Source organism: Ipomoea triloba, chromosome 11 (genome assembly GCF_003576645.1).
Source record: "Ipomoea triloba cultivar NCNSP0323 chromosome 11, ASM357664v1".
Taxonomy (NCBI): Eukaryota; Viridiplantae; Streptophyta; class Magnoliopsida; order Solanales; family Convolvulaceae; genus Ipomoea; species Ipomoea triloba.
Window position 1 is genome coordinate 8938619 of NC_044926.1, and position 143145 is coordinate 9081763.

Here is a 143145-nt window from a genome sequence, read left to right on the forward strand (position 1 = left end):
AAATGTCTACAGCTATATTATTTGTATAGAATATGCTGTCTTTTTTTTAGGTAATATTTATCGAATTTATTGTCGTATCTCTGTAATTTAATTTTGAGAAATAATTTTCTTTCACCATTTGGATTACACAATATTTATAAACATTCAATAATAAATTAGAAATTATTAAAATGTAAAATTGAAAACGTACTCAATTATTCTCATTCAGTTGTTTTAGTTTATGACAATTGACATTTGTAAAAGTATTTTTAAATGTAACCAAAATTATTTATTTTGGTTCCTCTACTACTATTTATCATCAACCACTTTGGAAAAAAAAATATTATGACGATATCAAAATTCAACAAAGAAAGTAATAACTATACCAAAGTACATTGAAAAAAAAAACAGGGAACAATTTGGACGAAGAGTTTCTCTTCCTCTATAAGTATCCAACCATCATGGATCAAGAAGATGGCCTTTTCATCTAGTGACTGTTAGGATATAGTACTACGAAAAAAATATTATTCTCCAAAAATAACAAGCACAAGAATGGAAGGAAAAAATATTAGTTCAAGTCGTGCGAAACACACTTTCTTTAAAACTATATTTGCTACATCCCTTTGGTGCTATAAGCTGTAAGCATTGTAATCTAGGTTTCTCAGGATTAAACGAACTATGACTCAATGTTTGAGCACTCAAATAAATAGGCCCAATGAACTAAAACACGAGTATGAACACAAAAAACTGAGGCAGAAGATGAGCAGAGGTTTTCTTGGGAAGAAAAATACGTACGTTATTGGACTTGTTAAAATCCACTTGCTCAACCAAGCTTTATATAGGAGAAGGGATTAAATAGCATTTAACCTGACATTTAATATGGAAATTAATTCTAAATATTAAAATTGCAATTAATTCAGTAGTATAAGAATTAATAGTTTAGAACGGTACCCGTAAAGTTACTACCGAGAAGTGATACCTTCATTTTTCAATCAAATGGGTTTACTTTGAGACTCAATTTCTCATTCACCCATTACCCGTTTCGAGTGTGAAATATACCGATCTCTTCACCTTACTACGAAGAACTCGAATCTACTTTGACTCGACCTAAATTAAAAGTGAACCTCATATATATTTGTAGCACAAGATAACAACTTAAAATATTATTTTATACTATTTCTCCACGGGTAACAAAGAGATCACCTCTAGTCCAACTTCTTGTCTGGCCTCTAGGCGAAGAATACCCTCTCATCTTCTTTGTCCATAATAATTTTTTTTAAAATTAAATATCAAAAGCTATTATTGTGTACTAGTATTTTCACCTGTGCGTTGCACGGAATGGATTTGTTATAATATTTTAAGAATATTAAGATCAATATATAATTATATAAATTATAACATCGAATATTATAGGTTGACCGGAGAAGGGGTTCTCGGTCCCCAAAAGTTCCATATGAGGATGGAGATGAGGAAAGATTTCTCATACCTAGCGGAGTTCCATATGAGGATGGGGATGAGGAAAGATTTCTCATACCCAGCGGGGACAGGGACATGAACGGGGATCGGGGTGGGATTTTGGGGACGGAGACGAAGGGTATACTCCCTGGCCCATTGACATCCCTACACATCCGAAGCGCAACTACAACGGAACACTCATCTAGAAACACAGTTACAACGAAACACTCATCCGGAGCACGGCTATAACGAAGCACTCATCCAGAACACAACTACAACAAGACACTCATCTAGAGCCCAATTAATATATAGTTTGAGGAAGCATGTTTAATGGATATAAAGTGATGGGCTGTTTGTAAGGTATTTATTGGGGCTGTGATTGGATCAACAATATCGAAGATGTTGCGAGATGAAGATGTGGTGTCACCAATCAGCGATGGCGCGGCAACGGGGTTTAGTGGCGGTAGTGTTTTTGTTTTGTTTTTTATTTTTTGTTTTTTTGTTTTTTTTTGTGTTTTTTAAATAAGGGTTTGTAGCCATGGATCGTTAGATTTACTGGTACCAAATGAGAGCAATAATGTTGAGAATAATAATGTTCCTATTGATCAATCAAAGAGGAAGAATGGATTCTAGTGTGCCTAAAATACAAAGTCCTACAGAGAATACCAATTATGAATCTATGATCACCCACTTATAATTTTTTCTACAAATAATTAATAAATATGAAAATTTAAAATAAAGCACTGAGCAACTACTACCCCAGCTAAAGAAAATATTTGTAGTGTAGTTAAAGTAGTGCTTTCTTTTGGTGTAATGATTTGATCTAAGGATTGTAAGGTTAGGTAAAATTGTAGAAGCGGTAAAAGTGGGTGAATTTCAATTCACGTGAAAAGCAGCAGCTCATTTTGTCCCCGTTTGAGACTTGCAATAATAACAGCCTGACTTCTGTCTTCTGATATGAATACATAATTGAGCATTTTGACCATAAACAGCGATCCACTGCAGTCCACAAAATTAAATTAAATTAAAAACCCCATAACGATTGAAAATTCTTTAATATCGTTTTTATTTTATGCGCTAATTTTAATGCAGAAAAAAAGAAGAATGCATATTTTAAAAAGTAAGAAATAGAAAAAGAAAATGATTATATTGCATGTCATTTTATAGTTTAACTTATACAAACTATATTTTAATGGTAATGATTTTTATAATTTTTTCTTATATATTTTTGGGTAAATCACCTATTTAGTCCCTCAATTGTTTGCGAATTGTCGATGTAATCCCTTAACTCCGTATTCATCAATTTAGTCCCTGAAATTAATTATTTTTCGTCACATAACTCCCTCGGGCTGTTTTCCGGTGAGGACTCCGATTAAGTCAGGGTATTTTGGTCATTTCGCGTCTTCAGCACTCCCTCCCTCTTTCAGTGCATAGGGTTTCATGCTCCTTTGCTTCGATTATTGAAATTCATCTACGCGAAGTACTGGATGGAGAAGAGACGAGCGACAAATTCATTTCGTCCTTTCCCAACCGCTTTTTACTTAGGGTGTATTTCGACGGAGGCGGCGCCGGTACCGGGGCAGGCAGGGCCTGGCGGACGACGTAGGAGACGGCGACGGTGAGATCTTCACTAGCGGCCAGAGGTGGAGCGAGTAGAGCCGCCGGAATCCGCCGAGCGCGAGCACCACCGCCCTTGTTGCACATCACCTCCCAACTCTGATTTTTAACTGATTTCATTTTAATAATCAATTTACGGTGCTCAATTTGCTTAATTGAGGTATGGAGGCAGTTGGTTATCAAGACTGAGCCGAACCGCGTATGTGGAGACGGGCATGTGGGTAGCTCTTCATTGGAACCATGGATCTATTTCTGGAGTGTTTCTTCACTTTTGGGGCCGAACCGTGACCGATTAGCTTCATTTAAGGTCTTTCTCCTTTTGGTTGAGATTTGAGAATTTTCGACTCTAATCTATTGTGACTGCCAAAAGATTTCTTTCTACTTTTTTTAATTTCTTTCTTTATAGTATTTTGGGGGCTTTTTATCAATATTAGAGTGTTGGAAATCTGGTAATCCGATAAATGGAGGCCAGAATTGGAGGTCAAGTTCAACTCTTTTATGATTTGGGTGCAGCGAATTTGAGGGCGGTGGGGAAAAGGAGTCTGGAGTGGGATCCCAGTGATTGGAAATGGGATGGTCATCTTTTCCTTGCCAGACCTCTCAATCCCAACCCATCTTTTCCCACTTGAAACTGGAATCTCCACAGTTATGGTGTCATCCACCTCCAATAGTTCCTCCTCTTGCTCCGATGAATTAAATATTGGGTTTGAGAATTGGAAAAGCGGCAGAGGGTTACTGTGGTTGAGGAAGATCAGAGCACTCCATCCGGCCATTCATACGAAGAGGGGGGGAGGGCTGAAGACGCAAAATGACCAAAATACCCCAACTTAATCGGAGTCCTCACCGGAAAACGGCCGGACGGAGGGAATTATGTGACGAAAATAATTAATTTCGGGGACTAAATTGATGAATACGGAATTAAGGGATTACATTGACATTTCGCAAACAATTGAGGGACCAAATAGGTGATTTACCCTATATTTTTTTAGAAATACGAAGAACGAATCGTCCTAATTTTTATTATATATCATGAATAATAAATTAATAATACATGATATGATTTGAAAGGTATATGAAATTATGAATGAATACAATAATGTAGCTACAACATTTCATATTTAAAAAAAAAAAAACAAATTAATGTTGGCCCACTGTTCATGAAGCCACATGAGTTGAGCTTGCAAAGTCCACTTCTTCACAACAAGTCAACATTTTTATTTTTCGTAAAGTCCGTAACACACAGATAGTTCAAGTCCTGTCTTTAAGCATCAATCCATTTTGACACTCTTACTCTCATATCTCATACCCCTTTTGAACAGGGATGCAAAAGGCCACAACACATTGGCCTTATTTGCTTGTCCACTTCTATGAAGTTTTGGTAGAGGATGGGGACCAAAGATTTCCTTGGAAAAATCTGGATATGATAGAGAAATAGGTTGGCCTCTTTGTTTGGTAGGAGTTATTACCATTTTTACTTTTTTCATAACTCTTGTTTTATGATTTCATTTTAGTGGTCAGAAAATGGTTGAAGAATTTTCGATATGTTAAGGGAATAGCAGCCGTTATACAGTGGATCATCGTCCACAATGCATTGTAGATCATGGTCATAGTTGTACTATAGTTGTGTTGAATTGATACTGCAGTTGTGTTTAATTGATACTGCAGTTGTGTTGAAAAGGAATTGCAGTTGCGCGGAACAGAGGTCGTTTCATCCGTCTGAAACTGCAGTTGTGTTGAACTGATACTGTAGTTGTGTTGAACGGATGAACGACCTTTGTTCCGTGCAACTGCAGTTCCTTTTCAACACAATTGCAATATCAGTTCAACACAATTGCAGTATCAGCTATGACCATTGTCCACAGTATAATTTGCGAAGGGAATAGAGTAGTGACAAAAATTTGAGGAGGGTGTGCACTATTTAAACTCTCAGCTTCTGTGTAAAGTTACGCAGTCGACAAAGGTGCAAACCACGCAGTCACACAGGACGACTGAGTGGGTGTTTACAAGATCAAATTGAACTTATAACTTTTAGATATGAGAGTCATAATTTACCTACCCGATGAATCAGTATTTCAGGGCAAATTCAACTTATTTGAATATACCCAATTGATTTTCTCTCAAATAATTTGATGCCCATAATCACCTATTCACCTACCACATGGAATCTTAGAAATAGATCAAATTTTCATCTAAAGTAGGACCAAACTAAAAACATAGGATATGCAAATCACTATCCACCGCTTTAATATACGTAATTATTAAGCTATCTGTTAGCATTTGACAATGTTACCCTCCCTGCTAATACCACAGTTTGGTGACACACACAAATCGACAAACATGGAGTCACGCCTAAATTACAATGACAATATCATTTGTATGATTTGGTTGTCACTTGTCACTGTCACGGACAGACTACTTACCAATGTGCTGTATCATCCGCCAATGATACGTGACATCCCAGTTGTGATACTCAATAATGTTTGAACCCCAAAAAAAATAATTTTTATTATTTAAATTGTCTTAATATTTATTTTATGCTTAATTAGTTGTTGAAGTTTAATCTACTATAATAATAATTATTATTTTTATTTTTATATTATTTATTCATTTATTATAATCATATTGTATAGTACAATTTATTAGTGTGGGGAAACAAACTAGTCGGTTGGAGTAGTAGTTAGTTTTCTATAATTTATTTGACTTTGATTTTGGGCAAAAACTCTTGTAAGACTGTTTCACGGATCCTTATTTGTAAGATTGATCGGATTGTTCATAAATATTATTTTTAATAAATAACTCTTTAATTTTTAAATATTATATTTTTTCTTATAAGTATTACATTTTATCTCATAAGTAATAACCAATTTCCCCTTATCAGTAATATTTTTTCTCATAAATAACTCTTCAACTCTTAAACATTATATTTTGATTTAAAAAGTATTACATTTTTTTTCTCAAAAAATATAACTTTTTCATTACAAGTATTACACTAATTCCCTTTTCAATAATAATCAATTTATTCTTAATTAGTATTACATTTTCATTATAAGTACTACATTTTCATCTAAACTTGACTCATATGATAAAGATGTATGAGACGGTATTACATGAAAGTCTGCTTAATTTTGTACCTTAGAATGTGCTTATTTAATAAGAGTTAATTTGGAATCAAGATTACGAATTGTAATGTATAGATAAATAATCAAATGAGACAACATCTTTCCTTGAGATTGTGAGATGCAACATAAATACACACAGTCTATTACAAAAATGCACACAGTCTAAAGTGTGTGCAATTTGCTTAACATGAGTGTGCGCAATTTAATGTGTGTGTATTTCTATAATAGACCATGTACATTCATGTTGTATCTTATAGTTTCATGAGAAAATATTATCTTATTGAAACATTAGTCGTAGTGTATAAATATGTATCGCGGAACGAGACTAATTTAATTGAAATTCAATTAGAATTTTATTTGGAGTAACTCTCCCAGCAGTGTTACGATATACATATGGGTTTGAACCCGATCTTGCCTACATCTGTCTACATATAATTGTATTATCAATAATTAAGGAACCGCCATAATGTCTTATCATTTATCAATGGTTTCCCATGGAATACATCCAAATACCTACTAATGTTGTTCCTCATCCATTTTCGTTAATTTTTTTTTTTTTTTTTGTTTAGAATCCATTTTCGTTAATACTACCAATTCATTAGATATATTGGTCGAAATAAACGGCTCAGATTTTTCCACTTAAAACACCCATGGTCCAGATCATCATTAACATATATTTTTTCCCTTCATGAACTCGCTTCCCCATTTTAGGTAAGTGACTATGATAGAAAGCCCATGTTTTTACCTCTGCTTCTCCTTCTTCTTCTTCCTCAATTCTCTCTCTCTATCTCTCTCTCTCTCCCATGACAGGGTTGGGTTTAGTTGAACACTATATTTAGGTTTTGTGGTGTTAAATCATGGCCGTAGATTCGTTTGATGAAGAGTGTGATTATCTGTTCAAGGCGGTTCTTGTTGGGGACTCAGCCGTGGGGAAGTCTAATCTGCTGTCAAGATTTGCCAAAGATGAGTTCCACCTGGATTCAAAGCCCACCATCGGCGTTGAATTTGCTTACAGGAATATTAGGGTGGGTGGGAAGCTCATCAAGGCTCAGATATGGGACACTGCTGGTCAAGAAAGGTAGGTATTCTTCAAACTTCCTTCATTATTCATCCTTATCTTCTTCAACATATATATCATTTTTGTGTGGCTATCAGAGCATAGCATAAAATTAAGGTTGTTTGATTACAATTGTTGAGATATGGTTTAGCTAGTATGGAAGGGACAACTAATTTATTTCTGCCAAGACTTTGTAATTTAGTGGGACCCAGTTGCACTCTCATATGGAAAGAGTGGTTCGAGTCTTAGTGGATGCAATATTGACTGTTAATACTGCATAAGTTAATAACAAAGATGCAATTTTAGTAGCCAGCGCCATGTCTTCTGGGCAATTCTCTGGCCACTTAGTGTTGAACTGGGCCCGTTGTTGGGCTTAGTCCTTAGATCACCGTCCAACGATTCTCTAGCCATCTAGTACTGAACTGGGTCTTTTAGGCTCCGCTCAACAATCTCCCGACATAAAATTAAAGTTGTTAGGACCAAATACTTATTTCTGTCACGTTTTTAAAAGATTGGGTGCTGAACTTTGTCCTTACCCATCACTCAAAAGTTTAATTTTCTATCCGCTTAATGCTGGACTTGACCCTTCAGACCTCCCACGATCAACATTGAGGAATGATGAATTTGCAGGTTTAGAGCGATCACAAGCTCGTACTACAGGGGAGCGCTGGGGGCGCTACTAGTGTACGACATAACAAGAAGAGCAACCTTCGAGAGTCTGAGGAAATGGCTGGCGGAGCTGAGGGAGCAGGGGAGCTCAGACATGGTGATTGTCCTTGTGGGCAACAAATCCGATCTGGGAAACTCCAGAGAGATCAAGCAAGAAGACGGGCAGAGCCTAGCGGAGCTGGAGGGCATTTCCTTCCTGGAAACCTCTGCCAAGGAGAATCTCAACGTGGAAGAGGCGTTTCTGCAGATGATCACCAAGATTCATCGATCTGTGAGCCAGAAGGCCCTCGAAGCTAAGGCCATTAATGGAGGAAAGCTTAGCCACACATCAAGCCTGCAGGGAAGAAAGGAAATTATTCACATTGATGAAGTCACTGCAACTAAGCACACCTCTACTTGCTGCTTACATTGAAGTTTGCTGAGAATTTTGCATCGGCAATCTAAATTGCACTTCTTTTAATCCAATTGAATTGCGTTTTTAACATTGGCACGGTCTGTGGGGATCGACTGTAATCCTCAGGATCATCATCACTTACAATCCTTCTATAAGTATATATATATATATACTCCTTTAGGTTTTTTTTGGGTATAGGATTTGATATGTTTGTGTATATCATATTAATAACTATCACATGGGATCCCCCTCCTTGTTTTAATATTTGAAGATTGAAATTTTTCTTTCATTTCTCATTATCCCAATAGTGGAAAAATTATTGATTGGTTCTCTGCTTAATTGGGAGAGTAATCCCGCCTGATCCTTATTACTCCAGTTGAAATGTTTATAGTTGGAATCGATCTGACCACAATTCATCCAAACAAACCTTTCAAAGAACAATTAGAGCAATGACGGTTAAATTAGAGTAGATGGACTGCTCCAATCATAACCACTCAACTTGATCCTTATTACTCCGGCTGAAATATTTGTAGTTGGAATCAATCCAACCACAATTCATCAAAATGACCTTTCAAAGAACAATCAGAGCAATGACGATGAAATTAGAATAATTGGACTGCTCCAATCATAACCACTCTCACCTGATCCTTATTTCTCAAGTTAAATTTTTTATAGTTAGAATTGATCAAACCACAGTTCATCCAAATAACCTTTTAGAGAACAATTAGAGCAATGACGGTGAGATTAGAGTGCTCCAATCATAACTACTCCCACTTGATCTTATAGTTAAAATCAATCCAATCATAGTTCATCCAAACAACCTTTATGAGAACAATTAGAGTAATAAACCGCTTCAACTACGCAGTCTACAATTGTTTTTACTTTTTACAAATGCACCCTAAATCTAATTCATAGGACCACTATATATTAAATATTGGACACATGTCTATATTTTATTGATGTCATTTTTGAGTTTCATATATTGAATAAATTTCTATAACCTAATCTTTAAATTACTTAATGAACAAAAAAGAAGGAAGTTTCAAGGGAAATGTACAGTTTACCTAATCATGTTTGTGAGAAAACTCAAAAGCAATGGGTATGGTCTCTGTTTAACCAATTTGTGTACTATAAACTTCTGGTGCACCAAACATGTTGTACCCTCAACTTTAATGTAGTGGTGGACTTTTAATTGAAAGGAAATGAACACACTCATTGATTAACATCATCAATTCCAAAAGCAATAAATACTAATGCAATGAACATTAACACAACTGCAATGAACACTACTCACAAATTTAATGAGCATTTATTTCCTTTGAGGTATAATAGTTCTTCAACTTGTCAGCTGCTTTCTTGATGTCTTGATGAAACAATGTAATTTACAAAGACAAACACCAATTCTGAAGTCTTTACACAAAAGGTCATTTATTTGAATACAAGGTTTCTTTTAAAAAAAAAAAAAACATGAATACAAGGTTTTAGAAAAGCACATCACAAGCCTGAAAATGGAGGATTCAGAAATCAAGACTCTGAAGTCTTTACACAAAATTACAGGAAAAAAACATGACCAATTGATCCTTGGATTGAACAAAATCCAGAAACCACCAACTCAACTCATCTTCAGCTCTACCGTACCACATGCCAATATATACATATATATATATATATGGGAAAGTCAAAAAATATCAATTGGTACTTTTTCCACCAACTCTGAAGTCTTTACAAAGACAAACACCAACTCTGAAGTCTTTCTATGGGATTCAATGAAGAGTTGGGCAAATCAGAGTGATGCCCCCAAATGTAGGAATGATATTCTGAACTGGGTTATCAAATCGCTAAGTGACTTTACTGCTTTCTTGCCTTTATATTCTTAGCTAACAATGTCGTACTACCTACTGAACTATCGTCGTTCTAGTTCACCGTATACTGGAAAGTCAAATTAGTTAGTTAGGGTTGCTATCTCTATTTTTATTATCTACTGAACTAATCTGTATTTAAATACTTCCTTGTTTTTTATATTTTTGTTTAGGGTTGCTATCTCTATTTTTATTGATTTTTTTTTTGTACAGTGTTTGCAGTGATTATACACCTCTTAAGTGTATACAGTCTTCTTCTAGGTTTGGTCTTCAGTTGAATGTTCCTAGAATTGATGATGATATTGTTGTATACAACAATCCAAAGGTTTTTTTTTTTTTTTTTTTTTTTTTTTTGAATTCATTATTTCAGTTTAGGTTTGCACTTTTAATCTTTTTGTTTTTTACTAATCTTTATCTATGTTTGGTTGGTGTAGTTGGGCCAGCTTTGGGTGCAGTTGTTATGCCGTGGACCCAGGTCCAAGGTCCAATTCGACGTCGTTTCACAATTTAAAAAAAAAAAATTAATGGCGTTAACGACTCCTCATCGCAACAGAACACAAATTCTACATTCACAAACCCTATATTCCATATTCACAATTTGAAAACTTCACATTCACACATTACAGGACTATATGTTTAGTAACTATAATACCACTGTTATGCATTCACACATTCAAAACTCTATATTCACAGGTCCTATACTCCATGTTCACAACTTGGGAACTCCAAATTCACACATTATAGGGCTACAAGTTGCTAGAACTCTGTTAACTCTACTACAGATTCACACATTCATAACTCTACATGCACGAATTCTATACTCCATATTCACAATTTGAAACCTCCACATTCACACATTTCAGGGCTGCTAGAACTCTGGTAACTCTACTACAGATTCACACATTCATAACTCTACATTCACAATTTGAAACCTCTACATTCACACATTTCAGGGTTATATGTTTAGTAATTTTTTTAAAAAAAATAGTGAAACGGCGTCGTATTAGACCCAGGTCCACCTTGCAAGGTGGACCTGGGTCCACGGCATAATTTGCCCTTTGGGTTGCTACCAAGGTTCTTGGTGTTAAGAATTACTTGGATTGGTTCTACTTTTCTTGCAAGAGTAATTCTTGCAATAAAAAGGTTGAGAAGTTGGACAATGGTCTCATACATTGTACTAAATGTCTTAGGTCTTGGGGTGAGGGTATCATGAAGTATAGGGTGGTTTTGCATGTTGCCGACCACAGTCGAGATGCTCCCATGCTAATATGGGACCGAGAGTGGTCTAGATTGATCGGTATGTCTGTGGAATTGAGGTCTAAGTATTCATAGGTAATCTCTTTTATTTTGTTACTTAGTAGTTTATTACTTCCTCTGTCCCATTTTACATGTCTTACTTTTCATTTTAGTTTGTCCCAAAATGTTGTCCTCTTCCCAAAATTGAACATGACCATCATTCTACTTTTTCCAATTTACCGTTATGACTTTTGCTTTCTTTATTACTTTTATTTCCAAAAGTGAAAAAGTTAGGAGCATAATTGAAAATCACATCATATTTACTTTAATTTCTTAAAAAGCGTGCAAAAAGCAAATGAGACATCCGATTCGGGACAAAGGGAGTATTAAATTTGAAATGGTCTATTGGTTTTTTTAGGCGGGTGATTTTGTTCCAAATTCCAATTGAGCTTCAACGCTTAACTGGAAATGTTTTATTGTTTAGAGTTACTGTTAGGAAAGAGAAACTCCAGGGTATGCAATCGCCATTCATTGTACTTTTAGTGTTTCTACTAATGATGAAGTGCTCTCACAGCACTGTTCAAATTTGTTGGGTGACAATCCATTGACTATGCTTTCCCAGGGTTTAGGTTCTCAGGTGGATGAAAGTGTTGGTTATGCGGTATATCATTTAATTTTTAGTTGTTTATTGAAGTGTTTAAGGTTCTAAGTTTTTAATACTTCTACATTTTGGTGGTTATAGGACTTTTAATTTTGCTATTCAATGATGAATGTGTTGGTCTGGATGGGATTGGCAGTCAAAATGTTAATGCTTCTAATTCAGCTTCTGTCGAGAGAAGTCTCTTGGAGGATTTTGTAATGATTTTCAATCATACCCAATATAATCATAAATGGTATACATGATTGTACCTTATTCAAAAGACACTAGTTTGATCGACACCTTAGAATTTTTTCATATATATATATAGTAGGTCAATATATCAATATTAATATCGTAAAAGGTTGGTTAGGTTGAAGGTAGAACCCATGTAAACATGCCCGGTTGACAACAGTTGCAGATAGTGGAAAATGAACAAGTATGGGAAGGAATAGATGTGGTCTTTATTTGAACAAACCTTTATCTCATCAACTTAGGTCTTCTTGGGAAGATTGTTGTTGTACAAAGGAAACTCGAAAAGGACAGATGTTTTGAACCACTGGGGCAGATTCCCATATACTCCAGGAGGCAGCAGAACGAGTGGGCTGAAAATTGTTTTTCTTTTTGCACTTATATTTCAAGTTTCCACTAATTATAAGGCAAGTAAAGAATTATAAATTTATAACTATGGTCACCTTGTTGTTCTTTTATATGAGAGGTAAGCAGCAACATTCCCAAACTTCTTGTCTGCTGATTCCTGTGTGACAATAACAATAATGAGTTCACGTCTTCGCCTCTTCGGTCTTCACGAGCGTGATTGTGATATGTAACGCTTGAAATACAACAACAAAAGCCAATAGTGGTACACTGGTACCTCGAGCAATGGTAAGCCGCTAACAAAAAGCAGTAGTAGCGTAAGAAATACTGGTCCAAACACGACTAACCATTTAGCACCCTCTAGCACTGGAGTCGAAGCCACAAATATTCCCCACCAGAGAAAGATCTGACAAGAAGTAATAAAGAATATTACAAGAAAAAGTGGTTTTGTTATCTAATTTGATTAATGTTACGGAGGGAAAAAATGTATATCGAGTTACATAGTGGCACGGTTAAAACAGATTAACCACACTAAAAGACTGAATCCAACCAATTTGCTAATCTAACTCATGGCCTTATAAACCTATATGTTCTCTTATATTTTTTTTCAATGTGGGACTCCTAACAATTCTCTACCTGGTCATTAGAAGTTATAGCAGAAAGAAGAAACCAAAAGGGAAATTGTGGATTTACCCTTCATCATAGTGGCATAGAGGAATGGTTAAAACAGATTTACATTAAATAATTTAAAACACACATGACATGCAAAAGGTTGAGATACCAGCAAACATCCAGTAGAAGGCACAGGATATCAGTAGCTTCTTAAACAACGGAGGAACTGATAGAGTTTCTATGCGCTCCAAATAGTAGATAAAAGATAATGTATGGCCTAACCTCGCCGAAGTAGTTTGGATGACGAGAGTACTTCCAAAGTCCAACACTACACCATTTTCTTCTGTTTTCTTGCGAACTTTTAAATTTCAACTTTTGCTGATCAGCGGTAATCTCAACTAAAATTCCAAGGGACCACATAATCCAACCAATAATGTCTCCAGCATGAAGAGACGGTTGATTGTCGCTTGCATTAATGACGGTCACAGGTAAACTAACAGTCCACACCCAAATGGCCTGCAAGAATAAAACAATTTTTTCGAGTATCACACAGGTCATTTTGTAACCAGAACAAACATATGATAATTAGGCGTGTTAGTTTCACATTGGGAAATACGCAATAGAACCTGAAATGTCCAAAATATTGCCAATCTCCCTAACTGATCACGCTTTCCATCAAAACGTCGGTCCTCTCCCCACTGCAATATCCTTCAGAAGAAGCAAAGACCAAAAACCTATTTAGCATCAGTTGCAAGTTATGCTAAAATTTCAAAATATCACTATCTTACCTCATTAACAGAAACAGTCCCAGCCGAAGACCCCATATTACTACTAGCATAGATAAAATCACCTGAAAGAGTAATCTGGGGTAATTGAATCATAGAAAGAACCACAACTTTCTAGGGTGAGTAAATTCAAAACCAAATGTATTTCGAAACACTAACAAATGACCAAAAACCTCTCTTGCTTTGTAATTGTAAACTGAGAATTGCTAGATGCTGATTTATACTTTATACCACGTTTAAAGAAAATATTAGTTTAAGTTTCTCTGAGGTAAGCAGTGGTAACATTTGTCCAGAACTCAATATTCATAATTTAAAGTTCCAACCCCAAAAATATATATATATAACTAATTTCCAGTGGAATTTGGAGCTAGGCAACAAGATACACTTCATTCATGGATTCTGGGCCATAATGGGAAAGTCAATTGAGGGAATCGAAGATTCAAATAAAATGCTTACCTGTCGAAAATGCCAAGAACCCTTAAGAACTAAGGTTAATATTGAAAGTACGATGAAATTTGTGGTTCCTGTTAAAGTACAAGGACAAACCGCCTTTAGAGAGGCAACTTTTGATAAACAATGATAAGCACAATACAGATACGAAAGTCGTGATCTTATTATAAAGTATCACTGAATAACTTATGGCCAGAAAAGCAGAAATAAATCAAGACACCGTATTTGTTTGACATATCTGCATTGAGTCCAACATTTACACCAAAACAAAAGCAAGCTAAATGTCAACCTAGTTTTCACTAATAATTGGCAGAAATAAATCACCTGAGTAGGAATAAATCTCTTAATTCAGAACTAACTGTTTGCCTATATATATATATATATATAAACATAAATATACAATCTACCTGTCAGCTTAAACTTTTAGTTGTGACAGAAGACTTCATTCAATTTGGTATCCGAGCTAACTAACCACCAAAAAGTTGAGCTTTAAGCACAAAATTTGTCAAATATACTAATATATATGCATAAATACATATTGGAGAAGAAGAAATTTATAACCTATGCATTAGGTATCCACCAAATATAATTCAGACATAGTCTAATTCAATAGCAAGAAAGAAATCAAACAAGAAAAGGACAACTAATACTATGAGTTTACCTGCAAAGTCAGTGAGTTTATCGAACTTGAGAATCGCTGTGATTATGAAGAAAAACAATTGATAAGCGATCTGCAACAACAAGAAAACAACCCACCAACACTTATCAATTACAGTAAACAAACGCATGGCCATATATAGAGCAAAAAGAGTGGTTACAGTAACAATGGCAGTGAGTGCCAAGAAATGAGAAACGGCTCCCATCAGATAATCTTCTTCCAACTACAATTAGATTGCCTCTTGCCTTTTGCTTTTCATCACGCCTGCTCTCCTACAGGCTACAGAGGATAATTGTATTGACCGACCCAATTCGGTGTGAAATATGTCCTTTTTTCCTCTTAATTTTAGGATAAAAAAGATTATAATTTTCTTTTCTCTTAATTTTAAGATTATAATTTTCTTTTCTTTGCTTTGCTTTCAACTTCACCCTGGTAACTAATTGATGATCTGTACATGTAGACTATAATTTTCTTTTCTTCTACTTATAGTGGGATGCACCTTTATTACCATTCTAAATAGGTGATTCAAGATCGAATACTACCTTGTAAATAATCATGAATATTTCAAACAAAAAATGGCAATCTTGTTACACTTTTTCCCCTTCAATAGGTCTCACAAAAATTTTGCATTTGTAGAAGAAAAAGGATTTTTTGTATTTAAAATAAAGTAATTCTGATACAATATATATATATATATATATATATATATATATATATATATATATATATATTCATTATAAAATACTATTGAGTTTTTTTACTAATAAAACTATTATTTTCGCCCGTGCGTTGCACGGAATGGATTTGTTATAATATTTAAGAATATTGGATCGAAATACAATTATACAAATTATAACACCGAATATTATGTAGCGCAATTGATGAAATTGGTTGGATCGATTATGTTTTATGATGTTTTCCTTGCTTCAATTAGAGCAAATAATTATCCAATTACTTGTGCGATGCACGGATAAATTTTTTATTATGTATTTAGATAATAAAAGTAAAGATGAAATTATAAAAAAATTTAATATTGAACGTGTACATTTATTTGATTATAAGATTAGTGCAAAAGTATTACTCAATTAATTGAATAATATATGACTTGTTTGTCTACGATTATCTTAAAAAGATCTTTATGCAACATGACTTATGTAATCATATTATTACTAATATAAATATGGGAAAATTAAGAAATAATTTAATTATAATTATTATAAAAATAAAGTCAACGACCAATGTTTAGCTTAATTACCATAATAATTATTAGGCAATTATTATTAGTCAATTACACTAATATATGTGCAATTATACCTTAAGTACATTCACTTTTACCATATCGCATTTGGTTTTATCTTCCTCCTCCATATTTCAATGAATTAATTTTAATTATTATAAAAATCTAACAACCCATGTTTAATTAATTTTCTTTACATTTTCTTACCAAATAAGCTTTATTAATTATTTGACCAATAAAATATTTAATTAATTGACTACAAAAGTTTGGGTGGAAAATGAAATAGAAGGATTTTAATTTTAGATATAGTATAGATATTATAATATTATAGAGGTTACAAAATAATAGTATGGAGGTTACAAAATAATATAATATTATAATATAGTAATATAAAATAATATATTTTCATATATTTTATACGTATAGATTAGAATATATTTTTCTTATTTTTTAAATGATAATTAATACATATGAATGGTAGATAATGCAATATCTTAAACGTAACAAAACATGATTTGATTTGATTAAGAATAATATATATGTTTACTGCTGGGTGGTTGAAAGCGTGGGAGTAGGGGTGGCAGATAATGCAATATTAGCAATTATAATTAATACATATGAATGGTAGATTATAATATTATTCTACTTTAATTACCATATTACCATAATAACATTATAGGTAAATGAAATAGGTATGTTCTTACAAATTGACTGATTCTATGAATATATATATATATATATATATATATATATATATATATATATATATATGAATAATTAATAAAATCAATAGTTTTACTAAAATATTCCTAAGTTTGGGCGGAAAAATTTGGGAGGAGGATATTACTTTTATATATAGTATAGATATAGATTATTGTTAATAAAAATAAATCTAGGACAACCAGCTTGTTGACATGAATGACTGTGCACTCTCATCCCTCAAAAAAAAAAGTCGGGAGTTTGAACTCCCTCTTGTATGGAAAAACTAATCTAACCAGCACTTTGTCATTTAATTGGGTTGGCCCGGTGCAAACAAAAATTAGTCCGAATATGGTTAGGGCCTCCTCACGACACCTCTTGGTCTAACAAAAAAATAATAATACGGAATAATCTAGGATCAAAACATATTAATATGAATCAACACTTTTATGACACCATACATCATATTCACCCAAATACTTTTATAGTCTGAATGTCATTTTAGATAAGTGTCTATAATGCAAAGTGGACTTGGTCCATAGTATAATTTGCTCTTTGAGCCAATCTCATTGAGCCATCGGCATTAATGTTGAAGTCAATGTAAACATCAAATGAGCTTGTTATTCATTCCAAATGACTATATATACAATTTTGGGTGGTATATCAATCAAAACTTTGGGATGAAATTGAGACATAAAGAAAGTGATCTGAATGGCATTTTTACAGAAAAGTTCCATTAATAACTTAATTACAAGAGAGAATTTAATACTGAAAAATATTGGACTTAACCATTTTATGCATAAAATTAAACTTGTCAATTAGTAGTATATTTAATTTCCAAGAAAATGAAAATGAAACAAATTCTTCATCAAGCTGGAGCAATGGAAACTTTATCAACTTGAACAACATATTCAAGGGTTGCAGATGGTGGGATTTCAAGTCCTGGTCCCAAATCTGCCCCTTCTTCCCCAAACCCTAGATTTGGAGGGATGATCACTCTCCTCTTCCCTCCTGCCTTCATACTTCTTAGAACATATTCTATGCCTTCACAAATGCCCAGCCTGTAAGGTCTTGACCCCATTACTAGGGCAAGAGGTTTCTTGTCACCAACAAATGTGTCTATAAAAACTTCTCCACTGCCCTCCACACTTCCCTTGATATCAACCACCACCAAGTCCCCTGGCCTTGGTATTGCGCCACCACCCACTCTTAATTCATAGTACCTTATGGTTATTACAATACAAAAATTTTAAATAGTTAAACAAGCATATGTGCCATTAATTGCAATATAAGAAATAAAGATTAGGCAAGAAGACTAATCCCAAAATTACTACTTAGCTCTTACTAGTGTCCATTGGCATCTATTTATTAATGTTAATGATATAGATCGAGGATGGAGTACAATTATGTATATTATTTTGGAAAAAGGTTTAAATACACCCCTAAACATTACTCAAAAAGTTAATAAGGTCCTTAAACATTTAAAAGTTACAATATTAATTAAACCCATCAACTTGTTATTTTGGTGTATTGGAGCCCAAAAACCAATTAATGACTTGCAATAACTAACCCTCCAACACTATTCCGACCACATTCCAACGACAAACACTGGCGACCGTCATTGAAGGAGGCGGCCTAGATAGTCCTTCTATGATGGGTCGCCTTCTCCAACGATGACCAACTAACGTTGTCAGAATATGGTCGGAATAGTGCCGGAGGGTTGCTAGAACCCTAGTGTCGAAGGGTTGTCAATCACTAACCTGTTTTTGGGCTTCAATGCACCAAAATAACAAGTTGATTGGCTTAATTGCAACTATTAAATGTTTAAGGGCGTAATTAACTTTTTGAGTAAAGTTTATGGGCGTGTTTGACAATTTTTCCTATTATTTTTATTCTATATGATACTATCAACATATATTATTATACACCAACTACTATATATAATGTGATGATACATCTATTACAGTTCCAAATGGGTTGAAAAATCTCATACATACATGATTCAATGCAACAGAAAAATCCTATAATTATAATTGCATTGTAAAAAAAGAAGTGTACCTTATACCATTAGGCAAGACCACTTCTTCTTCCTTCTCAACATCTCTAAGACAAATAATCAAATAGTTAGAGTGCCTCAAAGCAATCAACACATAAACAAGAAACACCACAAGTACAGAAGAAGATCTATCAAACATTAAAATCTTCATTATTCTTAGATTAAAATATTTGTGTGTATACATTGGATATACATACCTTGTATTTGCTTGTTGTTGAGACACTTCAAGTCTAGTCTTGATCTGCTCAGAAACGACTCCAAAGGCCAAGAATCCGGCCCAAGCAAGGCCGGCGCCGAGCCCAAACCTCCTAGTCAAGCTAGACGCAATCCAATCGGTGGAATCCACAGTTGTTGATGAGCGTTGAGGCTTGCTGCTCGGCTTTAATTGGTCTGGCTTGGCTGCCGCCGTCAATGGTGGCTCTGCTGAAGCTGAGCTCAGCTGTTGCGGCGGCTGAGGAGGAGGAGGAGGAGGAGGAGCTTGGTTTGGTGGCTGAGACGGCGGCGGCTGTGAGGATGAGGAGAGGTGGTTGGTTCTTGTAGCGGGGCGAGGTACAAGTGTTGGGGTTCCAAAGAAGGTTGCCATTTTTTTTTTGTTGGTTTAAAGGTTTGGATATGAGATATAAGATGGCAGATATTTGTAGTTTAATATATATATAGTTGTACCCACCTTATCTTTTTGTCAATTTCTCATACTTTGCTAAACCAATATAGGGGAAATGTGAAATTTTACTACGATATTTACAAATACCATATGTTTATGGAATTAAAATTCTAAGTTTTCAATTGATATTGTACCAATTTGTACCGAATAAAATAACAAATAAATAATAAAAATCAACATGATATCAAAAGCAGTGTTGTAAAAATCAACCTAAACGACCACATGGGCACCGACTAGGCACTAGGCGTTCCTAGGCCGATGTGATTTCAGGCCTAGGAGTCTTTTAGTCAGTTGCCTAACTAACCGACTGCCTAGGCGCCAAGTTTGGTGCCTAACTCGGTCGAGTCAACGCCCATCGATGGATCGAGTGGGTTTTTTTTTTGTCTGCTTAACTCCTCTTCTATATTCTTCTAGCCATGTATCCAACTAACTAGTTTGGAGATTATAACAGAATAACAACTCACAGCTCTGAGTGAAAAAAAGTATAGAGAATATACTCAAATTACTCGACTGCCTAGGTGATAGGCACCCGACTAATGCCTAACACCTTCTTCAACATTGATCAAAAGGCAATTAGAGGAGTCATTTGTTCACTATGAAAGTTCAAACTTTTTCGACAATTAAATGGTGAAAAATTATTCTTAATGGCCTTTAAGGAAATATCTGACTATCTGGCTAATGTGAGTCCTAAGCCTACCCTAAATTGATAGTGAGTTGAAGAAAGATAAAGTACGTCAACCCAATTCTAAACTAGTTCAAAATAAATTAAACCTTAATCGAATCCATGGTCACCTCTACGAAAATTCACGCAACATAGTATTAAATATGATTGATGGGACAAGGGAACGAGTAATTATAAGCATTAGTTTCTTCAAATTTTGTAACAGCCTGGGATGAGCTAGGAATCACAGAATAGTTGAAGCTAAGAAAAGAAGAAATTGGCAGAGAATAAAGAAGAATGGAGTGTTTGAGAGAGAAAAAAGGTAATGTATTGGTAACCAAATTCATGAATCCTCCTGCACTAACATCCACCATCTATACTCTTTATTTTTCCCGCAAAAATTAAAGACAAAGAAGTAAATAATGCAACAATCAACAAACAAACAACAAGATTCTCACAACAGCTCAACAAACAAACAACAAGATTCTCACAACAGCTCAACTGAAAGGGGTAAAATGGTCTTTTCACTTCGCAACACTCCCCGCTCGTCGTAATCACCGTTTTGGACCTAGTAGACAATTTCCAGCTAATGTAGTCCCCTCCATTTCCTCATTACTCACTTCAGGTACTTGGGTTGTAACAAATTCACTTCTCAACTTGTATCTTCACAACACAAATTTCTGTGAAGCAAAGGTTGATTATACCCTCAAAACTCAAAACACAAGCAACCACTATTCATTTGTAATTACAACAGATTTCAAAATTAATGTACAAACAAATACATAATTCTGAGGATGATGGCAAATGATGTAAGCCAAGAATACAAGAAACTAAGTAAAAGACAACATGGAAAAAAAAAAAGAGCAAGAACAAAAAAAAAAAAGGGAAGGTAAAGAATCACAAATTGCTATCAAGTGTGTGTTTTTGTCAGGATCTTTTATTTATCCCCCTTCAGATTTTTGATTTCTTTCTGCTTTTCCAACAACTGAAATCTAGTTTTTGCTTCTTCAGCGGCTCCTTTGAGCCGCTGAATCTTCTCTCAAGTCTTCGACGACTGGCCCTTCTCTTGGCTTCTCGACGCCACTGCCTTCGACGCTTGGGAGCCAGTAATAGGCTTCTGCAGAGGCTTTAGCGCAGCCATGATTTCAGCAAACGAAGGGCGTAATCTTGGGTCTCTGCAGAAAAAAAAAAAAACATCAAATGAACAGCATATCAAATCAAGAATTCTTGCCAAAGACCTTGTGGTCTAGTAGCACCCGGTTTAGACTCCCACATGGATGGGAGTGGGTTCAAGTCTCAGTGGAGGCGACTATTGACTCTTTGTGCTTCAGTAGGTTGAAAACGTAGCTATGAACAGATACTACATTGTAACAGAGTCACTAGTACTCAAAGAATAGATGTGTTGGGCGGAGGCCGGTAAAGACCAAGTCTAGCACCCTGTGGCTGGGGGATTGTTGGGTGAAGGCCGGTAAAGGGCTTAAAAGGCCAAGTCCAGCAAGGCGTCACGAAAAAAGTTGCACATTCACTACTAGCTATAGCTTTTGGCGTAAGTGGTAAGCGTTTGATCCTAACAAGATGTAAGCAACTTAGACTCACGTTTGCCAGCACTTTCTAATGATGTCCGCAATGGCAGGATCCATGTCGTCTGGTATGTCTAGACGACGGTGCTGAAATCCAACAGCACCAACAACTTGCATCGGGTTCATCCCTCCCCATGGTTGCTGCAGCGTGCAAAGCTCCCATAGTATGACGCCATAGCTATATACGTCGCATCTGCAGGGCGTAAAACGAAGACAACCTATTATTAGAAACTGCCCTTACGGCACCAATGTCGTATGCCAACATTAACATGTATATAATAGATTATGTCAGATAACATACTTCTCATCCGAAGGCTCATTTCGCAGCACTTCTGGTGCCATCCACTCCGCCTAGAGAAGGGTAAGTTAAGAAGATTAGTACAAAGGCTTCGTGGTTTCTAAAATGAATAACGTTGACAGTAATCACACGTTATGGAAGCAGCACACAAAAGACATGCAGAGAACCTAGTTTGATGATTATCATAAAGGCAAAAATTAGTAGGGAACAATTTCATCCTCGGGGATGATCATGATCAACTTTGGAACTAAAATGAAAACCAAGCACCATTAGTTCACCCTTTAGGCTCGGGGCAGCATCAAAGAATATCCATATTCACTTTCGCAATTTAAGCAAATACCAAGGACTAGAGACATCTCATGAGACCATGTCATTCATCACGATGATGTGAGTACATTCCATTTTAATGCTTATACTGCAAAAAAATTTATGCGGAAGAGAATACTGCAATTGAATTTTCAATCATTTGTGAAATAACACACATGTAGATCACGCAATATATGCATCACTATAATCACATTCATGTTATGATGTATAAACTAGCTAGGTCAGACATGGAAAACAAGAACACCCAAAAAGCAGAAATTAACATCGGTTTTATCTAACATAAAATTTGTGACTATTATTGCTCTATGAGAACACAAGCGTCTCTCCTTCCTATGTAGAAAGATGGACTAACATATTGCTATTTTGATAAGTAGAAGTGAAGAACACTAGTTCCAGATTGGTACAGCTTATGATAATGGATTAGGATTGCAGTTTATGATTATTGACTACATATTAGTTGTAAATTATTCAATTTATAATCTCAATTGTCTTGTTAAACTCATTACAATAGTTTCACCAAAATGATCTGCTGCTTACCCTAACTTGTGTATATCTATTTTCACGAAAGAGGACTGATGTTTGGAAGAAATCGAAAAGGCAAATGACTAGAACATTTAAATTTCAAAACCAACCACTCTTCCTTGAAAAGCTAAACACATCGTATTTGAAGTTAGTTTTCAATAATGGATCACCACCTTTCAGAAGAAGAAACTTGACAACCAAACATCTCCAAAGGCTTGAGAGTGTATTAGGACCAACAGCATTGAGCTATCTTCTAAAGGGCTGATATATAAAATGATGTAAGGATAATTAGCCAGTATATATGCTCGACTCGAACATTACAACAATGTTCAATCAAGAAAGGCACCAGACAAGAAATATTCAACAAAAATCGCCGAAGAAGTATGAGAACCAGGTAGAGCAAAACGTGGAGGAAAGAAAAAGAGCACCCAAATGGGAAGAAAACGCAGCGTGGAAACATTTCAAACTAAGGCAAACTAAAAAGGAATAGGTAGTCCTGAAAAGACAAAGCAATGTGACGCACATGAAAATAATATGCTAAAAAGATGAAAAACACAGAAGAGAATGCCTTCAACTTGCCACACCAATTATAAAAGAGAAAACCCAAAATTAGTTTTTCCTCCTTACCGTCCCTGCTGTTGACCTTGAAGAAAGAAATGTGCTATGCTTCATTCTTGATAACCCAAAATCGCATACCTAGGAGCAGCAAATATCATTGTTATCACATCCATGTGTTTTTCGAGTAAATTACTCAATTACAAAGATTCCCTGCTTAAGTAATATAACCTTGACAACCCAGTTCTTATCAACAAGGAGATTTGGAGACTTCAAATCACGATGAACTATCATTGGAGTGCAATTGTGCAAATAGTTCATACCTCGAGCCTGTGAAAAATATATAAGATACATTATCGAATTCATGAAGTAAATAGAAATTTTAAGCGGTATATATATCAAATAATAGGGGGACTGGATCATACAGCATCAAGAGCCATCCTTAATCGTTTGCGTTCATCTAATTGATTGTTGGGACGATGTATCAGTCTGTACAAACTACCTCTGCAAACAAAAGGAATATTTCAAAACTTTAACTTACATTGGCATTAGTAGCATGCGAGTATTAATTTTTCATCATATTTCACATTTACAGAGTTTCAGCATACCGATGTAGAAATTCAGTAACAATTGAAAGATTTGGAGGCCGAGTAACAGCTCCCATGAAAAGAACAACATTAGGATGCCTAAGTCTTTTCATGATCCGTACCTTGCAACCCAAAATAAGTTCATCTTATGTCAAATTATGATCCAAAAGTTAATATATATGACATGATAATAATTGAATACATGTGCTGGAATGGGTCATAAAAAATTCAAGTAATAATGATAAAAATAACTTCTAAATTTAGAACCCAAAAAAACAAAGACATTCAGAAATACTTGTGTAATGACAGATTTGTCTCCATCATTATTGTGCTTGCAGTAAATTCTTTCATCAGTCACAATTATCAAGAAGCCTAAGGAATAATGCTTCATTATATCAGCAGCGCTATTAGGTCACTTAGTTACTCTAATAATCATAACCTTCCGTTGTTACACCAAAAAAAAAATGTGGTGTACCAAAATTGTAAGAGCAAAAATTTCATCAAAGAGTCTTAACAAAATTATGATTCTATATTAAGACCTAATCAATAATTTAGCGATTTGACTGTCAGCCAATCAACAATTATTCTCTCTCTTAGGTTATTCAGAGTAATTTGTGCAAATAGAAGTAAAGAAATTTGATCCAAGGCAATGAATGGAAAATGATAGGAGAGGCAAATAGTACCTCGCTTTTGAATTCTTCAAGGGATTCACCAATAATATCTTGGTCCAAAAACTTCTTGACAGCAACTTCCTGTAAAATAAAACCTTTAATTATTTTCAATTGATGAATAGAAAATGACAGAAGACCCAAACAGAATCTTAACAAGACTTGCAAAATAACACAACCAACAAAATATCGTGAATTTACAACTGCAACAAATGTCTATATTTGTAACTGGGTGTAAAAACCAGATATGAAATCTGTGAACCTAACCACTGAATTTGAAATATCATGTATTAATGAGGTTATGCAACTGCCACGGTTCAATTGTCTTTCAGAAACTGTTGGAAGTGCTCAACAATAAAGGTTTTCTTTTTATAACAATACATACGAAAGGAATATATCAAAAGACGTTTTAAAGAGGCAATTTATCCATTTTTATGCAAACCATGGACAAATAAATTTTAGAAAGTCGCAGGTTCTACTTGATCTATAACAGAAAATAATCAAATTCTAGCTCCTCTTGCTGATGAGCTTATACATAGAAACCTACTCAAACAACTGGAAGTCCCAAGACCCTCTGTTTCTTTGTAGAGCTTGGGTCTCCTATATGTGTGTATAAAACAAAGAAACAAACAAGAAAACAACTTGAAGCTGTCAATGGAAGTATCAATAATACATTTGTGTAACTTTCGAAAGCATTCTAAATTTCTAATCACCACAAACTCACAAACCTAATTTGTGCAGTATATTAAATTTAATAGTTTTTACAGATCAATTTCCAACAATACCCCATTTCATAATTGAAATTGAAGATAAAAGAAAAAGAATATTGCATTTATGAAGGACAACATGCCAAAGTTGGAACTATTCAATTAAAATTTGATGTCCATAGTGTGTTGAATACAGTTTCCTAAATATGTATTTTCTTCCACAAAGTTTTGAGGAACCAAGGGAGTGTAATTGTAACACTAAAAATGGAGTTGACTGAAATAGGCACAAATGAGATGAGATGAATGAAAATAGACAACTTTTAAAACTTGGACAAAAACAGGCAAAACTAGTTTGCCTAATGCATTTCAATCAAACTTTTCCCTTATGCATTTCCTAAATGTGATTCATCTTATTTATGCTGGTGATGAAAATAAAAATTAGGCCAAAATGCATTTGAGGAAAACGTTTGACTAAAACACATTAGGCAAAATAGTTATGCCCATTTTTGTCCAAGATGCCTATTTTCATCCATATCATCCAATTTTTGCCTATTTCAGTCAATTTCCAACACTAAAATGTCTACTATCAACCCAAAAATAAATAAATAAATAAATCTCTAATAGCCATAATAGTTCACAAACTACCATGTGAATATTCACTGGTGATTTCTTAAAAATATATTAAACTTGTTAGTTTTTTTCATTTTCACAAAGCATCATGGTGCACAATATAACTATTGCAAGTTAAGATAGACACCTTCCATTATGTTCTTGGATGGCTTCTAGGAAGTATATATTTATAAAATGCTCTACCAGAACAGTTGAATTATGAATTGAGTTAGAGAGTTTTCTTTATCTTTTTATTGCTTCTTGTGATTCTTCAATTCAACCTTATAGTGGTTTTTTTTTTAAGTAGAGATGACATTAAAGACACCAAGGAGGTACCGCCCATAGTACAGAGTCAATGATCAAGAAACAAGGCTCTGTACCGCAAAAAGAACACAGGCTATACAACAATGAGCCTAAGTGAAAGATCAATAAAAGATAGAGTAGCATCAGGTGATACCCCTTGTGACCAAAAGACAAGTTTGTACACAAAAAGGTTTTTTAATTTATTCAAAGGCCTTCAATGTAATCTTACTTTAGGGATCTATTCCTAAAGGTGGAACTCTTCAATTGTTCATTAACTACAGTGAACAGCCCTAGATCATCCTCCATATACATATTCAACCACTTGGTGTTCTCAATTGCTTTAACCATAACTCCATAAGCTCACCATATCCCAATTGTTTCAGTCACAAAGCAAACCCTAATCACTCCCAAGCAACTCCATAATCAATCCTTAGCATCCCTACTCTTCTGCAGCCTATATGCAGGCTGAATTGACATTAAAATTGTTCCACATTACAAGTATGCATTGTTTCTTAAATTCTGTCCAATTTTACATCCTGTACAGGACATTAAGATGAAGATATCTCTAAATACACTGACAAAGATGGATGTCATCCAAAGTTATTTCACTCCAATGGGAAAAGACAATTCTAAGCTAGCAAAAGAATTTATCACTTACAGTTCCATGCCATTCTCCACGATATACCTCCCCATAGGATCCTGCAACAGAAGGATCACAAAGAAAGTGACAATATTATGATTAAATCAACTAGATGGCAGAAGCATTTGCAATTAGTAGAATGCAGATCAATACCAAGTCCAATACGTTCTCCCATGGAAATATCCTCCCAAGGAATCTCACAATCTGCTACATCATCAAGCATCGAATCGGATTTTGCACTACCTGTTGACCTATCTGATATTCTTTCACCCTCTGAATTTGTACCCTGTGCTTCGCGCACTCGTTCACCACTTCCCTGCTGCTCACCAACAGTAGCATCTGCATCTCCATCACTTCTTACCCATTCTAAAGGATTAAAAAATGCAGGAGGACTTTCTGGCGAATTAACAGAGAAATCCAAATTATCATATTGCTTACTGACAGCTGCAGTAGTTGCCACCACAGCTGCTGCTGTAGCTGTAGCTGCAGCTGCTACAGGGAGGTCAACATTTGGATCAGCAGTAGTCTTTGCAGCAGCTACTACCATTGAAGATGCAACAACAGCAGCAGCAGCAGCTGCTGCTGCAGCAACAGGCATATTTTTATTATACTTCATGGGGGGGACTTCTTTCTTCGGAGAAACCAGCTCTTCTTCCTCTACAATGTGCCCCAACTGTCCACGTGGAGTTCCCTTGGAACATGTACCATGATATGGCAGGGGAGGCAAGAAGTGCGCTCGGTCAAGATCATCTCTGCCCTTCTTTCTCTGCAAGTTATCTCTCTCCCAATTTTCCTCATCAACTGTCGATTTAGCTTCCAATGTTGACACATCTAATTCATCTGAATAAATTTCAGCAAACAAGTTTGGAGGTGCAACAACTCCGCTTTCAAGTAAGACATCATGAAGTTTCTGGGCTAGATTTGGGTTTTCTTTGGCAGCATCCATCATGTACTGTGAAACATCTTTCACTTTCATTCTACGTACAGCTGGGGAGCTAACCCCTTCAGTCCAGGATGGAGATCTTGCATGTGAATAAGGATGAGTAATTCTGGCAGGATTGTCCCATCCCAGCTCCTTTTTTGCATTGTAAGGCTTTTCAATATCACCTGAGGACTTGTTATCTCTTCCCTCAGCCGTAATCTGGTATTCTGAGTCCCTGGGAGACAAAGACTCCTTTCCTAAAGTTATACTTTCTCTCAATCTGGATGACCCCTTATCATATCCATTGAGTTCCTCCAACGAAGTAGCAGCCCCACTGCTAGAGGATGCTGTATGTGAGGAGTCAACATCTTTAGACATTGGACTGGTGGAAAGGAAATCTTCATAGTCTCCATGCCCTCCTGCAGTGTCAGATGGAATAAGAGCGCCAGGGGCTGCCATCAAATCTACAATGTACTCTCTGAAAAGTAAAGTAAGCTTTTCATTATTTGCGCAGATCCCATGACAAGCGTACTCATAAAATAAACAATTCTATGCACATACCCCATGAAATCCCTTGGAACTACCTTGATCTTAAATATTACGGAATATTCTAAAGGGCAGACAATGATCAGTGATTTTTTGAAAACAAAAATGGAGGGCGCAAAAGATTGAGGAAAAACATTTCATACTAAGAAAAAGTCATTTGAAAGGTGACCAGTTTTGGTATAGGTATCTCAGAGTGCATCAGCTGGAATAAAAAGGATGCATCTTTTGCAGATTCTGAAATTTTTCCTTATCCATATTATATGATATGTATCCAATCATAATAACCTATGACCAACATCAGTTACATAAAGAAAAGTAGATAAAGGTAAACACTAAAGGACAGCAACCTTCCATCATCAATCTTTACAAAATTCATTGCAACATCATCGGATCCCGTATATTGCTGTCCTTTCACTAGTCGACAAGGGACACCCACACTATCAGCCAAAACCTGCACATTTTTCATCACCAAACAAAGCATTGATGCAAAAAATCAAAAGAACTGCAATATAATGTGATTATGTACAATCAAGCACATCAAGTATAAAATAATGTTGATAATAATAATACTCCGTAAGACCGTAACAAATTCCAACATCAAAACATTATTAGGCCTCAGTTCTACCCTTCCAGAAAAAGGTGGAAAACAATAGTACGGAGTACATGTTACAGAAGGAAAAGTGAAACAACATTTATGATAGCTTGGACATTAAGGTTTATAATAATACACATGCCATCACTTGATATACATTGCTTGCTATGACCATACTTTGCAGTGCCTGGTTGCAAACAGGGGGTAAACAAGCGGTGCTTCTTATCAGTCAAATTAGAAAAGAGGAGTAAAGTTCAGCACCACTTCTTGCACCTTACTGCTAAATAAATAGACAGACAGATATTCTATTCTCATGCATCAAAAGATAGTGAACGAATCGAGTTCTAGAAATGAAAAGTTATAGACTCATATATCAATATGGATTAAATACTAGGAAAGCTTAATACCTTGAACAGCAATGCACGATGACGAGCCAATCCAATGGTCAAAGAACCAAGAGGCAAAACCATGCTTCCATGAGTTTTTTTTAATTTATAACTAAGGTTTTTCCATGCTATTAACATATTGTCCGGATCCACTACAGGCCCTCCCATGTGGTCAGAAACTAAAGCAGCAAGTTTCTGCACCAAATCTCCACCTACAAAGCTTAAGGATTCAGACCTTGACCTGACTGCTATCTCCAAAGCCCTCTGTTCAAGTTTCAACAACTTGGAGTCAGCAGCTCTATTGACCAGAATGGCTTCCCAACTAATGTGATCTGATACACGTGTTCGCTGCAGATCAACAAGGGAAGGCATTTTTGATGAAGTGGACTCTGTCTGGATGCCATATAGGTCATAGAAACCATCCATGATCTTATCATCAAAGCTAAGAGCATTGTAATTCTGTGAAGCATTGAGAAATCTATAATATGAGATACGGCATGTGTTAGAGAAGAATAAGGCATTGATCAGAAAGTTTTATTCTACAATCAAGGGATACACATAATTTGCAATATATATATATATATATAGTGGCTACAAAGTCGAAAATGAGAAAAATTACTATGCTAACTATTAAAGTTCTCTTATAATAGAACAGTTTAATCATGCAATAAAATAGATAAGAATAGATAGGAGAGTAATGTTTTGGAAAAGGGAAAGAATCCATTCAAAAACCAGGTAAAGGGTAAGAAGAATAAGGCACAAAAACGTTAAAACCACACAAATTGATCCATAGGATCTATTATGTCATTTCAATAATTCAATTTGCACTCCATGTCAATCAGGCTCACTATCAGAAGTCAGAAGACCCTCAACTACTCATCCTACTTTCTATACCCAGTTAAAGCAGTGATGGTGTAAACTCTGCTAGATGTGTTCTGTTCTAATAATGCCTTTAGGACTTGCTCTAATTCATCTTTCCCACTTCCAGAGCTCTTTCTGAACTTCTCCACCTTCATTGTAACATCATTTATCAAGCCAAATTATCAAGATCATATTCTATCCAAATGCCATATCAATGTTTTTAGTACATATTCAAATAAAATGTTTGTAACCCATAGCATGAATTTAATATGACATATACCTATGCAATTCCTCCATTCCCCTAGGTTTCAAGAATCTAACCTCAATTTAGTCTACCCAAAGCATTTATCATGCAAAATCTCCTTCTCAACAGCAACAATTGATTTCTTAATCCATAAATGCAAAAACAAAGAATTTAAGCAATTAGTTCAGTATCAAAGTTGAATGGCCAAACACATGCTGAGGGCAACACAGAGAAATAAAAAAACCATCATCCTAGTACTCTTTTTGACAACTTTTTCAACTTCAAAAAAACACCAAGAACATTTTCTCATCAAGTAGGATTCTTGGTAGCAATCTGTAACTAATTCTTCTTGCCAAACTTGAAAGATCAGTTGAAACAAACCTCAAAACTAAACACCATCTGAAACCGGCTCTTGTCAGTCAATTCAACATGGCAACTATGTTGGGTGCCAACTTACTATTCACATATAATATTACCTATAGGCAATTATTACATGATCTTAAGTACTTATAGCCGAGCAAACTGAGGAAAGGAAGGAAGGAATAGAATAACCAAAAAATGGGAAAGGGAAAAGCAGCTTACCCAATACCGATATGCTACAACTTCTGCTGGTGTATTTTCGGGTGGGCAAGAGCCTAAACTGATCTGCTTCACAGCTTCAATCTGAACTGCCTCAGGATCCTCCCTTGCACTTAACTCTAAAGCCAGCTGTATTTGATACTCTTCTTCAATATCGGGATCCCTGGAATTCGTAGACTCACACTCGAGCCTCACTGCTTCCATAGCAGCCTCCAAGCCACAACTACTCACAGAATCAGAAGGTTCCATTATGTCAACTTTATTCACATTAGAAGAAGAAGGAGGACTAGGACTACTATGTCTACTTGTAACAGAGCTGAGCCATCCAGAAATTGCTGAAAAGGGCTTGTTATGCTCAGAGCCATGGTGGGATCTAGAGTTCAAATTCCTCTCAGGCGAAGAAACATCACTCAACCTATTCCCCTTTGCTGCTGATGTTGACCCTTCTGAATCCTCAGACTGATTGGACCCCAAATGGAGTTTCTTCAAAAAGTTTTTCATATTGTTGTTTCCACTAGTCAATGCTAAAGAAGATGAAACCTCTCCATTGTCTCACTCCAAGCATGAACCAATCCTCAATCCCCCCCAAAACCACTCCAACAAGGCCCCCTTTAGGTCAACATCCAATAAACCTCAAACAGAGCAATCAAACCCCATAACCAAAGCAAAGCCTGGTCCTTTATGAAATGCCCAGATGCGGAAATAGAAAGGCAAAACAAAAAAATCCAATTCAAGAATGCAAATTATGTCTGCATAGCAGCCTACCTGTGCACACACACCCAAAACAATCAAGAATCGAGAAAAAGGGTGGCTTTTTATTGTATTACCTTAACAGAAACAACAGCCAATCAACAAAGGAGTTGAATAATAAAAACACCAATATAGTGGATTGCGTGAAGAAAGAGAGGGATTGGGGCTTTATTGCATTGAGAATTTGAGATAGAGAAGAAAGACTATTATTTCATTTCATATGCAAAATAAGAAGGAAAATAAAAATGTAATAAAAGTAAAAAAGGGGGTGAGTGGTGAGCTTGGGTTTGGGGTGGGTGGGTGGGTGGAGAGAGGCAGCAAAGACTCAAAGAGCAACAAGTGGGAAGTAGGGACCTCAAATATGCAGAGATGACCCACTTGGAGAGTTGGAGTTCTTCACAACACACTATTCTATATTTCTATTACACCACTCGCTTCAAAGTCTCCCCGATTTCAATGGGGTAAACCGTAAACAATCCAACTTGCCTTTCCCTTCTCTTATTATAGTCTTATCTCTCAAAAACTCAAAACTCAAAACTCAAAACACGGAGAGGTAGATTCAATTCAACAGTAAATCATGATTGGCTGCTTTTAGCCCTACACAGTACAGGAGGAGACTCCTTCCCAGTTTGTAAACTTCAAGTCTAGTCGTTGCTATTTTTAATCCACCATTTCTTTCCCATTTGTAGCTAGGGTTGCAAACTTTGGTAAATGTTAAATTAATCGGAAAGAATTTCCACTAGTCATTTCTTAACCAAAATATTTTGATTCAATTAATGTTACAGAATTATAGAATTTCGATTACCAGTTAATTTAATTCGAAAATATCAATTAACTAAATTAACTGATCGGTTAACCGAAATTCTATATATCCACCGAGGCTCAATCTCATAACCTCCCATATAGGAGTAACTACATGTCATCTGAGTACAAGGTGTTTTGCGTTAATTTGTATCTATAATATTAAAGATTTAAAATTTTAGGTAAAAACACTTCGGTTAACCGATCAATTAACAAAAAAAATCTCCGGTACAGTTAATTCAGTAATAAAAAGTTTGGTTCGGTTAAGAGTTAAAACTTTAAAATACTTGATTAATTCGGTTCAGATAACCAAATGCACACCCCTATTTATAGTTATTCTAGTTTCCCTTTTTTGTTTTAAATGTAAATTAGCCCACCATTTATGGTATTTTGTAAATGAACTGCTAATACAATTTTAAGGTCGAACAATGTGTAATCGAATCAAATTTAGGTTAATTATATAGTGGTGAGAATACTGAATATTGTACACACACAAACAAAAAAGTTTGAATTTCATCATTCAGGTTATCATGTACTTTAACTTCACATTTTAAGAAATCTCAAATTACATAAAAAGTTTAGAAAATGAGATACAAAGAATGTGGCCCCCAAAAAGAAAATGAAACCCTTCTCATAAATCTAACTGATGGATTTAATTAACCTGGGGTATCCCGAATTATTAGATCCAAATTAAGGAACGAATAACAAAACGTAATAGCAAAATAATAATGCTACAAGTCACAGAGACAAATTATATTGATGATTCGTGTTAGGACGAATACAAGAAGTGTGTAGTGCTATTACAATAATTGTTTAGACAGGGTATGATGAAGGTGTCTTGTAATGCTAAGACAATGGCCTTTTATACAAGAAAATCCCAACTGAAATAGGCTAAATTCGTGGAGGGCGACAAGACCATGTGGTGGGCCATAAGACTAAGTCGAGGGCCATGTAATGGGCCCGCAATACTAAGTCAAGGCCCATCATGATGGGACTCGAGTTATGCACTTCCGAACCCCGGGTCTCTATTATTATCGGGTCATTTCCAATATCTCCATTACTAACATCCTTGAAAACCAAATACATGTAACATTTAATGTAAGATTATCAAGTATATAATTTGAACCAAACGTTATGATAAAATAACATTAAAAATGAAATATTTTTAATTCTTTTCGTGCAAATGAGAGAAATCAATAAATATTTAAGTCATTTCAAACTAATTAGATCAGCAAATAGGTGCAACTGTAAACCATTTGAGAGAATTGAAGAGAGGAAGATATAAGAATAGTAGTTATCCGCCATTTAATATGCTTATTCAAATATTTTAAATTTAATTCCACTCAAATATTTATTAGCCAAGGAATGTTTCTCAGTTAATTTGGCTAAAGTTTCTTTGGTATATTGCGACCACATGCCCGAGGTATATCCATCAAATTGCGATTGACTTTTATTATAACATTTAGGGGATGTATGGTTGGATGGAAAAGTTTTTCAATAGAAAATATTTTTATAAAGTAAATGAAAATGTTATTTTTTAGTATTTGGTTCATGTAATTCATTTTTCATTGGAAAATGAATTCCTCATATTTGAAGGAAAAAAATCTCTGGTACGACATGAGATTTTGTTCTCCATGTAAGTTGGAAAAAAAATGAGATGACTTAATTATTTTACCCTTATTGTTCTTTCTTAATAATTATTACTTATTTACTTTTATTATTTTGTGTAGAGGCATATAAGTCTTTAAACTCACTATTCATTACAATTTCAAATCCAATCAAACAATGGAATCAATGTCCCCAATAATTTTTTTCCACCAACCAAACAATGAATTTCATCTTCCTAGTAATTACTTTTCTATGAAATTTCAATTCAATTCCCTTTAAAATATTTTGGAAAAAGTGTCAAATAGACCACTGAACTTATCGCTTTTGTGCAATTGGGCCATTGAACTTAAAAAGTGTGCAATTCAACCATCATCAAACAATCAAAATTTGTGCAATTGGACCATTTTTACAAAAAAAAAAAAAAAAATTGGTAAAATCCAATTATATTACTAACATATATGTATTAAGAGTGGCATTTACTTTAACCATACTAGTTGGGAGTCAATATTGAAATGTTTTTAACTCAAATTAAATTAAAATTTTTTGTAAAAATGGTCCGATTGCACAAATTTTGCTTGTTTGATGGTTGAATTGCACACTTTTTAAGTTTAATGGCCCAATTGCACAAAAGTGATAAGTTCAGTGGCGTATTTGACATTTTTTCCAAATATTTTCTGTAAACCAAACAGGTGATTAGATTAGGAGTAGATTTTAAGATTAATTGGTACTTGAAAGTTTGTTAAATTCAATATATTTAGCTAATAAAAGACTTCATTCATGAGTTTGTTATTACTGTTGTTGTTAACTACTTCATACTTGTGACTACATCATTATTAATAATACTCTGTAATAAACAACAGTTAAACTAATAAATAATAATGATAATAATATATAATTATTAAAATAAGTTTATTTTAAAATTTGTCTAAAACTAAAAAGTAGTTTAATAATAATCTAATAAATAAAACAATAGACTTAAACAATTAACTTAACAAATATTTTATTCAAATGCTAATACTACTAGTTGGTCAAATAAAGTAGTAATAAACTAATACAATAAGTTATTAGTTATTATTGCTAACACAATAAATTATTGGTTATCAGCTAACAGTTAATTATGAAACATCTCTTATATTTATTGTATTTAATTATTGTATTAATTGTTTTCATATTTTATACTAAATACATGATAGTTTGAGAGACTTGTTTCGGGCTGATGAGTTGGTGTGGGAACTCGGAGAGTGAGATGGTCTTCTCCCATAATCATTTTGGATGCACCTAAAAAAAATAAAATTATACAAGTATTTGACATGTCTATAGAAAATCAAATTTTTAATATGTCAAATGGTATAAATGACTAAAATTGTAAATTTATATAAGGTTTGGCTAAAGTTGTTTTAAAAAACAAAACTATAAAGTTTTGAAAATTTTCTCACCCAAAAAAATATCATTTTAATTCTTATCAACGTTGCTTTTATATTTTTGGACTTGATTAGAAAAAAAAAAAAAGTAATCATTAACTCTAATCCATAGTTTTGTCAACAATGTTGACGTAGCAATGTCGTGCGAGCAAAGATATTTTTAATTTTTAATTAAATAAAATATTGAAAATTAATCATACTTCGGAATTTAATAAAAATAATACTCCCTATCTTCTTAACATTTCCATTTTTATTTAATATATATTTTTAAACATAATAAATATTATAAATGACCATGATCACTTCTTACTATTTTTCCATACTAAAAGTACCCAGCCATACATTACATTATTTATAAGAAAAAAAATAAATTTGTTTTATTAATTACTTGGGTATATAGTTAATTAATTAATTGGTGACAAATAAAAATGTAATTAATGTCATATAATATCACTTATTATGATAAGTGGCCAATGATTTCTTATATTTATTAACAATTAGATTATGTAAATAGCATAATCGAGAGCCAAATAATGTTATGGATTAATGTAGCGGCAACCTCATGTATTGTGTATGGTTAGTCAAACTGTGGTTTGAGTTGTGTTATATTAATTACTGTTAAAATCGTATCATGAAATGTAATACATATTGATTTATAAAAATATTATTATATTATTGTTTAAAAAAATTATATATTTGAGATATGCCTAACGTTAGATAGACTTACACAAAATTTTATGATTATCGTAGGAATACCATACAAATGTATACAAGGCAAATTAAGTTGAGTTCAATTTGAATAATCTTTCAACCAATCCTAGATAACTCCATTTTTTTTAACATTATATTTATAGAAAAATTTTACTATGCTACAAATTTGAGATCTATACATTCTTATAAATAAAACTAGTCATAATATGCAACATGTGCAATTAAATAATGTTCAATGAGCAACAAAAAGTTAGTAAATTTAAATGATCTAAATAAATAAAGAAACATCTAAATCTTATAAATATTTACACCAAAATAAATCTAAATCTTATAAATATTAATTAGAAGATTACATTTTAATTCTTTATGATAAGAAATATTAGTATCTAGCATTTTTTTATAAATGTATTGAACTTAGTAGGTATTGTGTTTCAAAAAGATTATATTTAACTTTTAGCAAATGCAATTAGTTACATTTTTTTCTTGATGATTTTTTCTATTGTAATTACATTTTAACACTAATACCATAATAAATGAAACAAAAATGTTTTGTGATAATAAGTCAATGATTCCACATCAAATAAGATGCAAATGAAAAACGAAAAAAAGAAAAAAGAAAAAAGAAAAAAAAAACAAAACAAAACTCTTTTACTAATTAAAACAAATGAATTTTTAACTTAAAAAATTAAATAAATAGAGGTTAAATTTTCAAATAAGAAAATCATATTAAAATAGATACACACAATTTATTAATTAAAAATTATTATCAAATTAAACTATATTTATAGAAACTACATATGCACATATATTTGTAATTTACACAGTGATTTTAAAATTGCTTAAAGAAAAAAAATTGAGGGTAAACTTGATCAAAAAATATAAGTGTACAACATACATAAAGAACACTGTTAAAGACTAATGTTAAAATAAAAGTCAAAAGAAAAGATGTGAAGGGTAAACTAGAAAGAAGGTGTAAAGGAACAACACACATAACACAAAGAACAAACACTTGATACAACTTATACTATCAACGTAACACAATTTTCATTCTAGTTAATAATTAACATTATTCGCTATTATTAAATTTTAGAGATGGTAAAAAAAAAAAGTGAAGAATCGTTTTTGTAATTAATATAATATTAATTATTTATAAAAATAGTACATGTCATTTCTATATACATGATAGTTTTATTAGGCAAAACACATAATATGACTAGATAATCTAGATATTGTTAGCAACAAACACGAATAATTAATAAATTGAACTATGGGTTGCAAGTGTCATTATATTTCGATCTGTAATAAAATTATATTAAGTAATTAGGTTAAAACACAAATCCGAGATACAAATCAAAGCCTAATTGAGGCTATTACAAGGTTTAGATAATTTGAATATGTTGTCTAAAAGAAGATTGAAGAGAGCAAGTCCAAATGATTATGTATATACAAGGGCAAGACCCTCTATTTATAGTGTCCTAGGGTCGTATTCAATGCAAATTGAGTGATCCTCAAGTCTCAAAGCATATTGTTCACACACATGTCTCGTTTTCAAATCATCACGCGTCCCGACTCATCTCTTACACCCCACCGCCCCCGCTAATATTGCCACATACACCGTTGTCATAGGGCCACATATGGGGCTAATTAGCCCCCACACCCACAATGCCACCCCGTCGAGGCCGGCAAGGCTCAACAGTGCCCACGACTCCCAACCGTGACTAGTAGTGGGCCGCAAGATGCACTGTGAGGGAGAACTTCACCCTCCCCCTCTCTCCTTTCATTTTGTTGCACCTAGACCTTGTTTCCAAGTTTTTTCCCTATTTGACCCCAAATTTGCACCTAGACCTTGTTTCCAAGTTTTTTCACTATTTGACCCCAAATTACACATTTAGCACAACCACAACACCCATGATCTATCAAACCTATTAGATTTGTAACCCCATGCCTCATCAATATAATAACAATTATCATACATTTTCAACATTATAAATTTTAGGTCAATAATATTTGAAAAGATTTATGAACTCTTTATACATCGGTTATATACCTTTACTACTACTGTATGTCTGTATCATGACATGCCCTTCATAAAAGTAAAACATTTAACCTTTCATTTGCATTATATTAACAATTTGCTTATCAATAACCATAAATTGCTAAGTTTGATTGAACTATTTTTAAACTCATAATTTATTTGAGTAACTCAAGAGTAATCAATAAACATAAAGAGTTTTATTACATTGAAGTGATTTCCATCCCCTCTTTCTATCTTATTTTGTCTTTTTTGTATAACATAATAAAAACTAAAGGATAAAGTGAGGATTTATTTTCATGGCAAAAAAAAAAAAACTAATTACTCAAACTTAATTACATATTTACATCTACTTTTTTTAGTATTACTAGCTCTATTACAATGTACTATCTGTTCGGATATACTTTCTTAACCTATTGGAACACAAAGAGTCAATAAGTCTATACCACCTCCACTGAGGCTCAAACGCATGACCTACCATTTGGGAGAGTCACTTCGCTATAAGCAAAATATTTATGATAAGAGCAATGTTACATGCCCCTCAAATTTTCCTCTACTGAAGTGGCATTATCTTATTGAGTTTTCAATATTTGATTATAAATTAATTTTTTTTTTCTAATTAGTTGTGAAGTCTGTCAATGGGTCCACACCAAATGAATGGAAGCCATAAAGAGCAAGATCAGAAAAATTAAAAATTCAGGAAGAGAAAAAATATATATTTTCCTTATGATAAATGGAGAATAGTTATGTAATATTGACTTCACAATTAAATATTTGAATTAATTTTTTAATAATAATAAAATATTGGTTTTCCTCTCATAAGTCAAATTAGCAGAAGACTTCAATGGGAAAATCAATACGACATTACTATTGTCTATTTATTACCCCCAAAAAAAAAAAAAACCAAAAACAAAAAAAAAAAAAAAAAAAAAAAAAACCGCTTTTACCACCGCATAAATAAGCGGCTGTAATTAAGTTTGAGTAATTAAAATATTTTTTTAATTTATCTTTTTGCCTTGAAAATAAGTCATCACTTTATCCTTTAGCTTTTTATTGCGTTCCACGAAAAAGACAAAATAGGATAGAAAGAAGGAATGAAAATGACTTTAATGTAATATTGTACAAGACATGGGGTGTTTTATTCTATAATATAACAGCCTGTAGTTGTGTAGTTGGAAGCAAATGCTTGTGTGGCTAAAAAAATCCAAACTTTTTTTTATTAAAAAATATAAATTAAAAATGACAATGATATGGCACATTGGCATGCACCCTTTTCCAACACCTTTTTTGGTATAGTGGTTCATCACTTTTTGTCATGCTTATACTCTTTTTTTATACTTTTTTCTTGTAATTTTTTTAGCCTTGAATTATTATTAATTATTTGGACAAATAGTAGTCCTTTTATACTAAAAAAAATTGGGTTGAGAATTAAAAAGGTGGCTTGGTCTCACTTGGACAACCACCACAAAGTCATATTGTATTCTATGAGGTTGGAGTTAATTTAAGTTTTTATTTCTTGATTATTATATATTTATAGGGAAAATCATAATTTTGGTTCTTCAATTGTTTTCCAACTGTCAATGTAGTCCCTAGTTTTTAATTTCAACTGATTTGATCCTCGAATTGTTTAAAATTTCGTCAATTAAACTCTTTGAGGATCAAATTAACAAAATTTTAAAAATAGGAAAATCACCATTTTGATCCCTCGGAAGGGCTTAATAGACGAAATTTTAAACAATTCGAGGATCAAATTAGTTGAAATTGAAAACTAGGGATTACATTGACAGTTGAGAAACAATTGAAAGACCAAAATGTGATGCTTTCTATATTTATATTTTTAAAATGAAAAAAAAAAAGAGTGTAGTTACTTTCATCAAATGATATGTATTGATTGGTTAAGAGTTAACTAGCGGGGCACCTTTCCTCTCCCCCCTCCCCCCTCCCCCCTCCCCATGAACAACAAAAAGAAAATGATATGTATTGATTGGTTAAGAGTGCAAAAAAAAAAAAACAAATTATTCTTTAAAATCAATGACTAGTTAACACGTCGATAAACAGAGAGTAATAGGAATACGTACGTATAGTATAACTCTTTTAAAATTAGTTTTGGTAATCATGTGCAGGACAATTAAATTTGGATGTGGACTATTAAAAATGCATCACTTAATTCTATAAAGTGTCTTTTTGAATAGTTGGGGTTAAATTTGATTGATTTAGAATTGAATGATTATATGTGAAAAAAGAAATACAAAAATGGAACAAAATTAGAATTAATGCATACCCCTACCACTATCCCACTAATGACTTATGATTCAAGTCGAAAGAGTTCAAATATTACTTTTGAGTTTGACCTTGTAAATAAAATATATACATCCTAGAAGAACTCATCATGTGTAATATTCAATAATAATTCAATTTATAATTAATCTATGTTTATAATAATCACCCTTGAACCAAAAACTCTAGATAAAATATTAAAAAATAAAAAGAGTTTATTTCAAAATGGTCCCTCGACTATACTAATTTATCATTTTGATACTTCACTTCTAATTTTAATTATGACATTCTTACCTATTTTAATCATTTATTTAATAACTTTATTAAACAACCANCCCCAAAAAAAAAAAAAACCAAAAACAAAAAAAAAAAAAAACAAAAACAAAACCGCTTTTACCACCGCATAAATAAGCGGCTGTAATTAAGTTTGAGTAATTAAAATATTTTTTTAATTTATCTTTTTGCCTTGAAAATAAGTCATCACTTTATCCTTTAGCTTTTTATTGCGTTCCACGAAAAAGACAAAATAGGATAGAAAGAAGGAATGAAAATGACTTTAATGTAATATTGTACAAGACATGGGGTGTTTTATTCTATAATATAACAGCCTGTAGTTGTGTAGTTGGAAGCAAATGCTTGTGTGGCTAAAAAAATCCAAACTTTTTTTTATTAAAAAATATAAATTAAAAATGACAATGATATGGCACATTGGCATGCACCCTTTTCCAACACCTTTTTTGGTATAGTGGTTCATCACTTTTTGTCATGCTTATACTCTTTTTTTATACTTTTTTCTTGTAATTTTTTTAGCCTTGAATTATTATTAATTATTTGGACAAATAGTAGTCCTTTTATACTAAAAAAAATTGGGTTGAGAATTAAAAAGGTGGCTTGGTCTCACTTGGACAACCACCACAAAGTCATATTGTATTCTATGAGGTTGGAGTTAATTTAAGTTTTTATTTCTTGATTATTATATATTTATAGGGAAAATCATAATTTTGGTTCTTCAATTGTTTTCCAACTGTCAATGTAGTCCCTAGTTTTTAATTTCAACTGATTTGATCCTCGAATTGTTTAAAATTTCGTCAATTAAACTCTTTGAGGATCAAATTAACAAAATTTTAAAAATAGGAAAATCACCATTTTGATCCCTCGGAAGGGCTTAATAGACGAAATTTTAAACAATTCGAGGATCAAATTAGTTGAAATTGAAAACTAGGGATTACATTGACAGTTGAGAAACAATTGAAAGACCAAAATGTGATGCTTTCTATATTTATATTTTTAAAATGAAAAAAAAAAAGAGTGTAGTTACTTTCATCAAATGATATGTATTGATTGGTTAAGAGTTAACTAGCGGGGCACCTTTCCTCTCCCCCCTCCCCCCTCCCCCCTCCCCATGAACAACAAAAAGAAAATGATATGTATTGATTGGTTAAGAGTGCAAAAAAAAAAAAACAAATTATTCTTTAAAATCAATGACTAGTTAACACGTCGATAAACAGAGAGTAATAGGAATACGTACGTATAGTATAACTCTTTTAAAATTAGTTTTGGTAATCATGTGCAGGACAATTAAATTTGGATGTGGACTATTAAAAATGCATCACTTAATTCTATAAAGTGTCTTTTTGAATAGTTGGGGTTAAATTTGATTGATTTAGAATTGAATGATTATATGTGAAAAAAGAAATACAAAAATGGAACAAAATTAGAATTAATGCATACCCCTACCACTATCCCACTAATGACTTATGATTCAAGTCGAAAGAGTTCAAATATTACTTTTGAGTTTGACCTTGTAAATAAAATATATACATCCTAGAAGAACTCATCATGTGTAATATTCAATAATAATTCAATTTATAATTAATCTATGTTTATAATAATCACCCTTGAACCAAAAACTCTAGATAAAATATTAAAAAATAAAAAGAGTTTATTTCAAAATGGTCCCTCGACTATACTAATTTATCATTTTGATACTTCACTTCTAATTTTAATTATGACATTCTTACCTATTTTAATCATTTATTTAATAACTTTATTAAACAACCAGGAAATATGAGGGTAATTAAGTAATTTTCATGTTTTCTCAATTTCTCCCTTCTTTGAATTTTTTTATTTTGTAGCTCAGGGTTTTCACCGTCGGTCACAATGACTAATCCCGTTGTTGATGGAGGAATCATTTCTTTGACTCTTTTGTGCATAAGCATTATTAATCTTTTTTAAATTTTTAGTCAAGGATGCCATGGTAAATTTGACTTCAGAAAAAACACACACACACTCTGAAGGCCAGTAGGTTGTTGGAGGAGGCTAAAAACATGTAAATTATTTCATTAAGTACCTTCATATTTGACGGTTGTTTAATTAACATAAGGATTAAAATAGATAAAAATTTCATAATTAAAGATTTTATTAGAAAAAAATTGAAGTCAATGATCAAAGTGATAATCAGTAAAGAGATGATTTTAAAAGTTGACTCAAAAAATGTATATATTATATTGGTTCCCATCCTTGCTTGTCCCCTTGAAATAATGACCATATTGACGTTTGTATTTTTATTTATTTTTAAGAGTGATGGAGATGTGGTATGGTTGCACTCTTCAACGGAGTAGGTTGTTGTGTCCATAAAGAAATAACTATTATGTGCCATATAACTTGCAAAAAATGGTGCATTTTAGGGGAGTTCTGATTATATCCTTAAAAGATGAGAAAGGGTGTCAAGCAATATAAGATATAATTTATATTTTATATTCAGAAAAAGGGTCAAATATGTCCTCCAACTTTACACGAAAGTATAATTAAGTTTCTCAACTTTTAAAAATTGCAATTAAACATTCTAACTTATTAAAATCGGTCAAATAAGTCCAACTTAACCAACATATTAATGGTATGCAGGTCATTGTTGACTGTCGTCCTTGATAACAATCAAAGACAAATCGACGCCTAGCGGTGACTGACAAACGATGCTATATTAGTGTGTGTATGTGTGTAGTTTTTTAAAATAAGCTATTATTTTAAGTTCTGTTTTACCAAATAAAGCTTATAGCTTATTTGTAGTTCAAAATATAAACCATAAACTCTAAAATAAGCTCTACTAAAGTTATGTTTGGCATGCCTAGCTAAAACGCTACTGAAAGCTGAAAAACTAGTAGCTAATGAGCTAATTGATTGAAATTAAAGTGTTTGGTAAAATTAGCTGTTAAATAAGATGATGACTATGTTTGGCAAACTTAGCTGAAAAGTAGTTGAAAACTGAAAAGCTATAAGCTCAAAGCTGAAATCGGAAGAGTTGTTATGCTTAAAAGTGTTTGATAAAATTAGATTTTTGATAAGTTGATAAATGTAAAAAGACTAAAAAGGGCATCTTCATACAATTTAAATAGTTTTAAATTTAAATAGGGTTGTTTATATATATTAAAATATAAAACAATGAAATTAATATATTTTAATAAAATATACAGTAAGAACATATATTTGAAAATATATAAAGCAAAACAAAATGTTTATAATTCATAAGATTAGTTCATACAAAAATTAATGTTCAAACACAAATGTCAAATTGAAATTACAACCAAACATATTGAAGAGAAATGAGCAAAAAGGGTTTTAATTGGGAGGGGTAAAGGATGCCATTTATTTAAAATAATGAGGATAAAGATGGAAAAATGTTAAAAAGCTACTAGATTATTTTGAGAACATTACCAAACAGAGCTTATAGCTTATTAGGAGCTTAAAATAAGTTATAAGCTCCTAAATAAGTTCTGCCAAACAGAGCCGATCCGATAAGTGTAAAAAGGACATTTTTATAAATTTATATATTCAAATTTAAACGGTGATATATATATATATATTGCAATATAAATATAAATATAAATATATATATATATATATATATATATATATATATATATATATTTCACATTTATGATATGGTATCCCATAGTAAAATAGCAATATTGTTGCCAATATCCTTCATCTCACTAGTTATATCTCACTTAAATTTTCATTGTCGTTGATAATACCACTAAACTCTTGAAAATCATAAGGTGATATGTAATTTGGATGTTGCTCAGCTCGAACATATTAAAAATCATGTTATCTTGTGAGTTCTTCCGGATGTAGTTATGCAATGAAAATATGGCCATAATAACATCAATTTGGATGTCCACACTAAATTGTGGCATTTTACTAAGTATCTTCCATCTATTCTTTAATACTCCAAATTACCTCTCTATATAAGCACTGCCATAGTGCAATATGCGTTGAATGATAACAAAATATATGAATATATGTGGCCTTGAATGATCACAATATGTGTGTGTATATATATACTAATGGGTTCCTATGTTGTTGACCTTTTTTGGTGCGGTTGCTTTAAGTGCGTGGTTTTCCTTCTTAAGGTGCATAGTTTGTGTGCTTAAGTTGCGTCAGTGGTGAAACTTAAGGTGAGTGAACCTAAAGCTTAAGGTGCGTGAGTTGTTAAAACTTAAGGTGCGTGGTTTGTGTTCTTAAGGTGCATGATTTGTGTACTTAAGGTGCGTGGTTTGTGGACTAAAAAGGTGCGTCAGCCTAAAGCTTTAGGTGCGCGTGGTTTGTGTTTTTAATATGCTTTGTTTGCGTGCTTAAAGGGTGTGGTTTGTATACTTAAGGTGCACTATTGTAATGCTTAAGATGCGTAATGGCATGAAAACCATTCCCCGCACCTGAACCCTTCCATATATAGATATAACATTATTAAGTCTACGGCTCTTTAACAAGCCAGGAGGAAACCAATTAAATTAAATATGTTATTTGCATAAAATAATATGAGGCAGATTCTCACCAACAAGGAAGAGTCACACAACCAAAGACTCTTATGTACGGCAGTTCAAAAAACTACATGTAACAAGGGATGGCCACCATACAACATGGTTTGATGTTTGATTACCTTGGATGATTACAATGCAAGGGTGATCTCTTTCTTTCATATAAAATTTATATTTATTAATAATTTAACTTTGCATTAATGCATGATTGTCTCCTACCTTAATGAACACGTATTGTAAATAACGGAGAGGAGAAGAATTCTTAAAAAAAATACATATACAGTAAAGAACTGGGAGGGGGAGATTGTTTAGAAAATATTTAGATATTATGATTTTAATTGAAAAAAATATAAATGGTGTCATTTTAGTAAATTAATAAGGATAAAAAAAAAGAAGAAAAAAAATGTATAAAGCGTGTAGCTTATTTTGAAACGCTACTCGTATGAGCTTTTCAAAATAAACTATTATTTTAAACTCTTCATGTTTACCGAACAGAGTTATAACTTATTTGTAACTTAAAATAATCTATAAGCTTTAATAAAATAAGCTATACTAAACACAATGTAAATAGAGCCATTGTACATATACAAACAGTATAAACTATTGTGTGCATTCGTGTCTCAATATTCTTCATTATTTTATAATATTTACTATATATAAAATTGCATTTTTTCATTATTCCCTTATATTTATCATATATAAATCGATACACACCAAACTCCTAAACAGTTGATTCCATCACTAAGACTACGTAATATTGGCCTTGTTTGGTAAATAATTAACCTATCAACCAATATTGACTTATTTGACCACTATTAGTTCTTTGACTTATTAGTTAAAAAATCAATATAAGTGTTTGGTTAATAAGCTTTTTGTAACTCTAAAATATTAAAATTCAAAAGGCTACTCAAAGCAACATTTTCAATTAGCTTTTTGGGAAAAGAAATTATACCAAACATCTATAAGCTAACAGCTAATTTACCAAATACCTTTCTACAATCAACTAATGTTATCAACTAATCACACATTCTAGCTCAGTCAACTATCAGCTAACAACCATTTACCAAACACGGATATAATGTCTTAGCTTAGCTTTTTCATTACTTTTAGGTTTTAAAGATATATACATTGTTACTTTTTGATGTTGCGATTTGATTGTACGAAATGGTGATTGGGATCTTAGTCCAAATTAAACCTCACATGCATGCCAGCATCTCCCACACTACAGAAAGCACCCAATTGCAACGGACACAATTTCTTAGCAATGTAGTAGTAGAATCCATATGTCCAAAATCCACTCCGATCCCCTAGCCTGGTAAAAGTATTTTTACACCTGTAAAGATTAATCTCCATTCTTCGGTGAAAATTTAGCAAGCTAAGAATTACCTAAAGAGTAAGTTAACATTATAAGAATTAGATTCATTTCCATTTTTGGTCCTACTGTTATTAGGGCATTGCCAATTTTAGTCCACTTCATTAATTTTTGCCACATTGCGGCCAGTCTTATTTCGTCCTTGCCACTTTTAGTCCATCGTTAAAATTTTTGTCAAATAATCGTCCATAACAGGGGTATTTTGGTCTTTACATGCTTTGATCATCTCTTTTATCCTTTGCAGTGGTTTTCCTTACACATTTTCATCCAATGAAGAGGTCCGGTGAAAGCCATGGCTTTGTAATGTGGCTCACATGACTTTAACCGGACCTCTTCATTGGATGAAAATGTGCAAGGAAAACCACTGCAAAGGGTCAAGGAGATGACCAAAGCATGAAAAGACAAAAAATACCCCTATTTTGGACGACCATTTGACGAAATTTTTAATGGTGGACTAAAAGTGGCAATGACTAAATAAGACTGGCCGCAATGTGGCAAAAATTAATGAAGTGGACTAAAATTGGCAATGCCCCAATAACAATAGGACCAAAAATGGAAATGACTCTAAGAATTACATACGTACATCATATTTTGTTGCATGCTTCCTCAAGGCTCAAGCCCGACTTTATTCTCATACATACACACATACACACACATATATGAAATACTCTATATATAATTTGATGACTTGGTGATTTTGTGGCATATAGTTTATTAATTTACAAGTAATTTATTAAACTATGGATTATTTGATTTTTTTTAATGTTTGTATATATCAAAGATATATTAGAGATTATAAAAATTTTCATATGAAAGTTTAAACGGACCTGTTAATTAATTTTCAAGATAATGTAATTGTTATATTTCCAGAGTAACACATACATACTAATTAATCTTCCCTATAAAATTATTTTCATCAAACATATTCCTTGAAATCAATTTTTCAAGAATTTAATTGATGGAAAAGTACCAAATGGTTTCCTAATATCATATTTTAAAAAAACTATTATACCTTTAAAAATTCCCTAACTAGTATAATTTTCCAACACTAAAGATGAATTTCACACATATGCCTTCACTATTGCTATTGAGCTCTGGAGCTTTGGTTATCTGGCATACAATTATTAAGGTTATAATGAGGGTTGAAATCAAAATGTTGTTTCAACTATGTCATAATTCTTAATGTAGTTCTTGATTATCAATTCATTTAAAATTTAACTCTGCTATAAAAAATTTATTCAATTTAATTCTTAGGTGTACTAAATAAATGATTAAACTGAGTAACTTTTACATTGTCAAAAAAAATCATCTTAAATGAAATGAAAATTGATAACCAAATTAAAAATTATAATATAATTGAGATGTCATTTTGAGTATTACCTCTTCATATGATTTCTTGTAAGCACATACTAAATGACATCATTATTATATATTTTAGTAAATTTGAAGTGTTAGTGGCGTTGAGCTTATGGGCTTTATACTCTCAACCTTTTATGGGTGGTTGGACTTCTTTGTTTAGCCCATAATTTTTTACAATTTTTATTACGACTATTGATTTTTAGTTTTTGACGAACACTACGTTGCAATTTTTTAATAGATATTTTACATTTTTCCTTTTGAAAGAAAAGGCATGACTAGGTATGAGGAAAGAAAATATGAAACTTGTTATATTTTGGTAAATTAGTCATTTTTTATATTTTGACTAAGTCCAAATGTCAATAAGCTTGTTTTATAAATCAACAGTAAGTGTGTTTTGGGGAAGAAATTTATTTCACCACAATGCCTCTAGCCTCACTTCAATTTTTTATTTTTTTAAAAAGATTTTCTATAAAGGAGTCTTGGGCTCCACTTTTGTTGCCCATCCTATGTGGGAACATTGGATGGGCAATTATCTAAGGAAGAAGAGTGTTGAACTCAATACCATTCTTTCTTAGACTTTTTATGTGGGATCAAAATGATTCTACATCACAAAGTTGTGGCTTGCCTTTGTCTTGTTTTTTTTTTTGGAAATTATTATTGTTGTTGTTGTTGTTTTATCGTATATTTATTACTTTGTGTTTAATTATTATATTACATATTATTATTATAGTTAGTTTGTATTTTATAATTACATATTAATATATTATTATTATGGTAAAAACTTGTGTGAGACCGTCTCACCATGAGACGGGTCGGGTCGGGTCGGGTCAAGATGCAAATGTAACATTTATATGCTCAAATGTAATACTAATCAGAAATAAAATTTTTGTTACTTATAAGGGTAAATGTAATACTTTTAAAGAAAAATACAATACTTTTACATTTCAATTTAAAAGTATTACATTTTTCCTCAAAAGTATTATATTTGCCCTTGTAAGTAAGGGGCACTTGTCAATATTACTTATTATGAAAAATGTATTACTTTTTCTCTTATAAGTAACAAAAATTGTATTATTAATTAGTGTTATATTTGAGCATATAAGTATGACATTTGCATGTTGCTTTGACCCGACCCGACCCGTCTCACGAATAAGGATCCGTGAGATGGTCTCACACAAGTGTGACACTTATTATTATTATTGTTGTTATTGTTGTTGTTGCTGTTATTAATGTCCTTATAAGTCATTTTACTTATAATTAGCTAGAGTTAATATCATTTGGGATCCTCTGAATATAATTGTTTTGCCACGTTTAATCCTAAACTTTCAAATTGACCACATGTGGTCATTCAATTTTCAAATTGTTACAATCTATGGTTCAAGTTAACCACCCATGGTCCCTAAACTATCAAATTTTAACCATCCATGGTCATTCCAGGAGGACCGCGATTGGTTAAATTTTGAAAGTTGAAGGACCATGGGTGGTTAACTTTTACCATAGATGGTAGAAATTTAAAAATTGAAGGACCACGAGTGATTAATTTGAAAGTTTAGGACTAAACGTGACAAAATCACTATACTCGGAAGACCCCATATGACATTAACTCTAATCAGGTAAGAATAAAAAACTAATTTGCCAAACACATTTCTATAACCAGCTTATACTAACACTTGGTTAAAACAACTAACACTATTAACTATCAGCTAATTGACATACATCCCATTACCTTTTTTATTATGATGGGTATATCATTCTTGTAAACAAATCTTTTTTTCATTGTTGTAAGGTAACAAATTACTTCTTTATATATAAACCTGTAATGGTTTCCACGGGAAATTTGTAGAGTGCTTTGTTTTTGTTTGTTTGTTTGTTTTTTTTTTTTGTTTGGTTTTGTTCTTTTAATTAAATAAATAATATTATTTTAATATTATTATAATTGTGTTATATTTTAAATAAAATTATTAAAATCTTTAATTATACAATTCTACTCATTTTTCAGAAAATGAACCAAATACACAAAGACAGTTCTCCAAAATAATGAGAACACATCCAAACATGAAAAATGACTTCATTTTTCAGAAAACATTTTTCAGAAGTTATTTTCCTACTTTTCAAATGGACCCTAAGATTATTATTCATGTTGGGATGTGAAGACACAGTTTTAGGGAGAAAGTAATGTGTTGTATTGGTGAATGTAAAAATGAAAGCTTACAACTGAAGAAGTACAGAACAGTGTATATATACAGAGGAAGAAGATGGAGATAGAAAAGTAAATGTGTAAATGTACACTAATACCCCTAACACCTATCCTCCAACACCCCCCGTAAGCTGGAGCATGCAAGTTTTGTATGCCCAGCTTAGAGTGAAAGTGAGAAAGACTTTTTCAGGTTGAACAAAAATTGACTTGACATTTACCGAACTAAAATGGAGAAAAAAAAAAACAAGGAAGTATAAGGCTAAGACCCAACACGTCACTGCACTAACCAGACAATAAGTAGAACACCACTGCAGCTAGTTGATATAATTGTTTTTCTCCAGAAAACATACACTGGATGGCAGGATGTTGTGAAGACCTTCATAGCAGAAATCTGATATAAAAAATGTCTTGGCCACAGATGCAACATGCCCTTCACAACATCTGACCACCTTGGTTGGATCAATAATTCCAATAACCATCAAGTCTTCATAGTTGCCTTTCGTGGCATTGTATTAATATTTTGAGTTGTCACTTGAAAACACCTTCTCACTAACAACACTTCCATTAACCTTTTGCAATCAACTTCAAAGGGCAACTCAAAGCTCTTTTGACATTCTCGGCTCCAACCTTCTCCAAATCATTCTCAGCTTCCCCTTGCGCATTTGTAACCAAAGAAAGTCGTTCCCTCTCAGTTCTCTTCTGGAAATTGTCAATATCAACACTAATTCTAAGAACTCGATCCTTCTCATATGAGAGTTCTTCGGTTAATATCAACAATTTTCTCTCAAGATTGACTTTCTCACCCTCTATAGACCTGAGAAAAGCTTATAATTCTGCAATTTTAGACTCATCATTAGTATCCAAAGCATCTCTATATGACTTCAAAGCCATCATAACAATTGAAGCAGTTTCCTCTGAAGTTGTAGTATCAGCCTCATTTGAAATATCATCACTTCCAGGAGCACCACATTCTAAAAGTACCTTGGCAGCTCCTGCATTACCACAAAGAATGGCATGATCTCCTGCTTTACAATATTCTTCAATTAAAAGATCATAAATCTGATTTTTCTCAAAAACCATATGCTAGACAACAAGATTAAATACTTTCCTAGTAGCAGCAAAAGTAGTAGCAGAAGTAAATGGGGAGCCAAAGGCAACATCAGTGCCCTGCCATCAATATCCTGATGGACTTCAAAACTTGAATTAATTACAACACCATTGACTTCTTTTCCTTGCACATACAACCTCCTCACTGAAAGGCCCATTCCTTTCGGACATACAGCAATAACACTAATGTTCTTAGGGAAGTCTAGACCCATTGACTGCAAATGGCCAAGAAGGAATCCATGGACTGTAAAAATGAAAGCTTACAATTGAAGTAGTATAGAACAGTATATATATACAGAGGAAGAAGATGGAGATAGAAAAGTAAATGTGTACATGTACACTAATACTCCTAACATCTATCCTCCAACAATTCAGTCAACACATTATATAGTAAAAATGAGTAAAGTGAGAAAATATTTTATAAAAAAAGTTACGAACATATAATCTCGAATTAATTAACCAATTAATTATAATAATTAATAAATAAAAATACATGGAGGCTAGCTTATCACCAGCTTGCAAGATATTTTTTTGTCTCCTAATGATATCACCTGCCTACTCTGACTTCACTAGGTTAGGATATGCTTCATTATGACCATTAAAAGGGATAAATTAATAGAACAATAATATATTATCAATTTTCGATCAAGACAGCTAACGAAGTAAAATATTTAAAAAAAAAAAGGGAAATTAACTGATAAATAGAGGGTAAAAATTTTTTTAAAAAAACTAAAACTAATTAAAATAATAAGAATTATTTATTTCAACAAACAATTACACAAACAGTTTTTAATTTCGTTAGAGACATAACTTTATTGACTCTTATTTGGTTTATAGATAAAGAAAAAAAATCTTACTTGTATTACATGGAGTATTTTTTAAAATTAAATTTTATATTATTTGATATGTATATATATATATATGTATGTATGTATATTATAAATAAATTTGTACTAAAAGTATTTGAATAATTTATAGAAAAATTGGAGGTGCTTACTCGGATTTCCTACAAAGTACGGCTGCGTAATCTAGGGGCAGCCGGAGCTGCGTGGTTGTTTGTTGACCAAGAAATACAAATTTGGGCATGTGTTTCAGGAATGGGTCCCACTATTTCTTACTTTGCTTAATCAATCACATCAATCAATAATGTATTATTTAAAAACCGTGTTAGGCACTCCACAAGCCAATATCTTCTTATTTGGGTTAATTTCAGTTTTAATTTATCCCTTCTTGCGGGTTTTTTTTTTTATTTAAAAAATTAAAATTTATTAAATTGTACCTACATGTTTTTTTAGTGACTAAGAAAATTTGAAGTGACCATTTAAATACGTGTGTATTAAGTAAATTTTATTCATGCATAATAATAATATTGTCAACCTATTGAGTCAATATTGTCTGCTGAGACTCGAACTCACCACCTCCCATATAAAAAGAAAGTTTTGATACCACTGGACTACAAGGTCCTTGGCATTACTATTTTATTTTTAAACAAAGGGAAATAACTCTAAACTAACCATACCACTCCCACAATATCCACATCAGGACTCATGCAAATGTGATCTCCTTGCCAATCAGTTAGCATACAAATTGCAATTTAATATTTAACTTAGTTTTAGTGCATACAATTTATGCATTTAAAATTTATATCAAATGTATTATTAAATAAAAGAAGTCAAATTTAAAAATTAAAACAAAATGTTAAAGAAAAATAATCAAAGAAATAAGAGTTGAACAAGCTAATAAATAATAAACAATATGGCTGTGTTTGACAGAGCTTTTTTAGGAGCTTATAGCTTATTTTAAGCTACTAATAAGCTATAAGCTCTGTTTGGTAATATTCCCAAAATAAGCTAGTAGCTTAAAATAAGTGCTTATCTTGAAAAACTACTTTAGGTAGCTTTTAAGAATAAGCTAGTAATTTCTAACATTTTTTCATCTTTATCTTTATTATTTTAAATAAATGACATATTTTACCCCTCCCAATTCAAATCATTTTGGCATTTTCTCTTCAATATGTTTGGTTGTAATTTCAATTTGACATTTGTGTGTTTGAACATTAATTTTTGTATGAACTAATTTTATGAACTATAAATATTTTGTTTTACTTTATATATTTTCAAATATATGTTCTTACTTTATATTTTATTATTATTATTATTATTATTGTTGTTGTTGTTGTTGTTGTTGTTGTTATTGTTGTTGTTGTTGTTGTTATTACTATTACTATTACTATTACTATTATTGTTATTATTAATTTATTTTTATTATTATTATTATTTTGATAATGAAAGAAACTCGCAACCACTATATGATGGTATTCACAATTCACTAGGTAAACTTTGCATTGTGATCCTAGCAAGCAAAAGACCACAAAGAGGTAAACCAACTCAGGTTGACTATAGTTGACCAGCTCAAATAAAAAAGGGCAATAGACTGCTCTCACTGGGAGTCAAATTTGGAACTTTATGGTTACCAAGCCAATAGTCTTACCAATAGTCATATTAATTTTTGTATGGATAACGAGAAAAACATGCAGTCATTACATAAAGGTGTATAATAGTTAAACTCTTGTCTTATGACTCTAGTTGATAAAGGACCACAACAAAATAATTCATCATATATAGATTGTCCATAACCACGGACTCAAAGTAAGAGAAATTAAACTACTCCCACAAGAGGTTAATCATTTGTCTATCATTGAGGTCAATGGAATACTTGAATTCACAAATTATGTGTTGAAGTTTTGAGTAAATAAACCATTAGAATTACAAAATTATATTTATTAAACTTGAAAAAGCATACTTATCATGTTAAAAATATTATACTTTTATAAAGAGGTGTTTAACAAATAGTTGAGAACTGATTGATTTAACTGATAGTTGATAGTTGATTTAATTAGTTATTTTGACTAGTTGATACTATTAGTTGATTGTAGAAAAGTGTTTGGCAAATTAAATATTTACTCTTAACGGATTACATGTAAAATTATCTATAAGGGCATTTTACCAAAGTTAGTTTTTTAAAAATTGACTGATTGCAGTTAATGCAATAGACCATTTTACAAAACACTGAAAATAACTTATTGACCAGTTAAACCAACTAAACTTAGTCAAACTAGCCAAACTTTAACTTATCAACAATGTACGAATATAGGTTCGAAAATCCCTGAAAAATGGAGAAAAATAACCCACGAAAGGTTAATAAATTTTGAAAAAACAAGAGGACAAAGATGGATGATATTTGGGTATGTTGTAAGTACGAGTCGAGTTGCACTCTCTCCTTAAAACCTTATTTACCGCCTCACAAGGTGCTAGGAGCGTTGCGGTCTAGGTTCTCCAAGATAAAACATACTACGATTCTAACGTTTGAGCACTTAAACTTTAAAAACAAATTTCTACTCTCTCCTTAAAACCTTATTTACCGCCTCACAAGGTGCTAGGAGCGTCGCGGTCTAAGTTCCCCAAGATAAAACATACTACGATTTTAACGTTTGAGCATAAAACATACTACGATTCTAACGTTTGAGCACTTAAACTTTAAAAACAAATTTCTACTCTCTCCTTAAAACCTTATTTACCGCCTCACAAGGTGCTAGGAGCGTCGCGGTCTAAGTTCCCCAGGATAAAACATACTACGATTTTAACGTTTGAGCACTCAAACTTAAAAAACAAATTTCTTTGTGTGTGTTCTGTGCCATTGAGGGGGCATAAGGCCAGCCAATTTCCGTCGTCGAGCCAATGCTCATTTTGGGATTTTATTTGCAGATCTTTGTTCGCGAGAGAAAGCCTCTATGCTATATAAGTCAATATGCCTTAAAAAGGCTCTTGTATAAATAGTGGTGCAAACTTACTTCCCTTACCAATGTGGGACAAAAGCTTATTTTAAAGTTTTTCCACCTGAATTTCTATCTCAAATGGGTCACTTTGACAACCAATTTCTCATTCACCCATTATTCATTTTGAGCGTACAATTCTAATTACGAAAAATCCAAATCCACTTTGACCTGACCCAAATCGAAAATGGACCTCACATATATTTGTACTACAAAATAGCCACTTAAAATGCCATTTTATGTTATTTTTTCAACAAACCATTTACCAAACACTACCACAATTTTTTTTAAAAAAATTTAAATAGGAGTAATTTTTATCGTTACTTTGCCTTTCACGTTTTTAGTTTGGTCATTGCCAACTCAAATTATTAACTAATATAATAAATGGAAGTTCTAACCACTACACACAACACTACTAACTTGGTTTTATATTTATTTATTTATAATTTATAATATATACATATACATATACATACACACACATATATATAGGATTATGATAATATAAAACAATGCTATTATTGTAATGTAGAATGACCTCATCCATTAATTTGAGATGCTTAACAATTACTCCGTATAAATTAAGGAGAAAGATGTGGTAATAATTTTGCAATTATAGAAAATTGTGAGATTAATAATGGCCATTACACAAATACTATATATATAACCATTTTAACATTTTCAACAATTAGCATTGATTTTCTGAAGAAGAGGGATGGGGAGGGAGGAGGGTAATATGACCAATAAGAGGGGGAGAAATTACCATATTGACTATTCTTTTAACAGTCAACAAACGGAATTACTAACGGAATAACAGATGACTAAATTGAGTACCATTCTTTTAACGGTCAACAAATGAAATTGCTAACGGAGTAACGAATGACTAAATTGAGTAAAAACCATCAAAGTCAATGACAAAATTAAGTACAAAAAGTTACTGTGTATTTAAAACTAAATTGAGTAAAACCACTATAATTAAGAACGATAACTCTTCTTTATTCTTATATTTCTTATATAATAAATGTAGGATATTATTTTGGGTAATGAAGTTATAAATATAAAATATGATTGTATTTATGAACATAAATAAGTTTTTGTTTTTTTTTTTGTTTTTTTGTTTTTTTTTTTTTTTTGCGAATAAATAACTTTTTGTTGAACTATACCAAAATAGTGAAGGATGTTTAAATTGAAAAGGGCAAATGGGTGCAATGATTACCGGTGTGAGAAATAGATATTTAGATCAGGTAGTAAAGTAACGTCTATGAGAAGAAGGCAAGGAATAGGAATGGTAATCCAATCCTCTTCTGCGATTGCGAAATGCGACATAATAAAGAGTTAGCCGTAACGCGGTAGTCAATGTCCAATCTTCTTTGCTACAATAAATCTTTAATTGCATCTCTCACCCTCGATCTTCTTCATTGATCGAGAGAGAATCGGAGGAAAGGTTTGGAGCGCGAAGAGAGAGAGAGAGAGAGAGCTGAGATCGAGTGGTAGAGAATCAAGAATCGGATCGAGAGTTTAGGGGAGGAATAGGAATAGGAACGACGCAAAAAAAAAGTTAGTATATGGGGGGTGGGAATGCATTTGTGGATGGTGTTCTTCGCTGGTTTCATCGTCGTCCATCTGCTCCTCCCAGCGCAAATGCGGATTCTGTTCTGACCCATTCCCACAAACCCACTAATTATTCTAGCAATTATTCCAAAAACCGTGGAGAAGTAGAGGAAGAGCAGCTTAGAATAGTAGAAGACTTTGATATTTCAGGGCTGAGTTCGATCAAGGTCCCCAAACGTGTCAATTTCCCACTTTCCTTCATGGATCCTCACAGAAAGGTCTGCCCTTTTCCCCCCTTTTCTCCGTTTCTATGTTTTAAAACTTTCCTGGATCTCTCTTTCTGCTTTTATTGATTCTTATTATTGCCTATACTATACTTGCTAGACTAGATGGTTTTGTTGGATTTCCAATCTTGATACATACATTGGTTGTGTATTCCCAAGCAAATGATCTGTCTCCATTAATTGCATTCTATCTAATTGGTTGAGACAAAATATGGATTTCCAATAAATTCATTTTCTGTTTGTTTGGCGAGGCAAGGCTTGGCGTATTGTAATTTATACAATCTATTAGAGGAAGGATTTTAGGAATGCAGTATATTTACAAACCTCTAATACAAGTCATGTACCGGATGCTTGAAGCTTCAAGTATGTCTCATGTATGTTTTGATCTAAAGGGCTTTTAGATGACTTTTTGTTCCTGTAAAAGGAGGAAAACTGAACTTACTTCTATAATCTTCTTTATTAGATGTAAATATATGAAAGACTTTCCTTATTGTTTCCAATGGTATTGTTTTATGCAGAGTAACCTGGAGACCGAATTCTTTACGGAGTATGGAGAGGCAAGTAGGTATCAAGTTCAAGAAATTATTGGAAAAGGTAGCTATGGAGTTGTGGGGTCCGCAGTTGATACTCAAACTGGAGAGCGAGTTGCAATTAAGAAGATCAATGATGTGTTTGAACATGTTTCTGATGCCACCAGAATTCTGAGAGAAATTAAGCTTCTCCGGCTACTACGACACCCAGATATCGTAGAAATCAAACATATTATGCTTCCTCCTTCTCGGAGAGAATTTAGAGATATATTTGTTATTTTTGAATTGATGGAGTCTGACCTTCATCAAGTTATAAAGGCCAATGATGATCTTACAGCTGAACATTACCAGTTTTTTCTTTACCAGCTTCTGCGTGGTCTAAAGTATATTCATACAGGTTAGTTTTTGGAAAATGTGAAGTCTTCTTATCACAACCGTTCGCTATGTGGCCTTTCTCAATTATAATTGAGGTGTCTCTTTTGCTTTCTTTGCAGCAAATGTTTTCCACCGAGATTTAAAACCAAAAAATATCCTTGCTAATGCGGACTGCAAGTTGAAGATTTGTGATTTTGGACTTGCTCGTGTATCATTTAATGATGCGCCATCAGCTATTTTTTGGACTGTATGTTTGAATTCTGAACTCTTTCTGACTTTGTTCATTAGCTCCTTGTTGTGGGTTTGATTGGTATAGTGTTCACATTCTTAATTATTTGTCTAATGTATTGAAGGACTATGTTGCAACTCGATGGTATCGTGCTCCTGAACTATGTGGCTCCTTTTTCTCTAAGGTAAATTAAATATTTAGTACCAATTACATTTTCTTATTGCTCATTCTCATTGTTAAAACCAAATCTGACCCTTACTTTGGGTTGAATGCATTCAAATACAATTGTAGGTCTTCATTATTGAAATTCTTATATTGTCTCATGGCACTTCTTTTGACCTTGTTTATTCCTTCAAGGTTCTTATTTGTAAGGAACTGATAGATTTGCTTTCCGAGAAGACTGGTGCTTAACTTTTATTAACTGTAACTGATTCTATAAAAATTTATTACTACCAAGCATATCTTTATTTTGTACTTATTTCTAGGTGGAATGGTTCTGCTGTCAATTGAGAATGTGTTAAAGTTAGTTGTATGCTAGGTTTTCTTGAGCACAATAACTACTGGGTGATGTCTCTTTGAAATATAATTAAAGTACTTCAATCGGAAATTCTGCTGAGTTATCGATTACATTGATTATGTTAGGCCCCACCTTCGACAAGTGCTTGGGCTGTGAAGTTATCTCCAATTCTTATACACTGAAACATGAAAATGAACCTTAGTTCTTACAAGTGCCGAGCAATTATATATGCTGCCTGCCTAAAATGGATTCAGTTATCTCCATTTTTAGTGTAAAGCAAAAACTTTCTTTTTCAAAGAATTGATGCCACTGTATAAAAGCATTTTTTATATGTGGACATGATGTCTGTATCTAAATCTCTTTATGGAGTCATTCCTAACGTGAAACACACAATGTCCAAATGTTTTTATTTGCAGTATACTCCTGCCATTGATATTTGGAGCATCGGTTGCATATTTGCTGAGATGCTTACTGGAAAACCGTTATTTCCAGGAAAGAATGTTGTGCATCAATTAGACCTTATGACAGATTTGCTTGGGACTCCTCCTCCAGAAACTATTGCAAGGGTAGCTCTCTCATTCTAGAGCTTATCTTTCTTTCTAGTTTATCTTTTCAATAAATACTGCTTATTACCATCACTGTGGTGCCCTTGCATATATATTTTGTGCCAAAGAAGGCATCTTTAATCATTTAGTAGAAAAGCTTTTGAGAACAAAAATAAACTAGCAAGGCTTTGTTCATTGGATATTTGCATCACCTCACATTTTGCTTTTTAGGACTTTTTCATATGTAGCTATTTTTATGAGCATTTGTGTTCATGTTTGCAGATTAGAAATGAAAAGGCAAGAAGATATCTCAGTAATATGCGCAAGAAGCAGCCAATTCCATATGCACAAAAATTTCCCCATGCAGATCCATTAGCTTTGCGTCTTCTTGAACGGCTACTTGCATTTGACCCAAAAGATCGACCAAGTGCTGATGAGGTAGTGTCAAAATTGACAACTTAATGATCATATCTGAATTTGATATCGTGTTGATTGTGAATCATTTCATCATATTTGGTGCTCTTGCTTGCAGGCATTGGCTGACCCATACTTTCAGGGTTTGGCAAATGTGGAGCGTGAACCATCTACTCAACCCATATCAAAGCTTGAATTTGAGTTTGAGAGGAGGAAAGTTACGAAAGATGATGTTAGAGAGCTCATCTATCGTGAGGTATGGCTTTTTAGAACATAATTACTGCCTAAAAAATGTGCTCTTGATTGGACTGTTAAGCTAATTTCTCTAAAAATTTTTTTATATCAGATTCTAGAATATCACCCACAGATGCTTCAGGAGTATCTCCAGGGTGGAGAACAGACTAGTGGCTTTATGTACCCAAGGTTTGCTACTAGTTTAAAAAGCTCTTTCAAAGAAATTCATCTTTCTACTAATATGGTTCTGCCTTATTTGCATTTACTGGTTCTCTTACCTTTAATATGTACTCATCTTTCTCCTAAATGAAAGATCAGTGAAATGACTTCTGTACATCTATTGGCCATTTTTTTTCCTAAAAATTACTTTTCGCATTTTAGTCAGGTTAAAATCACCTTACTTTTTTAATTGAAAATATGTTCCTGTTACACGTTGTATTACTACCCAAAGCTTTTGTGTGCAATGACAATATCTACCTAGTTACACTCTTAAAAACCTAAATGCATATAACCTTCCAGTAGCATTGTGCATGCGAATAACATTATTTCCATAAAACAGAATGCTGTCATCCGTTTTTTTCTGTGTGTTCCTATTCATTTAATATAAAATTTAAATCAGAGAATTCTTGTGATGCACACTTCAGTATAAGGAGTGATCTTGTGACCAAAAATGGGTTGTGTATTCTTTTTTGTTATTCATCCATCTTCAATTTTCAAGGAACTTATTTCTTAACAGCATTTAAATGTCAAAACCCAAATGTGCTTCTACTTGATCATGATATTTTATTTTGAAGTTCTAGTGTATTAATTTATGCCCAATGTTTTATGACAACTAGTGGTGTTGATCGATTCAAGCGGCAATTTGCACATCTTGAGGAGCATTATGGTAAAGGTGAAAGAAGCACTCCACTCCAGAGGCAGCACGCCTCTTTGCCTAGGTGCGTAAGACTCTCGTTGTTTTGTTAGCATAATGTCTATGTATTTTGGTTGAGATGTGTATATGATACTAGAGTTATAAACTACAATTTGATGCTTTTATGATCAGCATGATTTTCTTGAAAGTTGAAAAAAAATGTCTCATGAATGTCTTTTATTATGAGATCTCAGAGAGCGGGTGCCTGCACTCAAGGGTGCTCATGAAAGTGATTTTGAAAAGAGAACTTCAATTGGTTCAACTCTTCAGAGTCCACCAGATAATACAGAAAATGGATCAAACTTTAGTGCTCGAAGCCTGCTAAAGAGTAATAGTATCAGTGCTTCAAAATGCATAGAAGTTAAAAGGCGGGATTCAGAGGTATGTTTCTTTATCCATCTCCCGTCCCTACCATTTTTATCATGCCAATGTATTTCTTGATTTTCTTCACTTCTTTGCAAGTATGACTGATATTGACCTAATTCTATCTCATTTTACTTCGTATTAGATTTTCAAGTTTTTCATCACTTTTCTTGTATCCCCTACCATTCCATAAAACACCAGATAATTCCAATCAGACCTAGGATTCACCATTCCTTGATACTTTTACTGTTGCTATTATTTTTCTTTATTTTATTTTATTTTTTAAAAAAAACTGATATTACAAAGAAGTTGGAAGAAAGTGAAGTTTACATGAACACATCAATAATGCATAGAGCTTAGCAAGCAAGCAACAAAATCAATGAGAGAAATCTACAGAAATAAGAATGAAAAATGCTCATGAAACAAAGATAAAAATGTGATAGATCAAGTTTGAGTTAATACTTAATACCCAATTTAGTCATCAACTATTCAACTATAGTGGTTTTTCTCGATTTAGTTCTAAACTATTTTTTGTGCTTAATTAGGTCATCGACTTCGATTGTTTTACCCAATTGAGTCCTCGGATATTAGAACCAATGATTAAATCGAGAAAAACCACTATAGTCGAGGACTAAATTGGGTAAAATCACTATATTCAAAGACTAACTTGGGTAAAACTACTATAGTCGACTAAATTGGATATTAATAGAGGTGAAATTACTAAGCTATCTTAACAGAGGACTCAATTGGGTAAAAACATCAAAGCCGAGGACTTAATTAAGCACAAAAAGTCATTTTAGGACTAAATCGAGAAAATCACTATAGCCGAGGACTAAATTTGGTATTAACTCGATCAAGTCTCGTTGAAAATTTCTGTTTCCCATATCTTTGGGTTCAAGAGGTAAGGGCTTTACTTCCAGTTGTGTCACTCCTTTTTGTTTGTATGGCATTTCCCACAGGACGAGCCAATTGAAGAGCTAAATGAGGATGTTGATGAGTTATCTCATAAAATGTCCAATCTCCATGCCTAATTCCACGGTTCAGCATATTACTCGACGGTTTGATTACTTTCTGCCATTTTGTGCTGCATTTACGTGGGTCTGCAGCGTTTCATAGTATGAAGTTTTGGGTAGAGGCTAACAGTAGTCTGCCAAAGTCGGTATTTGTTGTTTGATTGCACTGTTGTCATTCTTTGTTTATAGAGCCAACACTCCCCAGTTATTTGGAGGCTGGCTAGTATATGTAGTTTTTTTCTTTTGCCCTATATGTTGTATTTACTATTTGATATTGTCACAGTTGATTATACTTTATCTGTAACGACTCGATATTACTGGTGTCAGATGGACAGATTTGAGTAAAACATTGTGCCATTATGTGGTTTTGCTTGACTACAATTCCCACTTGAACATGTTCAATGCAACTCTGATCTATTTTCGCTCTAAAAATGTGGTTGAAACATCAGGAATGTGTATCTTGTTTCTATGGTTCATAAGAAAAATACTAAGTATCCTTTCAAGAACTAATGCTCCTGCTAGGTGCTTCTCATATTAGATGCAAGAACAAAATGTGAGTCATTCACTATAACCCATGGTGGTACTCAAACTTAAAAAAGAAGAGCTCATTTTAATAGACTAATTCAATAGATGGAATGATCTTTATTTGTTTGTTTGTTTGTTTTTTTTTTGTTTGTTTTTTGTTTTTTGTTTTTTGTTTTTTGTTTTTTGTTTTTTTCTTTTTTTTTTTGAAATTGATGTGGGATCATATCATTATTCATCTTTTGAAAAGCTGGTGTTGACAATTGAATCATGTGCTCCATCTCAACTAAAAGTCTAAGCTGATAGTTGGGCTGCACATTTATGTTTATATTATAAATATTATATTTATGCTCACATTAACGACGGTGACCTACTTCAAATGGCTTACATCTTAGACTCTTGGCGACAACCGCTTATGTCAAATGGCTTACATCTCAAACACTTCTCATTATCGCACATTATTTGGACCTATTAAACATTGGCTTTTTTAAAACCTAGACTTATTAAATAGTGGCTAATACTTTTTCTAACGCTTTAGAGTCTTCTCAACTTAAGCACTCTTCGAATCTTATTAAACACTGGGTAATCATTTTTTAAGTCATTTCTTTTGCTATGAACTAGATGATTACTTAGAACTCTTTTGGACGACTTTTACTCCAAACTCTTTCTTGACAGTAGGTAACTATTTTTTAGGTAACGTTTTTTTACAACGACACCAATGAATAAAAGGAAATAGTATTTGTAAAGCTGCATTGCATATTTGCATAAGGCTTTAGAAAGATTTATTGGATGGCACAAGAGTTGAACATTTCAATGGAAAAGGTGTGAAAATCATTTAAGAGGAGACCACATCATAAAAGCCTCTTGTGATAAGAACCTTCACTGCATTTTCTACATCCACTACTCATGCAAAGTAGCACCCATAAATAAAAGCTTCCAAAAGGGTCGCTTCTCTTTTCTTTCTTTTTATTTGTTTATTTTAAAAAAACTTTCATTTATAGCAGCTTTAGATGCAGGAGCTTGTGGCATGCACTTCACACTACAGTCTACACTACCACAACCACCACAGTGGCTCCAGCACACAATATCTGAAGAAGAATTATGAAGAGAGAGAGAAGATATAAGTGAATGCGATAAATCGGATACCAACTATACTTTGAATCAGTCCTCAACGTTTTATATATATATATATATATATATATAGAAATAATTTCAGGTGCGGCAGTGCGGTCACACACTGTTACGAAATACACCACTCAATGTATGTTAAGAAACACACCACAATGAAACACACCACAATGTTAAGAAACACATACACCACAATGCATATTTGTGTGGTGTGTTTCTTAACATTGAGTGGTGTATTTCGTAACATTGGGTGGTGTGAACCGCATGGCCGCACGGGAGAGCATGGCCGCAACTGATCATGACTATATATATATATGAGAACATACACTTCTTTAGTTGAGAACGTGCGTACAAGCATGAGCGCACAGAATCTGGCATGCCTGGATGACAATGAAAACCTTGAAGTAGATTGTTTACTCATTTAGCAGATTTTCACCTAAGGAAGTGTTTTCGTTTTAACTGTTTGTGTGTGTATGTGTGTATATATATATAGCTTATTGTGCGAATTGGGTGTTTGAGAAGGTCAATCGTGAGTCGTCCAATCAGTCTTCATTTTCACCATTGTTTGTACACTTTGCACACAGTGAGTTTTCATCACTCCTACCTTGCCGTTGGAACAAAATTTTCTAAGTAACCGTTGAACCATTGAAAGCTCCACAGGATGGTACCAATGTTTCTTGAATATGATATAATAAAAAAATATATGCATATTTGTATGTGATATTATGAAAATAAATATATTCATAATACTTGGTACAATTCTAAAAGCTTTTTAAATTGTATGTGCAAGAGATATTGGTATCATTGACACATTAAAATTTCAGATATATATGTGTGTGCTGGGGTTTCGTTTTGAAGGTTTATTAGTAAAAAAAAAAAAGAGAAATTTTTTTTAACATATGATAATTAAGTTAGTAGTGTTGTGTGTAGTGGTTAGAACTTCCATTTATTATATTAGTTAATAATTTGAGTTGGCAATGACCAAACTATAAACGTGAATGGCAAAGTAGTAACGACAATATATAATTACTCCTTTTTAAATTTAAAAGAACAAAAAAAATAATTGTGGTAGTGTTTGGTAAATGGTTGATAAGTTAAAATTTGGCTAATTTGATTAAGTTGAGCTAATTTAACTGGTTAATAAATTATTTTAAGTATTTGGTAAAATGGTTTATTACATTGGCTATGTTTAGCAAACTTAACTGAAAAGGTAGTTGAAAGTTGAAAAGATATAAGCTAGAAGTTAAAAACTGAAGAGTAGTTAAGCTAATTGATTATGTTTAAAAGTTATAATATATGATAATTAATTTTTACTTCAGTATGTAATTTTATTATTATGTTAAAAGAAAAAATCCAACTTAATTTGATCTTATTGATTTTTTTTTTTTGAGAAAAACCATCGTAGATTAACTTAAAGCCTCCGAAGAGATAATGTCAAACAGAAACAAAGGGGACAAAGAAGCCCAAATAATACAATCAGCTATGAACAAGACTTCCTTGGCTAGCAAGTGGGCGGCCGAGTCCGCGGATTGCTTAGCAAATAAAAAGCTAACACATTGAAATTCATTAGCTAGTTTACGGATGTCCTCAAGAACTAAGTCAAAAGAAGAGTCTAAGCCATTATTGATTTTTTTTTTAAGTGCCCAAGTATACCTCCTCCAACATCTAATGAAAGGAAGGGTTGTTTGGAAGCTGTTTAAATTTGTAAAATTATTGGCAGAATGTTGAGCAAGATTAGAAATATGTATTGCACTCTCAGCTCAGGTAAATTATACCATGCATCTGGGTTGACATTGCATTGTGATTCATAAAACTTGGTCCAAAAATGACATTTGATCAGATTATTCACATGCAATTAACATATTATGTATTTTTAGTTAACAGACTATACATCTGTAAATAAATTGAAGATATATAATATGTTAATTGTAATAAGTACATAATTTATTAACGGAAGTTACATAATATATTTAGTGTGGATATATAATACATTAATTGTAATAGGTGTATAATTTATTGATCATTGGTATATAGTTTATTAACTAAATGCATATAATATCACCCTGTTCCATGGTTTAACAATTGCTCAGCTAATAACACATCCTTTTGTAATGATTCTTCAATATAATGATGACACACACACACACTCACGTATCATACTACTCCTTTTGAATTGTTTGTATAACCAACTCAATCTAAGTCTAATTCAACTACCACACCACTAATGTTTACAGTATTTATTTGGCTAGCTTAAGTCTTTGCCACAGGCCCAAAGCTATATGTCCGGCAAATTATACCGTGCACCACGGTGCACACAGCAATGTGCACCACGTACGTAAACGACGTCGTTTTGAGCATTGTAAACTAACTGTCCCCTTTTTTGGAAATCACATTTCCCGTTTCGCCGGTCTGTGTATTTATGTTAATATTCTGTGTATTCTAGGTAATCGTTCTGTGTATTCCAGGCAATTATTCTGTGCATTCCAGACAACCGTTCTGTGTATTTATGTTAGTAACACATGTTGTGATGTGTTTGTGCATTCGAATGTTTAGGAGGATGAGTTCTGTGTATTTTGTGTCAATATTCTGTGTATTCATGTTATTAACACAGGTTGTGATGTGTTTGTGCATTCGAATGTTAGGAGGATGAGTTCTGTGTATTTTGTGTATTCTGGGCAAACATTCTGTGTATTCTAGGCAAACGTTCTGTGTATTCTAGATAATGATTATGTGTATTATAGATAATGAGTTCCCTGAAGTCATTCGCGTTCGCGTCCGCGTTCACTAATATCGAAACAACGTCGTTTTGGACCAAGGTGCACATTGCTATGTGCACCGTGGTGCACGATATAACGATTGTATCTGTCCTCCCAATGTTTAAAAGGAAGCTCGATGATAATAAATTTTTGGAAAAAAAGAGTAAAATACACCATTGAACTTTACTTGAAAGTGTAATTAGGCTATTAAACTTCAAAAAAGTGCAATTAAACATTCAAACTTATCATTTTAGTGTATCTAAACCCAATAATCGGTCATCAAGATTCCGACAATAGTTCTGACGATTAAAAAAAATCCAGCGACTATTTGAATTACAAAAAAATAAAATAAAAATTCCCACGACCGTGACCGATCATCTTCTCTGGTGGAGAAGACCGGAGAAGGCAAATGACAATTTTTTTAAAGGCCGTGAACAGTGGTCAAAGGCCATAATTTTACCGGTAATATATTGGTTAGCGCTAAATCAAACTTAATTGACTCATTTTGACAAGTTTGAGTGTTTAATTGCACTTTTTTGAAGTTCAGAGGCCTAACTGCACTTTTGAGTAAAATTCAAGGGCTTATTTGACAATTTTCTCTAAATTTTTTGATAATTATAATGTCTTAGCATTTGAAATTAAACCTCAAAATATTTAGAGATTTATTGATGCTAATTTTTATGAAGAAGTTGATGTAAACCCTATACGTCGAGATCAACTCATTTTCAGACAAATTCACTAAAATGTTGATTATTCTATTTTTAGACAATTAATCGGTGCTGGACAACAAAACATGCATGGATATTTTAAATGTGTCATACAAAGGAGTTGATTGGGTACAAAAATTCAAGTTGCAACACTGAGAAAGTTGTGTAATCTATGTGAGATGACATTTACAGAGATGATGGAGAATAATTTTTCTGTCTTACTAATCTTGTCAAGATGGTACAATGATTGGAAAAGTTCTTTGAATTATTTTTATTGTGATGCATAATAACCCCTATGTGATGACTTCAATAACAGAGTTACACGATACTAAATGTACGTTTATCAATTACAGAGTTGAAAGATATAAAAGAAAGTCATATTGTCAGGATTGAGACAACGTTAGAACCAGTATCAGTAGATGTTTTGACGAGTTAAGTCACTCTTAACACGACTAACTATAGTTAAAGAGGTGGAGGATTTGGTAAAGTAGTACGTGGAAGAAGAAAATGATGATATATAGGTGGGGGACATGGAAACTCAAATCAAAGAAATGTTGAGGTAATTCAAAACAAGAAAGTTTTCATTTCATTGTTACAATTTTGGTAAGTATAACACAAGATTACATATTATTGACATAAAGAGAAACAATTGTGGCAATTAAGTAAACATTGTTGACAATTTTGGTGAGCATTTTAATGAACCTGAAACTTTGCTTCTTGCTAATAATTGTTTGTTTGCAGATGAGGACATATGATTTTTGGTAACTAGTATAGGTTAGTAACCATGTGATGTTTTTTTTTTTTTAATGTTTTTTTTTTAATTTTTAATTTTTAAAGTTAATGTAAGAGAATAAGTCAATAAAATTGATAGCAAGATTTAATATTGTTAGAAATAATTCTAAAAATTCAATATCGAAATCAAGAAAAATTTAAGTCAAGTGTAAGAAATATTTTTTTTTTTTTTAAATCCATTTACTATCTTTTGAGGTGTTAGGATCATTGTGGTTTCTATCTCACAGGATAAAATGAATTTACATTCCACAATAAATTTTAAGGAATGTGTAGGTAAAAGTTTTGGGAGAGTGTGGGCAAGATTCCAAAAATAATTTTTTAGAACACTAAATCATCTATTCACACAAGTCAAACTTTTCGAGGCTCATTTTAGAATTTAATTTGCACCCCTTTTGTGTTATGCTATACAATTCAAGCTTTTCTAAAAAAGGAGTTGTAGTTATACTAGTGCAAACCCACGTCCCTTTTCCAATGTGGGACAAAAGGCTTCTTCCAAGCATTCCATCTCTATTTTTCCAAATCAAATAGGTATACTTTGAGAATCATTTTCTCATTTACCAATTGTTTATTTTGAGCGTACAATATAGTATCAATTTTTTTTTTGTCTCACTTAGGAGAACCTAAATCTATTTTAACCCAACACAAATCGAAAATGAAGCTCATTGATATTTGTACAACAACATAGCCACTTAAAACGACATTTTTGCGAAAATTTCAATTCCAACAATCCCCCACATGAATGAAAATTGATTTTCGGGACTGAAAACGACAACTGTGTTCAATGGTTGATCCTTGCATAGGATACGTAGGTGTTGCCCTTTGAGCATTCCCTTGTAAAAATATATTTACTTTACTAGATGTCTGGTAGAATACAATGTCTTTGAACCACATTGCCGTTTGTGTAAACGGTGGTATATCTTAAACAAGAACCTTCCAACCTCGTCATGTTCTCATGGGTGAGCGAGCCCACTTTGGCCAAAAAACATCATCCATGATCCTACAAGAGTTTCTAAAGAATTGAACCTAATCAATTCTCCTTTCAAGCAACCACACTTCTCTCTCACATATGTAATTCTTTTTCAAGTATCCCGCATACTCCACTTATGTCAACCGGGAGTTTGAATCATTAAAGCGTATAAGCATGCTAACCTCATGTGGGAGTGACTATTTCAACGAGGAATGGTTAGGAGCTTGAGACCCCCACAATGACACGTTTCGTCCATAATTTAGTTGTCCCATTGAATCTAAACGCCAGCTAAGTTGGGTATCCATTTTAGAATTCTTAGTCTAAGGGTTTTAGTTCCATTCATCGTGAGTCATGACGACTTCTTTACTAACTCTTTGCTTAGCCCTTTTGTTGGCGTATTCGCACGTGGGATGCACACCAACCAAAAATGCTTGAATTACTTCCCTTATTATTATTATTATTATTATTATTATTATTATTATTGGAGTAATGAATAAGTTTATACTTTATATGCATATTTTATATAATAACTAATTAATTAATAATTTTTTAAGTACAAAACTTACCCATTATAGATATTTTTAATAGTCTATTATTGAATTAACGCTCTCATATCAAATTCACTACTATTTTTAAAACACACAAATTTCACTACTCAAAAATCAAAACATTACTCACTACTATTACTTATAACTCATTGGGTGTTTAGTAAATAGTTGTTAGTTGATTGGGTTAGTGGTTTGACTAGTTAATAACATTAGTTGATTGTAGAAAAATGTTTGGTAAATTAGCTAGCTGATAACTAATTACCTGTAAAAAGACTTTCTCAAAAAGCTTATTGAAAAAGCTGCTTTGAGTAGATTTTTGAATTTTAGTGTTTTAGAGCAATAAGCTGTACAAAAGCTAATTAATCAAATTAACCTGATTGCATTTATTCAATATAAGTGTTTGAGTAGTGAATAAAATTGTCTTTAATTAGCCTGTTAGTTGATTATAAAGACAATCAAACACTTATATTAAAGACAATTTTTTAATTAGCCTGTTTGTTGATTATAAAGACAATTTTATTACCATTTAAATATTTTGTATTAAATATTTTTTATAGTATTAATTATCATTATTATGATTATTTTAAAAATATTTTATTTATTGAAAATATTAATATTTTGAAAATTTTGCATATATTCATTAACTAAAAAATGATTTTTTGATTATAAAGATAATTTTATTACCATTTAAATACTCTATAATTATTTTCAATTCGTTAATTTCTTATTCTATATTATTAGCTTAATTATAATTATTTCCTTATTTTACTTAATTCCTTAATTTCATTATTAGCTTAATTATAATTAATTTTTTAATTAGTATAATAATGAAATTATTTTAATTATTGAAAATATTAATATTTAGAAGATTTGCATATATCAATAACTAAAATTGATTTTTTTATTATAAATATAATTTTATTACCATTTAAATACTCTTTAATTACTTTCATTAATTTAAATATTTTTAATAATTTTTTTATTACATACGAGTTTGACTTTCAAAATAATTAGAAACATAGAAACATTCTATGCAATTACATTTACCATAATAATTACATACATACATCGTTACATATCATATATACGGGTTGAAATTTCAAAAGGAAAACTGAAATGAGTTCTAAAGTATACAAGTTGTGCATTGATCATTACATACATACATAGATCGTTGGGAAGTACGTATATGACTTGTGCATTGATCGTTGCAATATACAATTCATTTGTTACCTATTACAGTGTATAGAGTCTCATTTTTTATGCTTTGATATTTTGTGAGGTTTGTCATTAGGCTTTCACGGGCTAGTACACGTTTGCAGATTCTGCAATCTGTATATATACCAAGGGGAGCTCCTTCCCGCAATGGTCTTCATTTGTTTTTCCGAATTACAGGAGCATCCGTAGATGGACAAGATGAAGATTGCTTTGAAGGTGAATCATCAGAAAGGAGGAATAAAGATTCTAAACATAGTTACGTTTCCATTGTATTTATAGGTGTAAAATATGATAATTATAACTTTTTAGATTTTTTAAAAGGAAAGTGTAATTAATTATTTAAAGTTTTTTTTTTTTGGAAACAATTATTTAAAGTTTTTAAATACTAATTTTAAATGACATTTTTGTTCAAATATTTAATATTACTAAAACGTCCTTAACTTTGGGTGGGAAAAATTTGCCCATCGCGCATACAAAATGCTAGTAGTAGTAGTTGACAAATTTATGATTGAATGTCATAAAATATAATTTTTTACAAAGGAGGAAATGAGAAGGGAAAAAGAAGAATAGTAGTAGTAGACTAGTAGTTGACAAATTTATTATTAAATGTCATAAAATATAATTTTTACAAAGGAGGAAATGAGAAGGGAAAAAGAAGAATAATAGAGAAGAAAACGGAATTTTTTTTAAAAAAAAGTAGTGGAGGAAAGAAAAGCTAAATTATTGATATATAGATAAAAATAAAAGTAATAATGAGTAGTTTATGAGTTATAACTAAAAAAACTATGTTTATAGCGTTTCAAAATAAGTTAAAATAAAATTTATTTTAAGCTTTGGGATTTTTACCAAACAAAGTTTAATTTATAATTTGTCTATAGTTTAAAATAAGTTAAAAGTTTTGTCAAACAAAGCCATATATCACAATACTACTTGTAATAAAAAATAAATAAAATCAATAATGACAAAGTGGTAATCTCAGTCAAATTGATCGAGTTGTTAGCTTGGTAACCATAGGATTTATTTGTAATGGATCTAAACAAAATTTAAAATTAAAATTTAAAATTTAATATGAACCACTTCATGATGAACTTGAAAATTAATATAGATGTTGATGTCAACCGTTGCCTCCATTGAGGCTCGAACCCACTTCCTTCCATGTGGGAATGTAAACCAGGTGTCACTAGACCACAAGGTCTTTGGCTTGCTAGCAATTTATTAATTAGTCCATCCCAACAACTAAATGCAACACATTAAATAATGAGAATTACAAATAAAAATCAACATATACACCTCACTAAGATTGTTCAAAGTGGGCAAGATCTCTTGTGCGCATTAACATTTGGCCATGTTTGCTGAGGCATTAAGTTACCGTGATTTACCTCTTTTCACATGCTTTGTTGGGTTGGGACATGGGGCTCTTAGGATTAAGATTCAACCTTTTGGAAGAAGATTGTTCATGCATAGTAATGTCTCAATCCATGAATAATAATTTTAATTTTAACTTTAATTTTAAATGTAATTAGTCAATTCATATGCAATTAATTAAATTAATATAAAACATTACGATATTAATGTGCGACATAGGATATGCTCATATAGTCATATGCACAACATTAAATATGGTAGTTCTATGTCTTGTATCCAAGAAACAGAGCAAGAAAGGAATATCGTGATATATCTTAATGTGAATCTTGTGACCCTAACAACTTTCAGCCAAATGAGTAATGAGAAATGACCAACAAACCTAAATTCTTTGGCTCTTGCAAGACCAACTACAAGTGTTAGTTGGGGATTTTTAATATTACATCCACCATCGTGGTGATTATCAATTAAATTTAATATGAACTTTTATAATATTTTTGACACATTGCATATAGATTATACTAATTTTTACATGTTCATTATGCGACTGATTTAATGCACAATGTTTTTATTTAAATAAGTATTTAAATAAGTAATTCAAAGTATATATTATATAAGAGAAGTTCATTATAGTTGACATCAACATTAATGTTTGTACTTTTCTAAAAACAATTATCTAAACACTTATTTTATTTGATATGATATAAGGTAGTATACATTACTTTTGGCTGGAATTACTCTAAGTTTTGTTAATTTGCTTTTGGATAGGTTTGTGATCGTCTTTGTAATTTCTTCTTTTTGTTGGTAGCAGTGGCGGATATAGAAATCTTCTCCAGCGGGGGCGAAAAATTAAAAGTAACAAGATATTTTGAAAAAAAAATTAAAAAACTTAGATACTGCATCATAAATATTGGTGACTAGTGATGAAAAATCAAAATACATCAAAATAAAAATATTTAAAACATAATTAATTTGATAAAATAGTTTGAATGTAAGACACATTATAAATCATTCATCTCACTATTAATATTTAAAAAATAAAAATAAAATAAAATAAAATAAAAAAGATAAGAAGTCACAAATGTTACAAATAAAAAAATTCAATTAAAATTCTCACTCTTGGTATTAAAAAATTTGAAAACAAAATTAAATGCTTTAGGGTTCAACAACTAACCATTTGATATTGGTTGGAAATAATGGCCTTTCCATCTAAGCCAAATTAACCTTTGATTAAATTTTGATATATATAATATATATACATTATATATGGGGGTGGGGGAGTGGGGGCATTTGTAGTGTCTTATGTGCAATTGGGTTACTGGTGCTAGTTTGCAAAAAAGAACATATTTGAATTTAAAATAGGTCAACAATATTATTGTTATCCTTTAAAAAAAACAATAGTATTGTTATTTTTGAGTGATTATATTGTTGTTTCAGTTTCAAAATTATATTGGATTTAAAGTTGTTGGCTTTGTTGTATGAGTTGCAAACATGAATATATAGCGTCAGAAGAATGAGTATGCATTACTTGCATAAATTGAATGTTGAAAATATACCAAAAGAAATGATAGAGAAGAGGAAAAATCATATCATCGGCGTATCTCCTTCACTTATATTTGGGAGATGGCTAAGCTAAAGGGAGCCAATGATGCACAATTGCACACTACCTTCAACCTAATTTGCCCAATCAAAAAAACATTTGAAGGCTCGACAAATTTTCCAACTCTGGAGGAATCAATCATGAAATCTAGTTTGTATGAAATTGCTATTGTACTAAACATTTTGCATTTGACATAACAGAGGAGATTGAACAAAAAAAAATATTGTTGTTATTAAGTAGGAGCCACCACTTAACGTGATGGAATCGGTTGAATAGTAAAGCATGCAGTACATACTAATTAAATGTCTTAGGAATCAAAGATCTTGGTTGGTGAGGCTCAACCAATTGCTGTCATTCCCTTATTACCTACGTTTTCTTCAATACTCCACAAGGTTATGAAGTCACAGCAGATGCTGGCTAATTATTGTCGGTGGCAAAACATTTGATAGATAGAAGAGGGCTGGTTAGATTAGGAACATATAACACATTTTGTAATTGAATGGAATGCGAGGAAGAGGATATAAAAGTGTCTACAATACTTGAAATATTCAAACTTACACCATTACCAACTTGAAGAGTGTTGTTTCCCGTGTACTCTTCCACATACTGTAATGAAGATGAGTCTTGAGTGGCATGGTGTGTAACACTAGTGTCAAGGAGGCAGTACTGAGAGAATGGGGTGATGGCTAGATCATCAACATAAATCATATTTACTTGAGGAATGAGGGCTCGTAAATATCTCCAGTAACATTGTAGGGTAGTATGACCAAGGTTATTGTAGATTTGACACTTTGAAACGTAGCTATGACCACAATTTCGTCTATTTTCACGACCACTATCACAAGGTTGATTAGTAGTGCGTTCTTGTTGAGAGGCAGTGATTTGTTTCTCTGTGTAACAAGTGTGATTTGTTTCTATGTGTAACAAGTGCTGGTGGTGGGGCTAGGGGGTGATTTGTTTCTATGTGTAACAAGTGCTGGTAGTGGGGCTAGGGGAACAACCAAAGAGAGATGTACCGTCTTTACTCTTTACAGATGTGCAGTGAGATAGTCGTTGAGTTGATCAATCATCACAAGTTCCTTGGTGATTAATGAGGAGACCATTGCGCGATACTCAAGGTAAATGCCCTTGAGCAGATAGAGATTAGGTTCATCCTAACTAATCGACGACCCCATTTCAACAAGTAATCCAATCAAAACATTGGCTTTGTCAAGATACTCACTCATCGTGGAAATGTGGAATCCCCTTGGATTGTAACTGACTAATGAGACACAAAGAACTGGCCCGAGAGAATGACCCAAACGCAACTTCAATAGTTTGCCGCAAAGCTCAGGACGTGGTATGTCCCATTTAACATACATAACTTAATGAGCATGGACAAAATAGAAGAATCAATGAACCCAATCTTGAGCCGCAAGATTGGCTATCACGGAACATCCATCCGGAGCCCTGAATGAAAGAAGTTGGACACGGTAACATGCCGGTAACATGCCATCAAGGTATCTACTGACATTTTGCCTGCGAAACAAAGGAATAAGTTGAGTTTTCCGACTTAATAATTGGGGATGGGTAGGAAATAGTTCATATGATGCGAGAGGAAGATGCAGAGTCACCCGCCAATGGGTGCTGCGGTGCAATTTGGAGGCGACGGCCGTGGTAGTAGATCGGGTTGGCAGCCGCAGTCATGAATCGTTAGGTCTGTTGATACCATATGAGAACAATAATTCTAAGAAAAATTTTATTATTGAATAATTCAATTTACAAAATAGAAAGATGTGTATTTATAAGAATACAAAGAGTCCTAAAATTTACTGTGTCCATACAAAGAGTCCTACTGCGAATATATCTACTGTGAATATAAAATTGCAAACTCCATATAAATTTGCTCTTATTTATTTATTTATTGTCCTTCCAACTTTAATTTGCATGTGAATTGCAACTAGTTGAGAACAGTTCGGTGTTTTGCCCGTATTTGCATGGCACTGATGGAGCCTGCACAATTGAACATACATCACAATACTGTGTGCACAACTGGATCTTTGCAGCACTTGCAAATGGAATATAATATAATATAATATTACTGTATATATTTTCTTGGTAAATATATTATATATAGCTAGGGTAAATAAAAAAAAATGCACAACAATAAGTACAAGAAAAGGTTAAAAAAGTAAGTTAGATCTTTTGGTACTGTAATCTTGTGGCCACCAGTCCTAGGAAAAGCAACATATATAGTTTACCTTGACTGTGATTGCTTACCAACCTAATTTGGACTGTACAGAACAAAAAAAAAATTATTGGAAAAACATGCAAGCTAAGAGCAATGATGTCTGATCTCTTAGGATAATTATGGATTTCATGTGTAATATATCACTAATCAAGCTGATTAGTACACTGTATTAGATTGAACTTGACAGGCCCAATGATGTCTGTTAGACTAATTATGAATTTCATGTCTCACTAGTCAAGATGATCAGTGCATAGTATATATACGGCAACTCCAGCCAAGTTGGTCAAACAATCAAGTTGGTCAAACAATTAACATGATAACTACAAGGTTTCAAATTTGATTTCTCGTGGGGAACTGTCTATTGGACTTCTTGGTTTGAATCGATCAACTATGGGTAATCTAGACCGCTTTACCTAATTATAATCCTTTGTTGATTAGGATCACAATGTGAATTTCACCCAAAACGCACATTTGACTAGCGGCGGTGGATTTCCAAGTAAAGTATATATTAATTTGATCTTGACAAAAAAGTGAGCAGTATAATGCATTAGCATAATTAAGCAGTACTTTATGCTTGGTAGCACAAACATATGCTTTTTTGAAGAAATGTGCATCAGGCAAGTAAAAAAGATCTCATTATTGTAAAATCTTAGTTATATTTATGGTTATATGTAACTCTTGTAAAAATAATTGAGTAATAGATGAAAAGTATGTAAGATTTTGATAGTCTAACAAGCTTAGATTACATTATTGTAAGTAAAATGTAGTTATTATATAGGGATAATATGAGTTCTAATTTCTTCAATTATAATGACATTTTATATTTTGATTTTTGGGCTATTAAGTAATAGATGAAAAGCATGTAAGATATTATGTTGGTTGATTATATACGTAAAGCGTTTAATGTGTTCAGTCTCAACTAAAAGTTTAAATTAATTATTGGAGTATACATTTATTTATTTTGAGTGATGTGAGAAACTCACTGTCACGTTTATTATTTATATATAATATGCACATCAATTACTTTACGATAAAATGGGTTTATGACTTTTTAGTTAATTATGAAATGCCTTCAATTTTTCTACAAAATTTTTGTTCTATTAAGAAATAACATGGAAACATTTTCAGACAAGTTTCAAGGAGTTAGAGTTTTCGTATATAGTAAACATTGACCAAATTTTACACTTATTATTCATATGATAACATGCATATCATATCACATTTTGGACGAGTTAATACTCAATTTAGTTTTTGACTACAGTAATTTCTTTTATGATTTAGTCATTAATTCTAGCCGTCGAATAAACAATGTCATGCATTATAGTTATATACTCAAATAAAAAATTTTATGTGATTCCAGTTTCGCCGAACTAATCCTAAGCCTATAGGACCCAACCCTTAGAGTCATGCAGAGTAAATTGCAAATCATGTAATTAGCCCATTAAAATCAGCTTACTGATCAGATTCTAGTATATTAAAGGGGGAAGAGGGGGGGGGGAGGGGTGTTTGAAAAAGAGAGGTGGTATTGAACATGCATTAAGCTTAGATATACACCCAAAGCTTCTCTTCTTCATTACACAATAAAAAATTGTTAATCTCCTACTTGCTTTTTCTTCCTCACTCATCACCCTTTCACCAATTCACCCTTCACCATCAACACAATCATCTACCATTTCTGTCATCTACTGGATCTTATCTGCTCCATATAATACACTCTCACTAAACCCAACACCCACTCTCATTTCCATCTCTTCCCATCACTTCTATCATTACCAAAGCCATGTTCTTCAACCATGTTTTCTTCGCCTTCTTCACTTTCCTTTTTCTTACTATCATACCCGTTTTGATGGCCATTCCGGGTTTTCCAGACCCGGATAAGGTTCAAACCCAGACATTCTTACCCAACCCATCGCCGCCGACCACGATCCCGGCCATCCCGGAGCAGTCCTCCGACGCCGCCTGCCCGCTAGACCTCTCGGAGGAGCTGTTCCACGGGATCAAGTCTGCATGCGGGTCGAATGCTTATCCGGGTCAGCTCCACCGGACCCGTTGCTGCCCCGTGCTGGCCGCCTGGCTCTACTCTGCCTATTCCAGAACCGCGCTCCGCCGCGCTGCCACAGCTAGGATCCCCAAAACGGCGACGTTTGATATGCCGGTGCTCCCTGACGACTCGGAGACCTGCGTGGACTCGCTGGAGAAGGCAATGGGGAGCAGAGGCATTGAATTGGTGAAGCCCAATGAGACGTGTGATATGGTGTATTGCTATTGCGGCATTAGGGTTCATCCTCTCAGCTGCCCACAAAGTTTTACTGTAAATCCAGACGGGAAATTGGTGGGCGATGAGCGTGTGAAGATGCTGGAGAAGAATTGCTTGGGTAATTCCCCAAATGGGTTTTCTAGTCTTGCAGGCTGTTCTAAGTGCTTGAAAACTCTGCATTCTGTAAGTTCTCTAAACCCCCCCTTCCCTCCTCCATTTATTTGCTCTGTCCTATTTGTTTCTCCTCAAATCATAATCAAGATTGTTCGTTTAATGTTAAGACTGTGTAGCAGTAGAATTCTAAAGCTTTGATGTGTGATATGGGAGTGGAAATGGAGAGATTGATGCAATGTGGGTGGTTGGGAAAGTGTGTTTTATTTGCTTGCCAATTTGCCATGATTATGGTGGAGTAAGATACAAGCATAAGTACATAAACCTCACCCCACACCCCGGCCCGACAGGACAGTGGAGTGGAGGGCTAAATCATGGTGACTCAGCTACCCATTAAGTAGGAGGACTTGCTCGGTGTCCACCCACATTGGGTGTAACTCTCACACCCCGGCCCAAGAGGACAGTGGATGGCTAAATCATGGTGACTCAGCTACCCATTAAGTGGGAGGACCTGCTCGGTGTCCACCCATATTGGGTGTAACTCTCACACCCCGGCCCGACAGGACAGTGGATGGTTAAATCACGGTGACTCAGCTATCCATTAAGTGGGAGGACCTACTCGGTGTCCACCACATTGGGTGTACCTCTCACACTGTAGCTAATGTTATCGGGCTGGATTCTGTGTCCTTGCTCAGAATCTACCACCCAGGAACTAACTGAGCTACCATTCGAGTAGAAGAGCATAAAACTTGTGGCTTTTGATGGTTGCATAGTCACGAGTGTTCATCATGCGCAGCTCCATTTTAAGGAAGATATATTCATGAAACATTCATTTTCTAGGTCCCTAGTTTGGTGGAGAGAGGACTAGAGGTTTAATTGCGCCTCTTGATAAGATGAGAACTTGAGTTGGGGACTTTAATATTGTTTTTCAACAGCTTAGCTGGTCTGAACCTGAGCTTGGGAGCTAGACTAGTTGCTTTCTTCATTTATTTGCACCATGTTATTGTGTCTATTAGTACAAGCAATGATGTTGAGTGGCCTAAATAGCACCCCCATATTGTAAAAACATGACTTTTATAGGATCTTTTCCTGTTATAGCGAGCACATGAAAGGTGTCGAGATTGTTGCATGAATGATCAGTAACACATAGTTCACCTTGCTTCGTCATCTGCTGACTATTTGGTAAGGAATACATTTTCATGGAGCTACTATGGTCAAATGCTGGAAACGACTATTTCGTGCATTTACCTTCCTAATCAAGTAAATTCCCAAATGCGATAGTAATTTGCTATGGCCTACAAGTATAATCCCCACCCAAACAGGAGACCTTTTGTAGAGCAAAGTTTTGTTTCTACATCATTGCTATCTATAGTAGAAATGTCAAATTTGATTGTGTTTGTTGTCATGGTAATTTTCAGGGCTGTTACTTGTTACATCCATATATATCTCAACGTTTTGAGCATTTATCTTTCTTCATTTGTTTAGGCGTTTGTATTAGCTAAGGATTACTAGTTTCTAAAAGGGCTCAAATGCGCTCATGCATCTGAATATCTGATCTGTATTGGTTTGTGCAGCTTGGCGAGGTTAAAGCCAGAAACACGAGCAAATCGGAGGACAGGACAGCTAAAATGCTCAGCAAAGATTGCCAGCTGATGGGTCTAACATGGCTTCTCAACAAAAACCGATCTGCATATTTTCATACAGTGTCTGCGGTCTTGAGAGCCCTAATGATGAGCACCGACGAGGGTTCTGGTCCCCGTTCCTGCACCCTCAACAGCGATGGCATGCCCCTTGCAGTCGACTCGTCACAAATCAACAATCAATCTTCTTCTGCTATTCTGCAAATATCACGCTACTCCTGCATTTTCCCTCTGCTTCTGTTTTACATACCTCTCGTGATTTCATTTCCCCATTTTAGAAAATCGTAATCTCTGCTTCTCACCTTCATATCATAGTTCTTGCTTCCTCACGACGTAGGATGAATCTGCTTCGGGTTGTATTTTTTTTGTTCTTTTGAATTAGTACTAGTGCTAGTGAAATTGCAACCTTTTGGCTCATTCAGCAACTGCAGATTTGCTGTTGTAGTCCTAAACTTGCTGCTGTAAATTTTATTGTTTCTGCAAACTTCATGTCTTGTGCTCATGGCGAAAACCATTTCATTTGGTGCTTATAAGCACTGTCTAGCTATACCCCTTTCGAGAGACTGTTGGTCTTTTACTGGCTTTCGTCCAACAATTTTCTTCCCACTATCCGTCATAATTACACAGTTTTTACACTTAGCAAAGGACGCACGGCGCGAGGAGTAATTTCATTTCTTTATTATACCATTACATTTTTTAGAGAAAATATGTTATAATTTTCCCTTCAGGCTTCCATCCAATAATTTTCTAAGTCACGATTGTTGGATTTTGCCATACACCCACTTCCACCTAACATGTACATATGAGAGGTCAGGAAACAATTTTATTTCTTTATTATATCGTCACATTTTCGAAAGACAAAATGTTGTACTTGTTCCAGGGGCTTTGGCCCAATAATTCCCGAGTTATTAATTAAGTTTATATCACTCAATCTTCGGTGGACCAATAAGCACCGGTAGCAGTTTCAGTAAAAATCTACGGACCTATTATAAGCACAGTAGCAGTTTCTGTAAAATTAAAAAAAAAAAAAAAATCAGTTCATTTTGGCGGGAAAAATAACTAATTGTATTTAATTTTAATAATTTAGAATAAAAGCGAAGGAAAAAAATTAAGAAAAGTTGGAAAAATTCATGATTAAATTGACTGTTGACATCTGTTTGGCTTGGAGAAATTCATGATTAAATCCGATTATTAGTGATAATAATTTAATGATAACAAAATTTTGTTTCAATTTTATCATTTTCGTTCTGATTTCGTGATCGTATCGTCACCGGCGAGTTTGGAAACTGTTTCACAATGCTGAGCTGCATGAAAACGGAGCTGAAGGAGACGTACGCTTGCGTGCCGTCGACGGAGCGTGGGCGGGGAATCCTCATCTCCGGAGATCCGAAATCGAATTCCGTCCTTTTCTGCAACGGGCGATCCGTGATTCTCTGGCGCCTCGATCGCCCGCTCCAGGTCGCCGTCTACGCCGAGCACGCCTACAATGTCACCGTCGCCCGCTACTCCCCCAACAGTGAGTGGATCGCCTCTGGCGATATCTCCGGCATCGTCCGCATCTGGGGCACCCGCAATGAATTCGTTCTCAAAAACGAGTACCGAGTGCTCTCCGGCCGTATCGATGATCTCCAGTGGTCCCCCGATGGAATGCGTATCGTTGCCTGCGGTGATGGAAAGGGCAAATCGTTCGTACGCGCCTTCATGTGAGTGAGTTTGTATTTCATTTAATAATCATGGAACTGAACGTTATATTTTGGGAATCCTTTTAAATATTTTTCATAAAATGTTGAATCTCCAATTGCAAAGACTCTATACACCGATCCAACAGAGCGTTTGAGAGGATGTAAATCATGGTAGCTCAATAGCTCGATAGACAAGGGCCAAATGCCTGTGCACAAGGAATCTGTCACTTTGAGCGTAATCCGGTAACTGAATCTGTCACTTTGAGCGTAATCCCCTACTATCGTTACCAGTTTCGAACCTTACTCTAGTTTTTCAAATGCTGCCTACTGAACACACAAAAGGCGGCGAAATCTCCTAGTCCCGGGCCCACACTCTGAACCGACCGGATAGTGGAGATTAAATCACCCTGACTCAACTATCGTTAGGTGGGAGGACCAGTGACCAGTGCCATAAGAGTCCTTTTAAATACTCTTATTAGAAATGGCAGTATGTACTGTATATGAAGCATTTCCAGAGCGTATTTTGCATGTCTTACACTAAAGCCAAAACCAGTTGAGATAACAAAGAAACCATTCAATCATTAATCATATGCTAGAAGGATGACTGGATGAGCCATGGAACATTTTTTTTTGCACATGTTACTCTCTCTAAGTGAGTTTATGTTTTAATGTTGTTTATAATCTATGTTGTTCTGCATGGAACTTGTACTAATTCTCTCTTGTTGTATCTTATTAACATTTTGGAATAACTTGTTTGAGTTTCTCTATAGACATTGTTGAATCATTAACAAAGTTTGGTTTCCTTCTTTATGAACTATATTCATAGGTGGGATTCAGGTTCAAACGTGGGAGAATTTGATGGCCACTCAAGGAGAGTTCTGAGTTGTTCATTTAAGCCGACAAGACCTTTCCGTATTGCATCGTGTGGAGAAGATTTCTTGGTGAACTTTTATGAAGGACCACCTTTTAAGTTCAAGCAATCTCTAAGGTTTCTTATCCTTCCCATTGTGATAATCAGAGCTTTTCTAGGTCTTCCCCTTTATGTATAGCTAAAATGAAAATTATTAAGATGACAAGAATCTATGCATTTTTGTTTTGGGATTGAATCTTTAGTCCAATTGCTTAGAAGTGCATGTAGCTGTCAATCAACTGAGTGCCACCAAAATCTTTGATGAATAAAATTGAAAGCCAAAAATTGACTGCCAGAATGAATGGCTATTGTATTAGTAGGCGACATCACTGGTTCTGGACTGAGAGAGGATTGCTTATTCATTTTGTCTTAGATATGGTTTCATAGTATGGTTGTGAACCACTTACCTAATAGACATTTACTTTTACATTTATTGAATCAACTTGGAATGAAGGAAAGAACTTTCAGAAATATTGGTTATGCATATTGCCTAGATGCCCAGCTTAGAGTTACATGCTTAAATATACTTCTTGTGAGTTACAGGGTGATATCAGAAGGAAAAGGTAAGGGGAAACAAGCCTTCTAGTAAAGTTGAGTCACCAATGTAGTTTCATTGTTCATGAATCATGATCAATCTTCCTTTTTAATATAAGCAAGGCTATGTCAAGTGAAAAGAAAACTAAAGGAGATTTTTAATTTCAGCTCACATTCAACAAAATGTAATATTACTGGCTAGTCTTTGAACCCTACAACTTGGATTATTTCATGCTAAGTGAGTGAGGCCATTTTAATCTCACACTCAATTGAGTTTATTAATTGTCGGTTTTCAACTGCAGACATCATTCAAATTTTGTTAACTGTTTGCGGTTCTCTCCGGATGGTAACAAATTCATTAGTGTAAGCTCTGACAAGAAGGGCATACTCTATGATGCCAAAACAGGAGAAAAAATGGGCGAGTTATCTTCTGAAGATGGTCACCAAGGCAGTATATATGCTGTAACTTGGAGCCCCGATAGTAAACAGGTAATTTCAATGCTTTTTATTTTTAGAGCTTGCTAAGAACTTAGAACAAATTAAATCTAAGGCCATTGAAATCAGAAGTATGCTAATGTGCTTTCCACTATTTTGCAAAACATGCTCCATGTGTACATTCAGCATGTTATTTTTTCTCACTTTCGTTCTTCGATGCCTTTTTTTAAGAGCAGTAATAAAAAGAGGATCAATGACATAAATATCTTGCTCTTTCTCTCCTTGTAATTCTCAAGTCATCCATTTTTAATTTTTATCTCGTCTGCCAATACCTTTTCATGCTTTTTCTTGTAAGTTCAGGTGCTAACTGTGTCGGCTGACAAGTTTGCAAAAATATGGGACATATCTGAGGATGGAAATGGGAAGGTGAATAAAACATTATCTTGTCCTGGCTCTGGTGGAGTTGAAGACATGCTAGTTGGGTGTCTCTGGCAGAATGATTATCTTGTAATTGTTTCTCTTGGTGGTACAATCTCCATCTATTCTGCAAGTGATCTGGACAAAGATCCTATGTCTTTCTCTGGACACTTAAAGAATGCTAATTCATTAGTTGTGCTGAAAAGTGACCCAAAACTTATATTAACTAGCAGCTTCGATAATTTAATTGTTAAATGGATTCAAGGCACTGGTTACTGTGGAAAATTAGAGAAGAAGGTGAATTCCCAGATCAAATGTTTGGTAGCTGCTGGAGGACAACTTGCTTCATTTGGATTCAACAATAAAGTGAGTAGAGTTCTGAAGTTTACTTTGTTTACATGCAAGATACATACTTGCTCACAGTACAGACAAATCCTGTCAACCTTTATCAAGTTTAGTTTCCTAATTATTTTTCAAGAGGATTATAAAAAATGCAATGTCTTCTCCAATATATTGTAGCCTTTCTTTCTATTAGAACAAACTATGAAGTACTTCCTCCAAGGCTTGGCTATAATAAGCAAGATATAAAGATTGTGCACATCTTAGTTTTGTCGTTGGAAATGATGTTAGTTCTTTGATTTAGTATATCGTTTGACTTCTGTGCCTGGATCAGATTTGGAGAGCATCTCTTGAAGGAGGTCAATGCTGCAATGAAAATGAAGTTGATGTTGGAAATCAACCAAAGGACGTGAGCCTTGCTCTTGATTCACCCGAGCTGGCTATAGTTACGATTGAGACAGGCGTAGTTCTCCTTCGCGGGACAAATGTGTTGTCAACCACCAACCTTGGGTTTACTGTGACAGCCTGCGCAATCTCACCAGATGGAACTGAAGCTATTATTGGCGCCCAGGATGGTAAACTGCGCGTATACTCTGTAACAGGCAATACTCTCAAAGAACAGGCCATCCTGGAAAAGCACCGTGGACCTATTACTGTGATCCGGTACTCCCCAGATGTTTCCATGTTCGCCTCAGCAGATGCAAACCGAGAGGCTGTTGTCTGGGATCGTGCCACTCGAGAGGTATTCAATAGAGTGTGTTTAGTTTGCTTTCTATGGACTATGTATACATTAAACTTGTCACCTTCAGTAAAGTTAATGCGCTTTTTTTCTGCAGATGAAGCTTAAGGATATGTTATACCACACTGCAAGAATAAACTGCTTGGCATGGTCCCCTGACAGCACTAAGGTAGCAACTGGCGCACTAGACACGCATGTCATCATTTACGAATTGAGCAAGCCCCCGTCTGATCGAACTACTATCAAGGGAGCTCATCTAGGTGGGGTGTATGGACTTTCTTTTACTGATGATCATAGTGTTGTGAGCTCTGGGGAGGATGCTTGTGTTCGCGTTTGGACTCTAACCCCGCCATAATCAAGATTTCTCAGGTGATAAGTGCAGTCCTTTGCACATTACTTTTGATGTGTGATCAATTGTGAGCATGAAAGCGGTTGGTCCCAAGAACACATCCTAGTTTTTTGTTTTGTTTTTGTTTTTGTTTTTTTTTTTTAATCAATGAAGTAGTGAATTAATGTTTTCCTGGAGATGTTGGGGGTATTTGAAGTTAGCTTTCCTCTGTGGCATCACAGCAAACCTTCTAATTTTTGTCAATCCACTGGAAATTATGTTTCAACGTTTGCTTTCTATGTATAGTTTTCATGTAGAAATTTTTTATGTTCCCTTAAAGGGTTTGTTTTTTACATTTTGATTTTTGGCTCATTGTATTTCTTTAATTGATATGACGATTACAGCATTACAATTATTACCATTCTCTGCAATATAGTTACTAACGCAAAAAGTACACTCAATCAATTAGAAGGAAATGAAACACAGCTTGGTTAACAAACAATGATGAAATATACATTCAACTCAACTAACAATGATTTTCAATAAGATTTGGACCTTAACTTGAAATAGAGGCACATTCCTCTAAAAAGAGAGACATTTGGGAAATATGTGGGTGGAGAACTGAAGATGGACTGAAAACAATTGTAAAGGTCATTTAACATAAAAATAGCAGCACCCGAAACTTAGCGTAATTTGCTACTTGAGGGATCACTGATGGAAGGTGTGGATTGGATTCTTCATGCGCACAGAAAGTTTAATTGGTGGACAGATTGTGTAACTCCGATAAAGTTGAAATCACCTAAGTATTTAAAAAAATGCATCGACTTTATTGTTATTGTTATTGTTGTTATTGATATTGTTGCTATGCCAGGGAGAGGTATTTTTTCTGTAAAAGAAGCGGAAGCTATGGCTCTAAGGAGGCTCTAGGATGGATTATGCAGCATCATCATCGAAATGTCCAAGTGGAAATTGACTGTCTTTCATTAATCCATGACTTGCAGGAGTCTAATCAAGATTCTCAGTTAGATTTAATATTATTAGCTTTGCCTAATACTTTTATCTCTTTTGCTAGGCGATCAGCGAATAGGATTACCCATCTATTAGCCCGGGAATCCCTTTCTATGACTGATGGCAGGGAGTGGCTCTTTTCTCCTCCCTCTTTTATTGTTGAAACTCTGTATTCTGAAGCTTATTAATGAATTCCTTTTCTGTTTCAAAAAAAATATTGTTGTTAAATTGAATTAATTAGGCGATTGAGGTAAGATGGTATTGGATCAACCTCCAGAAACTATCAAGCAACAACTTAGAAATTTTGTTTTGTGGTTATGCTTACTTTCTTTAGTTATCATTGTTTTTTTTTTTTGAAAACAGTTGTTATCATATTTTAAATGTATCGAAAAGGTTTATTTTCTTATCAACTTAGCATGTAAACAAATGTGTGCATTCAAGTGATAACAAGTCGTCATATAAAAAATGAAGATTAATGCTTGTCGTCAATACAATATGATCCATCTCTAGAAAGTTAAAGAAAAAAATAACGGCATTTTAGTAAATATTTTGAACTTCAAAGTGTACTTAATGACATATAAAAGTGCATAGAGCATTACTACAAAATACATCCAATAATGTGTAAAAGTGCAATCATCTTGAGTGCACTTTTACATGTCATCGAATACACCTTTTAAAGTCACTGATGCTGAGCGCACATCTAGAATCATTAGATACACTTTATAATTTTACTTGGTGCATTTTGCAATTGTGCACAATGTGCTTTTAGTGGTAAAATTTTTATAATATTTACCAAATTGTCACTACATTTACACTTGGAAGGGGTAATATATGTATCGTTTTGAAAATTAATGCGCAACATTTACACTACTAATAATTTAAGGTGACATTGATAATTGACATAGTATAGAGACATACAATTTTTTCTAAAGTGGAGAGAAATGAGACCTACAAAATGAGGAGAAAAGAGAAAAAAGATTGAAGATAGCTCAATTGGTTAGGGTTGATAAAAAAGGATGAGAATGCCCTAATATACATTGGTTTCCACAATCCTCGTGTCGTCTTCGTAAAGTCGTCATTTTCTTTCATTGATATGCAAAATTTCTTGCATTTCCACTCCAACCAACAAACACAAAACAGAAAGAAAATTCACAGTGAATTTCTGACTAATTGACGTTTAGCCTCCCGAGGGCTGTAAGATCACATCATCACACATACCGATATCTAAATGTTAGCACTATATACGTAACTCGGCCAAAATAACAAAAAATTCAAGTTTGTAATTAGAAAGTGATGAGTTTAAATTTCTGTCTCGGTAATTTAAATAAATCAGCTATAAGAATAATTCATACTAGTTTATTTTCTTGTGATTCATTACTTACTAGAGTCACAACTCACAAGGTAAAATTTACTCACACTTGAAAATAATGGTAGGATTTCTCTCGCCAACCATAAATGTTAGCACTATATATTGTTTTCTAATTAAAATGCAGTTATTATTACATATATTCACAATTTTTATCTCATTTTTTATTTACTAGTATTTTCACCTGTGCGCTGCACATAATGAATTTGTAATAATATTTTAATATTTAAATCGATATACAATTATATAAATTATAACACCAAATATTATATAGTGCAATTGATAAAATTGGTTGGATCAATTATGTTTTTTGATGTTTTCCTTGCTTGAAATAGAGCAAATAATTGTCCAATTATTATTCTGATATAATAATTTTTTATTTTTTAAATATATATTTAGATAATAAAATTAAAGACGACATTATAAAAAATTCTAATATTGAACGTGTACACTTATTTGATTATAAGATTAGTGCAAAAGTGTCACTCAATTAATTGAGTAATATATGGTTTGTTTGTCTACAATTATCTGAAAAAGATCGGTATGTAATATGATTTATGTAATTATATTATTGCTAAAATAAATATAGAAAAAATGAGAAATGATTTAATTGTAATTATTATAAAAATAAATTCAACGACCAATGTTTAGCTTAATTAACATAATAATTATTAGGCAATTATTATTAATCAATTACACTAATATATGTACAATTATACTTTTATACCTTAAGTATATTCAATTTAACCATATCGCATTTAGTTTTTTCTTCCTCCTCCATATCTGAATGAATTAATTGTAATTATTATATTAAAAAAAAAAAACCCAACAACCATGTTTAATTGTAATTATTAGCTTAATTACCATAATAATTATTAGGTAATTATACTAATATTGTTCAATTATACTTTTATATCATGCTTAGTTGTAATTATATTAATATTCATGTAATTAGTAGCTTAATTAATATAATAGTTATTATATTTTATATAGTAATAGTTTGGGCAAGAAATTGCAAAAGTATGATTTTGTTTTTATCATTGTTGTAGTAGGCGCTAGGCGCTAATCGGACGGTAGACGAATCCCAATCTTCTTAAACTTGTGCTCATTTGCCTTCTTTTGCTTCATCCATACGAACCACGTTTTCCGGTTCCGTCCCCACTTCCACGTACTCGACATGTGGATTTCCTCCTGTAGCTACATGGATTTCTCCTTGCACACCGCCAGATCGGTGAAGACCTCGACTTTCTCGCGGTGGTTTACAGCAATTTCCTGCTACGACAATTAATTATTACCATAACGCGATATTATAATATGATTTAGACAATTATATTATTATTAAAATAAATATAGAAAAATAAAGGAGAAATCATTTAAAAAGTAAATATAGTGTCAACTATTATATATTAATGCATATTACATGTCAATTTATAAAGTTGTAATATAATTTCTTACTGGATAGTGGACGAAGGAAATGAGAGAGTTACCAGCATGGGAAGAAGATGAGGGCGGTAGTGCAAAATGAATAATGTATTTATAGGTAGAGAATGTGAGAAGTATAAATTTGTATAATTTTTCAAAAAGAAAGTGTAATTATTTTTTTTAAAATTAAATAATTTTCAATCAATTAGTAATATCATGCCAAACACCTTGTGCTCAAATGGCATGTAATGGTCTCCCCCATATGGGAGGTCATGAGTTATTTCAACAGGTTGAGAAAGTATAGGTGAACAGATACCACAATGTAATAGGGTCAGTTGTATTCGAACAAAAAAATAGTAATATCATTTTCCTTTTTAGATTTGCTTAATTTCTATTTCCTTTTTCATTAAGATCATTTTATATTTTCAATCAATGAGTAATATCAGTTTCATTTTCCATTTTACCTTTACTATTGTTTGGGTAGAAATTTCACAAATGATGCTTTTATTTTTATAAATAGTATAGATTACCTTTTTTTTTAAAAAAACAAATAGTATAGATTACTAACACATAGCATCTTTACAAATATATTTTTTTCAAGAAAAATATTTGTTTTAATTTATTAATTATACTTGAATTATAAACTCACTTCATAAATTATTAACTTATTTAATTTTTTTACTTTAATAATATGTAAAGTGATCATTTTAATCCACCATTCACATATTCTTCTCCCAAAAGGTTGAATCCTCAACTCCAAGTATCTCCCACGCCCCGACCCGACAAAGCATCTGGAAAAATGTAAATCATGATAATTCAACGGAACACAGAGGTTAGACCTTTACTCACTGCGCACAAGAAGTCTTCCTCACTTTGAGAGGTTACCATTTACAAATTCTGCTAATGTTAACATTGCATTTTAAAATTTTAAATCATTAAAGAATATTTTGGCCATTTCATAAAACTTTATCTATTTCCTCCACTAAATCATTATATATACACTACTCTTACACGATGAACCCAGTGAAATTGGCAAATTATTGTGGAAATCATGGTCCACTAGTTGTGTGAACCATGAATGCAATATACATTTTTAATATATTAAAGTACATTATTTGTGTACTGAATGTATATTATTTAATAATATATACAAATAATGTACTTTTACTATATTAAAAATGTAATTTTTATTTATAATTCACACAAATGTATGGACCAATGGACCATGGTCCATGGAATAATGATGGGTGAAATTAGAGACAAACAATTTTCAAGTTTTAGTTACCCTCCAATGACAAAAATAGGTTTGCCAACCTCAGTAGTTAATTAATACATGAGGATATATATAAAAGAAAAATGACTAGCCTTAAATAATTTGAAATTTTTAAATACAATTAATATTAATCAAATTCAGTGTTGCAAAAATCCCGCCTAGGCGCTGATTAATCCCCACCTAGGCGCTAGGCGTTGGTCGACCGCCTAGCGTATCACCTTAAATGGTGGTCTAGGCGGTCAGCCGGCTAGTGGCCGCATAAGCTCCGCCTAAACACCGCCTATGCCGCTTAGGTTTCCTAGGCGCCGACTAGACCTCCTAGGCCTCTTAGTCGGCCGATTAACTATTGTTCTGTTTTTCTTAATGAGTTATTTCACTCAAAACAACATCGTTTTGAGCAAAATTACCCTAAAAAGTACAAATTCTAAATATTTTTTAGGTTAATATTTAATATTTTAGTATTAACTATTAAAGTATTATATAATTTCTAATTATTAGTCTTTAAAAAATTAAAAATACTTTAAAAAATTAAAAATTAAAAATAAAATAAAAAATATACGGGTGCCTAGGCGCCAATTAATTCCCAGCTAGGCGTCCTAGGCGCTCCCCGAACGCTCCAAGAGCACCTAGCGATTTTTTCAACCATGATAAAATTAATTAGTGGTGGGTTTTTTTTTTTTTTGAATTCTATTGACTCTATTACAATGTAATATCTGGTCAAACATACTTTCTCAACCAACTGAAACACAAAGAGCCAACCTGTGGCCTCTCACTTGGGAGGGTCACAGTTAGGTCGTTTGACCACAAGGTGTGTTAAAAGTTAAAACTACCACTTTACCACTTTACACCTAAGCCTCCACGATCGGGGTTTGAATCAATAACTAACCATCCACTCATTTATAATGGTAACCGAGATTCATCACACTACATACATAGTAGTAGTTCGTCTTATGATATATTTTTAAGATAAAATGATACGGATACTTTTAAGGAGTTAAAATTGCACTAATATCATAATTTTATTGAAAAATAATAATAAAAGATAAAAGAGTACAGTGGTTTTGCTACGTTTAGTCATAAATTTTCAAATTGATTACACGTGGTCATTCGACTTTCAAAGAGGACCACAGTTGGTTAAATTTTGAAAGTCGAAGGATTACGAGTGATCAATTTAAAAATTTAGGACTAAACGTGATAAAATCACTATAATTGGAGGACCTCATATGGCATTAACCCATAATAAAAAAATTATGATTCAATTTTTCTTAATTAATTAGAATATCTCATGTCAATATTTATTATTAAAAAAATCTACTGCATGCACTCCCAAAATCTAGCGCTCATTTTTACTCATTGATGTAACAATCAATGATACGTTATTTTCATCATGTAAATCTTAAAAAGAATGTCTATATCAAGAATTTGAAAGTGCGAGTAGAATTTGAAAGTTTACGTAATAATTTTTTGGGAAAATTGCACTTTTTTCCCCTATGTTATGTGCATATAGCATTTTTCCCCCTGAGTTATTAAAGTGGTAGTTTTTCCCCTTCAATTATTTTTAAAGTGGTAGTTTTCTCCCTTGTAATGTTAAATTGACATTTTTGCCCTTAAAAATAACTATTTCATTTATTTTTATTCTCCAACCAATTATTACTAATATGTATGGAAGATCACGGTTCAATACGAACCTAATCGAACACTGTAGCAATTGAACCTAAATAGTATGGACGGTTACGGTTACGGTTACGATTCATAACCGAAAAAATAAAATAAAATAATTGTTGAATTTAGACTATTTTTAAATAAGAAATAAAATTATAAAAATAAATAAATAAATAAGTTTTGATTGGCGGTTCAAAATCAAAATTGGAACCGAACCGTACCGATTTGTCAAAATAAGTGTTTGGTCATTTTCACTATATATGACTATTGTTCAGTTCCGATTCACGGTTCAACAATTATTTAATTTTATTTTTTGGTTCTGAATCGTAACCAGAACCGTCCATACTATTTCGGTATGATTGCTACAGTGTTTGGTTAGGTTCGAACCGAATCGTGATCATCCATACATATAAGTAATAATTTGTTAGAGAATGAAAAATAAATGAAATAGTTATTTTAAGGACAAAAATGTCAATTTAACATTTCAGGGGGGAAAAAGTGTCACTTTAATAACACAGGGGGGAAAAGTGCTATATGCACATAACATAGGGAAAAAGTGCCAATTTTTTCTAATTTTTTTATTAATTTTTTTTTTATAAAAAGAAAGGGTATACACGCTATATTAATCATTTTAAAAATAATTTTGTTTTACTTGAAATAAAGAGTCAGTTCACGTGCCGTGGACATACAGAAGAATGTGGGGTATGAGTGACAGAGTGAGTAGCGCATGCCCCAATTCCAAACCACTTGTCTGAAATTTGGACCCTATATATGCATATTCTAACCACACTTTTGTACGAGGAAAATACTATTTTTCATTTGTTTTTTCCTCTCCATAATCACACTCTGATGTAACATTAATTGTTTAAAAATAATTTTGTTATATTCCATAGATATTCGTTAACTAGTTAACCTTATCTCAAATTAATAAATAAATAAAAAAGTATACAATAATTAAATACTCCGTATTAAAAGATCAAATAAATACCGATACATTAAACGAAAAAAAAAAAATTTAAGATGTAACAATTGCAATCATAACAACTAATAAGAAAAATTTTATGATGCCTAAAGTCACTAAGCATATTATTATGGGTAATATTTGTGTTAGACCATCTCACGAGTATTAATTTGTGAAACGGTCTCATACAAGTTTTTGCATATTATTATAAATAGAAAATAACGGTGACATTTTTAAATAAAATAATAATTAGAATTTTTTTTTCTTTTTGATCCATCAATTAGTGTATGTTTTCCAAATTTGACCCATGACTATTAAATTTTTAACATTTAGTGCATAATTATCAAATTAATGTCACATTTGATCTTTCTGATCATCTTTTCACCCAATTCTACTTTATCTTTATTAACACTAATATGTTACTTAAATTCAAATAACATAAATACTCCTATAAATAACTAACATAGTTGTCATCTCGGAGATTCATGTCAAGGTTGGTTAGAAAATTGATTGAAATGGCCAAATGTGAGATGAACTTAATATCCCCCTCCCCCCGCCTTTATCTCACTCTTTGCACGACAACACCTATGATAGGATAATTGGACAAGGTACTAGATCCAACCTGGTACATCTAATCCGTTAAAGCAACAGGCGACACTTAAGAAGAGTTAATGGTTCTTAGGGTTCGCCTCATCAAAGAACCGTTACAAAGGAGCGCACAGCAATTATTGAGGAGCCAGACACTTATGGAGAGGAAGCGTTGTTGGGCACTTATGGAGAGGAGTCGTTGCACTTATTAGGAGGCTGTTAATGCTCATGCATTATTGTGGTCGTTACCATGTATAGTATAAAAGGGGAGCTCACGTAACAAGTAGGGGCGCTGAATATTTTGTACTGAAACCATTGTGCTTTACTTATTTACTTATTTGAATATTACTTCGGTAACATTTTTACCGACAACCTGTAATACTAGCTTGAAGAAGATCACAATTTGAGGCCGGTGGTTCCTCCAAAACTGTTGTTCCCCAATTACCATTATGCGCAAGGTTCGCCAATTGATTGGCACAAGCATTTCCTTCCCCCAATGTGTGGGAGATGTACGTGATATGATTTATGCTCAAGAGTCTTTTACAGTCCGCGACAAGAGTCATCAAATTATGATCCATTTCATCGTCTTCGAGCAAGGTCTTGACCAAAACTTCTTAGTCAAGCTCAACAACCACCTTCTTCCATCTCCTCTCATTAACCAAGCGAAGGCCCTCTCTCAGCCCCCAAAGCTCAGCCGCATAGCTATTCATGAGCCTAATCTTGCAGGTGAAGCCCTCAATCCAACTACTCATATGGTCCCTGATCGACCCTCTTGTGCATGACATGAACTTAATAGGCATGCACTAAATAATTTTAAAAAAATTATGGTCAATAACTAAATGTGAGAAAATACAATAGTTTGGAGATCAAAAGTAGAAATACCTCTAATAATTATTTGCAATAATGTTACCGCCTTTTTATTTATAATATATACTTCGCCGGATGCATTTCAATATTATATAATTTCTCTAAATAATAATAATAATAATAATAATAATAATAATAATAATAATAATAATAATAACTATAACTATAACTATAACTATAACAATAACAATAACAATAACAATAACAATAAGTCAATAACAATGTTGTTCATTAAACCTGCTTGGGGTAACGACCTTAAACTTTCCAACTCAAAACACACACAACATTTTGCCTTTCACCAAACACAAAACAATTGGCTCAAAAGCTTGCCCTCAACCCTAAACTCACTTTACTTTTTCTCTCCATTTTCAGTGGTCTTCAAATTTCTTTGAGCATTCACAAAATCATTGTAACCTAAAACTTAGACCCAAAAAAATCATTAAACTAATTCTTGGGATAAGAAAATATTAAATAAAGTTATCCATGTAATTATAAATTGTCAAAAACTCTATAATAAACACTTTTTTCCTAATGATAGATTAAAAAAGGAAGGATCTAGGGCCTACACCTAATTTCCAAATTTAGGTAACACCATCAAGAAATTTTCATTAAACTAATTGTGTGGGATAACAAAATATTAAATTAAGGCCATCTATGTGATTATAAATTGTCAAAAAAATCTATAAAAATTGGACTTATATGGACAATAATTTTAAAATATTTTTAAAAAATCAACTCGTTATTATTTTTTTTATTTTCTTTAGTATTTTTTTATTTATTTATAAATTTTATTTTTTGCGTGTTTAATAGTATTTTTAGTGTAATTTTTAAACATATAAATTTTGTATATTGATGCTAAACTTAATATTATGATAAAAAAATTGAATTAAAAATAACATTAGTCAAGTCTCATCAACCAAACCAAACACATCAAATATATGTCCATTGAAATTTTTAGTGTGTAAGTAAAATCGTAAAAATGACAAAACACTTCTTTTTAAATTTTAAAATAACTACAGTTTCAAAAGTTTAAATTCAAAAATTTTGGCTACAATTGAAATTTTAGTCGTACCCATATCATTTTTTTTTTAAAATAATGATGATAAACATATCGGATAATGTAGGTACTTTGGAGAAGATATAGAAATAGAGTGTGTAGTGGAGTGATGATATTGTGATAAGTGTTGGGACCAAAAGGCAAGCCACCTTGAAATCTTGAATCTTCATTAATGCATAGTTTTGTTTGTTTCTAATCATTGATACGTACAGTTCTCTACATTTCTGGTCAATAATGGAGGCCTGTTTGGGGCAACATAATCTCCTCAATCTTCTTGGTTTTGCCCAATGAGATATTCCATGATTTCCATCCAAAATCACATCACTAACATTTTAGAATTTTAGAATTTTTGGGTGTCTAAGGTAGATTTAATTTGATAAGGATGATAGTTGATGATCAAATTAATAATTTTACTGTAGTCAAGTGCTGCTAATAATAACAAGGAGTAACTCCTCTTCAATGTGTTGTCAATTTTCTCTTCAATGTGTCATTCTTGTGTAACGGGTGACCGTTTGTCTGCCTTTGAGTCAGTGCTGTGCTGATGATTCGGGTCGGATGCTGTTTGCCTGATTACTCTGTCATCATTCACCTTCATTTTCCAATTCAAATGGGTCTACTTTGAGAAACAATTTTCTCATTCACCCATTACCGTACAATATATTGATCTCTTCGTTTCACTATGAAGAACCTGGATTCATTTTGATCCGACTCAAATTAAAAGTGGACCACATATATATTTGTACCACAAAATAATGGATTCTTTGGTCTTCTCCTCTTTCTTTTTTTCTTTTTTTTGAGGGGAGGGGGGGGGCCGATTATGGTAGGTATTGTGCAAAATTGAGTTCAAAAATTAAACGTCGTTTCAACGCAGCCACTGTCCATGATTATTTAGAATTGATAATACTAGCTAACAAGTAAACATGTGGCCTTAAAATTAGGGAAAGGAAAGTACAATATTATACGGCGGAGTATTATAAGTGCATTATATTATTAGCAAAAGCGTTTGTAATTTTAGACAATAAGTACAGAATAATTGAGATTAATCATCAATTCAAACAGCCTAAGGCCTTCACCAATAGTTAGAATTTTGGTGTAGTTTTTTAGGAAATTTTGTAAGTGTGATTAGAAAAGAGAAAATGAGGTGGAAGAGAAAAAAAAAAGAAAAAAAATACAAAACAAATGCTGACTAAAAAAAAAAAAAATTATTACGCGCCCGCCTGGGCGCGGCGCAACTCCCATGAATGATGGTGGGGCCCATAAAGCCGGTAAAATCTCCATTCTTGCAGGAGATAAAATTTTAATCTCTCTCATCTTTATCTCTCATCCATTTCATCATTTTATCTTAAATTTCGTGTAGCGTAAAATCCATTGATGGTGAAGGCCTAATCAAACTTCATTACATTAATATTTAAAGATTTTATGCTGATTTGCTCAATCTTCAATGCATTAGATGGTTATGGCTGATGTTAAATTGAAAATGGTTATTTTCTACTTGGTAACTCGTGATTTTTCTCTCTTCCAAAATTTTGAGTAAGAATTTTAAGAATTTAGTATTAATTTGGTGTAAACTGTAAAACCTAATGTATTAAAAAAAAAAAAGGGGAATGAAAATACATATGATGAGATTATGAACATAATGGAATTCGTAGCCGATTCTCTCTCTGAGAGCACCGCTCCGGCGGCGACCACCCGGTCGCCGGAAGAAGAAGATCTGCTGCAACGCAGCACCAAGAAATCAAAGAGAGGGCGTGAAGAGGCGAATACAATGGTTACTCACGGCTCCGAAGAGATGGTTCAAGAAACCCCCCTTTCTGAGGGTCTAATGTCGCCGGAATCTTCTCAATGGACGACACCAGTGGAAACCCCAAATCAAGCATGGGTGCGCAAGGAACAGAGGTCTTTTGAAGAGAAAGAGCTGGTTTCGGACGACGACGAAATCGTCGGAGCCAATGCGGATCCGAACTGTCCAATAATCCCGGTCACCAGAGAAGAAAAAGAAAGATTGTGTCGACCTTGGCGAAGATCCCTAATTCTCAAAGTCCTTGGCAGAAAGGTCAGCTATTCTTATCTATATCAAAGATTACAGCAGATGTGGAAAACTGAGGCAAGATTTGAGCTAATTGCGTTGGACCAAGATTATTTTCTGGCAAGGTTCGAATCGATGCGAGACTACGATTTCGCCAGGTTTGAGGGCCCATGGATTGTTTTGGAACATTATCTTACCGTTCAAGAATGGGTTCCCAATTTTAACCCACGAAGTAATAGAACGAGCAAGCTGCTCGTATGGGTACGGTTTCCGGCCATTCCAATAGAATACTTCGAGGAGGATTTTCTGATGAAAATTGGCAGGCAGATCGGACGACCGATCAAGATCGATACCACTACAAGCATAACCTCAATCGGCAAATTTGCAAGGCTGTGTGTCGAAGTAGATCTCTCAAAACGGTTACTGTCGAAGTTCACAGTAGGTGATACTGTAATTCCAATTGAATACGAAGGAATCCACTTAGTGTGTTTTAAATGTGGCATCTATGGCCATAAGCAAGAACAATGTGGTGGGACAGGATCACAAGGACAAATGGAAATGGATAATATGACATCTGACAACCAAGGCGATACGCATCATCGCACAACCATGGCAACAGATAAGGCCCAGACCAGAAAACCAAGGGATGATCTCAAGAACGACTTCGGTTCTTGGATGTTGGTTGCGAGAAGAGAAAGAAGAAACCAGAGACGAGGTGGAAATCAACCTCAACCGGGCCACCACGGCACTGGTCGTAGACAGTCCTCTCCCGCCCCCAATGATCCTAATCAATTTGCAACTGCATCAAGATTTGCCACGCTTGAAGGTCTCCAGGAGGATGAGGCCCAGCCCCCAGGAAATCCGGTAGCATCACCATTGTCTAACTTCAACTCGAACGCAGCCTTACCCAGAATTCGCACAAATCAGCAACCCAGAAACAACAGCGGAACCCCGAGACCTAGAAGAGAGAACTTAAGAGTCAGCTTTGCACAAGACCAGTCTAGACAATCCCAGGCAACAAATCGGGGTGGCCCCAGAGGCAGAGGCGGCCGTGGAGGACCACCAAGACGTGCAGCAGCAGAGGCCGATCATACGGTGGTTAGAGACTCCAACCGAGGAAAGCAAATCACGAGCACGGTTGTATACCATGACAACGACCAACCAGAATCATCTCATATGACAGGCAACGAATTCCAACTCCAGGAGGACCCTTCCGACAACCCTAGAGTCTTCAACATACCTCTTGATCCACCTGATGAAGCTATGCTTGAGGCAGATTGTTCGAATGGCCAGATTGGCCATATGGCTGACAACCGCCAGCGCTCCTGAGCGCCCCTTTCCTTTTCTCTTTCTATGATTAGTTTATTTTGGAATTGCCAGGGTGCAGCTTCAAAAGCATTCAAACGCACCCTCAAGCAAATTTTGCAGGGATCATTCCCCCTCTTTGGTTTGCCTTTTGGAACCTAAAGTATCAGGTTCCCATGCTAACAAAATCTGTAAGGATCTTGATTTTGACGAATGGGTCCGGGTAGAGGCAGTTGGCTTCTCCGGAAGCATTTGGATCCTATGGAAGGATATCCTATCCATTTCAATCCTTAACACTCATCCCCAATATGTTAATTTGCAGATTCAGGAATCAAATGCAACCCCGTGGTTGCTCTCTGTTGTCTATGGCAGCCCTTGCGCCTCACTGCGAAGGAAACTTTTTGACGAACTCACTGCCCAGAACTTCGATCCACAAACTCAATGGCTAATCTGTGGCGATTTTAATGCAGTAACATGTCAACAAGAAGTTAGCAACCAGTCTTGTTTCAGCTTAACAAGATGCTCAGGCTTTAATGACTGGATTTCCCGTGAAGGCCTTATTGATCTAGGATTCATTGGAACACGTTTTACCTGGATGAGGGGAGTTAATTCGGATTCATTTAAAGGAGCTCGGTTGGACCGAGCCTTGGGGAATATCGAATGGAAACTTAGATTTCCGGAAGCAAGGGTTGAGCATCTTCAAATGATCACGTCCGACCACACCCCACTACTGCTGAACACGAACCCAGCCCCAAGGGAGAGCGCCCCGAAGAAATTCAGATTTAACCTAGCTTGGGCAACTCATCAGGGCTTTCAATCACTTGTGCGACAGAACTGGAACGCGACAACAGACCTGGAATCCAACAAAGCCCAAATGGCAAAGGCCCTAACGTCATGGAATAACAGTACTTTCGGTAATATATTTCATAGGAAGAAACGACTCTTAGCAAGACTCAAAGGAATCCAAACAAGTATTGCGCAGCAGTACAGATCAGACCTTATAAAACTGGAGAGGAAACTCCGAAAAGAATTGGATGACACTTTACACCAAGAGGAGCTAATTTGGTTTCAAAGGTCCAGAGAAGATTGGTTGGTTTCTGGGGACTGCAATACACGGTTTTACCACACAGCCACAGCAATTAAGAGTAGTAATATTGGAGTCTGCAAGTTGAAAACCGATGACGGACATTGGATTACAGATGCCAAGCTATTAGCCGATCATGTTCGGGAATACTACATTCAACTATTTTCTGAAACTCACTCCATGGAGGCCCAAGGTCTCCCGCATGGTCATTTCCCAAGCATAAATGACGTACAGCAGCAATGGATTAATAGCCCGTTCCAAGAGCAAGAAATCAAGCAAGCCTTGTTTGAAATGGATGCGTGTAAGGCCCCAGGCCCGGATGGGTTCAGTGCAAGCTTCTATCAGAAATCATGGGCTATAGTAGGGAAGAGCTTAACTGATTTTGCGCTGGAATTCTTCAGAAGTGGTCTCTTACCCTCAGGTTGCAATGACACAGTGATTACATTGATCCCAAAAGTCCCGAATCCAGAATCAGTCAAGCAACTCCGACCTATAGGTCTCTGCAACGTGTCCTACAAACTCCTGACGAAAGTTATGGCCACCAGGCTCAAGGACATTTCCAAGACGCTAATTGGCCCACACCAGACTAGCTTCGTGCCGGGAAGACAAATCACTGACAATATCCTTATCTTCCAAGAGGTTTTAAACACTATGAAAAACAAGAAAGGGGAGAAGGGAGGTTTTATTATGAAGATAGACCTAGAGAAGGCCTATGACAGGCTAGCTTGGAGCTTCATTGAAGACACATTAACTGCAATCGGGCTCAACAATACATGGAGAAGAAATATCATGGAATGCGTATCCACTCCGAGGATGGCGGTCAATTGGAATGGCCTTCTATCCGAATGGTTCCAGCCAAAGAGAGGGATTAGACAGGGAGACCCAATTTCCCCCCTTCTTTTTGTTTTATGTATTGAAAGACTAAGTCACATCATTACCAACTCTGTTAACAATGGGGTCTGGAAATGTCTTAAAACAAGCAGACAAGGCCCTAACATCTCCCATTTATTCTTTGCAGATGACCTGATTTTGTTCGGAGAAGCCACAGTCAACCAAGCCAAGGAGATGACCAGGTGTCTCGAGGAGTTTTGCAAACACTCAGGGCAGAAAATCAATACCCTCAAATCTTCCCTTTTCTTCTCAAGCAATACCCTAGAACATATCCAGGAGGCAATCACTACTTTAACAGAGATTCCCAAAGTAGCTGATATGGGGAAGTATCTTGGTGTTCCCTCAATACACGGGAGACTGAAGAACGACTCCTTTGCGGGCATTATGACAAAAATCCAAGGCAAACTTGCGGGTTGGAAAGCAAAAACTCTCTCCCTGGCTGGAAGGAGAGTGCTTGCCCAGTCGGTGCTCGTTGCAATCCCCTATTATAGCATGCAGACCACCCTACTACCAATTGGGATAATCAAAGCCATTGAACTGCAGATAAGAAACTTCCTGTGGGGTAGCTCACCCGAGCAAAGAAGATGCCATCTCATCAACTGGGACACAGTTACAAGTAATAAAGATTGCGGAGGCCTTGGCATTCGAAAGCTAGAATTGATGAACAAAGCATTTCTGGCTAAGATAGGATGGCGCTTAATGCAGGATGAAAATAGCCTACTAGTTCGAGTTCTAAAGTCGAAATATGCAGACACAACCTCAGATTGTACACTTTGGCGCCCCAAGCAGACGATGTCAAACGCATGGAAGGGGGTGATCAAGGCTGTACCGATCCTGCAACAAGGAGGGAGAAGGCTAGTAAGAAACGGGAGGGGTACTTCCTTTTGGAACGAGACATGGATTGGGGACACTACCCTGTCGAGTCTAGCCACTACTCAAATTCCGGAGCCTGAAGCAGATAAAACAGTTGCAGCATACTAGATCACAAACCAAGGCTGGGACTGGAACAAACTGATTGCACTACTCCCACCGACGGTCCTAAACACTCTAGCAGCTACAATCCTAGATGTAGATCAATCTGAGGAAGACGGATTAAGCTGGAACAATGAAGATTCAGGGATGTTTACAGTCAAGTCGGCATACGACATTGCAGATGGTTATACAACCACAATGGAAGCAGCCAAGTGGAACGCAATATGGAAATTGAAAATCCCGTGTCGCACCAAAACCTTCATGTGGCTGGTTAGGCATGGGAAAATCATGACGAATAACAATAGAGCTCGGAGAGGTCTGACTACGAATGACAAATGTTGGAGTTGTTCCAACGAGATAGAAGACATAGATCATGCACTTAGATCTTGCCCACATGCGGAAGAAGTATGGAAAGCCATCCTCCCTGAATTCCACAACAAATATACAAACGCCCCTTTCGCTATTTGGTTGGATGAAGGAATCAAATCGGGAAGTCAGACGAGCCACCCGAACAGCAGAGTAGTTACATTCGCGGTCACTATTTGATGGGTGTGGAAATGGCGGAATGAAGCAATCTTCAACAACTCATATCAACCACTCTTCTTCAAAATCCCCTGGATTAAATCGAAGGTGGAGGAAATCACCAACGCATTTACGAAGGCCTCACAATCCTGCTTGACTCAGCATGAATATGCTTGGAGAAGACTACACTGGACACCACCACCAGCAGGTTTTGTTAAATTGAATGTGGATGGATCGATCGAGGCCATTACGAAGAAAGCAGGCTGTGGCGGAGTCATACGAAACCTGCTTGGCCACTGGGAAAAAGGATTTGCATATTAACATTAGATTATGTTCACCAATTCAGGCAGAATCTTGGGCCCTTCTCAAAGGACTGCAATTGGCTGCATCACTCGGACACAAGAAGATTATTGTAGAAAGCGACTCCAAATCGATCATAGATAAAATGTCTGATGATTACAGTCGAGTTGGTATCACATCCAACTTGATTCGGGCTTGCAAACAGCTTTCTCGGCAATTTGACGAAGTAAAATTTGAAGCCATCTTACGCGAGCAGAACGCAGTTGCAGACAGTTTAGCGAAGATGGCTAGACAGCTTCCACACGGTGCTCACGTCTTCCCTATTCCACCGGGGGCTGTCACGACACTACTGGATAATGATTGCGATGGAATTCCGCAGTGGCGTTTCGTCCCTATGATGGTCTAAATCTCCTTTGTACTTAACGGGTGTCCCCCTTCCTCTAAAAAAAAAAAAAAAAAAAAAAAAAAAAAAAAAACTAGTTATTTTTACTTTTGAAAGCATTTCTATCTATACGAGACTTGGTGGTCTAGTAGCACCCGATTGCACTCCCATATAAAATGGGATGGGTTTGAGTCTCAGTGGAATATATATATATATATATATATATATATATATATATAATATTCGTGTTCGTGGATGTCGTTGTGTTCGGCGAACAGATGTCAACGAATTGAAGAGCTCGTGACTGTTAACAAACATTTTCAAAAATCTAAACCTTAACAAACGAACATTTTCAAAAACCTAAACCTTAACAATCTTTAACAAACTAACACGAATAGTCTCCATTCGTTTATATATGAACCCTGGCAGCCATGAAGTTGCCATCCTAGTCACGTAAGACGAATCCAAACCCAATCTTCACGTTGGAGTACGTCAAAACCTAAGAAATTAAATAAAATATATGATTTATTTTTTTCAATATTATTTAATATCAGTCAGTGTGTCTGTCTCATCTGGGCCATCTGGCACAATGCATGCATGGGAATAAATTTTTGAGTGTGAATACAAACTATCCTCTCTAATAGCAATACTATATCTTTTTTTTAGAAATTGCAATTACATTGGACGAGTATTTTGATCTTTAATTTATACTACTTATTATTTCATTTCCATCCTTATGTATACTAATGAAATTTGAATTCATACTTTACTTTTCACCTTATTCCTTTATTACTACGTACGAAATTACAATTCATTTCTTCATTATCTACAATTTTCTCATTGCAACCAAACAACATATTATTGATAATCAAATATTCAAATGGATGATGTTAGATGTGGTATTTCATTTGTTTAATTTATAGACCGTAGTAAAGTAAATAATTCAGAAGTGATTAATAAATAATTAAATATTAAGCATTTTAAAACAACATTAGTGAATATAAAATTAAAATAGTGTTACATTCTTTAATTTAACAAAAACTAATCTTTAATTTTCACTTCATGACATGTCATTATTATATTAGATTCATTTTTATATTTAATCATATATAATTTCATTGCATGAACCACAGTTACTAATCAAGAGTATGCACTAGATAAACCACACCTGAATAACTTCAAAGCTCATTAGATCGACCACGTTCCTCGGTCGGAGACGCAGATACCGACATACTGTTCAAGTTGGTGCATGAAGCCCCGGAGCACATCTCAAAGATAGCTCGAACCACCGAAGTCCCGACGGCTTGCATTGAGGCCGGCCTTGCAGGTGGCACCGGTAAAATGGGAAGAGGAAAGTTGGATAACCAACCTAAAAGGATGCCTGGAGAGCGGGAAATTACCCGAGGATGATGAGAGGGCTCGGAAGGCCAGGCTCCGGGCTCCCATATTTAAGATGTTAGATGGTTGGGTATACTGACGATCTTATGGAGGCCCGCTAATGAGGTGCTTAAGCAGTTTCGAAGCTGATATCGTGATGACCAAACTCCATTCCAGATTGTGCTCCGCTCATCAAGGGGGAAGAATAATGTTGATCATTGGCCCTCCATCCAATTGGACTGTGAAAAAATTACTCGATCCTGTGAATCGTGCCAAATATTCGCAAAGACCCCGGGGAGATCGGCGACCTTTTACCAACCAGTCAGTTCGGCGATCCACTTCACGTGGTGGCGCGTGGACATAATCGGACATTTCCCGATGTTGTCAGGTCGGAGGAGATTCATAATTGTTGCGATTGATTACTTCTCTAAATGTATTGAAGCCGAACCGTTGGTCACAATCACTTCGCAACAATGCATCATTTCGTTTAGAGGAATGTCATTTTCCAGTTTGGGGTGCCCATCCATTTGGTAACTGACAATGGACGGCAGTTCAAGAGCTAATATTTCTAAAATTTCTTGGTCGGCCTATCCCCAAGGGAACAGACATGTTGAAAATGCTAACTGGACAATTTTAGAAAGGCTAAAGAAGAAGTTAAATTCAGTCGACCGCATTTAGGCAGATGAATTATCGTATATCTTATAGGCATATCGGACTACCACCCCGAGAGGCCACTAAAGAGACCTCGTTCGCCCTAGTTTACATTGATGAAGCCCAGTTACAAATTGAGGCCTGGACCCCTACTTCATGGGAGAGAAGCTTTGGTGCCGAGGATAATGAGCGATTGATGATGACCGAATTAACCAGCTTGGAGGAGAAGAGGGAGGCTGCGGCCCGAAGGATCATCGAGTACCAGAAGAAAGTGAAGGGTTACCGTGATATACGGTCAGGCCACGATATTTTCAAGTTGGAGACTATGTGCTTCAGGAAAGGAAAGCGAGCCGACCTCAAAAGATTGGAAAATTTGCGCATAACTGGGAAGGACCGTAGATTGTTTCAGCGGTGATACGCCAGGCCAAGGACCTATACGCCTTCAGTAGCTTCGAGCTTCTCCTCGAGCTCCTTAATTTGAGCATCCTGAAGAGCCACGGTCTTCTTCAGCCGCTCGACCTCTTTCTGCATTACGTTCTCAGCGGCCTTCGCTCAATAAAAGAGATCGGTGGTGGTGTGGGACAGCTTAAAGGAAAAAGGCGTTAGAAATAGGGAAACCATGTCCCGAATCCGGTCCAGGAAGGAAGCCGTCTGATCACCCCCGTCCCGAAGAGAGATAGGGAATATACCCCGTATATACCGCCCTACGTATTTTGTACATATGTTCGATATCGGGTACGAATATTAGGCCTATATAAAGGACCTTAATCCTTCAATTCGGGGACTCTTCCCTTCTAGACTCTCTCTCTCTTTAGACAAGATTTTACCTGAATTCCTCCCAACTCTCTCTAGATTGATTGAAGAATAACAATGTATAAGAGAGAACTCCTTTTGGACCATCATTTTTCTAGATTTTATATACACTCTCATAGAGTTGAGACATGTCTTATACACAACATTCTATACATACATAGAAGGTTAAGGACCCTACGTATGTAACTTCTTTAAAAACTCTTGAATGGGGCTTTGCAATTGAAGCATGTATCAATAAAAACAAAGAGTTTTTTTTTCTTTTTTTTTTTTTCAAGATACACACCTAAAAGAATGGAAAGTATGCAGTAAGTTTGAGTAAGTTTGAGCAACTCAATGAAGATTGTTTGGTGGAAGACTGAAAACCTTTACGCTAATGAAAAAAAAAGAAAAAAAAAGAGTGTAATTAAATTATTTAAGTTTCTTTTGTCCATCAAAATTAACTATAAATTGTTTTTTTTTAATACTTAATTAGTGTTATTTAAGAAAATTAATTTCTACACATTTTTCTTTTGTTATGTTTATCGGTGGCTAGATTGCTAATTATGTTCGGTGTCAAATACCATCACTCTTTAAAGGTTTGATGAAGATATTAAATTAAATATCTTCAAATTTTTAAAATTTATAAAAAATATAATTGAAAACAACTAGATTTGTCGTTGTTATGTGTCAACCTATAACTTGGACCTACTATCTTAAATATTCAACCCCACCAATGTTAAATGTATAAATAATGAATTACAAACAAATAATTACATAAAAATTTGATGATGTATTTAACACGTTCGATTCTTTACTAAAATGGATTCGCCCCTTTGGAAATAATATAATGTCTTGTGATCATTAAATAATGATTATATTATCTAATGAATGTGTTATTACCATATTTAATTTGTTTGCGACTTGGATAAGTTTGGGTAATTAGGAAATTATGATTTTGCGGAAAGTAAAAAGGTAATTTCAAATTTTTTTGAGTTTTTTTTTTTGAGTATTATTAATTCTATTATAATGTTTTGTTTTTTTTTTTTTTTGAAAAGATTCTATTACAATGTTGTATCTATTTAATACACTTTTAATTTCTTTAAGGAGAGGCATAGAGGTGTACGACTGTACGGTCAAGTGTACTATTTTCTCTTGTTTTGTTTTATTTCTTTTCTTCAATGAGAGTCATAGAGGTGTCAATTATACTATTTTCTCTTATTTTGTTTTATTTGTTTATTTGTGCTTCAATAAGATTTTATGCGCTTTTTTAGTACTATTGACTTTGTTATAATGTTGTATCTGTTCGAACCAGTGACCTCACATTTAAAAAAGCAACAGTTATATCGTTTGACTATATGTCATAAGATATTTGGCAGAAAATGACATTTTCTAAAATAATATATATTTCCATATTTGTTGGCGACTTGGATAAGTTTGGCTAATTAGGAATATGATTTTGCGAGAAAAGTAAAAAAGTAACTTCAAGTTAGAAGGGCTGAATTCTTTTTCCAAATAATTAAAATATGTAAATTTTATTTAATTAATTTTTAATTACATTCCGCATCAAATATTTGTTACGAACAATAAAACTAGAAAGTGAAATTTTTTAAAATAATATTTTGTCAATCAAACAATTCAATTTGTTTCTTTTACGGAACTACAAGTATCCAATTAGTGTAACGCAATCGCTGGGCTTTTCTGTCAATTTATACATTTAATAATCCCATCTATTTTCCTTCTTATAAATACGCACCTAAATCCCCATCACACCACACTCACTTACTCACTATACTGTTACTGTTTCCTCATTTCAGAGTGACGGTAAAAAACATGACAGCCAGAGCCACATGGCTCCTTCTCCTACTGTTCATTTCCACTCTGACTAAAATTCAGTCGGAGGTGTCGCCGGAAACTAGTGCTCCGGCGGGTTTCGACACCGGAGGACTGAGCCGAGCAAGTTTCCCCAAGGGCTTCATGTTCGGAACCGCGACCTCGGCTTACCAAGTGGAAGGTGCCGCCGGGAAAGAATATGGCCGTGGACCTAGCATTTGGGACACTTTCATCAAATTTCCTGGTAAATTATCTTCCTTCTCCATTTTTAACCTTCTTAGATATGGCTTCTGTTCGCCATGCACCTCTCTTTTCTTTTTCTTTTTTTTTGTGTTAAATCATCAAAGGATCACAAGATTAAACTTACAAGTTTGAACTTTGCCCCTTTGTTTTAACTGGTCCATTTTTTTTCTTGTGGTCCTTTATTTTTTAGGATCAAAAGGTAGAATTTATCTACATTAATACTTTTGCTCGATCCCAATTAATGTCAAATTGATTTTTTTTATACAAGAGGGATTAAATTCTCGATCACTCTTAAGCAATAAAAGTATACGATCATGCCAACCAAGATAGTTAATAGATATCTTATTTTGTTAGATTGTTGTGGGGATTGATTTTAGATTTTTAGTGGGTAAAATATAAATATTTTCAACTGATCGAAATTGTGTTGAAATCGATTTAACTAAAATTTTAAGGCCCTGTTTGATAAATGGGTAAATGGATTTTAACTGATTAGGTTGGCTGTATGGGTTAGAAGGTATGATTTGTTGATAACATTAGTTGATTGTAGAAAGTTGTTTGATAAATTAACTGTTAGCTGATAACTATTTGGTATAATTTCTTTTCTTAGCTAATTAAAAAGGCTGCTTTGATTAGCTTTTTGAATTTTAGCATTTTAGAGTTACACTTATATTGATTTTTTAATCAAGTCAAACAACTAATAATGGTCAAATAAGTCAAAATTGACTAATAAGCTGATTATTTACCAAACAGTGGCTAAGTGTTTTTACTTGGTTTGATATGAACAGGACGTGAGCCCAACAATGCGACAGGAGAGGTGTCTGTGGACCAGTACCATAGATATAAAGTAAGTCCATTATATGGCATACTATTTATAGTCTCTAGAAAAATCTTATTTACTCCGTATCACCATTTGCACTATTATTTTTACCAAACTATGAGTGGTGTAAATAATGCAGAATAACCTATTTCGTCTATTTAGATTTTAGAATAAATAGCAGCTCGGAAATAGAAAAAAATACAATCACAATTTCTATATATATATATAAAACATTTTTTCTTGTTTCATATTATTAAGTTTAATTTCTTTATGAATATATCAATACATGTTGAAATCATTCTTAAGAAATAAATTTTTGTAAATTAAAATTTTTGATATAATTACCAAATGTTGAAGTCATAGGCAAATTATTGTGTGGACCATAACAAAAGTATGTTTTTAATATATTAAAAGTATATTATTCAATTCATGTATTGAATATACATTATACAAAATAATGTACTTCATGTATTCAAATAATGTATTTTTTATGAATACAATGTACATTTTTAATATACTAAAAGTACATTATTTATGTACTGAATGTACATTATTTTATAGTATGGTTCACGGTTCACACAATAATGATCGGAGTTCATAGTACCCCCAAAAATATATAGATCAAGTCCAAATCTCTCTTTTAAAAAAATCCCTTTCAAATGGGATTTAAATGAAAAAAAAATCAGAAAATGCTCACCGACATGCCATACATTCCCTGTTTCTCTTTTCTCATTTCTTAATATGATTTAATTTGATGTTGGAGTACATTTTGTCTTCTAGCTTCGACCCGCATGGAAAAATTTCATTATTATCTAACTAAAAGATTTTTAAATTAGAAAACTAATCAATCCATTTACATTATGTAAAATTAATTTTTGTCCTACTTGATAAATCTTAACATTATAAATCAAGATTTGATGAAAAATTCTACTATATATCTTTTTAACTTCAATGTGAAAAATGGAATAAAAAATGATATTCTAATCATATTGAAAAAAAAAAGGTGATATTTAATAATTATATATCTCTCTCAGTTAAAAAGACAGCAATAAAAGGTATGATTTTATCTGATTCAATGAATTAAGTTCTTTTTCTAAAAAAAAAAAGGTATGATTTTAAAAGCTCTAAATTTTATGAAAAAATCTACCTTATTTAAGGACTCAATTAGTAATTGTATCATTTTAATTACATTTCAAACCCAAAAAACAAAAAAAAAAAAAAGAATTATTAGTAGTTCACTCAAAATACAGTTGTGTTACATTCTCCTTGCAATTCTTATTTATCACATGTCAATATGATATTAAACTCTTTTTTACTTAATTATTGCATGAATACCTTTTATGATATATCTAATTAACTTGCGGTAGGCTCAATACCTTGGGGTCGAGTGACATCAAAATATAATTTTAGTTTAAAATGCCATTAATTTTATATTCTTGTGATGAGATTGGCCAAATAATATTATAATGAGCTTTTAGCCTTTTAACTTAAAACACTATGGTGGTATTTATGTGTGCAGGAAGATATTGATCTGTTGGCCAATCTCAACTTTGAAGCTTACCGTTTCTCAATTTCATGGTCCAGGATATTCCCTAGTAATGTCAATTTCCCATCAACTTTTTTTCCCAAGAATTTCCTATATCTGCATTTTTAAGCTATGTTTGGAAACCAGAAACTGAAAATTTGAAATTCATTTTTCGGGTTTCGAGTGTTTGGATACAATTGGAAAATCCAGTAAACGAAAACATTTTCCATTTGACAGGAAAATCTAGTCATTTTCCGCAACACTCAGAACAAGGTTCCTAGCGGAAACCCTTAAGTCTGGTTTTCGAAAACTAGTTTAATTATACAATTCTACTCATTTTCTAAAAAATGAACCAAACACACAAATTGTGCAGCCAAAAAACCGAAAAGGGAAATGTTTTCTGGAGTCATTTTCTTGCTTTTCAAACTGACTCTTTTAACTAACGCTTTTATATGCCATTCATTCAACTCTAGATGGAACTGGCAAGGTGAACTGGCAGGGAGTTGCTTACTACAATAGGTTGATCAATTACATGCTCAAAAGAGGTATATTTTTTTCCCCATTTTTTTAATGATTTCCTAGAAAAAAAATAATCATGAATTTAACTTGTTCTTGTTTGAATGTGTTGCAGGGATTACACCCTATGCTAACCTCAACCACTATGATCTTCCTCAAGCACTCCAAGATAGGTACAATGGCTGGCTGGACCGACGAGTCGTGTAAGTCTAAGATCTCTTCCCACATTGTTGTACTATGATCATGTTTTGCCTGGAATTTAGGATTGGAATCTGGGATTTTTGTGCAGGGAAGACTTTGCTGATTATGCAGAGTTCTGTTTCAAGACCTTTGGTGACAGAGTGAAGAACTGGTTTTCGTTCAATGAGCCGAGAGTGGTAGCTGCCCTAGGGTACGACAATGGGTTCTTCGCGCCCGGGAGGTGCTCCAAGCCGTTTGGCAACTGCACCGAGGGGAACTCTGCAACCGAGCCTTACATTGTCACTCACAATCTCCTCTTGTCCCACGGTGCTGCTGCTCAGAGATACCGGGCTAAGTATCAGGTGAGGCGGGAATTGAAGCATGTGTTCCATCTCAACTAAAAGTCTAAACTGATAGTTGGATTGCATATTTATGTTTATATATTATATATGTGCTCAACAACGGGAATGCCTCCCTTATCTGTCTGTCAGTCATGATTTTTGTTGGAGGAGAAACTTACTGGAAATTGAAATAGAAATTGAAGCATGTGTTTCATCTCAACTAAAAGTCTAAGCTGACAATTGGATTGCACATTTATGTTCATATATTATATATGCTCAACAACGGGAATGCCTCCCTTGTCTGTCTGTCTGTCATGATTTTTGTTGGAGGAGAAACTTATTGGAAATTGAAATGGAAATTGCAGGCTAAGCAGAAGGGGAGATTTGGCATTCTCCTGGATTTTGTGTGGTATGAGCCCCTGACAAGATCAAAGGCTGACAATTATGCTGCTCAGAGGGCCAGAGACTTTCATTTGGGCTGGTTTTTACATCCTATTGTGTACGGGGAATACCCGAAAACCATGCAAAACATTGTGGGAGAAAGGCTCCCCAAGTTCACACCCGACGAGGTTAAGATGGTGAAGGGATCAATTGATTATGTTGGTATAAACCAATACACAACTTACTATATGTATGAGCCACATAATACCAAGCCACCAGTCCCCGGCTACCAGAATGACTGGAACGTCGGATTTGCCTGTAAGATTACTGCCCTCTTTTCTGTTACATTTGTCATATTTGCATTTAGTCATCTGATTTTACGATATTTCTCGTGCAGATGAAAAAAACGGAGTGCCAATCGGTCCAAGGGTATGTTGAACAGAACAGAACTATCCATTTTATCTGCTAAAACTAGACCTTATTCTGATTTCTGAATGCTGGTTTGATTGAATAATCTATAGGCACATTCATATTGGCTCTTTATGGTGCCCTGGGGAATGTACAAGGCTGTGAGCTATGTCAAGGAGCGTTATGGAAATCCTACTATGATTTTATCAGAAAATGGTAAAAGAAAACAAAAAGGATCAACTATGGTTTTGCAGACCGACTTAAATGAATCTGAAATGCTAACGCGTGTTTGATTTGTGCAGGGATGGATTATGCGGGCAATCTAACCTTTGCTGAATCTTATCATGACACAAAAAGGATCAACTATTACAAGAGTTACCTGATTCAACTGAAGAAGGCAATCGATGACGGGGCCAATGTGATAGGCTACCACGCCTGGTCATTGCTCGACAACTTCGAGTGGAGGCTGGGCTACACTTCAAGATTCGGCATTGTGTACGTCGATTACAAGACACTCAAGAGGTCTCCAAAGGAGTCGGCCTACTGGTTCCAACATATGATTCGTCGAAACAAGCATTAAGCTGCCTCCACCGCGTGGTCTTTTAGTTTGTCTCGAGTTTCTTGGTTAGAAATGCATAAGCCCTGTAGCAGCAACTTCTGGACCTTGTGGTTTTAATAAAATCTGTTATTTGCTGTTGTTGCAATTTCTCACTGAAAAACACCACGTGTTGCCTATCAAATCCTTAAACAAAATAATCTCAGAATTTTTTTTAAAAGAAAAGCCTATATTACACTCTAGAAAAGAAGTTTAGTATACTGCTTTTCTTGGTTACAGAACTTTGGGAATTAGTCCTCTTAACCCTCTTATCAGTTTTGCCTCTTCTATTTTCATCTGGCTTTTTAACAGCCATAGAATTCACACTTCTCTGAGAATCTGGAGTGGTAAAGACTTCCAAGCTCTCAACCTCAGTTACCACCGAGACTTGTTCAGTAACGCTTTCTGTCTCATCCGGCTCAAATTCTGCAAAACATCTTTTTCTAAATGGGTTGTTATCAGGAACTTTCAATGCTTCATTTGGATTAGCCTTTTTATCTTCTTCAACCACCCCAGCATTTGAAGGGTTTAGTAACTTCTGAAGAGCTATAGCTTCAGCTAAATGCTTCTTCTCATCAAGAAAAGGGATTTGATTCCATTCAGAAACTTGCTCCTGTTCCTCTACTGATAATTCCACCAAAAACATCATCATGTCACTTCACTAAAACATCATCTAAAGATTTTGTCACGAAGGAGAGTGGGTACTTACGTTTGGCGTCTTTTCTGAGTTTGCGAGAGGAAATGGCAACAAATCCACCCTTCCCAGAAGGAGAAGCAATTGCTTCTTTTGAAGGAAGTTTAACACGAGCTCTGGTGGGATTTTTGAGATACAGATTACTTTCAGCACTGGGGAAGTGATCAAATGCTTCCATTGTACAAGGATCTAGCTTACCTTCAGCAATAGCAGTTGCTATAGAAGAAGGCATTTCCCTGGTTATGGTCAAGGATAAACTTTCACCAAAAGAAGCTAAAACACTAAAATTGCATATCCCACATTCATCAGGCCTTTCAAATCTGACTATGCATAGCAGAAAAGGAAAAAAGCATCCCAAAATGAGGTTAAATGAAACAAATTGGCCCCAGCTGAGGATTTTGTCATATAATGAGAAAAAGATTATAAAACAGCTAAAAGCTATCAGCTATTTTATCAACTAATTATACCCTCTAACCCAAACAGCTATCAGCTAACAACCATTTACCAAACAAGGCCTTAGTTTTTTACAAAAACAAAAAGTACATTTAAGGATACGGCCCCAAGAAGTCGAGCTCTTCTTCTAGAGATTGCAGAAGTGCTTCTGGGATGGGTTTCATGTGTCTTATCTGCTTCGAAACAGTATCATATCTGCTTACCATGTAAAAAAGTACTTAATCAAAAGCCTATAAATAAAGCAGGACGGTTGAATTAAAAAGAACAACCACATTCTAGTTCACACATACATTCTGGCATGCTGAAAAACAGCAACTGCTTTAGTAAATGATCTTGAGTAATCTTCAGGCACTTGGCTGCCCTTCTCAAACTTTAACACGGAGAGAACCTGAAAATATATCACATTTAGAAATGGATGCTTAGTAAAGAGGCTGTAGAGTATCAAGTTATTATTTTTGAAGGAATAAAGGATATGCTTACACGATCTAAGTTTCGATACTTGCAGACAAAATTATAAGCTTTTACAATTCCAATCCCTGGGATGGATGGAAGAAAATCACAACCAGCTAGAACACACATGCCTGCGAAAAACTCAGACGTCTAAGTTTATAAGGAGATAAGATGATCAAAAGATAATCTAGCTAGTTGGATGTAGAATACGTAAGTCACCTGCAAACAAATCTTTACTGAAATTTATGAAAGAAGGCTTTCCATCACCAGACTTTAAAACTTTGTCCAGCAAAACCTCTTCACCGTTGCCATAACGGTCCATTTTAAAGACAACCTGCACCCCAGCAAATAAAAATTCTGCAAAACATTAAATATTATAGAAAGGAACTCCTAGCTATTAAGAGAGCAGTAAACCTCCAATCAGACTTTTCTAGAAGTTCTTACAGCGGGGCAACCATAGGCCAGTAAGTCACTATCCTCTGATATAACTGCAGCAATTCCTCCGTTTTCTGCTTCAAGGCTAGACATATATGCTAACTGTGCATCAGCCTCATAAGGAGCCACCACAAATTCAATATTATCTGATCTCAAAATCTGTACAGGTAATCATTGGTAACATCAAACTTGTGCAGTCTGAATGATGTATACTGCTTAGAAAATGAGTGAAAATAGGGATTAAGTACCTGAATTAATTGATGTGCCATCAGTGGAGTGATGCTGATTGCCCTCTGCATATCAAAATTTAGGGGTCAAGATTGTTGAGAATATAACATATAAACATAAATGTGCAATCTCTAACTATCAACTTAGCTTTTTAATTAAGAACTTCAGATGGAGCACATGCTTAAGTTTAGTATCAGACTCAACCTCATACCAAATGTTATAAACATAAATATGCAATCAAACTATAAGTTTAGACTTTTAGTTGAGATAAACACATGCTTCAATTAAGATAAATGCACAGTATCCTTCTAAATGATATAGATCCCATAGAATATAGTAATGCATCCCCAGAAATGCCAAAATGTGTATTTGGAAGATGTAAACTTGGTAAATGTTTCCTTTTCAATTATAAATTACATTTATTGGGAAATACAAAGGAACACTTGGTCAAGTAGTCCAAGATTGATATGACACTTACATTTCTGGTGTTAGTGATTGACTAAATGCAGTTTTAATTAGTACATAAAGACTAATTAAAAAAGAAAAGACCTTCAAATGGTATTCAGCATAGACAAGTAACCAATATGGGAATAATACCTGAAATAGCTCAGAGGCAGCATTAACATCACCTTCCTTAAACTTTGCCATTGCCTGATCACGATTAGCTTTCCTTTTCCTAATGAAACCCAGCAAAAAAAAATAATCTTGACAACTAAAAAGCTTCAAAAAGGGAAAATAAAAATTGGCCATTCATAGCCCGCACGAGCTTGGATCAATAGTTCAGTGAGTAATATTTGGAAGAAGAGACCAAGTTCGAATCTCGACAGAGGGGGATTATGCCCAAAGTGGACCCTGCACCGAGCCACCGACATTTAGCTTTGTGACCCTGTTTGTTAGTCATTAAGTCACAGTGATTTATATCCTTCCAAATACTCTATCGGCCAGAATGTGGGGCCTTGGGGTTGGAATTAAACCTTTTTGGGAGAAGAAAAACTGGGCATTCATAATAATATAATGCAGTCGACTGGAGCAGCTATTATATACCTGTGCCTCTCATCTTCAGTGGCTGCCTTACAAGGCAGATTTCCACCGTCGAAAACAACAACCGGAGTAATCTTATAGTGTCGAAGCAAATTGATTCGATGCATGAAGTAACTTAAGTACTGCAATTTCTTCCCACCTTCCATATCCAGAGAGAGCTCCATACTACATGAATAGGCTGCAATTCCACACAATTTATTAACAAAACTCCCCCAAATCTCAAAATAAAAATGATAAAAGGGAAAAAGCCACTTACCCCCTTTGTGCAGCCATGAATAAGCGTCAATCCCAACCTATACCCACCGACAAAAAATTGATAAAACCATTTTAAATTAATCGAAGATGAGCAGTGAAGAGCAAAACACTAATCTGAAGCGAAAACGACTGGGAAAAATATTAAAATCAATAGAATATGATGAATTACTCGTTGACCGGCGTATTTTTTAATGTGGATGGGTTCAAGGTGGGGTTTCATGAACCTGAGGAGATCTTTGATACCCATTGCCGATTTTGCCGCAAATAATACTGGGTGGTTCTTTTCTGTCCGAGCTTTTATTGGATCTATAGACTATAGATTTAAAAATATGAGCTTTTTCTCCGATGAACGGCGAAAAAATGGCGGGAAGAAAATAGCTACGTATAAGGGTGATGGCGTAAAGTGACGAGGCTGTGACAGAAGTATGTGACCGGCCACTTCGAAGTCACCACGTTACCATTTATCAGGGTGTTTGCGTACGTGGCCAAAAATAATTGGTTAGGATTTAAAGTTTTGGAGCTGCAGCTGGTGAGACGTTTTAACCTTTACCGCGAAATAAATTTGAAACTGAGGCACGTGAAAAAAATTGGCGCGACATATTTACCACACGGCTGGATTATTAGATATTTAGGGCATCCATAATGTTTAACATATATTTCTTTTGTTTTCAAAAAAAAAAAAAAAAAAAGCATATATTTCTTCTTTTTTTTAGTCATTACTCAGTAATTATTTAGAGTATCTAAACAAATAATTTTTTAAAAAAATAACAAAATAAAGAAACAATGAAGTGGTAAAGTCATTTTCTTAACCTGTTTTTTTTTTTTTTAAAAGTTCTTAACCTGTTTTTATTTTGTAAATGTTATAATATTGCAATGTATTTCCACATTTTCATATTTTGATTAATTTGATACTTTGAATAAAGTTGTTAATGAGTATAATTTGATGGGTTGGGTATCAACATTTTTTACTCAACTTGTAAAAAATGCATGTTGGATCCATATAAACCATGAGTTATTTCCTTATTTTAATAAAATTAAACATTTTAAAACTTTTTTGTATATGTCCAAGAGACACAGTTATGCCGTTTGATCACAATATCTTTGATAATAACGAATGACTTAATTTAGTGTATTTCTACTTTGTTAATTCACTTATTTGAAAGTTGGAACTTGGAACAAATCGTGATTAAATTAAAATTTATGAATTGTGTATTTTATATTTTTAATATTTGTGTATAAATCATGTGTTTTGTGATTTTTTAAATTGATGAATGCACGATATTGTATTTTTTTATATTTATCTACACTTTTATTTGAATAAGTTTAAATGTATAATTTTGAATTATGCATAATGAAGATGATGGTTGACGAGTTATCTTGTTTACTCACTTACCTGTTAGAATAATGCATGGACATGATCATTGATGATTTTTTATTTATTTTTTATTTTGCTTTCATGGAGTAAATGAATGGTGAGGTGGAGAAAATATATATAGATGAGGGGAGAATAAAATAAAATTGTAGCAATTACTTTTTTTGTGAAATTCGTACGTTGAGAGAAAATATTAAAAAGAAGCTAGCTTGAGACGTGTTGAGCGCTCCAAGCTCGCCCATATTAAAAAGAAGCTAGCTTGATGATGTGCTTTAAGACGATTTATAAATCTCAACCCACATTTAAATAATTTATTTGGTCAAACCATCTATGCTATTGATGTCTAAGGATGCTCTAAGACGAGTTATAAAACCATGTTACAAAATGTAATATAAAATATTTGACACGAATAGTTTTACGAGCTACTAAGCACATAAATTTCTTAAGTGTTAGTGTTTTTATGTTTCAAAATTATTTGTTCTTTATTAACTAATGAAAATTTATAAAACGCATTTAAATCATTTTTATTATTTTTAAATGTTCAAAAGTGAGATTATAAAAACTATTAAATACTTGCCAACGACCCGGTAAAGTTACATGTAATAACTCTCTCAAATAGAATGTCACGAGATCAAGACCCAGTTGACATATACACACATAAATTAGGCACAAGTAAAAACAAGGGTCCTTAATATATGAAGTTAAAAGATTGCATGTGTTAATTAAATAAGATATTTTAGAATAGCTTTGGGGTAGTGCTCATTCAAACTTTTGGGTCCTATATGAAGTGTAATTATTAATTAATTCAACGTTTGCTAATATATATCTATTAAATGAGATAAGTATATGCGATGGTTGTAATTGTTAAGTAAATTTACAATTAATAAATAATTTTGAAGTCATGGATTCAAATTTTTGCATATGCAATCAATTTTTATTTAACTTCATCAAAAAATAAATAAATAAGTTAATGGGCCCCTCCCAATGTTGGGCCCAAGGCGGATGCCCATCTCGCCTGCCATCAGGATTAGCCCTAACATAAATATGCCATTGTATATTTGAAGCAAAAAAAAAAAAAAAAAAAAAAGAGAAGAAGAAGGTGAAATGTAATTTCATGTCATTAGGGCTCTATACAATGTTCTAACTAGTTTCGGGGATAAAAAGTGACTACAAGCGACTAGTGAGATGCCGTGAAATGTAAGAAATGTAATTTCATGTCATTAGGGTTCTATACGATGTTCTAACTAGTTCCAGGGATAAAAATTGACTAACAACGACTAGCGAAATGGTTTTGATGATTATTAAATAAGTAAAATATCATGTCATTTGAAGGTAAGAAATCATAAAAGTAAAGTAAAGCAAGTAATAGAGCAATGAAAGTGGGGTTGGATTCATTCACTAGAGCTATGCATGCATTAGGCTATGGCATATTTGATTCAAGGCAAATCATGTTCATGTCTAGACTTAGAGGGTTATATTTGATTCAAGGCAAATCATGTTCATGTCTAGACTTAGAGGGTTGCAAGGCACAAACACTAAGTTGCGTATAACTTGGACTCCTAAGTTCTCATTCGGCTAGGGTATTTCATTAAATACTTTGTCTACCAATCATTACGGACCTAGTCTTCTCAGATCGTAGGGTGGAAATATGGACAATTAAGACTGCATGGAAGCACAATATATTGTCACTACCACTCTCTCAAACTCCTAACTCATCCTAGTCGGCAATAAAGTAATGATCAATACATCACCTCATCCATACAAAAGCAAGTAGGCACAACTAGCAAGATCCTCATCTAATTCACAATTAAAGATCAAACATGCATAATTCTAGCCACTAGAATCCAACTTCTAGGTGACTCTAACAACAAACCATGGAGGAATTGGAAGCATCATCTAACTTAGATTCAACAAATTGAAAGCAATTGAAATATAAATCAAAGCAAGGAAATGAAATTACCTAATGAATTGAAATCAAAATCCAAATGTAATTGTCTTCCAACTTGATCTTCAAAGTACAAATTGAGTATTTAGATAGAACTTTAATCTAATCTAAGATCTGAATGTAAAATGTAAAAACTGAAACCAAAACTAAACTAAGTTAGCTCATTTCTTCATCCCGCTACTGTCTTTTATAATTGCTGAAAACTGGGTGGTGTACGCCCATGCGTAAGCGACACAATTTCGGATTATTTTCCTGGCCACGAGCATGGATTGGCTCGTGGAACTTTTTGGTTCCAATCCACGACCCATCCACGAACGTGGATTGGGATCTCTATCGCACTTGCCCGGTTCGCCCCCATTTGCGTCCATATGTCTTCCATTGAGCTTGAAACATTCAAAAACCACTAAAGTGCAAAATATGATAGAGCTTTACAAACATTAGCACATTAGAGCAATTATGATCATAAATTAACTACAAATGATAGCAAATTAGCACAAATCAATCCCTTTTAGACCCCTAAATATAGGTGTCTTTGGCATCTATCACTATTATAGGTCACTAATTAATTTTTGAGTTTAGATGTATTACAATGACATGTTGATGTGAAGGCTGTTTGGTTGGATGTAGTTGCAATTCAACTACAACGGTAATTTGTGTGACTATTAAAATTTTCTAATAGATGCATGACTATGTAATTTGTATCATATTTTAAATTTTCCGACTAACTATTATCGAAAGCGTTCATTACAGAAGAAGCAAATGAGTGCTTATTATGGAAGAAGCAAATGCAGTGCTCCTTCCAGAATCTAAAAATAATTAGCTGAAAATTAGACGACATGAGTAAATGTGATACAAATTATATAGTCATGCACCTAATTAAAAAATTATAATAGTCAATAACCAAATGTAATTCATGTATAATAGTTAGGGGGAAAGTGAAATTTTATATTAACTAAAGCCCAATGGAGCAATATGCGGGTCCGAGACAAAATTCCACCATCTTCCCGCGTTAAAGTTTCAACGCCTAATAAAAACCTAAAGGAAATTTCCCCAATTAAATCACTCAGGTCTTCGACACTCCTGGTTCATATACTCGTATGTCTTCAGTTCATCTGGATGAGCGAATGTAGGTAGATTATAGTCGAAGAAGATGATCATGGCGAAGGTGTTCAAGGGAGCCAACGTGTTCATGTCGCGGAACCTGGTTCCGCCGGAGCACTTCGACGCTCTCCACGACGCGCTCAAGCTCAACGGAGCTCAGGTCTTCCTCTGCTGTGACCCCTCCCGCAACGCTCCCAACGACTACCACGTCATTTCCTCTATCGATCATGTAATCCTCCTCTCTTAGCACTCAGCAGCCTCTCGCTTTCGAATTAAAGTCTACAGTAATTCATCTGGAGTTTTGCAGTTGTGGCTTATCAAGGTTCCCTTTTCAAATTGCAGGAGAAATTCGAGGATCTCCGCTCCAAAAATTGCAATTTGATAGGTAATAGCCGAGTATTTCTTTTCATGTCCCTGATTCGTTGTACTGTACATTGTCTCTTTTATATTTTTGCTCATCTTCTCCGCTCGTTTGCCAGGTCCTCAGTGTGTGCTTTTTTGTGCCAAGGAACAGAGACCACTGCCCAATCAAGGATTTACATGTTGCCTTGCAATGGACGGAGTCAAAATACTGGCATCTGGTTTTGAAAAGGATGAAAAGGTACACTGACTGCGTCTCTAGTCTGCATGCCCTTACCCTGTCATGAAGCCTTCTGCAATTGTGGTGTTTTCTTGATCAACATAGAAAAATCAAGAGTTGAAAGTACCTTTACCTTTCTATCAATGTGTACTAAGTTTCTTCCTTATTTCAAGGGAGCAGTTTTGTGTTTGAGGAATTAAAACGTCCTGCTTTTAACTTGTCCTTGTATCTCTTTACTTCACATCTTGAGTACAATTTGCGCCTATAATACTCTTTTAGGTCTATTTTATGATAATAGCATTTCAGTGAAGTGCAAAAATGTTTTGGATCGTCTTTATAAGGTTATATAGTCAGGTGTATGCCAGGATGCATATCTAATTTGAGCATGTATTCTTCTATCATCTAGAATTAATTGTGCTTGTGTTGAAAATTCATTATTCTGCACAAAGTGGGGATATTACTAGAGTTCAAACTCAGAAAAAGTGTTAGGTGTCCCATTGGATGAAGGCCTATTATTTTCTCAAAAATATTATTTAAATATGTAAGAGCTCGAGCAATGCTTAAATAGTATAAATTTTCCCTTCAAATTATAGTCAATTATATATTGTTTTTCATTCAAGGTTCTTTTCAGTATAGCATATATTCTTCCTTTTTCAGCTGAATTCAAGATTACTTATCCCTTCTTCATTGTGTATATCTCGTAGGTTGAAATCAAAAAGCTAGTAGCAGCAATGGGAGGAGTTTTGCAAGCAAAAGCATCAATGGATGTAAACTTTGTCATTGTGAAGAATGTTTTGGCTGCAAAATACAGAGTATTGTTTTATCCCTTAGTTCACTGTTGTTTTACTATGTTTGAGAAATTAGTTTTGTGTGAGAGACTTGCTTTCCTCAATCACAGACCATCTACCTCCTAACTCTCTTTCTCCTTTTATCTATAAAGTTAGTATGTAATTTACTTGGGGACAAGTTTGGACTTCAGGCTCCTCCATCGACCACTTGTAAAAACATGTTATTATAAAAGAAGTGACTTAGTGTAGCCTGCTTAGACTTTAAGGGGAAGTGCTTTATAAAATTTTTGGCTATTAGGGGATGAATAGAGTAATTGCTAAGATGCAGGATACAAACAATGAGAGAGCTAAAAATTCCCCCAAAATCTCTATGGAAAAGTGACACAATATAAAGAGTTTGTGGTTTAAACAAGACTATAGGATATATATATATATATATATATATTTTAAAAAAAAGGAAATAACTTTTATCTTCTCTACTTGAAAATTTATATGGGTTTTGCTCCTAATAATGAATGTGAAATAACAATGAAATGAAAAGTGTTGCATTAAATCAAAGTAGTGAAATTTAATTCTTTGTTAAGGTTAGTTAGGAACCACCTTTGAGGGTGTTGACATTTAGTCATACAACTTGATATTATGCACATATTTACAAATGGAGCAAGTCTGAAATTTGTGAATAATTCGTTGTTGCTATATCACCCGACGGTTTGATGATCCAGTTCTTGAGCTGCTACTATGAGGAATGGTTCTCCATTTTCCTATCAATGAGGTGTGTGGCTTGTTGGATTATTCTTGGATATCCATCATATCTGAAAATCTTCTATGTAGAAACCATTGGTCCTAAGAGATGCTCTTTACAGTTGCTCCCTGTCTGAACTGTGTTAATTAACCTTGAGTATGTGAATATGTAGTCAGGCATTCATTTTTTATGGTTATTTTCCTTAAACTGTTAGGACCACAAGCCTTTTTCAGTGAATATGTCAATATCTTGTTTCTCTTCTGTATGTGGTCTGTTAAACAATAAAATAGCAAAACAAAGTATTCATATATATTTTCTGTGTGTAAATGTACAGTAGAGTAGAGCTATATATACTAGTTTAGAACTAACCCTAGCCACAGGTTACTAACACTAAAACCTAGGGCTAAGAGTAAATATCTCAACTAACCCTTATATCTCTAACACCCCCCCTCAAGTTGGAGCATAGATTTCAACATGCCCAACTTGTTACATATGTGTCACATGAACCATAAGACTCCAAACCTAGAACTATAAGTCTTGAACCTTCGAACCATGCTGTGCCAAGTCAGTCCACAATGCACCTTGTCCGCACCAACAAAGCTTCCACAAAGCTACAAACTAGGCCAAACACCACAACCGCAGCGCACATGCCTCTCATACCCCACACCCTTATCACTGCTACTTAACACCGCAGCGCACCAGCCTCTCACTCCACAAACCCTTATAACCGCTGCCTACCAGTAGTGTTTTCCCGTTTTCTTGTTGCGTGCACACAAATTGGTTCCTCCTGAACCATTCTTCAGCCGTCGGCCTTCCATAAAAGCCGCGACATATGCCAGGTCCACACCACCCCTGGCACCTGTGCTGCCCATCACTGCAACACCCCTGTACAAGGACTGCCTCCAACTCTCACACCTTGGCACTCAAAACAAAAACCTACTAACTAATTATTTGTCAGCTTCCATCCCAGCAGCCTCACCATTAACCTACTGCCCAATCATTCTCATTTTCAACACTCCAGCATCAACACCCCACCAACCACAACCACAGTTGCTGGCAACCACCAACCACCACTGCCGGAAAGCTTCACCGGCCACCACTGCTCACCACCGATGCGGTTCTTGGTTCTTCCATGGCCATACAGGTGTTGTAAATTGCACTGTCAGCGATAACAAAAGAAAAAACGAAGGGCCAACACCACCAGCACCCATCCACTGCTGCTGGAGTTATTCTACTGCGACTATGGGGAAGCCTGCGAGAGAAGAGGGGAGAGGGAGACTTGATGGTTGAGACACCACCACTCCAGATCTATCGGGCTTTTAGAGACGAGCCTACCAGAACAAACCTCGACCGGAGCAACCGCCAGAACGGCGCACACGCGCCGGTGGCTGCCCCGCTTCTTCCGGCAGCTTCGCCTCTTTACTCCGACCAAAACCCACTACCCACTCACTCAACCTCGCTCTGATACCATGTTAAACAATAAAATAGCAAAACAAAGTATTCATATATATTTTCTGTGTATTTTCTGTGTGTAAATGTACAGGAGAGTAGAGCTATATATACTAGTTTAGAACTAACCCTAGCCACAGGTTACTAACACTAAAACCTAGGGCTAAGAGTAAATATCTCAACTAACCTTTATATCTCTAACATGGTCATTTGCAGTGGGCATTAAATGTACTGAAGAAACCAATTGTTAGTATTAATTGGCTGCATCAATGCTGGAAGGAGCATCGCTTTGTTCCTCATGAGTCATTCAGGGTCCACCCTTTTTCTGGGCTCACCATTAGTGTCACCGGATTTCCTGCAGGTTTTCTAGTAATCATATCATGGAAATATAGAATGGGTCTGCCTTTTATGTGTTTTTGAATTCCATATGTTTCTGTCTCAGATGAGAGGAAGGAGGTGGAAAAGATTGTCTTACAAAATGGAGGCAAATATTATCGCGAGCTGACCAAAGCCTGCACACATTTAATTTGCTCTATATCCTTTTTATTATAGGCATGATTTGACTTGTTTGTTTAGTTTATGATGCAACATTAGGTGTGAGTTTTTGGGGAGACAGATTTGTTATATGCAGGCCAATATACTAAGGGTCCGTTTGGAAAGCAGGAAAATGACTTCTGGAAAATATTTTCTGGAAAATGAGTCATTTTCCGGAAAATAGTTTCATTTCCAGTGTTTGGATGTATTCTGGAAAACTGTCTTTGTGTGTTTGGTTCATTTTCTGGAAAATGAGTAGAATTGTATAATTAAACATTGTAATTATTTTATTTAAAATATAAAAAATTATAATAATATTATTTATTAAAAAATAGAATTAAAAACTCAAAAATTAAAAAAAAAAAAAAACGTAAAACAACAGGTTTGTGTCGGTTTTCGGCGGTTTCCCACCTCTTGGTCCATTTTCGATCATGGGTGATATAGGATATGGGTTGGTTTTGGTCGAGAACATGCGGAACGGTCATTTTGGCGTTTCCGGAAAATGACTTACGGAAAAAAATTCCGTAAGTCATTTTCCAGAAAAATGAACTGAGTGCTTTGCATAAATTGTAAATTAGCTGCATGATAATATAAGTGTAACTAACTCAAGGTTCTTACTTCCTCTTTTTTCTAGCTGGGAAACTACTTTTGTTGTCCCTCCCTAAAATATACTGTTTTGCCTGCTTGCACTCTAATGAATGAGTGTTGAGTTTAGGTTCCATCAAAGTATACATTTAATGTTTGCTTTTATTCCTTATCTTTGATTCTAGCATTTAGAAGGTGCATATGCATTGAAGTTGATTGAGCATTAATGCATTGGGTGTATTTGTTTTCTTGACTGTTGATAAGCTCCTATAGGTGATAAATACGATGTTGCCAAGAGTTGGGGTTGCATACGCATAGTTACCAAGAGGTGGCTTGACCAATCTGTTGCCAGAGGAGGTAAAAATTTTCATTAGTGGGTGCAGCATCTTTTTCTTCATTATTTTAGAGTTCCAACTATGAGATAGTATTTGTTGAGGTGTCTGACTTTTCTTCCATTCTTTTTGGGATGAATAGCTTGCCTTAATGAGGAGTGCTATCGTATTCAGGGCAGTTCTGCATCTAAGAATTCAGTAAGAACAAAAAATCAACACAGCTTGGAGAATGTTATTGAGAGTGTTCAAAGTATGTCCACTGCAACTGTATCGAACTCTCATGCTGTGGATTCAGATACGGGGGCCACTGATTGTCAGAACACGTCTTCATTTTCAGGTGCTCCTTTCTTTTCCAAAGGGGAAGAAAGTGATGCACCCACTGAACATCAAAAAAATAATACTAATTTTGATGAATGTGTTGCTGGTGACTCTCAAACAGATGATAATGATTTGTACTTGTCAGATTGTAGACTTCTAATTCTTGGTTTTAGTGCACCTGAAATGCGTAAACTTGTCAACATGGTTCGTAAAGGTGGTGGTTCTCGTTACATGTCATTCAATGACAAGTTGACACACATAATAGTTGGATCTCCATCTGAGATGTAAGATCTATGATCCCTCCTATGCATTATAGTATAGTTATAGTTCTGCAAAACTCTTAAAGTGCTGAACTACTAGCAAGATGATGCTGATCAGCTGATATGCCCAGTAAATCATCATAGCAATGAGTTAGTTATATTGTAATCTACACATAGGTACATTTTTAATATACCACAATTAAAACAAAAAAATTAATTTCATAATTCAGGTCGTCACCAGTCTATATCCCCATCTGCTAGCTGATTATGCCTAGTAAGCAATAAAATCTACAATGGATTTTGTTTATTACTTCTATTTCATTCTTCTGTAAGATTCTGCATGATGTACCCAGTAAATCATCACAACAATGTTTTTTGCAAGTATTTTGTAGCCCACTTTTGGGAAAGTTTTTAATTTACTATGTTCTATTTTATTTATTTATTGCTTCACTTTCATTATCCATAATCTATACCCCCATCCTCTAGCTGATTATTTATCCTAGCATTTATTTGAGTTGTACTTGTCTTAAACTGAACTTGGCTTGCAAGATTTCTATAGCGAGGTAGTCCTAAGATGAAAATCTCTTTAATAATTGTAAAGCATAGGTCAATCTTATAAGGTTTTGTTTTATTTGTTTCACCAATTTGCTCAAACCCACACCAACCGGCTGGTTGGACTATTCAGGTAATCAGCTCTATGGTGAAAATATGCTCTAAAGCTGTCACCTTGTCTCACTCATAGGTTACTGCAAAAGTCTTGTATCATGATACCCCTTACACAATTTGCTTTTATACTCTTCTCATATGCTAAATTTAACTGTTTTGTAGTGAAACCAAAGAAATAAGAAATCTTGCAGCTTTGGGTGTAATTCATGTTGTAAAACCAGATTGGCTTGCAGATTGCATTAGTGAAAAGAAAGAAGTTCCTGTTCTTCGGAAGCATATTGCAAATGATTTACTTTTTCCCAGAGGTTTGATTATTATTTTTTTGTTGTTATTGTTGCTGTCATCTTGTGAGCTCTTTTTCGTTGATATTCTTATTGTTATGGCATTTGAATATGATGTTTACATGCACTTGATTACCTCCATCAGAGTTTATTAGTGCCTACTACTTTATTGCTGATTACATATCTTGATAACTTAAATTAAGGATCATCAGCGAGCATCGCTGTTGTGAAGCAAGGAAAATCAAATGAAAATGTTCATCACTACAAGAATTTTGGATTTGAAAATTCACTGGAGAAGAGAAAAGAAGTAGAAAACATAAAAAACAAAGGAGCTTCTCAGATAGAAAAAGGATCACTCCAACCGCAGTTCTGTACTTTGAATTGTAAAGAAGAGAGGAAGTTGCAGGCAAGTTCCAGCACAGCAGCTGAGGATAAAAAGTCATCTATTGTATTTAAGGGAAAGCGATTTTGCTTTTCAAGCTCCTTCCCTGCTAATCAGGTCAGCATTTTAACATGGCGAGCTTTCAGAAATGAACAAAGCTTCTACAGTGAAAGGATTATGTTACTCCTAAGATATAAAAAATTCTGACCACCCTCTGAACCAGATATTAATCATACTTATCAACCTTAAAAAGTAGACCTATATTTTTTAGTAAAAGGCTAAAAGATAAACTTCTTGGAAATGACCCTGAAGGCCAATACAGGCCTTACAGTGCAAAAGATCATTTAGGCGAAAGGCTCTTAAAATTCCATTGAATGTGTGCTTAGTTACCACTGAAAAGATGGTTGACTTAGGGGCAGCCAAACCATGATTGCTGATTTCATTTGCTGTGTAAGGCAACAGTTACACTGTCATCATGAGTTCATGACAGTTAATTTTTGCACTACAAATGTGCTATAATAAACTGTTTTGGTTTATCTCATAAGCATTTATTCATACCCCTAGCTTTATGTTACTTTTGCCTCCCATTCACCATTCAAATATGATGACAAATATCCATTTATGTCTGGTCAGAGAGCTGATATTATAGGTTGGGTGAATCAAGGGGGAGGTAAGTTGGTGGAAGATCAGGTTCAAAGAGATGTGCATTTCACTATTGAATGTCATGGTGCGGTACCCTCTCAGACAGATGCTGCTAGGGTTACGTATGTGTCAAGTCACTGGGTTAAATCTTGTTTAGAGGTAATTAATCTTTTTGGGACTGAATCTGAAATTCCTAATTATTATGGAAATCCAAGCTCTTCCCAGTGTGTTTTGTCAAGTCACTGGTTTATGTCTTGTTTAGAGGTAATTTAACCTTTTTGCAAATCTGAATCTGAAGTTCCTAATTATTATGCTAATGCAAGCACTTTTCTAGTGTGTTTTATGAGGGGAAGAATGCATATCTTAAAAAACTCATTCAAATATTATGTTGTCTGGAACTTTATTTGTGAGTTATTAGTTTCACATTATTCTATTTGAATGCTTTTTGTAACACCAATTCTCAGAGATCCAAATGCAACCCAATATGATTGAGGCAAAATAGCTTTCTACTTTTGTGAGACATGAAAGTGATGAAACATAGTTTTTATGATCTGGCATATAGGGCTGTCTTATTTCTTCCAGATAGCTTATTAAAACTAACTCTCTTGAGACTTATGTATCTATTCATTCATTCTTCTCACTAATTGTTTAGTGCATCAAACTTGGGAGGTCCATGCCTCCAGTCTTGTAGTTTAAATCTTTTATGTTTGCATCTTTTTTTCAACTATTGTTTCTTTAAAATCATTGAAAACCTTTATTTTCTTCCCATGGCATGGATACTTGGGGAATTGATTTATCATTTTCCTTGTTCTTTTCCATCCAGCTTTATGGTTTCATGGATAGTTTTTAAGTGACTAGTGAAAGGTGGTGGTGTGATCTACCTAACTCTGGATATAATCTTTTATGCTTGAGGTATTTCCATTTCCTGCAAATGAATGCTAATGAAGTTGGAATTTCATTTTATGAAGGATGGACATTTGCTGGATGTTGGCAGTCACATCATCTATTCTCCACTTCCTTGTCAAGTACCTTTCCCTGCATTTAAGGGCTTTCGTCTGTGTGTTTCACAGTATGACGAAAAAGAAAGGCAGCTGCTAAGAAATTTATGCGTTGTCCTTGGAGCTAAGTTTGTTGAGAAATTGACTGCTAGGGTCACACATTTATTATGTAAATTCACCAGTGGCCCAAAATATGATGCTGCTTGTAAGTTACATATCCAACCAGTAACTTGTGAGTGGATTTACGAGTGCATTAAGCAGGTTTGCCATTTGCTTCCCTCTCATTTTCTTCCATTACCTCATTGCCTCCATCCTTCTTTTCTTGCCCTGTAAACATTTATTTTTGGGACCTTTATGCCTTCACATTTATGAAGCCCACATATCATTTATTGCTGGAACAGAACAAAATTGTTGCTCCAGATCCATTCTATCCAAAAGAAGTAACTACTGAAGATCGAGAAGCTGGAATTTGCACAACGAGCCAGTTTCCTACACAAGCTGTTCAGATGATATCTGAGGATAATGTTTCTCAGCTTCAAAATCAGTCTAAAGAAATCAACAGTGTGAATCGTGAAGCTTTCACTGCCAGAAGTACTGCAAGGGAAGAAATGAAGTATTTGCCCACTAGTAGCAAGAAGGCAAAGCTCTTAGCAGATGAAAAACTAAAGTGTCCGTTATTATCTCTATCCAGTCAAAGTGATGCTATATCTGGGGCAAACCCTGCAAGTAACAGAAGGATGGAAAGCACCAAAGATTGTGCTATAATGACTGATGTAGCTAACCTTATTGAGGATTGTTTAGAGCAAACAAGCAAGGTACATTTGTTTATATACAATAGCTGTGAAAGTGATCCTCGTGGGTTGGTAATAATCTTTTTGATTGTTTTTGGTGTTAGAATCTCACTCCAAAGTCTCCATCAAGAAATGGCTGTGATAAAGATGTATCCTTAAGCTTTTCCTTCTTGCTTTTGCTATGCGCTTAAATTGAGTGAACTTGCAGTCCTTAATTAATTAATAGCTCTTCACTTCTGAGTGTACAATTCTTGGTCGAGATCATGGAGAACCGCACTCTGCTCTGAGATTGTCTGAGCACTGGACAATCAGGTATTTTCTCCCGGAACTTTTTATGGTGATGAACTGGACAATCTCTATGAGTTCAACATTTACATTATGGTTTTCACCTCAGATTTGATAAAAAGGACGACTCTCAACCTCGTCATGAAGATGTACCTGCTGCTACCTTTTACGATGGATTTAGCGATCCCCAAACAGAATCTCAGGTTCCTTTTTCTTTTTCACTATGATCCCCTAACACAGTAACTAGGAAAACTAGGGAAGTAGGGAAGAATTCTCATCAGTCTTGTTGTATACTTGCTAAATTCATTTATGATGATTTGTTGCAGGTGGTTGGTTATGCGCAAGATTTGTCGGGTATGCAAATGATTATAGACAGGGTACGGACAAGCAATCCTAGCATGAATTCTGATCTCGAGGATAATGGGTAATCACAGTGGGTTTAGCTGATTCTTCAGTGGTGATTGTAGCTGGAGGCTGATGAATGGTAAAGTTCATCTGGTGGTTATGACACCACTATTATGATATATGATGCAGAAGAAACAATGTGACATTTGGTCGGTCCTAATTATATTAGGATCCAAAGCTCACTTTGTAGAGGAAACATGTATTATAGTCTTTTCTTTGACACCACAATTATAGCTCACTTCAGTTTATTGCATCAAATTATCAATGTTAGAGCTGTTGATTGATGACATAAAATACAAAGTTGGTTACTTTTCTAACATTAACTTTATTTGTTTGTTAAATATGTAAACGAAGTTGCCCACAAATTAGCTAAGAAAGCTAGTTCCTTGTCATATATAGAATGAAACTCCGTTTCTTTTTTGAGTTATGATATTCTCCAGTTTGATTTAATGACTTAATCTTTCCACTTAAAAAATTACTCCATAAAAAGAAACAGTACTAAAAATATTTTGTATTTTTATTTTTAAAATTATCAAATAATTATTATTATTTCCATAAACCAAGCACACCTTAACCATTTCACGCTCCTAAAAAAATGTAATACTACACATATTTCTATTTTCTACCTCATTTTTTACTCTCGACTTACGTGTCATATTTTGATTCATCTAGAAAAATTGGTGAGGCATAATTTTTATTAAGATATTTTTTTTTTATCTTTTATAAATTAAATCATGACACATCGTGAAAGTTTTACTCCATAGAAATACATGTATCATTTTTCCCAAAAAAAACCCTGACCATTTAAATCAATTTCTAATTGACCAAAACTTGTCCCAGTCAAAATACAAACTATGGGAATAACTAAAGTGAGTAGCCTTTAAAATTTTTCTGAATTTGAAAACCCTAAAATCGTTCACAGTGCTATATAAGCTTCGCATACTGGGGCTATGGAAGTTCCAAGTTTCCAAGCCTCTCCTCCGCCTTCACCACCACTCCGATCGCAGGGAATAATATCCAGTTCTCCGCGGCGCAATGAAGGGCCATAGCGACTGGGTTACGGCCATCGCCACCCCAATCCACAACCCGACGTCATGGTGACCTACTCCCACGATTGGGAACACGCTCGATGAGTGTCTGCCTTCGTTTCAGCCTCATTGGACCGCACCATGAAAATCTGGAATCTAACGAATGCTTCGTCCGATTCTTGGCCACATTTGGTATGTTAACGCTGAGCCCTATTCTAGCATTGGCTTCTTGCTTTGTTCTTTTCCCTAATTTGAGGATGCCTTTATATTCTGTTCTTAGAGCTTAATGTGCTGTTTATGTAAAATCTTAGAAATTAGTATCTCATATCACTGTAGTTTATCATTGATATCACATTCTTTTGGGAGCTTTTTCAATGAATCGATATCTCATATTGATAATGGTATATGATTGATATGATATACACATTGTATATTTGGGTTTGTGATTGAATAAGTAACTTGGTGTTTTTGTGTTTGTCAATTGCACATAGTTCTTCTTGGGACTCTAGTTAATGATTCCAAAGATTTTATCTGTGCATATAGTAAACTAAATGGCCTATCTGCTTGAGCTATCTCCTCTCCCATGGGGTTGAGCTCCAATGTTGTAGGATTACATTTTCTGTTCTAAAATGCAGTATATTTACTAATGGGTTTTATTTTGTGATTGATTGAATCACTAACTTAGTGTTAGTGTAGTGTTTTGCTAATTGCACATAGATCTTCTTTGGACTTTAATTAATGATTCCAAAGATTTTATCTGTGCGTATAGCGAATGAAATGACCTATCTGCTTGAGCTATCTCCTCTAATTGAATCCATGGAGTTGAGCTTCAATGTTATAGGATTACATTTATCATTTACTTTTGTAATTTCCAAGCAAGTTCTCAAGGGTTGGATATCTAATCCTTTGTTTTATTTCATCTTGTAGGTCATATTCTGTACTGCCTTGAGCTTGAGTTTTGACTTGGTACACTTTTGTGGATATGATATTTATTGTTAGAGCAACCTCAATCATCTTTATAGCATCACCAATAGTAGTGATTTTTTCTGTCTAACTCGAAAAGAGCTGCTGCTGTGACTGTGTGCATGCCTTTTCTCTCTCTGGATTGGCCCCATAAAAAAACGGGTGTTTTCTCCGGGAAGGCTACTTGGTGACGCTGGATTCCAAAATCTCTTGCATGGGGGTTGGATCCCAAACAGGGAAAAGTGGCCAAGACGGGCGTTTTTCACTTATCCAGAAAAGCATATACTATATTAATATTTATATATGCATATACGTATATACACTGTTATATACGCATGATTGTCATGATTATCATGTATATAACAGTTGGCATGTATATAACAGTGTATACTTGCCGCTGTGTTTCATTTTTTTTATTTTTTTTCCTGGATAAGTGAAACTTGAGTCCATCTTTCTCGTTGAGCTGCTTTACCTTGTTTGAGATCCAAATCCCATATAGGGCATTTTGGGATCCGTTGTTAGATTGCAACCCATTCGGGGTTATGATTCTAAAAAAACCAATCTTGCCGGAGAAAAAACTAACCCTTTAGAGCATCCACATTAGGATATCTTTATCCTTGCAAATCTTGGGTCCTACATCCACATTATCAAATTTGTAAATTCTCCATTATTTATTATACATTCATTCAAATCTTTTTTACTTTAAAAAATGGGTCATACTTTTATATTATATTATAAATATATAATAATATTAAAAAAATAATAAAAAAATAAAAGTATTGCAATGCGGTAACTTGTGACTGCCAAAAGTTGTTGTAGTGTAGCTTAGAACAAATTGGCAAACTTAGCAAATTTGCTAAGCTGCAATGTGACACCTTTTGTTTTGTTTTGTTTTGTTTTTTATTTTATTTTATTTTATTTTTACTATTTCTTTTAATAGTATTTTATTATTATATTTATAATAATATATAATATGAAAGTGTGATTCATTTTTTAAAGTCAGAGATTTGTAGGGATAGTAATAGTCTTAGTGGTTTCTGCTCAGTTTTAAGGTAAATATTGGTGATGTGGAGGAGAGAAGATTTGAGGATGTCTGTGAAGGGGTGGTTTTTTATGAGACCCGTAGGAGAGAGAAGAGAGGCTTAGTTTTTGTGCATTTTGCGCACGGAACTGCCCATTCCAAGTGTGTGCAGTGCATGCATTGGCGCATAAAGAGGCTTGCATTGGCGCATAAAGAGGCTTGCATTGGCGCATAAAGAGGCTTGCTTTTGCTTTTTTTTGTTTTTGGCAATTTGTCAGATTTGTTTTTATTTTCTTCTTTTTCCTTCTTTATTTTTTCATCTTCTTTGTCCTAATTGGCACATCAAAAATCACTCCAAGAACTTCACTATTGAGGTTCTTTTAGATTTTTACTATTATAAGAATTATGAAAAAACCCCTATTGGAGATGTTCTTAGTTTGTTTTGGTGATTTTTAGGGTGGTAATCAGGAAAGAGAAGAGAGAAAAAAGGAGAAAAATAAAAAGAAAAAATTAATGTGACAAAATAAAAAAAGGGAGTAGCTATGGTTCTTATTTGTCCAAAAACCTTAATAGCATGTGTGCAGCGGATAGCTTTAGCAAGGTGAACTATTACTTTGGCATCTTTTTGTCATATTGGAATCCTTGGCAAGGTTATTCTTGCAATTCTGACAAACATAATTGCAAGTTTTGTAATTTTGCTATAGAATTGCAACAGGTTTGCAATGCCACTTTTATTGTTATTAGTATATATTAGTATATTATTATTATTACATTCTTAAAAAAATATTTATGTAAGATGATATGATAGTGAGACCATTTTTGAAAGAGGGAGAGAATTGTATGGATGAAGAGTAAATAATAAATAATTCAAAAAAAAAAAGAAAGTGAGAAGAGATTGCAAGGATGAAGATAGGCATTTTTTTTTTTTGGGAAAGATAGGCTATCTTTATTTATTTAGTGATATAACATTTTGAAAGTGAGAAAAGATTTGCAAGAGTGAAGATATGCTATCTTAGTTCTTGCAATATTCTTACTTTCAAAAATGGGTTATATTTCCATATCACTACATTTGCAATTTCTTTACTATCTTTTTACATTTATGCAATACTTCCTTATGTCAAAAGTAGATAAAAAAATCAAAAAGTGCAAAAGCTTGCAACAGGTGCAGTAGCCTTTTGTTAGGGTTGCAAGCTTGCAACTCATGTCTATTATACAAAAAAAAATTTAATGATGACATGGGTTGCAAACTTGCAATCTTAACAAACGTTGTTGCAGTTGTTGATGCATAAGTTTTTTGTACATTTATATTTTTGATTTTTTATTTGTTTTGATGTGATGTGAAAGTGAGATTTTACAAGTACGTCTCATTGTGATATGTTACGTTGGTGAGCAATATTTGCGAAAGTTTTAATGTTGTGATTATTGATGCAAGAAAACAACCTATCATTTTGTGCCTTGAATTAATTAGAAAGCAACTTATGACCAAGCTATTTACCAGTAGGTAGGATTGTGGATAAGATTAAGGGTATTGAGAAAAAAGCAGCTGGTTATACGGGATATCAATGTGACACATACTTATTTGAGATTGGAGGTATGTATGAGGCACAACATAGAGTGGATTTGGAAACAAAAACATGTTCATGTAGAAAGAGGCAGCTCACTGGTATTCCTTGTGAACATGTTATTTATGCAATATGGCTTAAGCATGGGAATGACTAGGGATGGCAATTCAACCTGCCCTTGACGGGGAAAACCGATCCCTGCCCTGACGGGGGCAGGTTCGGGGAATTATTTCGGGGAACAGGGGCGGGGATAGGGAAAAATTCCTAATCCCCGCGGGGAACGGGGACGGGGAGGGGATTCCCCGCCCCGACCCCGCTCCTCGCTCCCCGCCCCGTCCCCGAATATTATTATATTATATTATATATTATATATAATTTATATACAAAGTATATAAGAAATTAGAAGTTAAAATCCTAGAAGTTCATTTGTTTTGTTATGTAATTATATTTGGACTTTGGACTTTGAAGGAGTTTGAAACAATTTAAAGTGTTTGTGCATTTTATGATTATGTATTTTTGTTTGAAAGTTTGAAACTTTGGATTACAAAATTTAAAAAAATTCCCGCGGGGATTCCCCGCCCTCGAAAAATCCTTGCGGGGACGGGGATTCCCCATCCCCGCCGGGGAACGGGGCCGCCCCGTTGACATCCCTAGGAATGACCTTATAAATGACTACATCCATCCCTCTTATACTAAAGAAAAGAAATATATCTGAAGATCTATGAAGGATGTATTAGGCCAATGGCTGGCTGTGATGATTGGCTATTAAGTGAAAGAACCCTTTGATGATCACTTATTCCCTTTCCCTGAATAAATAGATGATTCAAAATTCAAATAAAGATTTTTCTTTTGGTCAAAATAGAAATAGGGTTTGAAATAATAAAATTCTTTCGGTTTCAAAATTCTTTTTTGAATTTTTTTTGAACCCGGGCACGAGGTCTGAATATTCANTGAGTAAGAACCCTTTGATGATCACTTATTCCCTTTCCCTGAATAAATAGATGATTCAAAATTCAAATAAAGATTTTTCTTTTGGTCAAAATAGAAATAGGGTTTGAAATAATAAAATTCTTTCGGTTTCAAAATTCTTTTTTAAAATTTTTTTGAACCCGAGCACGAGGTCTTAATCGGCATATCGAAATTATTGTACGTCAAATCACATCAAACGTGTTGGTTTTTGAAGACGGAATGCGTTTTTTCACCTGGAGAACTTATTAGATTATTGCGAGCGTATTAGGCCAATGGCTGGCTAATGATTGGCCATTAAGTGAAAGAGATCAACCCCTACCTCCACACTGCCAGAGCATGGAGGCCACGGAAATTAAGGAAAAAATTTGCAGGTGAGAGTCCAAATGAGATCACAAAGGATGGGAAAAGAGTGGCAAGGTCTCAAATCAAATTACATTGCTCCAATTACAGACAGTCTGGACACAATAGCAGGAGATGTCCTAATGATCCATCTTTGACAAAAAAATTGGTACATTTTTCTTACTTAATAGTATTTACCTAGTTGTATTCACTTTAATAGTTTCATGGATTGATATTACCTTTTTGTAGAATAATCCAAGGAGAAGGGTGAGATCCAAGAGGCCAAAACCAGTTGAGAACACCACTGTTGAGCACAATTCTGAGCAAATGGTAAAGTTCTTTCAGTTTATTTTACCTTAAGTAACTGCAATTCCAAATAATATTGTGGCAAATACGAGCTCATGTAAAGTTAGCCACTTCATTACAGAGCAGAAGGGTTGGGATTTTCAAGCCCTTGAGCAACGCCATCATGGACATTAGGGCGGTTCCTTTACCGCTCGTAGGTACTCAGCAGGATGCCCTTGTTTGGCCGCATTCGGAATCAGGTAAGTTCTCAGTTGCTTCGGCTTTCTCTTTCATTTCAGGTCAAGAAGAATCGGAGGCGTTACATGCTTGGATTTGGAGACTTAATTGCATGGAGAAAGTGAAGCTGTTCATCTGGAAAATCGCCTCCAATGGTCTCCTAGTCAACTACGAATGAAGAAGACGTGGCCTAAGCTGTTCATCTGGAAAATCGCCTCCAATGGTCTCCTAGTCAACTACGAATGAAGAAGACGTGGCCTTGCGGAAGTAGCAGATTGCCCGCGTTGCAGATCAGGAGACGAAGACTTGGATCACCTTTTCAGACATTGCGACTTCGCGTCAAGCTGCTGGGACATTGCAACCCCGCCACCAGGAGTTACTACGAGCTTCCATATGCCTATCACCAAGTGGATCGAACAAGGTTGTACCAATACTCAACAATGTGGGCTTGGAATGAGCTGGAAGTTATGCCTCTCGTACATCCTTTGGAACATCTGGAAAGCAAGAAATAATGACGTTCAACGGCATCGTCATGCAGCCGAGCGAGGTGATGAATCACGCCAAGAGGGAGGCAACCGAGGCAATACACCTTCTCACAAAGCATAATGGTTCGCTCCGTGCGAGTCAGATTTGGGTTTCTTGGTCTCTTCCGGGTCCTGATGCCGTCAAACTAAACACAGACGGCGCTAGAAAGACGACATCGGGCTTGGCCAGTGCAGGGGGGTTAATCCGGGCTCACCACGGTAATTGGATTGTCGGCTTCGGGATCACCACGGTAATTGGATTGTCGGCTTCTCTTCAAAAATTGGGAATGCGAGAAGGCCTTTTAGTTGCAAAGAATAGAGGGTTTGGGAACCTTTCTATTGAGTCGGACTTTGAAGCTCTTATTAGTGCCCTTGGAAATGATTGGAGTAATTCTATGGAAGCTAAGACATTGATCTCGGACTGTAAGTCCCTTATGGACTCCTTTCACTAGGTCAACATCAACCACGTGCTCCGAGAAGGTAATCAATGTGCAGACTGTTTAGCCAATATTGGGCAAACCTCAGACTGGGGTACGACGTTCTGGGAAGATCCTCCAGAGGTCCTGCAAGTGCTGCTTGATCGTGATAAGCGTCAGATTGCGACTAGTAGACGACGCTAAAGTGCTGTTTCGCTGTTTGGGGTCCCTGACCCCTTCCGCTCACCAAAAAAAAGTATTTACCTAGTTGTATTCACTTCAATAGTTTCATGGATTGATATTACCTTTTTGTAGAATAATCCAAGGAGAAGGGTGAGATCCAAAGGCCAAAACCAGTTGAGAACACCACTGTTGAGCACAATTCTGAGCAAATGGTAAAGTTCTTTCAATTTATTTTACCTTAAGTTTTTTTTTTTTTTTTTTTTTTTTTTTAGTTTATTGTATTGTGCTCCAATTCATTTCATTTTACCTTTTTGAAGAATAATCCAAGGAGAAGGGTGAGATCCAGTAGGCCACAACCAGATGAGAGCATCACTGTTGAGCACAATGCCGAGCAAATGATAAAGATTTTTTTTTTTTCAGTTTATTGTGCTTTAAAGTTGTGTTTAGTTCATTGTATAAATGTATTATGCTCCAATTCATTTCATTTTACCCTTATGAGAACACTACAGAGCCACCAATGGACCAGACTGTTGAGCCAAGTGTTTACATCCCAGTTCCAACAGAAACCCATGATGATTTTGAGATGACTTTAAGTTCATTTAACTTTGATGATCTTACACTGCCAATACAGAACCCAGCTGTAATTTCAAAACAACAAGCAGGCATGGCTACAGAACCATCTGATGTACAATTTGAAGCAAAACAAGTGGAACAAGATGAAGTTGAGATTGAAGGTCAAGTTGAACCATCTCCATCTCAGAAAAAAAGCCTAACTTCAAGTGAAAAGAAACTACAGAACCCGGTCTTCCACCACAATGAAATTCTGTAATTCTAGCAAAGATTCAATTAATATTACAATGAAATTCTGTAATTCTAGCAAAGATTCAATTAATATTGAATGAAAATTCTGTAATTCTAGCAAAGATTCAATTAATATTGAATGACTGTGATGAATGCCAAATTGTAATGTGAATGAACAAGATGAAGTTGAGATTGAAGGTCAAGTTGAACCATCTCCATCCCAGAAAAAAAGCCTAACTTCAAGTGAAAAGAAACTACAGAACCCGGTCTTCCACCACAATGAAATTCTGTAATTCTAGCAAAGATTCAATTAATATTACAATGAAATTCTGTAATTCTAGCAAAGATTCAATTAATATTGAATGAAAATTCTGTAATTCTAGCAAAGATTCAATTAATATTGAATGACTGTGATGAATGCCAAATTGTAATGTGAATGAACAAGATGAAGTTGAGATTGAAGGTCAAGTTGAACCATCTCCATCCCAGAAAAAAAGCCTAACTTCAAGTGAAAAGAAACTACAGAACCCGGTCTTCCACCACAATGAAATTCTGTAATTCTAGCAAAGATTCAATTAATATTACAATGAAATTCTGTAATTCTAGCAAAGATTCAATTAATATTGAATGAAAATTCTGTAATTCTAGCAAAGATTCAATTAATATTGAATGATTGTGATGAATGCCAAATTGTAATGTGAATTTTTTTGTCATATTTTGAGGGCAAACTGTAATGTGGCTTTTTTTGGTGTAGTTTGGTTTACTTTGGTTTAGGCAGGTTTATTTTTTGACATACTATGATGCCAACCAATGTAATGCTATGGTTTTAGGCATGTTAATTTGCCAAACAATGATACCAAAACTATCAATGGAATTTTTTAGTCTTAAATTTAATTTGTTTTCTATTGCTTATGGTTGGTTGCAGTAGTGAGTCATGGTTGATTTAGACAACAACATAAGCAGTTAGCTAATTCAACATAAGCAATTAGCAGATTCATTTTCTGTGGTTTCCCTGATCAAACTAGTGGTTTCCCTGATCAAATTAGAAGTTACCAATAGCACTGAATAGGAGCCGCAGAAAAACTTCCCTGACCGATTGGGTAGATCAAGAAAACTGCGGTAGCAGCTGCAACAGGAGCTGAGTATGCAACAACAATCCAAGGGCGCATACCCAGACGGAGCTGAGTATGCAACAACAATCCAAGGGCGCATACCCAGACGGCAGTGGTTGCTAAGAACCATTAAATATAGCAATAAAAAAAACATACCAAATCAAATGGCAAGAACCAATAACCATTTTATTCATTGCAAAACATATTCCATTAGGAAAAACACAACTACAACATTACATTTTTACTTCTAATTCATTATATCAATTGATTCAAATGTTTAGTATTACATGATACATTTAGCCATGTGCATCGGACGGTTCGGACAGGTTCGGATATTAAAATCGTCAACTCGTTCGGAGTTAGGTTTGTATTTTGTTAACCCAATCCGCATAAATTAATTTAGTAAAACTATCGGATATTGTGAAGTCGGATTCAGACGGATTTAATTGGATATTCGGATGTGTTCGGGTGGAATTAAACAAACTTCAAGAACCTTCTCTCTATAGCATTGGATGAGCCAAAACCCAAAAGTGACAGCTGATCTCAAGTTCTTCCTCTTCTGAAACACCATAGCTTTTTCTTTCCCATATTCTCTAGACAATCTATCCTCCTTGGGGAGAAAAAAACAATAAACTTACCTGCATTTGTAGCAACGATAGAGAGGCGGAGCCGTGGAGACCTGTTGCAGAGGCGAGGCAGCGAGTCAGCGACCGGCCATCTGGTGGAGGTGGAAGCAGAAGCGGAGTGGAGGCATTGAGGCAGAAGCGGACTGCTAGGTGCTGGGGTCTTGCACAGGAGGCCACTTTGGGAAGAAAGAGATCAAGCATGCGTACACTTATTTTAAAAGAAAAAAAAAGCATGCTTACACTTTTTCTCAAGGTGTCATCCTTTTTAATTGTCAAAGAAAGCATGCTGACATTTGTTTAATCTTCCTAGACATTCATTAGTGGATGTTATTTTTTTTATTATATATTACAGTATATACACATCACGAGACATTCATTAGTGGATGTTATTTTTTTTATTATATATTACAGTATATACACATCACGATGCTATTTAACCATATATACACATATTATTTCGGATATTTCGCATGGATCGGGTGGACAATATTCAAACCCCACCCGACTTTTAAATTTCCGAAACAAACTTCGGTCATATCGATTTTTCTTTCTCATATTCGGATATCCAACCGGGGTTGGGTTTGCACACCCCTAGATACATTCATGCCACTACTGAAGAACCTAACACTAACAACACCTATAATTAGCATTACAATAACTTTAAATTGTCTACTCTTAAACCAAGATTTTTCCATTCTTCTACCACCATTCCCAGCCAATCTCAGCCTCATTTCCAATTACTTCAAATCTTCTTCTTGTTTATTCAACCTCTTAAGCAGCCGTGGAATGATCTTCTTTGATCTTTTACACATAGGAGGGTTGAACCATTCGATGAATCCACATCCTCTACTCTGCATTACCAACCTCAAAATATATTTCAAAAATTTTTAAAAATTATACGAATTGAATGTGCAATTAGTTAGTGGAACTTACTCCATTGTTTGGACAGAGCCAAAACCTTCGCCTAGGGTTTTTATTTGTCCATGAAGTGATAACCTTCAATTGATTTCCACATCTACAGTGTGTCGTTGGAATTGCCTCGCCAAAAGCCCTAGCCCGATCCTCTCTTTCACAATCTGAGGATGACGAATATGATGTAGCCATTACGTTTTCTTACCAGCTAAAAAGATGAAGACCGGTAATGAATGACGTGTTCAATTGGTTTTCTTCTGTCGCTGGCTTGCAGGTTGGGGTCGTCTCTTTCCCTTCGAAATGGCAGATTGGAGGGTCTCGCCATTTGGTCAACAAAATATAAGGTCAGGGAAGGCGTAGGTGAAGGCATGGAGCAAAATGACATATTTACCCATTCAGAAAGTGTTGACTTCAAGCTCCGGTGACTTTTGGCCGGATAATAGGTTGGAAGGACCATTTTAACTAAGAAAATAATAATCGTGAATTGAGAATGAAAGATTTGAAAATTGTGATAAAAACAAGTGCCAATATAATCATGAAACCAAAAGTGCTAAAAACTCAGTGTCAAGCATAGCCAACATTATACTTCGCAACATTTCTATCTAAATTCTAATAAGCAAGTATAACCGATTTCTCATTCATCATTTCGAGTAAAGGCAAAAACCTTAGCCAACCGGCCATCCCTCGCCTCTCTACTCCCCTTTCCCACACGAAAAACCCTAGCACTCCCTCCAAATAGCTAACTATGGGTACGGGAATCTAATTCTCATCAGATTTATTAATTATTTGTGGGCTGATTAAGATCTAGGTTTCTTATTTTAACTTCTTAATTTGGTTGCATTTTTTTTTTCTTTCTGGATTTTATGCTGAATTTTAATTGCAATGATCGGATTGGAATGCCTGGAAGTGCAAATGATCTGCTGATATATTTTTATATATGGTTAAGTATTCTTCTAATTATTTGAAAATATAAAATATGCA

General features: G+C 34.4%; 12 protein-coding genes and 2 long non-coding RNA genes across 32 annotated transcripts in view; 9 read left to right on the plus strand and 5 right to left on the minus strand.

Annotated features, from left to right (window-relative positions):
• Positions 1 to 6817: 6817 nt before the first annotated feature.
• LOC115995681 (ras-related protein RABA6b-like) lies at positions 6818 to 8579 on the plus strand. The gene is made up of 2 exons (XM_031234786.1): positions 6818 to 7248; positions 7858 to 8579. Exons 1-2 carry the CDS (start codon positions 7028 to 7030, stop codon positions 8306 to 8308), a joined length of 672 nt encoding a protein of 223 aa, XP_031090646.1. The 5' UTR covers positions 6818 to 7027; the 3' UTR covers positions 8309 to 8579.
• A 3665-nt stretch (positions 8580 to 12244) lies between these two features.
• On the minus strand, positions 12245 to 15425 carry LOC115995595. Of its 7 annotated transcripts, none has more exons than XM_031234679.1 (9): positions 15285 to 15425; positions 15128 to 15197; positions 14473 to 14540; positions 14020 to 14081; positions 13858 to 13939; positions 13514 to 13747; positions 12967 to 13025; positions 12718 to 12779; positions 12245 to 12627 (listed from the first exon to the last, which is right to left on the minus strand). In XM_031234679.1, the coding sequence occupies exons 1-9, from the start codon at positions 15327 to 15329 to the stop codon at positions 12503 to 12505; spliced, it is 807 nt and encodes a 268-aa protein (XP_031090539.1). In that variant the 5' UTR covers positions 15330 to 15425; the 3' UTR covers positions 12245 to 12502. The 7 variants fall into 7 exon arrangements, with proteins under 7 accessions (XP_031090539.1, XP_031090538.1, XP_031090535.1 ...); XM_031234678.1 differs by having other exon boundaries at positions 12245 to 12642; XM_031234675.1 differs by having other exon boundaries at positions 12718 to 12854.
• Positions 15426 to 17746: 2321 nt separating this feature from the next.
• Positions 17747 to 19737, minus strand: LOC115996354 (peptidyl-prolyl cis-trans isomerase FKBP17-2, chloroplastic). Its single transcript, XM_031235561.1, has 3 exons — positions 19314 to 19737; positions 19119 to 19163; positions 17747 to 18283 (listed from the first exon to the last, which is right to left on the minus strand). The coding sequence occupies exons 1-3, from the start codon at positions 19697 to 19699 to the stop codon at positions 17929 to 17931; spliced, it is 786 nt and encodes a 261-aa protein (XP_031091421.1). The 5' UTR covers positions 19700 to 19737; the 3' UTR covers positions 17747 to 17928.
• Positions 19738 to 21115: 1378 nt separating this feature from the next.
• On the minus strand, positions 21116 to 32346 carry LOC115995584 (probable serine/threonine-protein kinase SIS8). Of its 5 annotated transcripts, none has more exons than XM_031234657.1 (13): positions 31368 to 32345; positions 29702 to 30139; positions 29050 to 29153; positions 27388 to 28634; positions 27253 to 27293; positions 24991 to 25059; positions 24329 to 24429; positions 24146 to 24224; positions 23952 to 24050; positions 23793 to 23861; positions 22320 to 22369; positions 22035 to 22211; positions 21116 to 21613 (listed from the first exon to the last, which is right to left on the minus strand). In XM_031234657.1, the coding sequence occupies exons 1-13, from the start codon at positions 31863 to 31865 to the stop codon at positions 21478 to 21480; spliced, it is 3108 nt and encodes a 1035-aa protein (XP_031090517.1). In that variant the 5' UTR covers positions 31866 to 32345; the 3' UTR covers positions 21116 to 21477. The 5 variants fall into 5 exon arrangements, 3 of the variants coding, with proteins under 3 accessions (XP_031090517.1, XP_031090520.1, XP_031090518.1); XM_031234660.1 differs by having other exon boundaries at positions 29702 to 30158; positions 31368 to 31482; XR_004093531.1 differs by lacking the exon at positions 21116 to 21613 and adding an exon at positions 23339 to 23426 and having other exon boundaries at positions 22136 to 22211; positions 31368 to 32346.
• Positions 32347 to 50635: 18289 nt separating this feature from the next.
• LOC115997374 lies at positions 50636 to 52172 on the minus strand. The gene is made up of 2 exons (XM_031236919.1): positions 51815 to 52172; positions 50636 to 51698 (listed from the first exon to the last, which is right to left on the minus strand). Exons 1-2 carry the CDS (start codon positions 52023 to 52025, stop codon positions 51532 to 51534), a joined length of 378 nt encoding a protein of 125 aa, XP_031092779.1. The 5' UTR covers positions 52026 to 52172; the 3' UTR covers positions 50636 to 51531.
• Positions 52173 to 56884: 4712 nt separating this feature from the next.
• LOC115996666 (mitogen-activated protein kinase 9-like) lies at positions 56885 to 63000 on the plus strand. Its single transcript, XM_031236015.1, has 11 exons — positions 56885 to 57474; positions 57999 to 58407; positions 58505 to 58632; positions 58739 to 58798; positions 59548 to 59697; positions 59959 to 60114; positions 60209 to 60346; positions 60437 to 60513; positions 61161 to 61262; positions 61432 to 61618; positions 62560 to 63000. The coding sequence occupies exons 1-11, from the start codon at positions 57211 to 57213 to the stop codon at positions 62629 to 62631; spliced, it is 1743 nt and encodes a 580-aa protein (XP_031091875.1). The 5' UTR covers positions 56885 to 57210; the 3' UTR covers positions 62632 to 63000.
• A 15011-nt stretch (positions 63001 to 78011) lies between these two features.
• LOC115995722 (uncharacterized GPI-anchored protein At4g28100-like) lies at positions 78012 to 80995 on the plus strand. The gene is made up of 2 exons (XM_031234832.1): positions 78012 to 78880; positions 80383 to 80995. Exons 1-2 carry the CDS (start codon positions 78221 to 78223, stop codon positions 80734 to 80736), a joined length of 1014 nt encoding a protein of 337 aa, XP_031090692.1. The 5' UTR covers positions 78012 to 78220; the 3' UTR covers positions 80737 to 80995.
• Positions 80996 to 81680: 685 nt separating this feature from the next.
• On the plus strand, positions 81681 to 86159 carry LOC115997249 (actin-interacting protein 1-2-like). The gene is made up of 6 exons (XM_031236765.1): positions 81681 to 82151; positions 82957 to 83118; positions 83877 to 84063; positions 84370 to 84792; positions 85100 to 85507; positions 85602 to 86159. Exons 1-6 carry the CDS (start codon positions 81745 to 81747, stop codon positions 85857 to 85859), a joined length of 1845 nt encoding a protein of 614 aa, XP_031092625.1. The 5' UTR covers positions 81681 to 81744; the 3' UTR covers positions 85860 to 86159.
• Positions 86160 to 108112: 21953 nt separating this feature from the next.
• Positions 108113 to 113298, plus strand: LOC115996817 (beta-glucosidase 44-like). Its single transcript, XM_031236239.1, has 10 exons — positions 108113 to 108412; positions 109197 to 109255; positions 110748 to 110823; positions 111227 to 111298; positions 111385 to 111472; positions 111559 to 111811; positions 112156 to 112489; positions 112569 to 112600; positions 112693 to 112795; positions 112882 to 113298. Exons 1-10 carry the CDS (start codon positions 108169 to 108171, stop codon positions 113157 to 113159), a joined length of 1539 nt encoding a protein of 512 aa, XP_031092099.1. The 5' UTR covers positions 108113 to 108168; the 3' UTR covers positions 113160 to 113298.
• A 44-nt stretch (positions 113299 to 113342) lies between these two features.
• LOC115996816 (exonuclease 1) lies at positions 113343 to 117009 on the minus strand. Its single transcript, XM_031236238.1, has 12 exons — positions 116900 to 117009; positions 116732 to 116768; positions 116479 to 116653; positions 116032 to 116110; positions 115455 to 115499; positions 115216 to 115365; positions 114991 to 115105; positions 114802 to 114902; positions 114612 to 114709; positions 114424 to 114516; positions 113884 to 114104; positions 113343 to 113798 (listed from the first exon to the last, which is right to left on the minus strand). The coding sequence occupies exons 1-12, from the start codon at positions 116975 to 116977 to the stop codon at positions 113368 to 113370; spliced, it is 1623 nt and encodes a 540-aa protein (XP_031092098.1). The 5' UTR covers positions 116978 to 117009; the 3' UTR covers positions 113343 to 113367.
• A 4115-nt stretch (positions 117010 to 121124) lies between these two features.
• On the plus strand, positions 121125 to 131611 carry LOC115997100 (DNA topoisomerase 2-binding protein 1-A). 2 transcript variants are annotated; one of them, XM_031236586.1, is made up of 17 exons: positions 121125 to 121377; positions 121491 to 121533; positions 121628 to 121749; positions 122433 to 122540; positions 124924 to 125068; positions 125150 to 125241; positions 126090 to 126183; positions 126301 to 126760; positions 127565 to 127707; positions 127887 to 128182; positions 128699 to 128866; positions 129676 to 129966; positions 130107 to 130520; positions 130601 to 130645; positions 130723 to 130808; positions 130891 to 130984; positions 131108 to 131611. In XM_031236586.1, exons 1-17 carry the CDS (start codon positions 121198 to 121200, stop codon positions 131207 to 131209), a joined length of 2883 nt encoding a protein of 960 aa, XP_031092446.1. In that variant the 5' UTR covers positions 121125 to 121197; the 3' UTR covers positions 131210 to 131611. The 2 variants fall into 2 exon arrangements, with proteins under 2 accessions (XP_031092446.1, XP_031092447.1); XM_031236587.1 differs by having other exon boundaries at positions 127896 to 128182.
• A 507-nt stretch (positions 131612 to 132118) lies between these two features.
• On the plus strand, positions 132119 to 134616 carry LOC116033956. The gene is made up of 2 exons (XR_004100944.1): positions 132119 to 132406; positions 133142 to 134616. It is a non-coding gene; the product is annotated as an uncharacterized LOC116033956 (long non-coding RNA).
• A 2108-nt stretch (positions 134617 to 136724) lies between these two features.
• Positions 136725 to 139297, plus strand: LOC115997168. 5 transcript variants are annotated; one of them, XR_004093697.1, is made up of 5 exons: positions 136725 to 137237; positions 137318 to 137398; positions 137496 to 138594; positions 138846 to 138925; positions 139031 to 139297. It is a non-coding gene; the product is annotated as an uncharacterized LOC115997168 (long non-coding RNA). The 5 variants fall into 5 exon arrangements; XR_004093694.1 differs by having other exon boundaries at positions 137478 to 138925; XR_004093695.1 differs by having other exon boundaries at positions 137482 to 138925.
• A 3458-nt stretch (positions 139298 to 142755) lies between these two features.
• Positions 142756 to 143145, plus strand: part of LOC115997515 (eukaryotic peptide chain release factor GTP-binding subunit ERF3A) — a 9225-nt gene continuing 8835 nt past the window's right edge. For 3 of the 4 annotated variants that reach the window (XM_031237081.1, XM_031237082.1, XM_031237083.1), the window contains exon 1: positions 142756 to 142913. In XM_031237081.1, the coding sequence (XP_031092941.1) occupies positions 142910 to 142913 (4 nt within the window). In that variant the 5' untranslated portion in view covers positions 142756 to 142909. The remainder of the gene's footprint in view (positions 142914 to 143145) is intronic. The other variant, XM_031237085.1, reaches the window with a different exon arrangement.

What these genes read in the sequence shown, in the direction of transcription:
- LOC115996666 (XM_031236015.1), top strand. Translation starts at nt 57,211, where the DNA reads ATGGGGGGTGGGAATGCATTTGTGGATGGTGTTCTTCGCTGGTTTCAT. An exon ending in TCTAAAGTATATTCATACAG is followed by an intron (nt 58,408 to 58,504) that starts GTTAGTTTTTGG and finishes CTTTCTTTGCAG; the next exon opens with CAAATGTTTTCCACCGAGAT. An exon ending in CTCCAGAAACTATTGCAAGG is followed by an intron (nt 59,698 to 59,958) that starts GTAGCTCTCTCA and finishes TCATGTTTGCAG; the next exon opens with ATTAGAAATGAAAAGGCAAG.
- LOC115996354 (XM_031235561.1), bottom strand. Translation starts at nt 19,699, where the DNA reads ATGGCAACCTTCTTTGGAACCCCAACACTTGTACCTCGCCCCGCTACA. An exon ending in CAACAACAAGCAAATACAAG is followed by an intron (nt 19,164 to 19,313) that starts GTATGTATATCC and finishes TATTTGTCTTAG; the next exon opens with AGATGTTGAGAAGGAAGAAG. An exon ending in GTCTTGCCTAATGGTATAAG is followed by an intron (nt 18,284 to 19,118) that starts GTACACTTCTTT and finishes AATAACCATAAG; the next exon opens with GTACTATGAATTAAGAGTGG.
- LOC115997100 (XM_031236586.1), top strand. Translation starts at nt 121,198, where the DNA reads ATGATCATGGCGAAGGTGTTCAAGGGAGCCAACGTGTTCATGTCGCGG. An exon ending in GTTGGATCTCCATCTGAGAT is followed by an intron (nt 126,761 to 127,564) that starts GTAAGATCTATG and finishes ACTGTTTTGTAG; the next exon opens with TGAAACCAAAGAAATAAGAA. An exon ending in GTTTAGAGCAAACAAGCAAG is followed by an intron (nt 130,521 to 130,600) that starts GTACATTTGTTT and finishes TTTTGGTGTTAG; the next exon opens with AATCTCACTCCAAAGTCTCC.
- LOC115997374 (XM_031236919.1), bottom strand. Translation starts at nt 52,025, where the DNA reads ATGGGTCTAGACTTCCCTAAGAACATTAGTGTTATTGCTGTATGTCCG. An exon ending in ACTACTTTTGCTGCTACTAG is followed by an intron (nt 51,699 to 51,814) that starts GAAAGTATTTAA and finishes GTGGTAATGCAG; the next exon opens with GAGCTGCCAAGGTACTTTTA.
- LOC115997249 (XM_031236765.1), top strand. Translation starts at nt 81,745, where the DNA reads ATGCTGAGCTGCATGAAAACGGAGCTGAAGGAGACGTACGCTTGCGTG. An exon ending in GGAGCCCCGATAGTAAACAG is followed by an intron (nt 84,064 to 84,369) that starts GTAATTTCAATG and finishes TTGTAAGTTCAG; the next exon opens with GTGCTAACTGTGTCGGCTGA. An exon ending in CATTTGGATTCAACAATAAA is followed by an intron (nt 84,793 to 85,099) that starts GTGAGTAGAGTT and finishes TGCCTGGATCAG; the next exon opens with ATTTGGAGAGCATCTCTTGA.
- LOC115995722 (XM_031234832.1), top strand. Translation starts at nt 78,221, where the DNA reads ATGTTCTTCAACCATGTTTTCTTCGCCTTCTTCACTTTCCTTTTTCTT. An exon ending in GCTTGAAAACTCTGCATTCT is followed by an intron (nt 78,881 to 80,382) that starts GTAAGTTCTCTA and finishes TGGTTTGTGCAG; the next exon opens with CTTGGCGAGGTTAAAGCCAG.
- LOC115995595 (XM_031234674.1), bottom strand. Translation starts at nt 15,329, where the DNA reads ATGGGAGCCGTTTCTCATTTCTTGGCACTCACTGCCATTGTTACT. An exon ending in TAAACTCACTGACTTTGCAG is followed by an intron (nt 14,541 to 15,127) that starts GTAAACTCATAG and finishes GTACTTTAACAG; the next exon opens with GAACCACAAATTTCATCGTA. An exon ending in CAATATTTTGGACATTTCAG is followed by an intron (nt 13,748 to 13,857) that starts GTTCTATTGCGT and finishes TTATTCTTGCAG; the next exon opens with GCCATTTGGGTGTGGACTGT.
- LOC115996817 (XM_031236239.1), top strand. Translation starts at nt 108,169, where the DNA reads ATGACAGCCAGAGCCACATGGCTCCTTCTCCTACTGTTCATTTCCACT. An exon ending in ATGGTCCAGGATATTCCCTA is followed by an intron (nt 110,824 to 111,226) that starts GTAATGTCAATT and finishes ATTCAACTCTAG; the next exon opens with ATGGAACTGGCAAGGTGAAC. An exon ending in CAATTACATGCTCAAAAGAG is followed by an intron (nt 111,299 to 111,384) that starts GTATATTTTTTT and finishes AATGTGTTGCAG; the next exon opens with GGATTACACCCTATGCTAAC.
- LOC115996816 (XM_031236238.1), bottom strand. Translation starts at nt 116,977, where the DNA reads ATGGGTATCAAAGATCTCCTCAGGTTCATGAAACCCCACCTTGAACCC. An exon ending in ACTGAAGATGAGAGGCACAG is followed by an intron (nt 116,111 to 116,478) that starts GTATATAATAGC and finishes GGGTTTCATTAG; the next exon opens with GAAAAGGAAAGCTAATCGTG. An exon ending in TGGCACATCAATTAATTCAG is followed by an intron (nt 115,366 to 115,454) that starts GTACTTAATCCC and finishes TTACCTGTACAG; the next exon opens with ATTTTGAGATCAGATAATAT.
- LOC115995584 (XM_031234657.1), bottom strand. Translation starts at nt 31,865, where the DNA reads ATGAAAAACTTTTTGAAGAAACTCCATTTGGGGTCCAATCAGTCTGAG. An exon ending in TTGTAGCATATCGGTATTGG is followed by an intron (nt 30,140 to 31,367) that starts GTAAGCTGCTTT and finishes AATGCTTCACAG; the next exon opens with AATTACAATGCTCTTAGCTT. An exon ending in ATCGTGCATTGCTGTTCAAG is followed by an intron (nt 29,154 to 29,701) that starts GTATTAAGCTTT and finishes AAAAATGTGCAG; the next exon opens with GTTTTGGCTGATAGTGTGGG.
- LOC115995681 (XM_031234786.1), top strand. Translation starts at nt 7,028, where the DNA reads ATGGCCGTAGATTCGTTTGATGAAGAGTGTGATTATCTGTTCAAGGCG. An exon ending in GACACTGCTGGTCAAGAAAG is followed by an intron (nt 7,249 to 7,857) that starts GTAGGTATTCTT and finishes ATGAATTTGCAG; the next exon opens with GTTTAGAGCGATCACAAGCT.